This window comes from Sylvia atricapilla, chromosome 16 (assembly GCF_009819655.1).
Source record: "Sylvia atricapilla isolate bSylAtr1 chromosome 16, bSylAtr1.pri, whole genome shotgun sequence".
Taxonomy (NCBI): Eukaryota; Metazoa; Chordata; class Aves; order Passeriformes; family Sylviidae; genus Sylvia; species Sylvia atricapilla.
Genome location: NC_089155.1, coordinates 621,147 through 743,224, shown reverse-complemented (window position 1 = coordinate 743,224; position 122,078 = coordinate 621,147). Strand labels below are relative to the sequence as shown.

At 55.2% G+C, this 122,078-nt stretch overlaps 5 protein-coding genes across 7 annotated transcripts; 2 read left to right on the top strand and 3 right to left on the bottom strand.

The window, feature by feature from the left end:
• Positions 1–4,192: 4,192 nt before the first annotated feature.
• RAB5IF (RAB5 interacting factor) lies at positions 4,193–8,962 on the bottom strand. Its single transcript, XM_066331043.1, has 5 exons — positions 8,769–8,962; positions 8,540–8,652; positions 7,090–7,194; positions 5,210–5,338; positions 4,193–4,612 (listed from the first exon to the last, which is right to left on the bottom strand). The coding sequence occupies exons 1-5, from the start codon at positions 8,895–8,897 to the stop codon at positions 4,600–4,602; spliced, it is 489 nt and encodes a 162-aa protein (XP_066187140.1). The 5' UTR covers positions 8,898–8,962; the 3' UTR covers positions 4,193–4,599.
• Positions 8,963–18,812: 9,850 nt separating this feature from the next.
• On the top strand, positions 18,813–21,100 carry MYL9 (myosin light chain 9). The gene is given in 6 exon segments (XM_066330501.1): positions 18,813–18,860; positions 18,863–18,910; positions 18,913–19,014; positions 20,413–20,424; positions 20,427–20,546; positions 20,549–21,100. Coding segments are annotated over 6 exon segments (345 nt in total). The 5' UTR covers positions 18,813–18,832; the 3' UTR covers positions 20,584–21,100.
• Positions 21,101–25,772: 4,672 nt separating this feature from the next.
• Positions 25,773–31,501, top strand: TGIF2 (TGFB induced factor homeobox 2). Its single transcript, XM_066330500.1, has 3 exons — positions 25,773–25,900; positions 27,283–27,518; positions 30,792–31,501. Exons 2-3 carry the CDS (start codon positions 27,318–27,320, stop codon positions 31,329–31,331), a joined length of 741 nt encoding a protein of 246 aa, XP_066186597.1. The 5' UTR covers positions 25,773–25,900; positions 27,283–27,317; the 3' UTR covers positions 31,332–31,501.
• Positions 25,813–26,868, bottom strand: LOC136368670 (uncharacterized). The gene has a single exon (XM_066331042.1). The coding sequence runs from the start codon at positions 26,866–26,868 to the stop codon at positions 25,813–25,815; it is 1,056 nt and encodes a 351-aa protein (XP_066187139.1).
• Positions 31,502–35,820: 4,319 nt separating the features above from the next.
• Positions 35,821–96,432, bottom strand: DLGAP4 (DLG associated protein 4). 3 transcript variants are annotated; one of them, XM_066330475.1, is made up of 12 exons: positions 95,668–96,432; positions 95,044–95,097; positions 88,880–89,097; positions 86,274–86,388; positions 83,571–83,621; positions 82,262–82,508; positions 43,967–44,328; positions 42,558–42,649; positions 41,718–42,127; positions 39,774–39,865; positions 38,488–38,640; positions 35,821–37,458 (listed from the first exon to the last, which is right to left on the bottom strand). In XM_066330475.1, exons 1-12 carry the CDS (start codon positions 95,854–95,856, stop codon positions 37,243–37,245), a joined length of 2,199 nt encoding a protein of 732 aa, XP_066186572.1. In that variant the 5' UTR covers positions 95,857–96,432; the 3' UTR covers positions 35,821–37,242. The 3 variants fall into 3 exon arrangements, with proteins under 3 accessions (XP_066186572.1, XP_066186573.1, XP_066186574.1); XM_066330476.1 differs by lacking the exon at positions 95,044–95,097; XM_066330477.1 differs by lacking the exons at positions 82,262–82,508; positions 83,571–83,621; positions 86,274–86,388; ... (1 more) ...; positions 95,044–95,097; positions 95,668–96,432 and adding an exon at positions 74,979–75,205.
• Positions 96,433–122,078: the final 25,646 nt, after the last annotated feature.

Sequence of the window (122,078 nt, the reverse complement as noted above, 5' to 3'; positions counted from 1 at the left end):
CCTCAGCTGTGGTTACCAACAGCCCCTGTTTGGCAAAGAGTTGTGGTGGACTGCATTGCGTTGAGAGGCCTGGATTATGTGGATGTTTCTGAGATCAAATTGGCTGAAGCGCTTATATTTCCCCCTACACTTCTGGAGATTTACCTAAAAACCACCAGTAAAATAACTGGAAGATGGAGGATGTAGTTTCTTTCCATGGTCCAAATTTGTGAATATTCCTTATCCCTGCAACAACACTGGCCTCTCTCCACTTAGCACACACACTTGGCTCTTTGACTGCCAGATGTGAAAAATCCATTTACTGCCCCAGTATATCCTGGACATCTGTTGTTTTAGGAGGCAGAGCATGTGGAGTGCCGGGCAGTTTGGCTCTGGGGAGGTCACCTGACAGGTCTGTGTCCTACTTTCTTGTCCTCCAGTGAGCCAGCTAATCCACTGCATGAGCAGCTCCACTGGCTTGGTGCTCCTTAACACAGGGACTTTAAACCTTCCTTTATGGAGGTACTGGCAAGGTTTTGGTTGTGCGTCCAGCAGCCCAACAGCATCATGGCCATTGCCAACTATAGTAAATAAATAAATAGGAATATATATTTAGGGATAGGAGTAGGATAGTTTGGCTTTTGCAAACCAGTCTCAGCCTGCTCCACTTTCAGGCACCTCTCCAGTCTCCTCATCCCCAGCAGGTGGAGAGGTTTCTTCCTCACCACTGCATCTTCTCCAAGACCAGGACCTACATCCATACTGCTTCCTCTTCCACCCAGTTCCTGGCAGATGATCAACCCACTAACCCAGCTTCTGCCTCTGGTGTTTATGACTAACCCAGACCAATTGGCTGTGGCAGGAGCAGCCACCTCAGCCCCTCTGGCCAGTGACTTGTCACCCCCCTCGGACATGTCATGGCTGGCTCCAGCCTGACCATCCCCTGTGGTTGTGTTGTGGTAGAAGGTCAGAGCCCTGGTCAGGGAAGGTTCATGTGACTATCCTACAACAGATTGATCCCAAGGGCTCTGGAAAGGGCCACGCTGGGGGACAGTGGAGCTGCTCCTCAGAGCCGTAGGTCAGCCGTCAAGGACCCTCTCCAAGGGTCAGCAGGAAACTTCTCGAGGCTGAGAGTGCTCAGCTCATTGTATAGGGATTGTGTGTTCCATAGTACTCCTCTAAAATCTTGAGAATTTGTACAGTCAGGTAGTTCTGATTCTACTTCACAGCACGAATCTGTATTTAAATGCTGGCTGAGGTTTAATTGGCTTATCTAGTTTAATTGGTTTATAAAAGAAGTTTATTTGAATATATTGTCTCAATGTTACAAGCTTTGTGACACCTGAAAGCCAACAGCTGTGAGTGCAGCCTTTGCAAGCTTGGAAATCAACCTGGGGAACTCCAGAGATGGTGACAGCTCATGAAGGGAACAGAGGCTCCTTGGGAGGTGCTGCCATCCCAACAAGCACTGCTCTGTGCCAGTGGCAGGTCTAGCTGGGCTCTGACAGCTGGGATTGGCAGGACTTGAGATGCCCGGGGGCACAGCCACCCTCCAACACCCCTTGGCACCCACTCGAGTTTTCTCCCTTTAACACCCACAGTAACTTGCATTAATTTCAGCACATTCTGTGCCTGGCATCCACGGACCACCAGAAACTCTTTTACCAGTTCCACTGCACAAAACACTTGCCACTCACCTCTCGGCAAGGTTAGGCCGGGGGATACCTCACTCTCTCCTGCCAGACACTGGCTGCTCTTTGCTGAAAGCCAGGGTGATGTTCTGCAGGTCTGCAGCTTAGCAGGGAGCTCCACTGTGGGCAATGCAGCCTCTGTGTCAGCTCAGTAAGGATACAGCTGCTGCTGCAACTGTATGCTGTCAGCTGGGGCTCCCCCAGCCCAGCTCTCCAGAGCAGGAAGGACGTTTTTCCCCCCAAGCTGAGGCTCTGTGGTACCACTGACCCCCACCAGCCAGTGGCTCTCCCACCAAGGAGCAGAGTGCAGAGCAAGCTTCTTGTGCCAGTGCAGAACCGTGAGGGCGGGGGGTACTGCCCAAGCCTTGCTCTCCCACAGCATTCCCTGCTCCTCTCAACCACTGCTCTCCTGTCCTCCCAGCACCCAAACCATGCTCTCTGCTAGACCATTCCTGTGTCAACCTCTCAAATCTCTGTATTTACAGTTCTCATCGTTTTGCAGGATGCTCAGCTCCCTTCTGCTGGCTGCCACATTACCTTGAGCCTCTTAAAATTATCTCCCTCCTTCATGAGCAGGCACCAAAGATTTAGTTTCTGCTGACTAGCACAGGAGATACTGGCTCCTAGCCCCTGAGGCACCCCCTTACAACAGGAACCTGAAGAGATAAAACCTGCAGCTGAGCAACAGCAGTCAGTAAATTCATTACAAAGAGCCTTAAAGAGATCCAGAGGCCAATGTTTGTTCACAATGTCTGTCATGATCCTCCTCAGCTCAGGTTCAGCTTCCAGCAACTGGAACTGCACTGAACTGTCCAAGGAACTGAGCTCGTGGGAGCACAGGCAAGCAAGGAATAGAGCAAAGGGTCAGGGGAGCAGGTCTGCACTCTCTCTGCATATGGTGCAGCAGTGCTCCAGGTCCTGCTTCAGACCACACCTGAGCACTCTGGAATGAGCAGTGGCTCACTGTGTCACAGGGCAGGGACAGTCTCTAAAGCAGAAGAGCTTGAACAGGCAACACAGCTTAGCCTGCTTAGCTGAAGCATGGATCTAAGCATTAGCTACCACTGCAAATGCTTCTGACCTCTTCTCAAAGTGCAGCACAAGAGACCCAAGAATCCCAAAAACTTTACCAAAAAAATCTGAAAGGAAGCTCTTCTGAAAGGAATCCCTCACTCCCATCATTTTACAACCATCAAAGACCAGAGGACACAGAAGCTGCACAGTGGATATTCAGGCAACATTATTAGAGCATTTCAAGTATACAATGGTTTAACTGATGGCTGCAAGCAGCTAAGATGCAGACAGATGCCAGCAGGAAAAGGTGACCTAGAACAAGCAGCTGTGCAATTCTAATGGGAAGTCAATGATTTCAGCTGATAGGAGAGGAAGAGAAAGTAGCAGACTAAACGTTTGGGCAAGTTTTGGGATAGGGAGGAGAAAATAAAGACGTTTTTATTGAGATAATTTACTTAAATTGGCCACTCAAAAGTAGGAGAAGCTGTCTGCTATTGCACTCTTCCCTTGGCATCCCAAGGACCCAAAATAACCAGGGCTGTTTCTTCACCAAGAACAGACAGACCTCCCTGGTAAGAATGGAGGCTTGCCCTGGCTCAGCACTTGGAGATTGAGATCCCTGGCTTTGCACTCCCAGTGAAAGCCAAGCCGTGGCACTTCCACCAGCGAGGAGACAATGCAGGCTTGCAGCAAGAGCCTCTAAACTACCAACCCCTCACTATAAGGCAGCATTAGGTCGGGACTCTTTTTGGGTGCTCTGAGCTGTTTAGAGAAGCAAGGACCACATGGCAACAAGACTAAAAGGTCCTCTGACAATAACAAGGACTGTGCGTGTTTCCCAAGAACTATTTCTGAAAGACACATTCTTAAAAAATATCTTAAAGCAGAGACTCCCCATTGATGCACAAAAAGTGCTTGACTAGGGAGGGACTGAGCTATGAAGTGATGAAGCACCTCCCAAACCAGAGATTGTGTACTCTGCCCAATCTGCAAGTTGATACTTCTGCATTTAAGATAATAGCTGCCTTGATTGTGTTTTCATCTCCTGCGTTTATGAACAAAGAGCAGTTGAATTCAAGAGCTTAAAACCAAATTGAAACGCTGACATTTAACAGGGTATCTCAGAATGACTCCTTCGAGACTACGAAGCTCTGAGGTATGTGATGGCAAACTTGGTAGTCAGGCTGACAGAGTGTAGTGGAGCTTCTAAGCCTCCTGAATACATCTTGGTTCACCAAAATGAGTCAGTTCTTCCTAGCAAAATCACTTAAAAATTTGTCTTCGGCAAAAAGCATTTAAAAATTCGGATCAACAACTGATTTGCAAGTAAAACAAAAGAAATATTAGAAATGGTAACAACACAGTCTGTTTAATCAATCAGATCTGGCTACTACAAAAACATGCTAAGGACAGCCACTAGCTTCATGTCCCTGGGTGCTGCTGTGCTCTTCTGCCCACATACACTACAACTTGCTTTTGAAACGCTGTTTGTCTAAAGGACAACCATGGAAGACAAGTCAGAGTTTAATGACAGATTTCAAACAGAAAGTCATACATACATTAAATTAACAGATTCAACCTTCAGCACACAGGAGTTTGATAAGAGTTACTGGCTAGAGTCACGAAAGTTCAATCTAAACAGTCTTGAACCACTTCCAAAAATTCCAATGGCTTTTTAATAGTTCCAATAATTCACGTGTATATGAAAATGGAGACAGCTTCCTCAGCAGAAGAGTTGGGCTCCCTCCAGGCTACCCAGACCACTGGTACAGAGGAGAGCTGGTTTGACTTCCCCCACTTTGCCACCAGTCCACTAAAAGACTATGATTTATTAAAACTTCTCTATTTATTGACGACTGATTTAACGGCAAATGCTGCAGACTGTGTCAATCATAGTGGATGGCAGTATAGAAGATTATCCAAACAACCTGTGGGAAAGAAAGGAAGGTTATTTGATGCCTCTGGAGAGGTCTCAGGACACAGGAAATGAGCCTCAGGCCTTGCTCTAAATAGGGGACTGAATTTCACCTTTAAGGTGCTCTTGGAGAGAGGTTAGGCTCACCACTTGCCACAAACCGGTGGGCATTCAACTCCTTTGCCTGGTGCCCAGCTTCTCCACATTAAAATCCCACCACAGCCCCTCCAGGGATTTAGAGGCACCAACTAATCAAGTGCTGTGATCAGATACTTGGGGAAGGGGGGGAGTAAGGGAAAAACAAAGACACCCAAAACACCAGTGCAGGTGTAACTAGCTCTAGATGGAATGGAACTCCACCAGGATATCTGGGACAGAGGATAGAAGTGGCTGATGCATTCTTCACTACAGAGAAATCCCAGGCATCAGCACTGTATTTCACAGCAGCAGCCATCAGATTTTTGGGATTTTCTTTCCCAATCACTGCCACTTATTCGATGGTGTTCACACATCTGTCTTCTCTCACCACTTCCCCTGTTCTCCTTCCAGGTCTTCAGAAAGTGCAACAACACAATTCACAAACCATCTTAAAGACAGCAAGACACATTACCAGAAACAGTGCAAAGATGTCATGAATCCCTCCTTCGTTAGCTCCCACGTGCCACCATATTCCTCCTCATCTATCTGCTGGAAGCTGCTGAAGTAGAGGTACAGAACACCAGCATTGATCAGGCAGAATCTGCAAGGAGAGGTCAGGAACCATCATGCCAGTGGTAGAGGCTGCAGGTATCCCACATGCCATACAGTGAAATATCTTTTCATCCACAGCAGAGAGGAAGCAAAGAGGAATTCTTTTCCTGCAATGCTTCCCAGGCAGCTCAGTCACTTTGTCGAAAGAGCCCCTCCAAGGTGAGCTTGCCAGGTTGGGATAAAGTTCACCTGACAAGGCACAACCTACTCCTAGAAAGGCTCAAGAAGCAAAGTCAAAAGCTGGAAGGTATCCTCAGATCGTAACCTCCACGTTCTCCTGTCCTGCAGATCAAACATCAGTTCTGCCCCACAGAGACCTGTGCGTACTTCTTGATTCTGAAGTGGCTGGGAAGGAAAACTGTCACCTCCATGCTCAGGGTTAGATCCCTGTGAGCATCCCAGGACCAAACAGGGAAGAGAGAAGAGCCAGGGAGACTCAACAGTGCCCTTGAGCCCCAGCACTAGGGCCTAAGACAGGTTTGGCTTTACATCAACCCCAGCTTGGGTCTGGGGCAGGCCTGGGCAGGGATAGATCCATGTCCTGCAAGAAAGCTGTGTGGGAAGGGTGGGATGACAACACACACACAGCTGGAGCAGCTGTGTCACTGCACAGCTCAGAGAAACTACAACGTACTTCCAGCACCTTTTGGTTTTCCACTGTATACAAATCTCTCGTTTACATCTAGTACAGGAATTGGCTTAGGTGCCTGATGGTGCCTTGTCAATTAATGGTGCCTATGTAAGAACAATTAACTGTTCCTGGGGTACTTGAGATTTACTGGTTTGTTGTAGCTCCTGCTGGAGCATCACCCCTCCCCTTTCTTGCCAAAATCAGACAAGGGACAAGAGGACAAAAACTCAGGACAAGGGACAAGATGACAACTGAATTTCCTTAAGAAAATCTGTGAGGCTGGAGCTTGACTATTGAGACTTGGCTAGCAGAGATATTTGCAAACAGAGACTCCCCAGAGCAGATCCAGCATCTTCTGAGAGCTGGTGTGCAGAGAGCACAGTTGTGTCCCCAGCTCTGCTGTCCCTTGAAACACTTCCAGGCATATGTTCAGAGAGCCAAATGAATTTTCTCTCCAATAACTCACTGCAGCCTTCAGACACCTTGGGGGAGGTGACCTGGCTCCCATGTCTTGGGATTCAATGCACACTCCATTCAGGCCTGCCTTCCCCCACCCCATGGGTGAAAGAGCCATGTCAGGAAGCCAGGAGTACTGCTGAGCACTGCTGGTGCCACTGTGCCTGCCTGGGACCTAGAGCCTCCCTGTTCTGAACAAACCTTTTCTCCTTCGCAGAGCAGCTACCCCTCTTATCTGCTGACAGAGCATCCTGTCTGAGCAGGGCTCAAAGACCAGGACATGCACACCTTCCCCCCATGGACACTCCTTTCGGGGTGATCACACCATGGCACCCCACACATGCAGGACACACACACCCCCCAAGGTCAATTGAAATGCTAGTTCCCTTCTTCTGCCATCGCTCCTTTTAGGAGCGAAACAATAATAATTTTTAAAGTATTAATCAGGCTGAGGAGAAAGTGACTGATGGACATGTTGTGATTTGGATGAATGTCATTGCAACCAACAATGAAATGAAACGCTGGCTGTGAGACACAGAGCAGGCAGAGCCTGCCTTTAGCCACCCCACTGTTAACAGCACAGCCTCAAACAGGCTCCCAGGCCAGGCCAAATGTGGGAAAGTACATGAGACAGAAAAGGAAATAAAGCTTACACTGCTATTCCCACGAATCCCTTCAGTGGAACTACTCCCCAGATGATTCCCAAAATAACAGCAATGATCTGCCGGAACCAGTAGATCACATCTAAAAAACTCGTCCTGAGGAGATAAGCACAAGAAAAATTTCGGCATTTATTAAGTTTCTTCTTTTTAAAACACCATACAATTAACAGGTGAAAATTCAGCATACCAAACACTTAGTTTTCTACTCAGAGTATAAATTATTGCACTCAGAACAGATAAAGCAGCTTGGGGCACTGTGCACTCTGGACTCCTCTGCTTCCACCATTAAACACACAGCTTTGTCCTCTGATGGGCCAGCTGCAGAGGCAAACAATCTCTAGTCCCCTTATTTACTAAAGATGGAATAATAATTGCCTGGAATAAAAGTTCAAAGAACTGTTTATGCTTTAAGATTGTTCTACCCATTCTGGCCCAGGCCCCCCTGCACCTAAGAGCTTTCAGGGCTCAGGGCAGCTCCAAAGCACAGCTGTACCTCCCTCATGCCACGACAGCTCCCGTGCCTCCTGAGCAGCAGAGGTATGCATTCCTCCTTGTCCAAGGGCCCACACGCCTGCAGCTACTGCAGCCTAGCAGTGCTGGCTCACACTTTAAAAAGATTCACTTCAGCTCACATCTCTTTTCCCAGTCTCCCCAGGACTGGGACTGTCCCAGCATCCCCCCAAAGCCTTTGTGATCCCCCAAAGCCTGTGGGATGTGCCAGCTGTTCAGCTCCATGTGGGAGATGTGAATCCACGTCAGATACAGGTCACTGCACTTGTCAGGCAGAGTTCAGCCTTCAGTTCACATCCTATTGTATCAAAACATTGGCACAGCTGTCCCCGCTCCCCTGCTGACTCTGAAATTCCAGCTCCATCTGCCAGAGGCGAGGGGGCAGGAACACACAATCCCCACCACTTCGGGGAGCGACAGGTAAGGAAAAAAATGACACAGATTTCTGTCTGTCCCCCTAGGAAACAGAGCGTGCCCCTTCCCACGCCAAAAGCAAAGCCAAAAGCAGGGAGCAGAGACCCTGGAACACACGCCCTGTGCCCAGGCCGTGGCGGGGCTCCGGCAGGAGCTGCGGGCACCTCGTGGCTGCGGCCGGGAGGCAGCAGCACAGAGAAGCACCGGGCAGGAGCACTGCAGCACATGGCACAGGGAAACTTCGGAAAGCAGGTTCTATTTCTCGTGTTCCTTGAACTATACAAGAGAAATTTTTATTTAATCCGAGAGGACTTTTAAACCACGAGCCAAAAGTAACTGAGGTGTCTTAATACTGTGTTTCCCTTGGCTCCACGCCCAAAGAGCAAGAGCTGGGTGTGCTGCGGCGCGTCTGCCTGCGGGGGCAACGGCCGGGCCATGGGCCGGGCACGGGGGACCGAGAAAACACGGCTCCGGTTATCGGCGCGGCGGCCGCGCTCCAGCACGACAATTTACCCACGGACACCGCGGCCGCTCACGGGGGCTGCGGGCGCGGGGCGCTGCCGAGCCCGGCCACAGCCCCGCCACGGCCCGGGCGCGGCACCGGCTCAGCCCGGCGGGTCCCCGCAGGGGCTTCACCCGCACTCAGGGACGGCGGCTCCGCCGGCACCCTCGCGGGACGGAGCCGAGTCCCGGCCCGCCGAGCCCGCCCCTCAGGGCCCCCTCCTGTCCCGCCGCCCCGGTCCCACCTTGTCGTGCCAGGCGGAGTCGCTGCGCAGCGCTTTGCCCCACACGGAGCCGCGCCCGGCCGCGCCGCCGTTGGCCACCGCGTGGTGCTGCGAGTGCGGCGGCTCGTCCCGGCGCCGCCCGCCGCTCATCCCGCTCCGCCGGGATCCGCCGGGATCCTGCGCCGGGATCCGCCCGGCCGGTCCGGAACCGGCCCGGCCCCGCCCCCGCCGCCGCCGCCAATCGCAGCGCGGCCCCGGAACACGTGACAAGGGCGGGGCCACAGCCCTACGGCGGGCGAGAGGGGCGGGAAGGGAAGGGAAGGGAAGGGAAGGGAAGGGAAGGGAAGGGAAGGGAAGGGAAGGGAAGGGAAGGGAAGGGAAGGAAAGAAAGGAAAGGAAAGGAAAGGAAAGGAAAGGAAAGGAAAGGAAAGGAAAGGAAAGGAAAGGAAGAAAGGAAAAGGAAAGGAAAGGAAAGGAAAGGAAATGAAAGGAAAGGAAAGGAAAGGAAAAGGAAAGGAAAGGAAAGGAAAGGAAAGGAAAAGGAAAGGAAAGGAAAGGAAAGGAAAGGAAAGGAAAGGAAAGGAAAGGAAAGGAAAGTCAAGTCTCAGCCTGGCAGGACCACTCCCAGCGAAAGGGTCAGGACAGCAGTGCCGGTGTTGCTGGGGTGGGAAAAGGAGACAGCCCCTTCGCAGCCCTGCAGTGTCACTGGGCCTGCAAACAGCCGCCACAGGGGATCCCGGTGCACTGCCAGGCTGTGGAGGCTCCAGAGGGTTGGGAAGTCCTTAGGATACACACGGTTGTGCAGCTTCTTACCTAGTTATTGATCTGACCTTAGAGCCGCTAGACGTATGGGGGTTTGACTCTTCTTTATATTCTTGCCTTCCAGGAGCAGTGGTACTCAGACTAGTTGCAGTAGAAAAACATACAGGAATTACTCCTGCATGGCGTGGGCAGAGTGTATGGTTGGGTCTCACTCTCTGTTGCCCTCCCCAGCATGTGATTATGTAGGTCGAGAAGGGCCTTAGTGACAATATTCCAGGTGCCTGTGGGCAGCTGAGCTTGGCAGTGCTGGGGTCACTCCAGGCGCTGCTGGAAGCCCTGGAGCCCGTGGGGATCCTCACTGGTGCCAGTGGGGCTGAGTCCTGCACAGGTACCTGTGTGGAGCTGTTCCCCCCTTGCCTGCTGGGCCTATCCCACTGGCACACCATGACCTTTCCAGTAATAAACCCCAGGCCTGAGGTCCTGTGTTTCTTTTTGTCTCACAGGCCTGGAAACACGACGTGCTGAGCACCTCTAGAGCCTGGCTGCAGCTCCAAATGCTCCAGCAGCAGCTGCTTTCCTGCCAGCAGGACCTGGAGCCTGTGGGTGCAGGCTGACCCTGCGTGGGGTCGGCACAGAGGGAACAGACAGAGCAGTCCTTGTCCCAGAGCTCTGATCACTTTCAGCCAGGGCCATGTAATTTAAACACAGATTTTGCAAGATACCTCTGGACTTAAAAAGTATCCTGCTCTATTCCTGCAAGGCCATCAGGCCCCTGATCACGTCCAGCCCCTTGGGCATTTGCCAGAAGCCTGAGGCTGGTCCAAGCCAAGGGAGCCTCATAGCATGACCAGGAAGGGGACACACAGTGTGGGGTCATCACTGTGTCTCTAGCAGATCCTTTGCCTCTGACCCTCACGGCAGGGCCAGGCCAGACATGTCCTGGCTCCAGCCTTGCTCCCCGGACACTCCATAGGTGCTTGTGGAGAGTGGAAACAGTGTCACTGTCCCCACGTGGAAACGCTTGCATGGTGATGAAGACACCTGGGTCAGGAAACTAACCTAAAATTCACACTCTTAAAAAAAAAGGCTTATTTTACTCCATTTTCATTGCCTGATCCTAAGAGAGAGAGAAGCAAATTAAATTTGGGCTTGAAAAAGCCAGAGGGAGGCATATCCCTTACCTTATCCTGGTAAGGGATATGTCTTGGCAGACACATGGAAGCAGGGAAGAAGGACAGCATGGGCAGCCCTGGGCACAGGCCAGGAAGGCAGGAAGGGCTGGATGGGGGACAGCACAAAGTGGCTCAGCTGTAAGGGCTGCAAAGCCTGCGAGGAGCTGCCCCGTGCCTACAGCCTCTCTTCATCAGTTCCCCTGGCAGGGGCTGACTGGACACTTGCCCAGTGGGGAGAAAGCAGGGCTCAGTGAGGGGCAGCAGCCACCCCAGAGGGACTGGAGGTGGGTCCTGCTCCTGCTGGGCTCCTGGGAACATTTGGATCCTGCAGAGGCTGGACTTTGCCAGCGCAGAAAACTCTGGGACCAGCCACAGGGTGGCAGCTCAGGCTGGCTGACTCCTGATTTTTTTTTTTTTTTAATCCCTATTTCCTTGTATTTTTTAATTAAAAAGACAAACCTTCTGCCTCCCACCACCCCACCCTCCCCCCTAGGTCATGGACATGGCAAAGGCTATGTGCTTCCCCCTGGGTTGTCTCCACCTTGGCATGGCATCCAGCAGCATCTTCCAACTCTACTCCTGCATTTTGCTGGCTTCGGAGTCCACAGCCTCTCCTTTGGAGGGGCAGCAGGCAGGATACCTGCTTCCAATGAAGGGTCAGGACCCTCTGTGCCTCCCCAGAGGAGGCAATGCCCCTGCAGATTTCACCCAAGTATGATGTCCCTAAGTCAGGCAGGCTTTGACAGAGCAGGTTACTGGTCTTCTGAGCCAGTAAGAACAAACTCCATGACTCAGGCAGGGTCTGGCCAGGCTGCCAGAGGGTATGGCCACTGCTTTTATGTCAGGGTTGAATCACGATTTTTTTGCCTTTTAGCTGTGTTTGCAGTGATGCCTTGCAGGAGAATGGCAGCTGAAGATAATTTGTGTCACAGCTCATTTCTGTTCTTCACCTGTGTTGGTGCAAGTGCAGCCTGGTGTACTCCGTGCTGCCCCCTCAGCACCTCTGATCAGGGTTGGTCCTCAACCTCAACGTCTCACACGGGCAGCGATGGAGCTCTAGGAATGCTTAAGCAGAACAGTCCTGCTCTGGCTGCCACTCAGGGTTGGGTCCCCAGAAGAACACTGCATCTCAGAAGTAATCCTAATGTCTCCCTCTTCCACCTTCCTGTCTCTGCAGGCTGAATTCTGCCCCCAGTTGTGGGGACCCCATAAAATGAAGATAAAATCTCCTCGGGATAATGTCTGGAGGGGCATCACCCTCCAAGGGAGATCCCAGAGGACAGGAGCTCCCTCTTGGTGCCTGTGGCACTGTGATGAGGCTCAGGGTGCTGATGGGAAGAAAACGTGAGCAAGAGCTGCTGCCCTGGAGAGGTGTCCCAGGGTGAGCCTGAGTCTGCCTTGCGTGAAGGGCAGGAGCTCCCCATCCCTGTTTCTCCAGGCTCTGGATCCCTGCTTGGGAACGGAGCAGTTCCCCAGCTGTTCTCTGCTCCGGGCCACTTTTTAGAGGCCCTTTGAGCGGCTGCTTGACTCTTCGGGCCAGTGTTCTGTTTGCATGGCTGCAGAGACCATTGACAGAGGCCGCCCCGGTGCAGCCGGTGGACACTCTCCGGCCTCTCCGCGGAATCCCAGGGGCCTCTGGTCCTCCAGCAGCCCCACGCCTGCTAGCAGGGACCTGCCCCGCCACAGCTAGAGCTGCTCCAGGGAGCTCAAGATGAACCTCGGCCTTGTGTCCCCGGCGGTGTCACCCTCGGCTCCGCAGGGCGTGGCCCCCCGGTGTCACCTGGCGGGGACGCGCAGGTTTGCCCGTGGGTTCGCAGTCCCCGGCGCCGCCCGCGCTGCGCGCTCCCCCCGCGGGACGAGGGGCACGCGTGGCCCGCTGCTTTCGTCTATATAAGGCCGTCCCGCCGTCGCGGCCCCGCGGCCCCGGCCCCGCCGCATTCTTCTGCCTTGTAGGGCCGGGCCGTGCGGGCCGGGCCGGGGCGGGAGCCTGGGCACCCCGCCCCGCGGAGCCGCGTCCCGCACAGCCGCGCCCGGCGCCCCGCAGCTCCCGCACGGTCCGCGACTCCGGAGCCGCCGCGGTTCCTCACTCCGGGACAGGTGAGACCGGCCCGGGGCGAGAACGGGCGGCCGCGGCGGGGAGAGGGGCGGCGGCCCCGGGCGGGATGGAGCGGGAGGGATGGAGCCGAGGGGATCGGGGGGAGCGGCCCCGCCGTCCCTTCACCTCTGCGGCGCTGGAGCTGGCGCCGGGGTCAGCCCTGGGGACGGGTCGAGGTGGCGGCTGAGGATCCTCGGTGTGCCCGATGGGCATCCTGCACCCGGGCAGCCTCTTGGCAGGCCCAGCAGGAATGTCCCGGCGAGGGCAGGCGAGGATTGGTCCTGAGCCACGGTGTGGGTAACTGTCTGCAGTGCCTTGGAACTGGGACATCCCGGCTTCCCAGGAGCAGATCCTGCAGCCCGGGTCTTCACCTACCTCCTGATCTCTGAGACTGATCCAGTCTGGAACATCTGCTTTTCCTCCAAGTCCTTTTGCTGATGACCAGAGCCAAGATCCAGATGCATGCGTGATGCTCCAGATATATCCCCAGTGACCTGGGAGCAACTTCAGCAATTAACTTGTTTAAAGCAGAAAGCTTTATTTAGCTCATTTCCTTCAACTTTAAGCACAAAGGGATGTTGTGTTTGTTTAGTCTTTCCATGAAAACTTGAAGTCCTCTTGGCTTCTCTCCCAGCATGCCCTTTGGTACAAAATGTTTCGACTGTGAAAAAAACCAGGCAAACTCTAAAACATGGATGTGTAGGAGAAGGCGGCGGCCAGACCTAAATTCTTTGGAGTGGAACATCCCCAAGTGTTCACAACCACCGCTGCTGACCAAAGATGGTTGGGTTCCCTCAGTCCGGGAATTTTTTCCTCTCTCCCGGCAGGATCTGTGCGGTTGTAGGAGGAGTTTGCGGACGCTTCCCCCCCATCGGAGGCGCTGCAGCAGCATTCCCCCCGCCGAGGTGAGCCCCCTTAATTTCCCTGGGAAATAAACTGGCCAGGACACGTTATGCTGATTGCCCGAGGCCATGAAGACCTGTGCTTGCGGTCCATTCTCCGCCTCCCGGGCACAGGAAGGTGCTGAGTGCTTTGCACACCGAGGGTATGCTAGGACTTCTCCTGGGAGGCTGCAGAACCTGTGCTTTTGGAAGGGTTTGCATGTGTCACATGTGAGGTCCTCGTCTCCTAAACTTGGTGGGAAGCAACTAGTCCAGAAACCATCTGCTGAACTTGCAGCTGAGCACCCACAGCTGTGCGTGGACTGGCCAGGTCACCAGGTCGGGGGAGGGCCGGGATGAACTCTCTTGCTCTGACTCCCTGATGCTGCCCTGCCCCTTTCTCCCCTGGCAGGAGTGCTCATGTGGCTGGGCTGGAGACACAGCCCAGGCGTCGGGGTCTCCTTTCCTCTCACCTCCCAGACTCCCCTTCCCACATCTCGATAAGGCCATAAAAGGAGCAGAATGGCAGTCGTCTCCACTGCTGCAGGTCGAGTGGGCTGAGGATTCCTCCCACAGCTCCCGCTGCCTCTGCTGGCGGTGGGGCTCCCCGGCACCAGAAACCCTCGCTGGTGAAAGCTGAAGCGATGCCCCCATCCCACAGGCCCCTGAACAGGGCTCTGCTGAAGAAAAGGGATGGTTTAACAACAAATAAAGCAGGGAAGATGAGCTGCTCCCTGCTCTCTTCTCCAGTGTGACAGCCAGTGAGCAGCCCTGGGGCTGAGAGAGGTGCTGCAGAAGGCAAAGCTCTATGGGTTGAACCATGTCCAGGCTGCTGCACTGCCCCTGCAGCCTCCTGTGCCTGGGGGATGCTGCAAGGCACCACCTCACTCGCTGGCCCTTGTGCCACTCTGGAGGAGGGAGGGGACCTGCTGCCTGTGGGGGGTTGCCTGGTGGCCGCATGTGGTGGGTAGCCAGTGCTTGCCCACCACTGAGTGTGGCTGCCTCGTGAGTTCTCATAACTCACTTTGGGAAGTGGCACTGGGCAGAGGTTTGACCGCAGTCTCCCCTGAGGAGCCAATGTTTGCCCTGCAGGAGTGTCCCACGGGACAGCCCTGACCCAAAGCATCCAGCAGAGGCATATCGTGCCTTTTGCTGCCAGGATCTTGTGGAGGAGCTGCTGGAGCAGATGTCCCTGCCTGGCTGTTCCAGGGATGGCAGGGCAGTCCCACTGCAGCCTCCTCAGCACTTCCAGAGGTGGCTCCTGCTGGAGCAGCTTCTGAGGAGCTACTCTTGGGAACCCCTTGTTAGCGTATCATGGGAGATCATAGCTTCTGGATACATATAAACACCCCAGGGACTGGAGGACCGGCTGCTCCCTCTGCCAGAGGAGCTGCTCTGTCCCCTGCCTACCACTCCTCCTTTTGCACCACCCAGCACTGAGCTCTCACTTGGTAGTGAGCTGGAGCAGCACAGGAGGAGCTGCAGGGGAGGGTGGAAGCAGGAGGGGGAAGGATGGGGCTGCTGGCCCTGGCAGCACTGTCATGTCCCTTTGGCTTGTCCCACCCTCCCCAGCACAGCCAGGAAGCAGGAGTTGCTTGCATGGTTTTTACCAAGGAGGAAACACATGGCAGTTCATATTTCTGATAACTGTGGGTCCTTTCCTCTTTCAAATGAAACTATTTACTAATTTATAAACTATTTCGGTCAGCCCCGTGATCCCTTGGGTCTGGCTCTCAGGTGAGGGAGGCACAAGCCTGGTGGGAGATCATTTTGCCTCCACTGCATGAGGCTGGGAGATTGTTTTGGCAGGAGCAGTGGCAGACAGACAAGGGAACAAGAGCAGCTGGTGACGAGGTGAGCTGGGGACCAGATCAGTGTGTGGCTGTCATGGTGTCACCTAGCACCTTGGCTCTGCTGCCTGGGAACCACAGTTCCTGGGCTGGTGCAGTGCTGGTGTGGGGCTTTCAGCAGGGGGTGCCAGGAGCAGGACCTGTGTCTGTGCTTTTCCCACTTGCTGAGCAGGAAGCTGGAGGTTTGGTGGCTGCACGGTTTGTCTGAGCTGAGTCCACCCCAGCATGGAGGGCATCATGGCCAGGCATTTCCTGCAATGCTCCTGCAACTAGCTTTTTGGGAATTCCAGGAAGCATGGTTTCAAGGATCAGGAGAGCATGGCCATCAAGCCCTTGTGCAGAGCAGGGACTGCTCCAGCTGAATCAAGTCTTGCTCCAGATCCCTGCACAGAATCCATGCACAGGAGCTTCTCCTCATACTGACCCAAAAATCTCTTCCCAAGTCTCAGCCAGCCCAAGGCAGGTGTCAAACAGCAGAGATAGAATGATTGACCTGGACCTTGGGACTGAGCATCTTTCCAGGGCACATTTTTGATCAAACTGCAGATCCATGGGCTGTCAAGATTGTATTTAATCCTACTAAAGAGCACTGTCACTGGAGAGGGTGCCAAGCTGTGCTGCTGGTGGTCACAGTCAGGGCAGGGTAAATATTTGGATAATATTAATTCATGTGGTGAGAGCAAAACTCCTGCTTATTTCTATAGTCTTCTGTTAATAATTCTGCTAATAATTTGATGTGTTTTGAAAGCTGAGTACAGTGCCATGGGCCAGCAGCAGGACTTTTATTTCTGGCTCTGACTTCGCCTGGTGGTGTTGTGGTGTTGAACTGAGCTTCCCATGCTGCTGCTGTGGGATGTCACCGGGCCACGCCACCGGGGGGTGTCACTGGTGCTCGGTGGTGCCTGGCAGGGCACACAGAGAGGGGCTGGCCTGCTGCATAGAGCTTTGTGGTGCTGGGGGAAGCAGCAGGCAGAGAAGGACTGGGGGATGAGTTCTCCTGCTCACCCAGGAGACTGGGCTTCCCAGTCCTGCTGCTCCCCTTTGGCTGGCTGGTGACAAACATCCCTTTCCTGGTGGGCACTGGGAAAGGATGGAGGGTTCGGGGGATGTGGGCTGGTTTGGTAGCTGCTGTCAGGTGCTGGGGTCAGCACAAAGGAGGGGGCTGAGGCAGCTGTGGATTCCATCCTGGAATGGAGGGCATATAGGGGATGAGGGAGGATTCCTGGGGACATGGGGCACATCTGCTGCAGATGAAGGGCCCTGCCTGGGCTCTGTGGTTGCTCTCACAGTGGGATGGGAGCCTTTTCAGCACATGCAAAGAGTGCCCAGCCCCCTCTGAGCTTGGCTGGTCACCATGGTGTGTTGGGCTGTGATTTGATACTGCCTGATGCCTCTGGAATGTTCTTCCAGCACAGCCCAGCTGTGGGAACTGGAGACCACAGCAGGCTGAGGACCAGTCTGGTGGTCCCCAGTCCCAGCCCCTGCCTCTGCTACCCCTTGAGAGAGTGATAGCAGGAGGGGAAGGAGGGAGCTGGAGAGTGGGTCTGGTGTGGGGAGGGCAGGCTCTTTGAAGGTTGTTTGCTCTGCTCTGGTCCATGCCAGCACCAGGGGATGTTCCCCAGGTCCCCATGGTGCCCCTGGAGTCAGCAGTAAGGACCTAGCTCGGAAGCAGATTCCAGAGAAGATTCCAGAGCTGTGCACTCAGGGTGTCCAACCCAGCAGGGACAGTCCTGCTGCAGCTCATTGGGGTGTGTCTCCATGAGACAGAATATGGCTCCTGAATTGCTCCATCCCAGGGCACTGATGAGGAGCCCAGGTCCTGCTGCCTACCAGGCACAGGGCACACAGAGCACAGGACTGATTCTCTGCTCTTCCACCATGGAATCCCTTCATGATCCATTAATTTGCTATTGCCCCTGCGGCTGCTCCCCAAGCCAGACCCTGGCCAGGAGGAGGCCCAGGGCTGCGTGTGAGGGAGGAATGGCCCAGAAGAGTGTCCCTTCCCTGGGCTGACCTCGGGCCAGCCTGGCCCACAGGACCATCCCAGCCTGGCCCAAAGGCCAAGCTGGGCTTTGCTTCCATGCTTCTGGGCTATGCCTGGCAGGATTCCCCTGGGAGAAACCTGAGTGTCCTCCTCTCAGGCAGTGTCTGTGGTCACTGGGCACACTGAGCTCCCATGGAGCAGTGTCCCAAACCCTGACTGCCTCCCTCAGCATGGGGACACCACCAGCCCCCTGCTCGGAGACTGAGGGGGCCTGGATGCCATCCCGGGGTGGGAGTGGGCTCTCTGCTCCAGCCCTGTTCCTGCTGGGGGCCCCAGTTCCAGCTGGGCACAGCAACCCCCACCTTAGAAAGGACCAGGTTTTCCTGCCGTTGTCCTGCCTCGGTGGTGCTTGGGTTCCACATGGTCCTTCTGCCATTCCCCGTGGGACACACACTGCCCTAGCTGTGTCCCCAAAGTGGGTCTGTCCCACTGCTGCCCCCTCTTCTCCTGGCATTCATTACCTGTCACAACAGCACCATCCTCAGTGCCCCGCAGCCCTGGGGCTGCTTGGCTCCTCCCCTGGCTCTGCAGCCCTCTGAGGTCAATGGTCCCCTCTCCCCTCTGCCTCTTCCCGTGGGTTCCCCAGGCAGGGTGGGGTCACTGGGATGGGGAGGGCAGCGGTGAGAGGCCTTTGACCCATCAGGAGATTGGATGGATGGATGGATGGATGGATGGATGGATGGATGGATGGATGGATGGACGGACGGACCGACACGGGAAGCAGTGGTGTGTGAGGAATGTGCCTGGAGCAGATAACCCCATCCTGCTGGGTGCTAGGGCTGCTTCTGCACTGTGATACAGAAGGTGTGAGGATGACCAACCTGGCAGCTAGGCTGGGCCTGGAGAGCCTGAGGGAGTGCGGGGAGATGGAGGGGCATGGCCACAGTGCCTGAAGTGCCAAGACATCCGTCTCCATGGCCCCGGGACTGGCACCCAGGCGGGTGCTGGGCTGGGCGTGGCTCCCTGTGCCAGTATATGCAGAGAGGACAAGGCAGCAAGTGTGTTGGGGGCTGCCTGCAGCCCTGGAGGATGGTCCTGGGGAAGGGTGTCAGTGAGCACTGCCTGCTCTGTGACTGCCCATGGAACTCATCAGAGCTCAAGTCATGTCTGACCCTGTGACTGTCTCATCTCCCTGTGTTGCCAAAGTGTGTGACAGCTGGGGAAACTGAGGCACAGAACTGGAGGTACCAGGGGCAGTGTGTCCCTGCTCTGGCCCCCTGGCTCGGCCTGTCCCCAGCCCTGCTGATGCTCCTGTCCCCAGGTACTCCCCCAGCCACCAAGATGTCCAGCAAACGTGCCAAAGCCAAGACCACAAGAAGCGCCCGCAGCGTGCCACCTCCAATGTCTTCGCCATGTTCGACAGTCGCAGATCCAGGAGTTCAAGGAGGCCTTCAACATGATCGACCAGAACCGTGATGGCTTCATCGACAAGGAGGATCTGCACGACATGCTGGCTTCCCTCGGTGAGGACAGCCTGTCCCCGTGCCCCTGCAGGTCCCTCTGGCCCCGGCACCCCCTCAGGAGCGGGGAGAGCTGCAGGGTGACCTCGTGCCCACACCCAGCGCTGGACGCGGGCTGTGCTGGGATGCATCAGAGCCTGGGGAGGATTTCTCTGCTCCCACAAACACCTTCTGACAGAAGGGGTGTTTGTGAGGCCTCCGAGGGCAGCAGCTCTGTGTGCTGCTCACAGGTGCGGCTCACCAGAAGGAGAGACCCTTGGGGCTTGAGAAGCTCTGCCCTGGGAGCAACCACCAGGTGCAGCCATGGAGTGTTTGAGTAGTCTCACCCACGAATGTCACTGGGGCTGTCCCATGTGGAACCAAAACCCTCCCATTACTCTCAGCTGGGCTGACAAGGGCTGGTCCCTGTGTTGGTGTGATACCTGGACTGGTGGAGACTTGCAGGTCTGTACCCATTCCTGCCCCCAAGCTATTCTCCTTTGCTTGCAGACCATGGCTCCCTCCTCCCACTCCCAGGTGGTACTTCCACTGCACTTTGAGAGGTCTGTCAATGATTGACCTGGCAGCCAAACCTGTTCTGGAGGTCCTGCCTGACCCTGGGAGGGATCCCCCTCCTCCCAGGGAACTGGAGCTCTGGGAGCAGAGAGGGGCCAGCGCTGGCGGGAACGGACCTCAGCAGAGCAGCTGAACCATCCCTGGTGCACCATGGTGGGAGCAGTGCTGGGGACATCAGCAGCAGAAGGCTTGTGTGAAGATGTTGCTGCCCCTCTCCTCAGAGTTGTCAGGGGGACGGGAAAATTCATTCCAGTAACCCTCAAATTAATTTTGAAAAAACTGCACCTCCCCAAGGCAGAGCTTGTTCCCAGGTGTGGATTAAAGCATCGGGAGAGATGCTGAGGGGAGAGCACTGGGCGCTGCAGAAACTCCCTTCCCATGTTTGTGGAGTGGTGAACAAGAACCAGAAAATCGAATTGCAATGGATATAAAAGCCATTCTAGTTGTTTGCATGGGCTGACCCCGGGGATGGGAGCTGGGGGAGCAGGGCTCTGCATCCACCTCCTGCCTGTGTCCTGCAGGAAGAAAGACCCCACTGATGAGTACTTGGAGGGGATGATGAGCGAGGGCGCCGGGGCCCATCAACTTCACCATGTTCCTCACCATGTTCGGGGAGAAGCTGAACGGCACCGACCCCGAGGATGTGATCCGCAATGCCTTCGCCTGCTTTGATGAGGAGGCGTCAGGTACAGCACAGCCCATCTGCCGCCAGCACAGGGCTGGGCCACGCCCTTGGGGACAGTCCCCAGGCAGCTCCAGAGTGGGGTTGTCTTTGGGAGAGGTGAAGGTGCTGTGCTCAGCCCTCCTGGTGCCCCCTGCTAACGCTGTCCCCTGCCCTCCTTGCAGGCTTCATCCATGAGGACACCTGCGTGAGCTGCTGACCACCATGGGGGACAGGTTCACTGACGAGGAGGTGGATGAGATGTACCGGGAGGCGCCCATCGACAAAAGGGGCAACTTCAACTACGTGGAGTTCACCCGCATCTGAAGCATGGGGCCAAGGACAAGGATGATTAGAGCCCAGGGCCCCTCACCCCTTCTGCCTCATCCTGTGCACACCCCCTGCCCCTTGGCCCTCCTTGCTGCCCCACAGCAGATTCCTCCCATGGGAAACACCTCCCAGGACCATCACCCCGGCATCAGGACACGCTTGGAGGGGACACACTCCCAGCACTGTATCGCTGTGTGCCCATCCATCACCTCCCCTCCCATCACCTCTCCCACCCACTGGGTGCCCCAGCCTGGCTCTGACCCCCCCAGCAGCCGATGACCCCCTCAAAGCCACCATACCACTGGTTCCAGGAGTGCATCCCCTGCTGACCTGCAGAGATTTGGGCTGGCTCCAGCCTGAGCAAGCCCCACTCAGAGCCATAGCACAGAGGAAAAGCCTCTCTCCCTCTCCTCCCCACACTTGCCTTTCAGGAAAGAGCCTCCACTTTGTTCCTCCTCCCTGGCTGTTTTATAGCTTTAGAGCCTGACATCTGAGGGATTTGGGAAGGTGAAGGTGTGTATAAAGCCTGAAGGGTGTGACAGATATGTGCTGTGTATGGCTGCCTCATGGTGTGCCTGGGCGTTTGGGAAGGTGGGTTTTGGGCACTGCACCTCCTTACCTTGCTGCCCTTGTCAGCCAGGGCCCCTTCAGTGGGGCAGCCTGGTTTTGAAGCAGATTGCTCTCAAATGATGTATAATCAGCTTGAGCATCACTTTCTGCCTTATCTGGCAGGCTGAAGGTCATCCTGCTTGGCCCCTGTGTCAGGATGGGCTGAGGACACTTGGCAATGTGCCAGCCATGCTGCCCACATCAGCTGCTCCAGGGTCCCAGGGGCTTGGCCACCCTTCTGTGTCACCCTGGGTGGGTGTGTGGGGGGGCAAGAGACAGAGAGGATTAGAATGGGGAGGGGTTTTGTCCCCTTGGTTTTGGTTATTTGTCACCACCCTGACAAGGGTGTGAGAGCATGGGGTGCTCCTGTGAAGCTGTGGTCTTAAAAGCTTGAAGCCTGTCCTGGAGGGAGGCATCAGTTTCCAGCAATTCTTTATTTAAAATGTGGGGACAAGCCTGCAATACCTGGTGAGGGTATATTGCACGGCAGATATGCTCCCAGTGCTGGGAAAGCTTGGAAGGGGTCTGTGGGAGCTCCATGGGCAAATGCTGGCATCAGAGGCATCAGAGACTTGCCAGGCCCCAGGTGATGCTCTCTCACCTGGGAGATGATCCCATGGGTCAAAGCTTATCCTTAGTCTCAGTGCTTTTATTTTGCATTACCAACACCAGGAAAAAGGAACTAAATTGTCAGATGTGAAAGGGTTGAACCTGTGATCTCCATGGAGGTTCCCCAGGGTCAGGGCTTGTGCTCTGCAGCAGCAGCCCCCAAACCAGCCCACTTCCAGCTTCATGGGTACCAAGCTTCTTCCCTAATTCACTGCTGTGCAGGGGAAAATTACGATTCTGCCACTGCCAGAGAGAATTCCCAAGCCTAAAGGCTTCTGGAGGCCTGGATGCTTTATAAAACCTCCTTCTCTGGGACACCCAGCAAAGTGAACATCCACAGACATCACTTTGGGGCAGAGGAGCTGATTCTGGAGCTGGTGCTGGACAGATCGGCTCCTGGGGCAGCTGCATCCAGCAGTGGTGCTCAGCCCTCCTGACCCCAAGAGATCACCTTGTGGCCCAGATTCTTGCAGTACCAGGAGCAGGATGGGCTCACAGCTGGTCTGAGCTGGGAGCTGCCACAGGCTCGAGCATGGACTGTTGGAGGTGCTGCCTCAAGCAGCTGCCAAAACTGCTCAGCCTGAGCTGCCTTGTCGCTGGCGTGGCTGTGGTGGTACCATGGGGGACTTTCAACCCTGAGGCAACAAAGCAGAACAAATTTTTTATTGGACACTGGGGTATTTATGGGAAGAGTAAATTACCTTATTCTACTGGCACAAATTTCCCAGAGCAGCTGTGACTTCCCCACCCCTGGAAATGCCCAAGGCCAGGTTAGACTGGATTTGGAGCACCCTGGGATAGTGGAAAATGTCCCCTGCCTGTGGCAGAGGGAGGAATGAGATGAGCTTAAGTGTCCCCTCAAACATAAACCATTCTGGGATTTGATGAATCTGTGAAACCCCAAAACTATCTGGGCTCATGTGAACCTCATGAAGTTCAACCAGGCCAAGTGCAAGGTCCTGTACCTGCAGTGAGGGCCAGCCCCAGCACAGGCCAGGGGATGGGTGGGTTGAGAGCATCCTGTGGGAGAAGACTTGGGCTGGTACTGGTGGGGACAAATTGGATGTGACCTGGTCATGGGCACTGGCAGCCCAGAAAGTCAATGGACTTGGATTGTATCAAAAACAGCAGAGGCAGCAGGTGACCTGACCTGACTCATTTTAAATAGCAGCAAGATAAAGACATAAATTTCAGAAGTGTTCACTTGGGGTAGGGGACACAAAATTGTGTGAACTTTTGGTCAGTCTAGAAGAGCTGCTCTCAGTGCAGAAGTGTCTCCTGAGCTCAGAGGACCCCTCCTGTGTGCTCACTTTGTGCCCGTGGCCCCTGGGGCTGGCCCTGTCTCCTCTGCAGCCTCCCCCTGGGGTATTTATCCCCAGGGATGAGATGCCCTGAGCCTGCTCTGCTCCAGGATGGGCAGGCCCAGCTCTCTCAGCCTCTCTCATGGCAGAGATGCTCCAGTCCCTCCATCACCTTCACTGGCTCGTGCTGGACTCTGTCCAGTCTGTCCGTGTCTCCTGTACTGGGCAGCCCAGCTCTGGGCCTGGTGTGTGACACCAGCTCCCACTGCAGCCCAGGACCTCCTGACCCAGGAGTTGTTTGCTTTTCTCCAGTGCTGTGAGCTCCATCCTGGTGTCCCCACACTCCTTTTGCCATGTCCAAGATTGTAGTTTAGAGGAACACCAGGGAGGAAAAGGGTACAGCAGTGCCTGCTGAGAGAGGGTCTGTCCTGCCCCTACGGCCTCCAGGAATGAAACAGAGACAGAGCTTCCCCATGGGAAGGGGGCCAGGATGGGATAGAGGGGCTGCAAATGCCCAAGAGAGAGAGAGGCTTCAGTGCTGGAGCCCAGCTCCCAGGACCATTCCTGCTCGAGGAATCCCAGCCTGCAGCAGCTCCAGTGGCCCTGAGGAGGGAGCAGGACCTGCTGCTGCAGCAGTGGACCCAAAGGGCAAGGTGGCAGCAACATCCAGCACAGCCAACCACAAATCCAATTTCCTTGCAAAAAATGCAGATTGGATATCAGAGGGTGGGCAAAGGATGGAGAGGAGTTACAGTCTGGGAAGTGTCCATACTCTGGGAGGCTGTCTGGGGATTCCAGCCTTCCCCTGGGAATTCCAGCTTCCCCTGGATTTCCAGCATCCCCCTGGGGTTCCCAGAATCCTCTGGGTTTCCAGCATTCACCCTCAGGCTCTTGTTGGCTGATTGTTGTTCAAATGCTGAAGTTTACTAGTATTATCATGTCAATGGGCCCAGGCAGGGCTCAGCCTAGACAAAGGCTTGTACTGGGAAGAGCAGGGAGATGCACACAGCCCCATTCCTGGCCCCTGATCCCAGAGGCTCCTTACTCCCCATCAGCTGGGAGTCACTGGGATGCCCAGCTTGGGCTTTGCCCGGGGAATTTAGGCTCTTTCCATGCTCCGCTTAGGCACCCAATGGGCCTTGCCACAACCAGTCCAGGGAGCAAAGGTGGGTGGAGGGATCCGGGGAGAGGGGCTCATGGCCCAGCCCTGGGAGGTTGGTTGAGGCCCAGGGGCCATTTCCAGTTGTCTCAATTCGGTGGAACACTAAACCAGCATTTTCCAACAGGTAGGATCAAAAGTAGACTGCTCAGAAGGACCAGTCCTGCTGGGGCACTGTCCCCAGGCAGTGTCCAGGGGATGTCTGGGGTGCTCTGGAGTGTCACACACCAGGCTGCAGAGGGAGCAGAGTGGGCAGGATGAGCCTGCCCTGCCCTGCCCAGTGATGGCCCTGGTTTGCTCGGGCAGAAGCCAGCCTGGTGTGAGAGCAGGCCAGGGGATGCTCCCTGCCCTGGAGTGACCCTGCAGAGGGTGGGAGGTGCTGCCAGGGCTCCCCCACACCCCACCTGATGCTTCACCAGCCCCTGCTACCTTGGCATTAATGCAGCAATAGCAGGTTGGGGCACAGCTCCACTCAGGTCATGGAGATTTAGAAGCGACAAAATAACTGATTTAAGGAGTCCTCCTTTTGCTTTTGCTATTTAATCCCTTATTGCACCACACATCCTGCTTCTCCCAGACCAAAATCGACCATAAGGGATTTCAGTATATGAAGGGATTCCCACCTTTTACCCCTGCAAGCAGGAAAAGGGGAGGGAGGGGAGCTGCAGCACAGCCTGGCAGAGGGTGGTGGAGCCTGGGAGGGGAGAGAGCTGCCCCAGAGGCAGGGTGACATCAAGCCAGGCTCGTGGGGGAGAGGTGGAGCAGGACTCGGTGACTTTCGGGGTGCTGTGCCCCAGCAGCACACAGGTCCCTGGGGGATGCACCCTGCTGCCAAGGGTGAGTGTGGATGTGCCCAGAACAGGGGGTGGACACCCCTAAAAGGATATCCCCAGAAGATGCCCCCCAGAAGGGGGTCTCTCGGGGGGCAGGGCTCTGGCCAGCTTCAGGACAGGGCTGTCTTGCATTCCCATGGTGGCACTTCTCCATCACAGGTGCTGGGGTGTGGCATCACTGCTCAGAGCAGCTCCTCTCTCTTCTTCCCACCGATGAAGACACTGCTCCAGGAGACCCCATGATGGACACATCCCCTTGGGTTCCATGAGCACCTGGCAGAGGGTGACAGTGCAACCAGCCCCATGCCACAGAAGGGCCACAGAACTGTGGTGGGGAAACCAAATCCCATGCTCGCCACATCCTGGACCATCCAGCACATAAATGGAGCAATTTGGGTCTCCAGAATTCTGAAGGTGACCTTGGGCTCTGCTGTGGTCATGGAGAGGCACCGGGGAGAGCAGAAGGGCTTCCAGAGACCCTTGGCCAGCCTGATGGTCACGGCACAACAAGGGTTCCACCTGGCTGCCTCTTGGTCATCGCCATTGCTTAGAAACACCTTCCTCTGTCATGGGAGCAGTGACGTGCCATTCTTCTGATTCCCATCTGGTAAGACAAAATGAAGCACTAATGGAACTTCAGGGTGCTCTGAAGTCCCCAGGTCTGTCACCCTCACATGGTCCTGCATCTCCTGTCACAAGGCCCGTCCCTGTCCTCTGCCCACAGACACGGGTAACCCCTGGGGCTCAGCTACGGGATTCAGCCAGGGGAAGGAACTTGTGCAGCATCTCGTGGGGCACCCCTGCGTTGATGTCCCCGGGTGAGAGTTCCAAGGTGGGTGTCCCTGGGTGGGTTTCACCAGGTGGGTGTCCCCAGGTGAGCGTCCCGGTACGGGGCGGTCCGTGGGTGGGTGTCCCCAGAGTCGGTTGTCCCCAAGTGGGCGCCCGTGGCTGGATGTCCCCGCTGGTGCCCCACGTGCGGGTGCAGCTCCGCGCTGGGGGTTCCGCGGGGCGGGCGGCTGCGGGGGCTCCGGGGCTCTCTCCGTCCCTGCCCCCGACCGCCGGGGGCCGTGTCCGGTAGCGGGGCCGAGTCCGGGGGTGCGCCGGCGCCAGGTACCGGCCGGGACTCGGCGGGGCGGGGGAGGGGGGGCTCGGCGGGGCGGGGGGGGCGCCGGTGCCCGGTGACAGCCGGGGGCGGGCGGGCCGGGGCCGGGGCCGGGGGCGGGGGGCCCGGCGAGTTCCTGCCTCCTCGGGAACAAAGGGAACTCTGTCTCGGCATCTGTCACCGCCGCCCACCCAAAACTTTCCGCCGCGCCCCGCCGGCCGCCGCGGGACGGCCCCGCACCGGCCCCCGGCCCCGAGACCCCGGCGCGGCCCATGCGAGCGCCCAGGCGGCGGCGGCGGCCCGGGGGTGAGCGCAAAGATGGATCCCGGGGGGGCGCGGGGGGAGCGGGACGGCCCCGCGCCTTTGTGCGGGACGGAGCGGGACGGGCCGCGCCGGCGCCTCCCGAAGTTTTGCGGGAGCCGCGGGCCGGGGTCCCGCCCGCCTCGCCGCGACTCGGAGTTACGGCGGAGTTCGCCGGCCGGGGATAACTCGGGGCCGGCGGCGGAGCGCGGAGCCGGGGCCGCGCTCGGGCTGCTCTCTTTCCCCGCCGTCCGGGGGGCCGCGGCCGCCGCTGCCCCGCTTTGTGTCGGCGGCGCCGGCCCCTCGCCGCCCGTTGCGGCCGGAGGCGCGATGGGGCCCGGCCCGCACCGCCCCGCTCCGCGGAGCCCCCGGCCCGTGACAGCCGCCCCCGCCTCCATCCCCGCCGCACAATGACCCCGCGTGGTTCCTCTCCCACTCTCCGGCTCCGGCCTCTTTCTCCTGCTGAGACTGTTTTTGTTTTTACCTTCCCCTCCTCCCACCCCACCCCATGGTGGATTTTTTTTTTTTTGTTTTTCCCCCTCCCTCTGCGGTGCCCCCCGACCCCCGAGTGCTCCCGAGCCCCGTGCCGTGCGCGGAGCTCCTCCGCAGCCCGGGGCTCTGTCGGTACCCCTGTTGTCCCGCGGGTGCCGGTGGTTTGTCGCCCCCCGGGTGTCTCTGTCTCGGGATTCCCCCCCGGGCGGGCCCAGAGGGGGTGAGACCCCCCGCTGGAGGCGAGGGGAGGTCGGGGGGAGGCTCCTTCCCCTCCCCCGACCGGACGCCGCCCGAAGCTCCCTTTGGTTCCCCCTTGCCAGGCTTCAGCCAGGGGGGTCCCGCGGGCAGCTCCACGATGTCGGACAGTGACCCCGGGGACGAGGACGGTGCCACATCCCCTGATCCCTCGCAGTGCAAGAGGAAGAGAAGGGGAAACCTCCCCAAGGAGTCGGTGAAGATCCTGCGGGACTGGCTGTACGAGCACCGCTTCAACGCCTACCCCTCGGAGCAGGAGAAGCTCAGCCTCTCGGGGCAGACCAGCCTCTCCGTGCTGCAGGTAGGAGCCAGCCCTCACCGCTGGGGACACTGCCATGCGGTGTGGGACAGGAGAAGCCCACTGAGGATCCCAAAGGACTGGGCAGGCTGGGATCATTCGCCACTGAAGGGCAGCGAGGAGGCGAGGGAAAGGATGTTGGGATGGAAGGGCATCTGTGTGAAGGGAGGGTCTCTTCTGGGGAGGTGTCTGAGCCCTGGAGACCAGCTCTGCTGGAGCAGAGCATTTTGGCCGGCTGGAAGGTGGAGGGACCGGAGTAGACACAGGCTGAATACCGTGTTGTCGGTAAAAGCCGCACAAGTGGGAGGGTTTTGAGGGATGCTACTTTATCCTGTTGCCCTGGACACCCCCAGCAGAGGCCAGGATGGCCACTCCCTGCGCACAGAGCTGAGAAGAGAACAGCCCTGGGGCTGGGGAGGGCCAGGAGTTGGACTTGAATATCTTTGTGGATCCCTTCAAGCTTCAGGATATTCTGTGATTTTAACCAGGGGGGAGAGGCGGGCTGTGTTTTGAGCCCCCTGGGCTGTTAAGTGCTGGCTGCCCCACCTGGTCCCAGTTACACCAGCTACATTAAGGGGAGCCCTGTCCAGGAGTCTCCCTGTCCTGCTCCCAGCTGTGGGCTGATGTTCTCCACAAGGCACCATGATGGGTGCCCAGGCAGGAGCATTGGGCAGCAGTGGGGGTGAGCAGTGCTTGTCCTTCCCACTGTGTTGTGGTCCCTCTTGTGTTTAGGGTATCTGGGACGGCCTGCCTGCAGCTGCTGTCCCTGTGCTCCATGCACAGCCTGGTGCCCTGGGCCCTGTCCCCCTCTCCCAGCCTGACAGAATGTGGGCTTCACTCTGTTCTCAGGATGTGGGGTGCAGTAGGGTGCAGGGCAGCAGGCAAGGGCCAGTGGGTTTGCTCCTCTCCTGGAGCTTCCTCTGTACCTCTGGCTCCTCTCCCTGTGGCTCAGCACAGTCCTGGCCTGCTGTCCCAGCCTAGACACCGAGTGTGGGCAGAGGCTGTTGGCTTCTCCTCTTCCTGGCCAGCAAGGTAAACCTGCTCTTGGATTTGAATGTGTTTCTGTAAGTGTTGGCTGTGCCACAGAATTGTGTCCAGCAGCTGCTCCAGGGACAGGCTGGAGCTCCTGGATGGGCTAAAGGCTGAGTGTTGGAGGAGCAGCAACGGGCCTGGGGCTGTGGGAATTTGGCTTGTCCTGGCTCAGTGACAGTGACAGTGCCTGGCACACGGAGGCTTGGGTGGGACTGGCAAGGGACAGTGCCCTGAGCCCCGTGGGACCCAGGAGGGGGTTGGCACATGGGTGGGTTTGTGTTGAAGTGTGGCCCTGCTGTTGTTTGCTCCGAGTGGCCCCCACAGCCACTGGGCAGGGGGTCCCAGCCCAGTGGCATTCCCCAGTGCCAGCTGAGGGCTGAGACTGAGGTTTCTGCCAGTCTGAGGGGATGCAGCAGGAATTCTCTGCCTTTTGGGGTGGAGGGACACCCCAGTGTGTGGCTGTGGGGTTCAGTCTGTGATGCTGATCTTACCCTTCCAAACAGTGTCTGGAATGAGGGCTCTGCCACAGGCACTGGTCAAACACCCACCCTGTGTTGTTTCTTTGTGCACCCCCCTGCCTGCTCCAGTGGCCTGGGGAGCTGGAGCTGGGCACTGGCAGCCAGGCATCAGGGACAGCAGGAAGTCTTCTGCCTCCCTTGCAGAAATTCCAGCACTAGGAAAGTGGCACTTGTTCCCACTGGACAGCAACAGCTTTCCAACCTGCTGTGGGATGGATGGGCTTTTCCTCCCTGCAGAGGAGATGCTGCTCTCACAGTGCTGGGGGGACAGATGTTGCCCAAAGGGACAGAATGGGGTGTGCTGGTGGGAGGGAAGGGGATGGCCATGATTAAAAACCAGTAACTGCTTCAGAGCCAGAGCATGTCCCACTCTGTGATGTGTGCCTGCTGTCACAGTGGCTGTGCGTGCCTGTCTTCGTGCCGTGTTCTCCAATGGGAATTGAATGCTGAAAGGAGCATGGTGGGAGGGACAGGCAGGATTTTGGGGGGTTCTCAGCACTGAGGAGTTGGGCTTTTTGTTGGGAGTCTATCTCTTTGGTTAGGGATCACAGTAGTGGATGGCCAGGATCATGTCAAGGGGACCACAGCATCACAGGATCATGTCAAGGGGACCCAGCTAAGGCTTGCAAGAGAGGGGGTTTGCAACAGAAGAGGGAGTAAGACTGATGTATTTGAGGGTTTTTAATGCTAAATATTGTCTTAAAGGAAAAAATGACAGCTGAGATCTTACTGTGAATGAAGTTGTGGCAAGTTCTCTCTCCTTGGGGAAAATATTTTCCATAGCTTTTGATTTAGGAAAGATCAGACTCCCCCTCCCCCCCCCCCCCCCCCCCCCGATTTATTCTCTTCTAATTGTCTTCAAGGAAGAAGGCAGTTATTTTAATGTAGCATTTTATATAAAGATGCTGAAACAACCCATGGCCAAGGGTCAGTAATGGCAAAGGGCTGCCAGACGTGCAGATGTTTGGGAGAGCCTTTAGTGTGAGCTGTGTCCCTGCTCGTGGGCAGGGACACAGGAAGGTGTCTCTGCTGCCTCACTGCCGTCCCTGTTAGGGGCTGAGGGGCTGCAGCTCCATCACCTGATGGTTTCTAGGGTTTTCCATCCATGCTGCTTTCCTGCCATCCGTCTGCTCTGGCAGCCTCCGTGCTCCCATTCGGGTTTGCAGTGCACTGGCAGCAGTGTGGAAACAGGGCTGAGCTCCGGGATAGGTCACCTGGAGAGAGAAAAACTGTCCCCTGGCCGGGGACCTGCAGGATGGGCTCGGAGCAGGCTCAGTGCAATGCCACGGCCTCTGGCCGGGGAATGGCAGGAGCTGAGCCGTACCTGCCTGCAGCTGGGACCTCGGGGTGCGGTGGGGGCACGGCACGGAGCCCCTCCTTCCCCGGGGGCAGCTGTGCTCAGAGCAGCGCAGCCCCCGGGCCGTGCGGCTGCGGCTCGCTGCAGTCGCCGTGCGGGCTGGAGAGCGGGGCACGGTCCCGCAGGGGCCGCAGCGCCGGGGGCAGCCGCGGTGGGCGCAGGGAGGAAGGCGCTGCCCCGGGCAGGCGGTGCCGGGCAGGAAGCAGCCAGTGTCGGGGTTTCCGTGGGTGCCGGCGCCGGTCGTGTCTCTCTGGAGCCCCACGGAAAGGGGGTGCAGGGTTGGGGAAGGGGGGCCCCGTGGTAGTCCGGGCGTGTGGGACCCCGGGCTGCCGGCCCCCGGCTGAGCCCGCCGCGCCCCTCTCCTCGCAGATCTGCAACTGGTTCATCAACGCCCGGCGGCGCCTGCTCCCGGACATGCTGCGCAAGGACGGCAAGGACCCCAACCAGTTCACCATCTCCCGCCGCGGGGGCAAAGCCGGCGACGTGGCCGTGCCGCGGGGCGCTGCCGCCGGCTCCGGGGTGCTGGTGGTGCCGCCCGCGGGCGCCTCCAAGGTGCTGTCGGTGTCGGTGTGCCCGCAGGTACTGTGCCAGCCGGCGCGGGCGCTGGCCGTGCTGAGCGCCCGCAGCCCCGAGTGGGAGAAGGGCCCCGGGCCCGAGGCCGTGCCCAGGCCGGGCCCCGGCGGCAGCGGCACCCTGACCCTGCTGGCGCGGGCCGAGGCGGGCAGCCCCACGCCCGGACTCTTCAACACGCCGCCCCCGACGCCCCCGGAGCTCTTCGGGGACGACTTCAGCAGCTTCCAGCTGCTGGTGGAGGTGGCCCTGCAGAAGGCGGCCGAGCTGGAGCGGCAGCGGCAGGGGGGGCAGCTGTCCCTGGCTCCCCGCACCGAATCCCCCGGAAGCTCCAAATAACCGCGGTGCCCTTCCCGGGGGGGCCCGACCCTCCCGGCCTCTGCCTCACCCCCGCGGCCCGTCCCAGGAGCGGCTCCCGCCTCCCGGGGGCTCTGGTCTCTCTCGGCGGAAGGCGGCGGAGGAAGGCCTGTCCCATCCCGCCGTGCTCCCGCGGGGAGGTGCCCTGGCTGCCGGGGACCGGCGTGCCCCGACCTCCGCGCTGGCGGTGCCCTGTCCCTGCCGCACGGCCGAAGCGGGCACTGGAGCTCCCAGCGAAAACCTGCTGATCTCTTCCTTTCCTGCAAACAAGGGGCCAGCCCGCACCGTTTCATCAGGGAGACGGAGACAACCGACTTTTTAAATGCCAGTGTCTATTTTAAGGACTGTGGATGAAAAGCTTTGTCTCCCAAATCTCTGATCTTTTCCCACTCTTACCCCTCGGCCCGCTTGGCCCAGTGCTGGCCAGGGGCCCTGCCTTGCCCAGGGAAGGGCAAAGGACAGATGAACTGGAAACATGCAGTCTGTGACATGTTATCACGGAAAAAATAGGACCCTCCTCTTCCTTTTTAGGTTGTTGTGGATGCTGCCAGTAGAAATCTCTATGGTGCTCTTTAGCAAGTTTTATGTTGAAACATTTTCCCTTTTCCCCCTTTTTTTTTGTGATTTATGACATGTTTATTATTATTTTTTTTAATCTATAAGCATTTCCTCACCTTCCCTGCATTCCCCTCGAGTTCATGCTGAATGTGTGCACGCTGTGCCTGGAGCAGTGAGCGCGTGGCCAAGCCTGGGCAGAGCTGAGACTGTGAATTTTGTACCCTACTTCATTTCCTTTTTTTTTTTATTTTATTTTTTTTTCCATAAAACCTTTGGAAAGAGGCGCGGCGTGGGCACGGCCCTGCGCGTCCTCGCAAGTGTAGCGCGGGGCTCCGGGGAAGCGGCGCTGGGCGGGCGGAGGATGGAGCTGTTGCTCCCTTGTCCCCCTCCTCTGCCGTGTGGCTGTGCGGTGCTGGGGACCTCTAGTGACAAACTGGCGTGTGCTGGGAGCAGCCGGGCCTGGGCGCCTTGAGCAGCTCTTGCTGTCCCTGGGTGCTGTGCCGGGGCCAGATGTCCTGCGGGATGTGAGTTAATGACAGTGCCCTGTCCCGAGGGGCACTAATCCCGGTGGTAGTTAGCCAGACGAGTTGATGACTAGAGGGGACTAGTCAGTCCCAGCCTCAGGACTGGGAGCTCTGTGGGGCTAGGGGAGAGCACTGGACAGAATGGAGCTGGAAGGGAAAAGTGCTGATTTGGGGGACTGGTGTGTTCCCACCTCCCATTTCTTCAGAGGGAAGGTGCCAGGGGAGAGGGCGCCATGGGAAGACTTTCCAGTAGCATCACCTTGGCAGGTGCCCTGTGCAGTGCTGGGGTGGCACTGGGGCGGGTGGGTGCCCATTGTGTGTCTCTCACCCTCACTTCCATTTCTATGTCCAGACTCCGTTCGCCCTTTGTCTCCTTTCCAGGGAAAGTCCTCATTTTTGGGACTCCCTCTTTCACCTTGTCACCCCCTTGCAGCTCTGTCCCTTGCCCTGGGGGAGGGAGAGGCTGTTTGGCCTCTTGCTCTCATCTTGCCCCAGACAAACTAAAGTGGTTTCCTTCCCCTAGAGCTGTGCCTGTGCCAGAGGCTGGTGCTACTGCCCTGGGATGGACCAGAGAGTTGGGAGGGCAGGAGTTATTGGAATTAAATCTATGGAGAAATAACAAACTACTGTAAATACCTTTTTGTTTGTTTTCCTATTGTCAAATAAAAAGTTTTTTTTAGTTTTGGTTGTTATTTTAAATATGAGCTGTGTGTCAGAGTGAACTGTGTCATTTGTGGGTGCCCCACTTGGTTCTCCACCACCAGGAGAAACCCCTAGAATAACACCCGGGTATCCCCCCGGTCCATGAGCTGCTGGAGCTTTGTGCTTCGGGTGAGAGATATGGGAGGGGGCACATTCCTAGGGCGAGTGGGGGGCTGGAGCCAGGGCAGGGTCTGCCAGCCCTACTTGAGGCTCTGCCCTGTGCCACGGGATGACAGCTGGGGACAGCACAGCTCTGCTGCCCCTCCTGTGGCCCCAGGCAGCACCTTGGGGCTCCTGAGCTGCACAGAGGGGCCCATGACTCCGGCAGGCCCAGCAGAGCCTCGGGGACCCGCTCCCACCAGCAGAGACCAGCAGCTCCCGAGGACTGAGGACACGGTGCCGACGGACAGCGTGGGGACACGGGGGTCACCTGGGGGAGGCACCGCTCTGACCTCCCCCACACGCACCTCCATTGCCTCCCAGGGCATCAGCTGGGGCTGGTGGTGCTGGGAGGGGTCCTCCAGTGGGACCCCCATCCTTGTCCCAGCCCTGCCGCCCCCCAGGCCCCAGGCTCTGACCCGGGCACAGAACAGCCGCATGAATGTAACACTCTCGTGTTTCCCAGAGTGGTTTGGGTTGGAAAGACACAGCCCCCTGCCATGGGCAGGGACACCTTCCACTATCCCAGGGTGCTCCAAGCCCCGTCCAGCCCGGCCTTTGACTCTTCCAGGGATGGGGCAGCCACAGCTTCTCTGGGTAACCTGTGCCAGGGCCGCCTCATCCTCTCAGGGAGGAATTCCTTCCCAGTATCCCATGTATCCTCTGTTAATGTGAAGCCGTTCCCATCCCTTGCCCCAAGCCCCTCTGCAGCTCTCCTGGAGCCCCATTAGGCCCAGGAAGGGGCTCTGAGGTCTCCCCGGAGCGTCCCCTTCTCCAGGCTGAACAACCCCAACCTCCCATACTTCTCAGGCCACTGCCAGCCCTGTCCCCAAAGTCCCCCCGAGTGGGGTTGGCTCCGGGACCCCTCCCTGGAGCGCCATGGCTGGGGCGGGGCGCGCCCGGCCGTGCCCAAACCAGCGCAGGAACGGGGAGCGCTGCGCATCCCGAGGTTCCCCGAACCCTGCGCGTGTGGCCGGAGGCAGCGCGGCCACCCCCGCCGGGACAGCGCCGGGAGCGGTGTCCTGGGAGGGCCCCGGACACAGGCGCTGCCCTGTTCACTGCGGGGACCGGGCCGTGCCCGGGCAGGGCGAAGCAAGCCGGCGCGGCGGGGAATTCCCGAGCATTCCCGGGAAGCCGTGCAAAGAGCCCGGAGCGGGAAAGCGCGAGGCTGCAGCTCCCGGCCGAGATGGGGACGGAGACACGGACAGGGACAGAGGACGCAGGCACAGACACGGACGGGGCACACGGGGCACGACATACAGGACACGGAGCCGGACACGGCGCCCTCGGCTCCCGCCTGCCGGAGGTGGGCGCGGACCAAGAGGAGACCACGCCCACCACCCACTCGAGCCCCGCCCTCTCCCAGCAGCCCACGGCCGTTCGCCGCAGCGGCACGTACCGTGCTGTGAGTGGTTGATAGGGCTCGGAAGTACTTTGACACATGGCTTCATCCCCTATTTCCAGTGGGGGCGGCCATTTTGTTTCACCCGCCATCTTATGGCAGGGCGCTGCCATTTTGTTAACGTCACACCGCCCTGTGATTGGCAGGCAGCCATCTCGTGACACCACCTCCCCACGTGATCTCAGGCAGCGCCCTGATTGGCTGCCCCAGTCCTCTGCGCTCAGAATAAACAGGTGGCTACAAGGAGCGGCTATGAAATTATTTATAAAAGCGGTATTAAATATCTACAACAAATACTTCTCAGATTTATAAAAGGCATGTTTAAATATGTAAAACACGTTTTTGTACGTGTGTTACACATATGTCTATGTGTATAGAAGTATGTAACTCTTACCTCTGTATATGTATTTTTATATATGTAGGTGAATTTAAAATATTGTATTAATTATAAGATACAAAACCATATTAAAATTAGTTTCTAGTACTTTATAAATTCACTTACATGTTAGAGCATAGGCACTATATATATACACACACACACACAAATCTACATTATATAAGAACATAAATATTATGAGCAAGCCCAGCCCAGGGCAGCAAGGATCGTTTCACCACTCTGTGAGCAGCAGCTTGGAAGAATAAATTATAAAATAAATAAATTAACCTCCCCCAGTTCCTTGGTGTTCACCCTTTCTCTGCCAGAGAGCCCTAAAGTTGCATCTTTACAATCCACCTCGAAATCAGACAGTGCAACCCAACAATGTCTCTGCTCTGCGGAATCTTTACGTTGGGAAAGGCCGGGAAGATGCGGCCCAGCTGCTGCCAAACCCCAACGTGCCCACGCAACCCCAGGTGCCACCTCCAGGGCTGGGCACTCCGCCCCTGCCCTGGGCACCCCTGAGCACATTTTCCATGAAGGACTTTCCCCCAGTATCCAATGTAAACCTCCCTTGGAGCAACCTGAGGCTGCCTGCCCTTGTCCCCTGGGAGCAGAGCCTGACCCCCAGCTCCAGCCCAATTTGAATCCCAGCACAGCCAAGCTTCAGGAATTCTATGGTTGGGGGCAGAGACCTCTGAGAGCAGCTTCCATGGACAGTCCCAGACAGCACACAATGGGCAGTAGGCATCATTCAGGATTCCACTTTTATTTATTTTTTGCCTTCTGGATCACCAACACTCTCACCAAAACCACTGGGATTCCACCTCCACCCCCATGACAGTAGCACACAATCTCCCAACTTGTTCAAATGTGAATAGGAGAAAAAAAAAATCCCCAGTGAGATCCCTCAGGATGGGACAAAAACCTTCAGTGTGAGAGGGTGGCAAAGAATCAGGGGGGTGGCAGCTCTGGCTCCAAGGAGCCAGACCGGAAAGGAGACCTACAAAGGGGAAAAAAAAAATGGGCTAAAAAATATTTAGCAATCCTTCCTCTACCCAGAGAGCAGGGAGATAAGGAAAAAATAGTCATCTGCTTACACACAGGGTATATATTTTTACACACACTTGGACACACATCTAGATATAGTACATGTAAAAATATATGCTATACATCTGCCCACCCCCGTGGCAGCGTGGGCCGGATCCGTGTGTAGGAATTACTATACAGGTACTACTAAGTGTATATGTGCATATGTACACCCCCTCCTCCTGGACACACTGACCCCACAGCCTCCACTGCAGCAGCTCCTCTATCCACCAGCCAGCCAAGGAAAATGGTGTCGGAACAGGAAGAGGAGGGAAATCAAAGTGATGTGGCTCGTGCGCTGCGCTCCTTCAGCTCCGCTCCTGTGCCCGAAGCGGGGCCCGGCTCTCGGCATCCCCTGCGCCAGATTTATTGCACATTTTGCTTCTGGGCTGCATTTCAATCCCACATTCCACAGCCTTGACATCCTCTCTCTCCAACAAACTGAGGATATGGCCCCCTGTGCCCGTCCTCCCCCACCCCAACATCCCCATCCCAAGAACACAAAGCCCAGGAGGCTGCTGGCTGGACAGGGCAGCAGGAAGGACACACCACAGGTGTTCTCTGCAGGGACAGGGAGGTCCAGACATGGGAACCAAAACCATGCAAAGGGTGGGAGAATGGGAGCAGGAGGAGGGAAAAATAAAGGATGAGAAGGGCAGAATAGGTGGGAGGAGGAGGAAGAACACAGCATGGCAAGTGCTCAAGGCTTCATGTTTTCTTGTCCTCTTCTTGTAAACAAGCTAATATATCTCATGAGATAGAACAAGTAAAAAGACTGAAGTTCCAGGTCGAGGGGCTGGAGTTCCCAGGAGTCTGTCCAGTCCATTCTGCAACACCACAAGCTGGGGAGAAAACGAGGGGCATTTTTTCTTTTTAATTTTGTTTGTGTTTTTTTTTTTTTTTTTTTTTTTTTTTGTTAAAATCTTCATTACTTAAAGCTGAGAGAGAAAAAAGCCAACTCAGGAGCCCTTTTCAAGGATGGCTCATTGTCTCTAGACTGAATAAATCACACCAGTTTCGAGAGAACCATTTTTTTTCTCCATTTAATGACTTATAAAAGCCGCGGGCTGGCTGTGGCCGGGCTCAGAGGCGGGTCTGGGCCTCGGGGACGTAGATCTCGATGCTGTCGGCGCTCTCGGTGGCCGAGTTCTGCCGCACGGACGCCGCGCGCTTGGCCGCCATCAGCCGCTTCCGCGCCTCCTGCCGCTGCTTGTCCGAGTCGGAGCCTTTGTCCCGGTTCAGCTGCGATTTGGACTTGGCCGGCTTCTTTGGCACTGGAGGGGGTGGTTTCTTCTCTTCCTTTAGGGAGACAGTAAGGAAAAAACCCAGACCTGATATAAACGTGCACAGCTGGGTGGGTGCCTTGCTGAAGGGACTGGGATCATGTCAGGGAGAGCAGCTCTGCAGCAAGACAGACACTCCTCAAAATCAGCTGCCCCGGTTTCTGCAAGGAGCCGTTTTGCATTTCATGGAATCACAGAATGTCCTGAATGGGAAGGGACCCACACCAATCATGGAATCACAGAACGGTCTGGGTTGGAAGATCATCCAGTTTCACCCCCTGCCATGGACGCCTTCCACTAGACCCTGTCCAACCTGACCTCGGATGGGATTTCCTGGGATGGCAGTCCATGATCCAGAGGCTGATGATCCACAACCAGGATTGTCAAGTCCAATCCCTGCAGGACACCCTGTCCCTGAGAGCGTTGTCCAAATGCTCCTGGATCTCTATCAGCCTTGGGGCCGTGGACAGTGACCCAGCACCCTCTGAGGGAAGAAGCTTTTCCTGTTACCCAGCCTAACCCTCCCCTCGATGCAGTTTCCACGGTACAGGGCTCCCCTGGAGTGGCCTGGAGTTCAGGGATTGTTTAGTTCAGCTGTAGCTCAGAGCACAGCACAGTTCCACAACTTGATGTGGAACTGCAAAATTTCAGTAAGCCACCCTGCCCTGAGCCACAGTCCTCCCTTCCCTTACGGCAGAGCCAGGACACCACCTGTCCTGCATTTTCCAAAGGTTCAAGTTGTTTTTTTTCATTACTTGGGCACTAGGGATAGTTAAATCCATCCACACAGTGCAAGGAACACTTGAGGCCCCTGCACCACTGCTCACCACTCCAAGCTCTCTCCATTCAACACCTTTTCCCCCTTGTACAAAACTCTTCCCACAATTACTCAAGAGGAATGGCATCGGTGTCCTGTGAGGCTGTGAGATGACAAGTGCAGGATGGAAAAAGCCCTTGAGAGCATCTGTTTGCAGACAAAACCAGACCTCGGGTACCCCAAATGTGTACAAGGTGTTCTGGTCACTCCCCAGTGCCCCTCACTCACCTTTCTCTCCGGTGTCTCTGCCAATTGCCAGCTATTAGCTTTGAGGTGGTACAGCTCGTCAAACTTCATGCTGATGTCTTCAATGGACAGCTGGAGGAGATCCCAAAATCCAGCCAAGTCCTGGGCTGTGGGTCTGGGATTTGCGTTAGGGTTCTAGAAGGGGAAGCATTAAAAACACCATTTCAGGAAGAACACACCCAGCAGAGCTGTGTGCACAGCACCTTCACCCCTTTTACGCCTGCTTGCAACCAAACCCAGTGAGAACGCACAGGAGACACCAGCCCTAAGCATGGACACACAAAGCCATCATTTACACCCCAGATAATTTCTGGCAAGCTCAGGAAGCAGGTCCTGACTGCAGAGTAATCCTGAACAAGACACCCAGTGCTGGCACTAACCCCACAGCAGGAACTTCCAAAAGCAGGTGCTGAGCATGGCAATCAGAGCAACAACGATTTCTTACAGAGAGACCCTGATTTCAGGGAGGGAAAAAATGGAAATGGATACCCAGCTTTGGTGCCTGGATGTGCAGCACTCCAAGGAGCCAAACTGAGCTTCCATAAGCACAATTATTTTGCTACATTTCCAGCCAAAACAACCTGAAAGCATCAGTACTTCTCAGGCTGGGTTGAAAAATTTTAAGTAGCTTAAGTTTCTTCCAAGAACAGGATTCTCCCAGTTCCCAGACAGCTGAACCACCACCACAGACCCTGGAAAGCACAGGATCAGATCCAAGCAGATCACACAAAGCTCCGCTGGTGCTGCTGCTCAGCTGAGATCAGCACTTTACCCCCTCCTGCCCCTCAAGTCTCTCCAAGATTACCCTACATCTAAAGGGGAATTCACCTCTGAGGAAGTTTGCAAAATCCATATTACCATAAAGCTTGAGGGGAAAACTAAACCACAGATTCCATCAATCCCCATTAGCCCAGGTCAACTCTGAGCAAGGGCAAACCTCTGCATTCCCTTTCAAAGATCAATTCCCAGTGACCTGGGGACAGTGTCACCAGCCACACACGCAAAGGGAGCACGTGTGGTCAAGAGCAGACTTTTCAAACAGTCCCCCCGATGTGGCCCAGCCTCAGGCGCCTGCCTCATAAAGCCCTTCAGAGCCAGGAAGCACCTCTGTGCTAACCCAGCCCTCCCCGGCCTGGCACTGCAGGCTGTGGCTGTGCTGGCTGTGTTTTCACAGAGACAGCAGCTTGTTAACACCTGAGCAAGTCCTTTTAGTGCTCTTAAAAGAGATGCATCCTCTCAAAAACCAGGAAAAAAAGATACAGACTCACCAAGTTTTGTTCACAGAGGCCGTGGAATTGCTGGAACTTCTGTGACATTAGTAACTGTGCACTGCCCACTGCACTCAGGACTTTTCCTAAGACTGAGGGGGACAAAAAAACCAAACCAAACCAAAACAAAAACCCAAACCACACCCCCCCCACCCCCAAATAAAAAAAAAAACAAAAACAAAGAAAGAAAGAAAGAAAGAAAGGAAAAAAAAAAAAAGACCTGAGTTGAACAGACTATTTATTAATTGTAGCAACAAACTCCAGCATTTCTGGAGCAAAGAAACACTCGAGTTATCAGAAAAGGAATTTCAGAGATCCTCAAGGCATCAACTGCTCTCAGTTTTGATGTTTTGCAACTACATTTGTTTGCAATTGCTCCTTCTAGCAGGCCAAACACAGACCTGGCTGAGGACATCACAACATCCAAAGCTGGTAGAGATCTTCCATAACTGCCCTCAGCCCCTCAGAGGAGCTGCCAGCACCACCTCAACGAGGTCTCCTGACACCTGCTTAGAGATCCCAGCCTGCTCTCCCAGCCCTGAACAAAGGAAAGGTGACACAGGGACCACTCTCCAGCTTCCCTGTACCAGCAAGTAACACAGGCCAGGGCTTTTAACACCCAGGACTTTATGCTGCTCTTAATGGGTTTTCCAAGCAGCCTCAGGGCATGGACATGTTCCTCAGCTCATTAAAGGAAATACAATCTGGGCTTTTCCCTTTCAGAGGCAGGTTCAGAGCCCCATGTGCCTGCAGCTGCATCACCAACAGGGACCACCTGAGTCCTGCCCCTGCTCTGCTGCTGTCCCTGAGCCTGCTCAGGAGATCTTGGCTGGACAAGCACACCCTGGGCTCTCCCACCCACCAAGGCTGTGGTGACACAATCAAACAGCCTGCTCCTGGCAGTCACAGAACAATGCCATGCAGGTCTTGATGTCTTTCCTTGCCACAGGTCAAGCCAGGCCAGCCCCGAGGCAGGGAGATCCCTGGCACAGCCTGTCTCCCTGGCAGCCAGGGCAGCACCTCAGGGAATCGGATTAGGGATTAGCTTCTGGAGCCCCAGCAGTGACAGTGAGCTAAAACTGAGCCTCACCTTTGTTTCACCTTTCTTAGGTTTTAGAAACATCAAAACCAGGCTCCACACAAAGATCCTGCCCTCTTGCAGCCTCATCACCCACTCCTGTCACTCTGTATGCATCAGAGGCATGACTCCCACTGCAAAACCCCCAGGTTTTGACAAGGCATTTGAAAATATAGGAACAAGCCCAGCTGGGACTGAACCCCATAAAATGACCTACTTTTGTGTTCTCTGTTTTGTGCTTCTGGTGTACCCAACAAAATTCAGTGAGGCTTTCCCATGTGAAGAAACCTCTTTGCTATAAAGACAAGTTCATCAACTGAACTGAGCAAACAAGCTCCGAAGTGGTGTTCCTTCTGCCCCACTGCCAGCTAAGCTTTCCCCTGCCTGTTTGAGAGTAATAGGTGAGGCAGGGAGAGATCCCAAAGCCTCCCTGAAAGCTTTTTCCATTTAACCATTTTTAAGATTAAATCCATTTAAGCTTTTAGCAGTTTTCAGTGGTCAGAAGCTGCACTGTATCTCCTGTACGTCTTTTATGCTGCATCACAGCATTAATTCTTACTCCATTTGCTACAGGAAGCTACATTACCCTTTTTCAAGGAAAAAGCATTACTTGTCCCATCCTCATCTCCATGCTCTGGCTCTGTTGGCTGTCAGCAATTTCACAGAAACCCAGAGTAGTCTGCAAGGGACAGGACCTTAAAGCTCATCTCATTCCACAGGCAGGGACAGTTTTCACTAGACAAGGCTCCTCCGAGCCCTCTCCAACCTGGCCTTGGACACTTCCAGGAGTGGGGCAACCACAATTTAACTGACCCAATACTCAGCTCCAGCTCCTTCTTTAGGGAGGAGCTGCTGCCCACACCCACCTTCCTCAGAGAGAGTGTTCTCTTTGGTCTCCTGGTCCATCTGGCGGCACCAGCCCTCCAGGCGCTCGGTCTCTGCCTGCAGCAGCTTCAGGAACCAGAAGCCGTCCCGCCGGCAGGCCCCTGGCTGTGCTGGCTCTGATGGTGACGTAGAGGAGCTCTCAAGCCAGGGGTCAGGAGGAGGGAGAGAAGAAGGCTCCAGGGCCGGGTCGTTGTTTTCTCCATAGGAGAGGTTTCTCTTAATCTGTGAGGGCTTGGCTGGTTGCCTGGTGGAGGCATCAACACCAACAGAGTTGTTGTGCTGGGGGCACTCAGCAAGGCTTCTCTCAGATGATTTACAGTTGGAGTTATTGGGCTCCTGCATGTCAGAGTCTGTGTCCTGTTTGGAGGACATGCTGCGAGAGTGGCTGTTTCTGCAGGGACCAAAAGCCATCGTTCAATAGCACAGCTCGGTCTGGCTGGAACTCCCACACCGACACCAAAATCCATGGCCACAGCAGAGCCTCTCCTGCCCCTCCACACACACAGACACACCACACACTCAGACAGACAGAATTATAAGGTTGCCTGCTTACTGCAATCGGCCATTCAGACAAGAGGACTGACACATGTTTCTAATTACAGCTTGGAATTTAAAATTTTTTTATTTAATTTCAAGCTCCCATTGATTTGGCTGTTAGAGAGCAAGTGCTTTTTGCAGCGCATGTGTGCTGTGGAGAAGAGCTCTCCATGGGTCCCATTCAATACCACTCACTGGCACAAAGCAGGGAAGAAGGTCTAAGCACAAGTGGGGGAGGCACAATTTAAAATAAAAGGAAACTGCACAAGTTGTGTCTCACTTACCGCCACTCGTCCTCTACCTGTACCCCGATGGACTGGAATTTGGTGGCTGGTGGAGGAGGCTCCTCTTTTGCCACTGGCTGAAGGCAGTCAACCTTATTGAACAAAAAAAAAAAATACAGACAAAAACAGACACAAGAACTTGTGGCTGGAATTCACGTTAGTAGACCAGGAGTGTGCACACATCGAGCATGTTGACAGCACATGGGAGGGCTGCCTAAGGACAAGCACGAGGCTACTGCTCAGCTCTGTTCCCATCTCAGGACCAGGCCTGTGTCCTGCCAGGCTGCTGCCACCACCTGTGCCAGGAGCCCTGGGCTCTGCACGGCTGGGGCTGTGTCCCCGTGGCATCCCACACAGTCAGGGACCACGGCATTCAAGGGAAGACAGAGAAATGACTGACACTGACAGCAAAGCCTCTCTCCCAGGGATTGACACCCTTCATGGCTCTGGATAAGAGGGTTAGAAGGTTTTAGGAAAGAAATCCAGGTGACTTAGGAACCAGCTCAGAAAAGAAAAAGCAGAGAAAGGCAGTCAGCCTCTCCAGTGTGTTTCTCCCCCTTGCTGCCCTTTTAGGTGTTCTGCCCCACCAGCCTTACAAAGAGGCCTTCACTGTCACCTGTACTGAGCTGGTCTTGCTGTAAAGCTGATAGAGAACTCATTCAGCATAAACAGAGCAACTGAAAGCAACTGCACTTGGAGCTGCTCAAGTTCCCCTCTGCTGGTATCCAGCACTTGGGACAGAACCAGAGCTCACGGCCACCTGTAACAGAGAAACCTGTCCCAGAGGAGGGCACAGCCCCAGAGGATGCATTTTGCTGACTAAAGCACAGATTTGCGCTACTCACTGGGTTCTCGTTTCACTGTGTTATCAACAGCTCATTTCCATTGATTCCGACAGTTAAATGCTTCCAGCAAGAGAAGGACCAATCTGCTGGGAAAGCTGGGCAGCAAGGAATTACTCTCTCCTGCCTGCAGCCCTGGGGCCATTTGGCACTGCAGCAGCCCTTCCCACATGGACATCAAGCAGAAGGGCCCACCTCTCAGGGGAGAATTGTCCCTAGAACTACGATGGACAAGGAGCAGACTGATGGGAAGCAATACAGAGTACAGGGCACAGACAGACCAGCAGCAAAAGGCCTCTTCAGAGGGACTCACCAAGTTAACATGACCCCTCTGCTCTAGAAAACATTTTAGATTTGTACTAAAAGAGCTTAGTCCTTTCTGGGCTGTTAAGGCAAAGTGCTGCTGTCTCTGGCCCTGGGAACACAGGCAGTTATTCTGACAAGGCAGTGACTGTCTCTTGCTATTCTAAGTGAGCTCAGATTCACAACTGGTCACAGAAAAGGCACACACTAAATGGATGGGGCAAGGACATTCCTTGGGACAAAGGAGAACAAACTATTCCATACTTGTATTCCTATAGATGATAGCTTTCTTTTGGGGATATTCTCCACTTTAGGCTCTTCGTTAGTCAGAGTCCCTTTGTCACTTTTCAAAGTTGCATTTTTCTGAGGTAAGTCTGGAGTGTCTCTGGCTGGAGTCACGACGCTGCCTCTGGTCACGCTGGGTGTCCTGGTGCTGTCCAAGCTGTCTGAGGAATTGCTGAGCCCTGACTGGCTGGTGACCTCACTCTTGTGGTCCTGGCTGTCCAGGTAGGTGTCCTGCGCCGACTCAGTGCTGCTCTGCACAGTGACAGAGATGAACGGCTTGGATGTGGTCCGAGGCGGGACGGGAGGTGGAGTCTTTTTATATGCCACTAGGCATGATGAACCTGCAGGGATGGAGGGGGAAGAATGGAGAACCCAGGAGACAGGTTGGAGGGAAAGAGATACGGTGGAAGAGAGAGAAAAAGCAGGTCAGTCACGACATCCAAGAGGAGCCTCCGAGCAGCAGCTGGAGGCAGAGGTGCAGAACCAGCCCACAGGCAGCAGCTCACGCCGGGGACCCACACCAAAGCATAGGGGAAGCGAAGGCAGAGCCAGAGCTAGCTTGCAAAAGAAGTCAAAAGGAGTACCATGATGCGTAGAAATCTGGAAATGGAGAAGAGGGATAGAAAAGCCTCCCAAGAATGCTACAGGGTTTGGCAGGTGTAAGCTCCACAGTGGGGAAATACTCGTTGGCTAAACCCTATGTTTTAGTGTCCTAGTACAGCCAAGTGTCTCAGATCTTTGTCCCATCAGTTGACAAGTTTCAATATCTGGATCAGGGTGATGATTTTTCCTACAAAAATGGAAAGAAGCCATAAAATTTGTTAGATGTTGATGGCAGGAATACACATTTGAAGCCCAACAAGCCCAGTGACTCCACGCCAGAGAAAAAGACATTGTCTGGATGCAACAGTCCAAGAGTGGTGAGACTGCTGCTCCTTAGCACCAGATCCAAGTGGCACCAAGGCTGGAGAGGTGTGCTCAGCAGACACAGAACACACATATCTCACTTGGAGGGATAGATATGTGGCTGGCTACACAAATCAGGACAGCAGCCACAGCCCCAACCCGCTCCTGTCTCTGGCTGGACAGGATGGAAATCTACCAGTGAAGATACATGTAAAATACAAGTAAATCCATGTGGATGCTGCAGCAGCCATGTTTAGGCTCTCAGTCTGCCCAGGATATATAAGCCTCTGAGGCCACAGTCCCACTCCTGCTGCTGTGCAGCCAGGACAGGCTGCACTGGGCAGGGCATAGCAAAATACACTAATCAGCCACCTTCCTACACACAACTGACCGACCCCCTTTAGCCCCCTACCCCTGTACTCTCAGTCCTCCCCAAGTCACCAGACTCCCCTTCTTATCCTATCTCTGGTTCCTCCTATTAACTCCTGTGCAATCCCAAACTGCTTTTCCCCTGCACTCCACAACACATCCCAGCCCTTGCCAGCAGCCTCCTTAGTTCCAGAGATGTGCAGTTACTCCCCACATCACACCTGCCTCACCATTTCCAGTGGAGCCAGACCCAGTTCCACGTACCCCTGAAAGCCACATTCCCTGTGGGGCAATCACAGAGCTGCCCCATGAGCCTTACTGACAGTGTGTGGACATGCCTGCATTTACACATCCCATTATTTACCATATTAAGAGCTAAAGCTCACTTTAAAGGAGGAACTAAAAGGGAGGAATTACGGAGGAGGAGATCTGTGTTTCCAGCAGCAGCCCATCCTAATGGGGCATTGTAGGGGCAGCCTGACCAGAGCCATGGCAGAGGCACCCCTGGATCAGCTGTGCCAACACCCCAAAGCAACAGGTTACTCCTGTTACTGCACCAGGGCTACAGCGGCAACTGGCCAGGGCAAGCTAGAGCCACTCCAACTGGCAGAGTTGACAGCATGTCACATAACCATTCAGTTAAATCCCTCCATATGGCCCCTGCTCTTCCCCAGGGACAGTGCCCAGGATGTCCTGCTCCCCCACAGCCCCTGTGACACCGTCCTGCTTGGAGCTGGACTGGCCACAGCCCTTGGTGGCTTGGCTGGCATGATCACCATGAGCTCAGCCTAGCTCCCAGCTGCTGTGGACACTACTAGGGCTGGGACTGGGAAAGGAAATTGATGGCTATCTGACATCAAATAGCATGGCCAGGCAGAAAAAGGGGAGGGCACAGCAGCACAGAGTTCCTGGGGCAGATCAGTGGTGTCCAGGGTCAGTAAGCCAGACCCAAAGTCACTATCCACTTACCAACAGACAGCACAAACACTGTCTGCATTGTTCTTTTAAAGGGGAAACTGCTGAATTCCCCTGGAAGGTTCCTGGGATCCCTTTGTGCCACCTAGCTTGAATGAAGGGCAGTACAGGTTTTTCTGGATGGGAAAGACCCAGGACCAACAAAACACACCCCTATTCATGTATCTGTGCCCAAACGGTTCACCACCTGAGCTACAAAACTAAGTCTAAGGCTCTAAGAAACATTGCAAATGACAAACACAAAAGGATCAGGAACTTTGAAGAACGGTGGATGCATTAGTTAATGCCATTGCAAATCAACCCCACTGAAGCCCTCTGCAAACATAATAAAGGACTTCTGACTGCCCAGCAAACTCAGAAACCACACTTTAGAATGGGCTTTAAAAGCCCAAGTCAGAGCAAGCCCACCCAGAACAGTCTGTCCATGGCCCTCAACACAATGCTGAACTACGGTTCAGTGCTTCCTGCACCTGTGGGACAAGACAAATCTCGAGGAAGACAAGAACATCCCAGTGTTTCCATAGGAGAAGCAGGCAGCATTCCCTCTTGGATTTGCTCTGAGGCCATTCCCACCAGTCAGGAGCATTCCAGTTGCTAACGTACCCTTCCAAAGGGCTACAGCTCAGCAGGCATGGATCTGCTCTGGACTTGCTGAAGTCACAGACTTTTATATTATAAAATCAGCTTGAGCTGCAATGGGGAACTACAGCTCTTGTAAGCAGTGGAGCAGGACCATCAGCTCAGTTTGCTTGGGAACATCATCCCTACTCTGAAAAAGTGTGAAACAACAGGAGAACATGGAAGTCATGCTTAAGCTTCCAGTTCTGCAGCACTAGGCTTTTCCTGCTCACAGGATCTTCTAAGGCTTATTTCAGCAAGCAGTAGGAATTCACAGCATGCTGTGGATGATTGATTTTGGGGAGGAGGATGTTTGATTATAGTCTTTCTTCTGTAATTATTTTTAGAAAGCTGCATGTTTCCAAATTAGCACGTTGCACCTGCCCTCAGGGGCTTGGGCAATCCCCAAGGATGCAGCCCTGGGCAGAGGAACTGTTTGCAGAGCCTTATACCCTCAAAAACCAGCTGGGCATGCTGGGATCCTCTCCCTCTCCTTTCAGAGGCATTTGCTTCTTGGAAGACTAAAAGTAGAGTCATAAGAGAATGTGAAATCCAGCCCCTGCTCCCACCTCACCATGCTGGTACCTGCTCAGTACCTGGCAGCACCACCAGGATCACTGCAAAGGTATTTGGAGTCAGATTTAAGGACCACAATTGCCCTCAAGTGCCAGTGTTCTGCTGCTATTGCTGATTCAATACAGCCTGGCGACATTTCCAATCATTCCAGGAACGTCAAAGACCTACTCAAACCATCCTTATATTTGGTAAATCACCTCAAAGGCTCCCAGCCACAGTCAGCTGTGGAAGCAAGTTCCCCTGCCCTCAAACATCAGGGTTGGCTGCTACTCTGTCCTGCTCCACGAGGAACGACCTCATTTCCTCACACATAAAGTGGAATGCGCTGAAATAATCTCTCCCACAAGGCAAGCTCATTTGCCTTTCAAATAAAACCACCACTGAATAATCTTGCAGCAAATGGCATCAGTGGCATTATCCCCTTGGAGATTCCAGCTGCAGGGCTTTGGGCTGGCCTTTGCCACAGGGTCTCCCAGCTGGAAGGAGCTGCTTTGGGAGGCAGTTTCCAATAGCCAAGGGAACCGGGACAGCTGCATTCCAAGCAATCTGACCTGATTTTCATCAGCTTGAGGAACACTTCAAGGCTAGAGCTGCAATGAACTGTAGGGTGTTTTATTTGCACAGTGTTCGAGTGAAAATGAGCCCCAGTGACAATTCATACTGAAGACAATATGGACACATTGATTTTATGGTCACAATAATCACTTCACACCCAATTTTTCTCCTTCTGCACACTGAAGGTCAAGATCCCTGCACCAGTTAGAGGCACTGCTGAGAAACCTACTCAAATTTTGTTAGTCAACAGGAAAATCATACAAGTCAGAAATCACAGAGGCTGAGGTTGGAGAGACCTTAATGCTCATCTTTTTCCTACCCCTGCCCTGACCAGGGACACCTTCCACTATCCCAGGTTGCTCCAAGCCCCATCCAACCTGGTCTTGGACACTTCCATGGATGGGACAGCCACAGCTTCTCTGAGAAGCCTTGTGCCAGGGCCACCCCACCCTCACAGGGAAGATTTTTCCCTAATATCTAATCTAAATCTCACCTCTTTAAGGCTCCCATAAATTTCCATCTAGACACGATGGGAAATGCCTGCGAAGATGCCACCTCTTGCTCTGACAGAATGACTGTCTTTAGACTGTTGGAGGAGATTTAAAAGAAATTTTATAGTGATTAAACAAAACAATTCCTGTAAAGTGAAGTCGAGTAACTGCATTTGTTCAGAGAAGCAGCTTATGGAAATGCTATAAATACCTCCTACCTCAGTGCTTTCCCTTTGTAAATCTCAGTGGAAGTGATCTTTGAAAAACTAAATGTCTCCCCTTGATACTACACAGAGGTAAGAGACACACACAAGTGGGTCGTAGGAGCCAGGGAAGGGCCATGGGCTCTCCTGCCAGTCCTCACTCCAAGCTGCAGGGTGACCCCAACACCAGCAGCATCCTGGCACAAGCAGCTCTCCAGAGAACAGCCCAAACCATGTGCCACCTCTATGGTGGTGCCCATGGAGCCCTGCAGAGTCCTTTAACTCTCCTGATGACCCTGAGGAACACCATAAACACTCCACCAGCTGCTTCTGCTTGTCACAGAGCCCACACAGCAAGCCAGGCTGTGCTTCTGAGTCAGAGGACAGAATTCCCCAGGAGCTCCTCCCCGACAGCAGCATCAGGGAAGAGCCCTCTTACCCGTTGGGATAGCCCTGTATAAACCCAGCCTAGACACCCAAATCACCTTCTGAAGGAGGGCAGAGGAGAAATTCAACATTCCCCATTCTCAGCATGGCTCAGGCAAAGCAGCAGTGCTCGGTCCTGGCTGGAATGGCAGCTGGGACAAGGGATCACTGCAGGCTTGTCGCTTCTCCCATCATAAAATCCTCTTGCTCCCAGGACACAGAGCCAGGCCCTGAGCTCTGTGCCATGGGACACCCTCACCCCACAGGGACTCCAGGCAGAGGCAGGAGCATCCCAGCAGTGTCAGGGAGCACAGCAAAGGGCAGGGAGGTCTGCAGCAGGGGCCAAGGAGAGGTGAGGAGCAGCAGGCTGGGGTGACACCCTGACACTCCAAGGCAGGAGTGTCTCTCCAACCACTGCAGCTGCTCCTACTGGCAGCTACAGAGGATGAGCAGCTCTCACCCAGAATGACACCCCCATCACTTTTCCTGACCCATGGGAAGTGGCTATTTCCCCCCTGAACAACATCAATTCACTTGTGAGGGGAGATGCCTTTCCTGTGTTCCACTGCTGCCACAAAAGCTCTTCTGGGAGCAGCCTCCATCCAGCCCCACACTGCAGATCCCCCTTGGCACAGCTGGTACTGGGTTTGCAGGCTGCCTTTCAGCAATCTGGCGTTTTGTTACACAAAGAAACAACTTCTCAGCTTTAAGCAAAGGCCCTCCCTGAGCAGCCAGAGAGGCTGTCACAGCATTAACAGACCTGTGCCAATAGGTCTTTGCTACCCAGCTGGGAGACACTTCAAGTGCTGGTGCAGTGAGCACACACACAGAGCTGTGAAAGATGTTAACCCTTGCCCCTGTTCAGGTCTGGAACACCCTGCCCACAGCACTCCTGTACACCCCAAAGGCTCTGCTGGCAAGACAGAATTTTATCACCCATGTATCCATGTGGTACCTAGTGTTAGGAAAAAAGGGACTGCCCTGACCACTGCCAAGTATGGTGCGTTCCTGCGTATCACTGAAATGAAAGAACTGGACATATCTGCAGAAAAAAGACCTCAGACTCAAGGGAGCATCTCTCAAATGTTGCAGTCAGAAGCAAAGGCTCCCACTGAACATCAGCTGTGTCTGTAGACTAACAGTACAGCTCTTATTCAAAAATGCAGTACAAAATACTCTGTACAACCACTTGTGTCCTCTGATCAACCGTGCCTGAGATGCCCTTAGTGAGAGCTGCAGCCCTGGTCACTCTCAGAGCCACCACGCAGGGTGTCCCAGGATGCCTGAACCAGACACAGGGGCACTCAGGGCTGCATGAGCCCCAGCAGCAGTTCTAATCACAGACCCAGTCCCTGTACTTTGGGAGGGAACATTTCACCAGAGAAGGAAAGGCTGAGGGCTGCGAACTCTTTACATAACGGACTTTGGATTTTTCAGTGTACCAGAAGCATCATGGAGATGCTCCAATTTGGAACTGAAGCCCAGAAATCATAATAAGCACTCATACATTGAGAACTATTACACTGGGAAGGCAAGGCAGGCTGCTTTAAAAAAAAAAAAAAGCCACAAATTTAAAAGAGGCATGAAGCAACAGAAGCCACCCCCCAAAAATGCTGGGGGTTAAAAATAGGGTACCTCACACTGCTGGCTCCTGACAGATCTGGCCATCCCTCCTTTCAGCACAGCCTGCTGCAGTCAGCAGGGACACAGCAGATGCTGCAGGGGACGCCAGCCACAGGCACTCCCAAACCCAGCTGCAGCAGCTGACACTGGGGCAGCTATGTGTGCAAGAGGAGACACTGACTTCTCCCCACCCTTCCCAAAGCGATTGTCAAGGGTTTTTGAGTTGAAGCCATGGTGAGCAGCTCCACCCTGCTCCAACCACACAACCAGCAAGTGTCCTTCTGTCCTGGGGGCTCAGACAGATCTCCAACCCAGCCAGTACAGGGCAGCAGCCAAAAGGAGCACTCCCTGCCTCTCCCTGCCCCAAGGGTTAATTCACTAACAGTCACCAAGGCCCTCAAGCCCAACCATTCTGCCTCAAGAAGTAACCGACTGGGAAGCGAAAAGCCATGAGCCCGGTCCCAGAAGGAGCAGAACTGCACCTCTGATGGGTGGGGCTGCCTGATCCCAGGGACAGCGTGCCTTGCCAGCTCACTGCCCAATTAGTGCTGGCACACACTTCTTCCACAGAGGGGCAGGACTGAAGGGATGGTCCATCAGTTCAGTGCTCCTTTGCTCTGTGCTGGGACTCAGGATGTGCTTATCCCCTCAAAAACCCTCACTAATGAAGGCTGATGCTTTTCATACCAAAGAGATGAAGCAGCAGAGATACTGGGAGCCCAAGCTCACTGAGCCCTGGGATCTCTGATCGACAGCCACACCCCTGGTGTCCAGCTGGCCCAGCACACTGCACCAGGAGTGCAGGACCAGAGTCCCCAGCAGCACCTGGGCTGTCCTGCCAGGTGGGCACAAGAAAGTCACCAGTGACTCCTCCTGCTGCCAGATCTTGCTCGGCTCCTCTAGCTCTGCTAGGGCAGCCAGAGGAGCTGAGAACCCACCCAGGCAGGCCTGGAGCTCGATCCCCTGGCCACGCACAGCCCTTCCCCAGCCAGACCCCTGCACACAGGCACTCTGCAGCACAGGATGGTGAGCAGAGGCCACGAGAGAAGGGCCAGTGCAATTCTAGTATCTTGGCAGATTTTGCAGGAGTAGAAAGCTCTGGGCAACAGGAGTCCAGCTGGGCCTTAAGGCCACACAATTTCTCCCTGCTGGTGGCTTTGTGCAGAGGATGCAGAAATGGGGTCCCACAGTATTAAGGAGCCACCAAGTCGTGAGACCCAGGACTTGCTGCACTGCCCAGCAGCCTGCTTGCTACAGACTCCTCCTCCTCCCTCCTAGCTCCAGAGGGCTCTGACCCAGGCCTGAGCCATGGCAGGCACAGGTGGAGGGAGCAGGTCCCTGGCTGCAGCACAGTGGGGATGCCAGGATGGGGGGGTCGAAACCTTTCTGTGCACACAGCAACTGGAACATGGGAATAGGGAACATGGAGGACCCACACTGCTGCTTTTCCTGCCTCTGCAGAAGGCAAGAAAGCCCTGCAGATACCCTGCCTACACATCTGCACAGAGCAGCCAGTCCTCTTGAGAGGGCCATCAGGAAGGGGCTCAGCTCTGAACCATCCATGCCACAGAAGGATTTCTAGAGAGCAGGTATTTCCATCAGCCCTTGGCATTGGAACAGATCACTTGGACTTTCCTGCAGCCAGCAGCAAGTAAGAGAATGCAAGACTGGACAGAATGAAGCACACAGTACCTCACACAGCCTGCCCAGCAGCTTAGCACCCACCACTCCCAGGGCTCCAGGAGATACCACGACCACTTCAAAACTACATGGACCACAGCTTAGTGGCCACGTATCAGCCAGAAGCCCTCCAGATAGTGAGACACGCTGTGCTGAAAGGTGCTGCCACAATTAAGAGCAGCAATCCTTTCTGCTGATGCACTGAAGCATCATCCACTTCATCTTCCTGATGCAGGGACCTGTGCCTATAGCATCTCACCCAGATGTGGCAAAAAAACCTCAGCAGCAGCACAAGGAAGTGCCCACTGGACTCAACCACACACACTGGTGATCAGTGCAGCAGCACAACCACACAGTACCCAGGGCAGCTCTAACACCATCAGCCAGCGGGTCAGAGACAAGACAGACCTGCTAACATGACAGGAGAGGGAAAACACAACTGAAGATATGTATAGATTTGCATTCCAGAGAGTATTTCTCAGGAATGGCACTTCTTGTAGGCAGGCCCCATCCCTCCCTGCCTTTAAACACTCACTGTGGCAGTCCCAAAACGTCAATTCTGCCACTCAGGGACTGCAGGAGCTGTTCTGCCAATTGCACTCTGCAGCTTTATGCCTGGGCTGGTTTGGGCTCTGCAGCCTCGAGTGTCTCTAGGAGAGAGGCATGGGACATGCCAGACCACGGATAAGAAGCAGGGAGGGGAAGGGAACTGAGTGCCACAGAATTCCTGTCCCACAGCAGTAACCAGTCCTTGTGTACCTCTCCCTGTTTAATGCTGCCTTTTCTGCAAGGTTTGCTCAGGGTTATCCAGCACAGACATGGAATTAGGGTATAAACGTGAACCAGACAGGAATTACAGTGCCACCAGGTGACAGGCTGCTCCCCTATCCCTCCTGCACATGGGATATTATCTGTCTGCTCTGCAAAGCAGCAAACTGCAGGGAGGAGGTGATGTTTTGGGAGGAGACACGTAAGGAATGATGGCAAATCCTCCACGCACCCACTACTGTAGCCAGTCCTAAGTGCACCAAGGGTATTAGCATTAATCATCCAAGTTTAGCGTAATCAGGGAGGTCTTTTTAGTTTTTCTCCAAGCTAGCAGTTTCTAGAACCTCCTGCACCCACCAGCTAATGATGCACTGTATGAAATATCCTCTCCATTCACCATCACTTCATTTCATGCACTGCCACATAACTTGGAGGATGGCATATGTGGATGCTTTTAACTCACTTCCCTGCCACTGCAGCAGTCCAGGGAATCTCAACACACCTCCTCAAAGTCACAGCCAGTCAAAATCCATATGGTCAGAAATGGCTGGAAACCATGGCAAACTGAATCTCCTCCTATCTATGTCAGAGCTCAGCAGCTCAAACGGGCTATTTTCGGGTATGCTGATTGCTGAAGCTCCAAATCCAGTCATCCCCAAGCACTTGCTCACGTGTCACACATCTCAAGTTCTCCACATACAGGCAGCAAGACGCACTTTGAGCACAAGAGTAAGTGCAACAACCCAAGTCTTACCATCTCAGAAAGGCAAGTGTGTCAGTCCAGCATGGCAAAACAGCACTGTGACTCTGTGGGACTACCCATACACCTCCCTCTCAGCCCAGGGACCTGCCAACAGCCCACCAGAAACAACTTTGTTCAGGACTTTTTGACAGCTCCAGGAACAGGAGTACTCCCCTACAGCAGAATCACACCCAAAGCTTTGGGACAACCAAGCCCACAGTGCGGTCCACAAAAGGTTTTACAAACACTACCAGCTGCTGAGGCATTACTGGCACATTCCCACTAATGGACAGTCCTGGAAGCAGGTTGGAGGGGTTACCATCATTTTAAGTGTGCCACTAAACACTGTTCACAGAACAGCTGGCCAAGAGGGTGCTGAAAACACTGATGGCAGCCAGCAGCTTGTCAGCACAGAGCATGATAACAGGAACAGGCCTGTGCTGATGGCAGCAATCACTGAGTTCCCTAGCACAAATGGGGCTCCCAGGGAATTGCTCCATCCCCAAAGAACACAAGCAACCAACAATTCTGTAGCCTACCTAAAATTTTGAGAAATTGCCACCATCACTGTCAACAAAACCCCCCTCAAGGTAAAAATTAATTTCTCCATCAGTTTGTTCAGTAATAGGATTTTTATCACAGTTTTCAGTTACTGTATCCCAAATTTTACCTGATACAGGAAATCTGCTACTCTCCTTTGCTCACAGGAAGATACTCCGCTCTTTCAGGCAAGGGCAAGTGTTTAGTGATGCCAGCAGGAGCAGCAGAGGTGGTTTTCCCAGGACATTATGAAAAACGCTCCCCACACCCAGATGACTAGGGATTCTTTGTAAGCTGAAAACAAACCCCACCCTGTAGCCATGGGGCCAGGGAAAGCACATGTGTCAGCAGCTGAGGAGACAGCCGTGAACAGTCTCTGCACCTCGGAGATAGGAAGGCATCAGGCTGGACTCATCTCACAGTGAAAAATTCCAGCCTTTAGTCAACAGTCTTTCCACCTGGACAGTGGTTGTCAGGCAGCCAGCAGCCAAGATTTACATCTTCAAAGCTACAATCATCAAGAGGTTTTAATAGCCAGATTCAATTGAAGCTATTTCCTCCCTTAAGTATGTACAAACCAAGATGTGGCAACATTATGCTAATACTGAAGAATCAAAGTCAAAATTGCTGGGAAACTTCTGCTGGCTGAGGCACAGGGTAAGCTTTGCATGTTACAGAAAGCTACTCCATATTCTATTTCATTGTTTAACATGGCATTATCCATAACATAAAAAAAAAAAAAATCACATGAACAAACACAGAAAAGGCTGTAGCAGGCTGCTCCCTCTCCATTAGCATTAAATTTGACAGTGCTTCACCTGTTGCAGTACAGTCTGGTCTGATCTGGAGAGGAAGGGAAGTCCTCAGTCTCAGATCAGGCAATTAAGCAAATATTCCAACCTTTTATTCCCTTTGGGTAGGGTGCTGGGAAGCTTTGGAAAGCTGTGCTCATCTGAACTAACCATGGACCCTGTAGAGCACAGCTTTTCTCCCTGGCGACAGGGGCACACAGAGGAACACAATCATGTCCCCAGTGCCACTGCTCACACTGTTCTCCCAAATGCCAAGAGTCCCCAGCTCTGATTTCCTAAGATTTTTAAATATCACAAGCAGTCCCTGAACAATGGATACCCCAAGGGAGGGGGTATCCGGAGCAAACCTGGCACTTTCTGGAGTCATTTGTCTCAGGAAGCGAGCAGGCATTGACAGACCCAGTGTGCAACTGCAGCTCTGAAATCAAAGAGCACAACAGACCCCAGACGTGCACCCAGAGCCTCCTCCAAGCACTTCTGAGACTCCAGTATCTGTGACCTACAAAGCTTCCAGCCACCACCAAGTCTTCACTTTCACAGCTTGGTCTGCTTTTCCTGCAGGCTCCAAAACACCACATTCCTGGTTCACAGGCCTGAAGAGTCCCCCTAAGCTTTCAAGTTCAGAGCCCAGACCACCACTTAGCCACAAGTATGGGTAGCAGGTCTGGATTCAGGGGTGGAGTACCTGTTCACCCACACACCCAGCCCCTCCAGCTTGCAGAACCTGCCATGAAGGTATTCCAAGGATCTGAGACTTGACTAGGAAAGGGACATAAGGGAGAGGCCAGAGCACAGCTCTATTCACCACATCTAGGGAACAGATTCAGTTTTAGGCCACAGAGCTGAAGGCACTGACTTAGTCATGCTGTTCCCATGGCACTGGGACCCTCTCCCTTCTGTCCCACTGTCTGGAATTCAGAATGTGACCATGACTCCTTGGCCTTCCAAGGAGGGTTATCAGTAAACACCAGCCCTCCAGCAACAGCATTAAACGTCACCGGAGCATTCCCTGCTGCTTTCAGGAACCTGCTCAGTGTGGAACAGACCATTTTCCTGCCTTGGAAGCTCTGTGCCAAAAGCCTTCTTGGCTTCATTTCCCACCTTGCTTATATTTATTCCTGTTTCCAAATGAGTGATCTCCTCTCCCTCCACTCCTTCCAACTTAGCAGTTGTTTAACTCCAGCTACAAAACAAAAACCATCCACACCAAATTCAGAAATCTTAGGGTGTTCTGCAGGATATTCCAAAAAGCTCCCTCCCGGGACTTCACCTGTAAACACCAAGTACCAACCAGCTGGGCAAGCAGAGGCATTTTGGCTTTTCCTGATCTGTGGCTCAGCACTGGATGGTCAAGGGTGAATGGCAGGATGGGGAACAGGTAACAAGAGATTTAGAAATCTTTAGAAAGGTGATGAGAACGATCTAGACTGTTTTGAAGGTGTTCTTGCAAAAGACAGTTTACAAGAGGTGTCTTTGGAAGAAGCCACTCCTTGATCAAGCAGAGCAATGGGACCTTCCCACAAAATAGTGTTCACTTGGTCTCCAGAGCCTGCTGGAAAACACACCAGCCCAGCTATTTCATAGTCCAAGGTGCTCTAAACAGATCATGAGCAGCCTTGAAAGAAGCCTATCCACAATGCTCCCTCTTCCTGCTCATCTTCAGTTCTCTCTCCCAGCACCTTCCAGGTGCTCTGGAACACCTGCAACCATGGTCAAAAGGAGCACTGGGGTTCTTAGGAATGCAAAGCCCCTGCTCCAAACAAGAACCTTTGTCAGTTCTGAAGAGACCTAACCAGAAAGCATAGTGGGGCCATGGCTCAAATGTGGAATCTGCTAGACTCAGTCTAACAGAAAACATCAGTCCAAGTCACATTCCAGATGGTAATTTATGGGGCTTTTGCTACAGGTCTTCAGAGTTACAACCCTGCCCAAGAGCTGTGTGCCAGCCTTCGAAGGCACTCTGAGGTTCAGCAGGCTGGTGATGTTCTAACCATGTCCATACCCATCGCTTCCCTTGCTCCCAGCCCAGGTCCTAGTACTCTGGCAGTTGCTACAGCTCCAAAGCACACACAGCAAGTTTTCCTGCAAGGGCAGATGGAGGGAACAAATCAAACTGCTCCTTGCAGACACCTCCTCACCCAACCAAAGCCAAAATGGTTTTGGAGAGAACCAGCTCAAGATTTCTAAAATCTGACACATCAAGAAAGAGATGGTGCCATCAGCTCGCCAGGAAAAATCCCATCTCTACACTTCTCTAAAAATCCCAGTCAAACTGCAAAGATTGCCCCAGGCCGGAGTTATTCCTCCACTTGGCCATCTCCCCGCACTTGGCCTGGGAACAATTTTAGACTTGGAATGCATTACTGCATTCAAGCAGCCACTCCTTTTTGTGCCAGTTGTCCAACCCCCAGACTAGCTGGAGGATGAAATTCCTAGGAACAACAAAATGCCAATCTTTGGATTCAGGGCTTTCCAGGACAGTCACCAGCTCGGTCTTTGCTGTGTTCAGCTGAACAGCATTGCTGAGAACAGCTACTGTGGCCTCCCAGGACAGACTGACTGTGTCAGCTACTTGGGGTGAGTCCAGAAAGTGCTTTCACCTGAAGCAGCCTAGTGAAACAAGAACCACCAGCCAAAAATAACCCAACAGTGAGGGCTGACACAGCCCCAGGGCAGCATTGAGCTTGTGTGATACAGGGGTGGGATCAAGGAGCAGGCCTCCAACTATCTGCTCAAAGGGGTTTGTTTGCCAGAAGGAATCCTCCATCAGACTACGGCAAAATACACCAGAACACGGTGCGACTGTGGGGCACATGGCTGGGAAGGACTGAAGGATACTGCTCTGCCCTTGTCGCTCCAGGATGAAGCACAGAGCATACATACCCAGGAAAAGACCCTCAGCACATACAGTGGTCCCAGTGTCACCCATACAGGGACAGTGCACTTGGGGTCACTTCTGATGTCTCTGACATCTCATCGGGAAACAAACCCACCCAATCCCTGCCGCTACATTTTCCTGAAAAGCACTTTCAAGAAAACGTTGGGGTTGTTTACATAGCAGAGGCCCAGTTTCAAAGGAAGAGCTGCCCAGGCAAGTTTCTTGGACCTGAGTCGTGTCAGAAGCCTCAAGACAGACACAGTGGATACTAACTGAAGATGAAGGTCAGTGGAACAGAATGACTCCACCAAACAACTCCTCCATAGGGCTCTGGCAGCCAGGCAGGACCAACACCAGGAACTTGCTGTCAGCAAGAGACTGATCCAGCAGGGAGAAGTCCAGTCCAGTGCTGGAAACAGAGAGGACTTAAACTCCTATTCCAGTCCAGGAGACTGGAGACCTGGAACTCATACTGCAGGAATAACTGTCCTCCTCAATACACCTAAAAAAAGTCAGTCTGCTCTCAGCTCTGTCACTATATGATCGCAAGATAAAAATATGTCCTCATCCTCCAACATTCATTCCAAGGACAAAAGCAGCTACAAATGCTTTTGAAGATAAATTAATGGTAAACTGCAGGAGGCAAAGGTGGGAGGGACAACAATGAATAAGAGCCTTTAATTTTCACATCTGGCTTCTGTTGTTTCCAATGGCACAGAGCTGGTGAAAAGCTGGAAGAGCCTGGACCCTGGTTCGAGGGGCTGGTGCACCCCAGAAACATGCAGGGCCCAAAGCGCTGCTGCTGGGCAGCCACTGCCCCACAGGGCCCCCACACTGCTGCAGGGTGGGGCTCCACCTGCTCCGGGAGCATCCCAGACCCACTGGAGGTGCCAGCTGCTCTGGGATTAGCCTCTTGTGGCCTTTCAGGGAGGCAGAGCAGCTTGGCCAGACCTTCCCACAGTGCCCATTCTCCACACGCTAGGGCTGGTGCCTCCAGCAGCACCATCGCATCAACAAATCCTCTTCTCAGAGGTGTTTCTATTCCTGTCCCAGACATGCAGCAGACACACGATGCCTACGAGATGACAGCAGACAAGCTTCATACCTACAAGCCCAAGGCTTGAGATGGGAAAGACAGCTATGCATTAAAGCAGCCACAGAACAAAACCAAACAACCCCCTTTTAGCAAGGGATTCAATTCTACTCTTTAGCTGTAACCATGACACATAGCCCAGCTGAGGAAACAGAGCAACGTGTTATTTTGGATACTGCTTTGTAAACTTATGCATGGCCAGTTACCTAATTGTGGGAAAATGGATGTGAGTAGGCTTGGAGGGAGCAGCAGAGCACTTGCAGTATTATTTCACAGCAAGCTCACAGCAGTTTGCATCATCTCCATCAAGAAAATTTCCATGGAGTGCAATGTCAGCAGCTTTGCTGCAACACACCTGGGAGAATCTGTGAAATGCCACCTCCCTACCACAGGACTGTCCCCTCCTACTCTGGCCACTTAGAGACACAACCATGAAGACAGTTATAGGAAGTATTTCCTCAGCTAATTGCTAATTACATTAATTGACAAGACATCTGACTGGCTGCTCTAGAGCCCAGTGGGAGCTGGGCCTCCTTCTCCCTGCAGGAGGAATGCCTTATCTGTGGGGAGAGGGTGTAACAGCAGTGAATCACCTCACAGACACAGCAGGCCAGCCTTTGGACAGAAGTGAAGCCAGCACAACCTCCTGACTGCAGGAGGATGTATCTGCCCTGGCAGCTCACACCAGGCAGGCAGTGCTGGCAGTGCTCCATGGAGCAACACGAGTGTTCTGTGCAGGGTGACACAGCCAGCATTCCTGTGGTGGGATCCATGGACAGAGGACCACAGTCAGAATTGCTGAGTTCAAAGGAAAAACGGAAAGAGTAGCCCAGGATTAGGGTGGCACAATACAGAACATAAAACTGTCCTTGCTCTCTGGACTGCCACATGAGTGTCACAGCCACAGGGCTCAGGGACAGCAGCAGAGCCAGGGCCCTTTTCCTCCCACCTTCACCTGAGCCCCCTCAGTGCTGGGCAGCCACTGCCCATGCACACAGCCCCCACTCCACTGCAGGGAGCTCCGAGGCTCAGGTCTGAGCTCTGTTAATATTCCAGTCATGAAGGACAGAAGATCCAGGTAACTTTTGGTTTCTCTAGGTCTGGACCCCAAGCATGTTCCAATTTACAATACAAATATTAGGATTGTGTTAGGTTAAGTACCAGCTGTCCCGAAAGCCAGGACGACATCCCAAATCCAGCACACCCTCCTAAGCTGCTGTCTGGCAGGACATGTGCCTGGTATCTCTCCCAGGACTATTTAGCTGGAGTGTTTCAGAAGTGCTCCCTGTTCAGAATTCAGGGACAGAGTTCAATGCTATGGCAGTGCTGAACGAAACATCTGGATACCACTATATTGGGAGCTTTGGCTAAGATGATAAATTTTCCAGAGGAACACCAGTGCACACCAGTTCTGCAGGCACAGGTGTGCACACAGCCTTTCAGTGAGTGGTCAAGAATGGACTGGGAGGCTGAGTACCCTCTTCTAAACTAAAACCACCCTGGAATTTGTCTTACAGACTTCAGTTTGAGCTTTCTCTTTGCTCATTTCTGCTGTGATTTTGTAGTATGAGTATGATTTAGGGGAAACTTTAACAGGGCATGAATTCACAAGATGGCTGGAAATCTCACCTTAGCAGGCTGCCTTTCCTTCCTTTGGTTCCATCCCAGGAGGCCAGTACCCCAGCTCCTCAATATATGTAGCACTCTGGACACAGAAGAAAGCACAAGAGCACTTCCTAAAGCTAGAGATGGGCTCTCATGAGCAAATGATCCTGCAGTTCCTTATCCAGGCTGTAATCAGAGGAATAATGCTCTCAGGTATCTAAGCAGAGAACTTTATATGGTTTAATTCAGCAGCCCCTGCCAGAATGAACCACTGTGCTTTAGGCTTTGGTTCTTGCCCACCAGATGTCAGGAGTTTCAAAATCCTCAAGTTATTTGACATTTAGATTTCCCACATACAATGTATATTCACTGTAAGGATCAGAACAATCCTTAGTTACTGTTAGGTGTAAGAACAATAAAGTGCAAAGAGCAATGCCATGGAATAATAATTGCTCCTGCAGTATGAAAGCTCTCAGTCTGGCTGGGGCAGGTTTCAGTCAGACTTTGTCCTGCCATGTCCCACCAGTATTCGGAGTGTGCAGCCCCTGGACAGAGGGACGGTGGCTCCCTGAAGGTACCAGGAAACAAGAAGACAAACGGAACAAACTAGAAGGCACAACCTGAAACTCTGGAGAAAGAGCACACTTCAAAAATCCACAAACCACTAATAATGTTTCCCTACATTAAGATGACCCATCCCTGTCCCCCTTCCTGCCAGCGAGCACGGTGGGGATCTCACTGTGGGCAGCCCACCAAGGTGAGCAACAAGCATCTGCTGGCCCTCAAGACCAGAAACACAACCACACCACCAGCACACATCGTAAAGCAGCTGCACTCTGAGGAGCAGGTGCAGAGCTGGAATCATATTGCTTAAAGAGTCACTTCCTGTATGTTTGAGAACATGGGCCCAGATTTTCTTGCCCTGGTGTTTAACACGATACTAGGTAGCAGGCATTCTTGTATACACTATGTATTAAGCATTCTGCTTTATCAATACCAGAAAAATCAGACCTCCCAGTCAGAAACTCCTTACTGAGGAAATTCACCTGCTTGTCTTACCAGTGAGAGTTCACCATAAAGCCAGCTAAGAAATTTATTCATAGATCTCACCTGTGCAAGAGGAAAAAGGAGTTCTACCTTCTGTTTTTAGTTACTGGAACATGCAGAAAATGTACAAAAAAGCAGAGCTCCCATATGCACAAGTTCCACTGCAGAACATGCAGTTCCCCCTTCAGCAGCTCCCTGCTGGACTATTTCCTTCCTACATTTCTGACTGTAGCTACTTGAAAACCCCAACTCTGACCTTCACCACTTAGAGATGGAGGAAAACAGCAACCAAGAGCTCAGAACCGCAGTCAGTGCTTCCCAGCAAGAGACCTCCACTGGCAGCCTTCCGAGCCTGTGCACTGGACCTCGACATGTTACACAAGGCGAGCTCCAAATCTAGGCAGCCCTAAGCACCACGCTCCAAGAGCAGGGCCAGGTCTGCAGGAATCAGCTGTGGTACAGATGGATGGCTCAGAGAATCTCAGTACAAGAGGCCAACTGAACAGCAGACACCACTCCTTCAGATAAAGAAACCTGTTGGTAACCTGAAGCCAAAAGAACATGCAGAATAGGTGAGCTCAGGTGTGCCCACGGCACAGCACATCACACAGCTATTCCCAAACCAGCACAGACCAGTCTCCTCCTGAATACATTTCCTTTCCAGGAAAACCTCAAAGGACTTGGAAAACCTAGGCATGGGCTTAAGCATAGGTTATGGCTTCTGGAGGTTACTAAGAATCGCAGGATGATCTGGGCCAGAAGGGACCTTAAAGATCATCCAGTCCCACTCCCCTGCCACAGGCAGGGACACTTTCCACTAGCCCAGGCTGCCCTGCCTCTGTGGCCAGGTGTGCAGGCTTTCCAGTTTACCAGCCATTCCCAAGTTTCTGGCAATCCTGCCCAGAGGATTAGGCACCAATCAGCCTGAAGAGAGTTAAACTGTCAGCTCAGCTTTCAGCACCAGGAGCAGAAGTCTGCCAGCGCTGCCAGCTATGCTTCCTTCTGAGCTCCAGAGTTTCTCACAGCATTGCACAACACACAGTGGAGCAAGTCTGCCTAAAATACGCAAATATTACTGACACACAAGTGATTCAGAGCCCTGAAGTTTGTCACTGGCTGGAGAAGGAGATCTTTAAGACTGAAAGCAACTAAGTGCCACCCTTGCCCACTGTGCTCGCCTCACATCAGCACAGAGTTCAGGGAGTATAAAGAGCTCAGACACAGGTACCTTGGCTCACTGAGGTATCTTCTTTCTGCTGAGGGCCTAGAAAAGCACAGACAATACAAAGAGCAAATGCATTTCTTTCCAAAGCAGCAGGAAGGACTTCTGCCAATCACTGACCAGTCACCAAGAGGTAAAGAGACACCAAGGGAGAAGTCCTGCTCTTGTGTGGCAGCTTGCCCAGATGGAAACCTGAGGCTTCCACAATTCTGTAACTTCACTTTTCTACTCATCTGCCTAAGAGCATCTGCCAGCTCCGCAGCCTCTCCTTCTGCTTCCTATGAGCACAAATCCGTATTTGTTAACCCCCGTCTGTGGGTGATGCTTGCAGGAGCTATCACCTACATGAGTACACAAGGCGACGGCCGTAACAGGATCAGGTAGCTCTGGTTTCACAGCCTTTATCAGAGATCACACACAACAATTTGATGCCTGCTGCAAGCCAGGACCTGGAGACAAGCAATCTCTTGACTTGTAATCAGAACAAGCACTCCGTGTCACAACCCTGAACCAGCTCCTACTGCAAGAATGCTGGAAACTTCAGTGCTGGGAATATGCCCAGAGAAACTTGTAACAATTTTCACTACTTTCTCTTTCAGGCAGGAATGCCATTTCTCTGTATCTTGTATATTTTTGCAGTTATTCTGTAAAAATTGTCCTAGTCCACTCACTCTCTCTTCCCTTTTAAGTCTGGACACTGCTTACCACCCTTGTAGGTGACCATCTTCTACAAACTTGTTTGAATACAGGTCTGAAGTTCAGAGAACTCAGCATAACACTACACTGATTTGCAGAATATTAGGTTTTATGTTTCTGTTCCCACCCTCAAGCACTCTGCCTGCCTTGGTCGGCACCTCAGGTTTTCCTTCTTTTCTGTTTCCAGAGGCCAACTGAGCTCACCTGAGGGGTTCGAGGAACCTGCAGGTCCTGAGGGAAGGGGTTTGGCATGGGGAAAGGACATCACCCAATGCATTTGCAAGGGTAAAACACTTGCACTGCAGCCCAGCGGGGTCTGTGCAGCCCTGCAAGGGGAAGCAGGTAACAGTTAATCCTCTAGGGCTCAAATCTGGGGGATAAGGAACTCCACAGAGTCTTATTCTGAGAGAATAAACCATTTCACAGTGACTTGCTCATGTAATAAAGGAATTTGATGAGGTTAACTGTTTAGACAAGCCCATGAGTAAGGACAGAAGGCCTAGTTTCCTTCCAGGAAGCAACCTATTCATAGCCTTTAATGGAAATCTCCAAAAACTCAGGAATTTGTTGTTTTGCTGTATTAAGGGAAACTTCATCCCACCCTTCCCATGGATGTAGTTCTCCACACACACTGAAAATGGAAAACATGCTACAATATAGCTAAACCTACAAACCATGCACAGTTTGAAAATGAACTTTTAACTCCTTTCCTAACAGCCACTGTTTGCCCACTGCAGCCAGTAACAGTGTCAATCCCAGACCTTCAGGCAGTTATTTTCTCCTCTACAGTAACCTGAGTGTGGGAAGTCAGAGTCAAGTAGCCTTGGAATGGCCCCGCAGCCACCAGGACAGATGGAACCAATGTCAGGAGAGAATGAAAACGTCCTACCCTCTGTTTTTTTTAAGCAATGCTGGTTAAAAAGCACATTTTAGCATCTTTAGCCAGACAGCAGCTACTTTAAAAACAGCAGCACTATAAGTTAACATGATTCAAATGCAGCTGGTCTTCCAGTCATTTTCCCCCTAAACAGGACACATTTCAAGGGAACAGACAAGGTGAAAAAAACTTTTGTCTTCATGCTATGAACTGTTGTAGCCTTTCATCTTGAAGACCCAGCAACCTAGAAGAAAAATTAGGAGGAAAAAAAAAAAAAAAAAAAAAAAAAAAAAAAAAAAAAAAAAAAAAAAAAAAGATGAGCGTCAGCAGAACTGAGAACTGCTGGAAAAGAGTTTTGATCTTTCAGGAAAACAGCCAAAATTTTCTCTCACACTGAAAAAGTCAACTTATTTGAGCTTCCACATTACACAAAGTTTTGTCCTTTTTGCCTGAATACAAGGTTGCTTAAAGAAAGCAAAGCTCAAGGGAGCGGATGTACTTGCCAAGGAAGTGTCAAACCTGAGAGATGATAACTGGGAGCAGCCCCAGCCAAACTCTGCAGGTGCCATGCACAGGTCCCTGCTGAGCAGTAGGACCAACACGCAGCACTAGGAGAGCATTCCAGTCTCACCCAGAGATATCTCACAAACGGGAAATCAGCATGTTCATCCCCCAATATCAAACATTACAAACAGAACAGTTACAGGTAACAAGCTTCTGTGATGGGTATGACAAAGCCCTATCAAAACCAAGAAATAACTGGAAAGCATCAGCTCCCTGCTTGCCAGGCCAGGCACTGACACCACCCTGCCTCCCATGAATCAGGAGGAAGATAGTTAATATTTGAGTAGGCTATTACAGCTCAAGACAGAGGATCGAGTACACTGTGCCATGCTCTCAACTAGACTCCTTACAAAAAAATTAAAACAAGATAGAGCTGAAGACAAATGCACAGCAAAGACTGTACAGGGCAGAATACATACTCATAGTGAGTGTTTTGGTGACAAATCATTTGGGTATTTGGGAAACTGGAAGTTCCCATCATTTTGGTAGAGTAGAATTAAGCCATGAAATAAGCCCAATTCTCTGCTACATCCCTGCCTCTGCTGAGCTCACACAGACTGCATTGGCTCTCCTGGTCTCAGCACCCAGCTCACCCCACTGAGTGCTTCCACAGAGGAAACAGTTGTTTCAGAAGTGCTGAAAAGGCAGGAGGCCCCCAAAAAAGCTCCTCCAAGTCACACCCTGGTGAAACAGCAGCTTTTCTGACTGATGACAGAGCTAACAAAGTTTGGTTTACCTGTCCCTCAGCCTGGCAGCACCAAGCCTGGCACTGTGCTCACGATGTGGCACAGTGAGTGCCTGGATTTTCAGCACCATAACCATTTGCCAACAGGGCCCAAGTGCAGCAGCATATCAACTGCTGGACATTTGGGGCTTCCTGGCACTAATTTAAGTGAGCTCAACAACGCACAAGGAGATGGAGACGGTTTTGAGAAGGAGGGTATTAGACATCTTTTCTACCATCACCACTCTGGTAAGAACCTTAAAATCGCAGCTGTAATTCAGGCTCATTTCATAGCTCTGTATCTTCCCTGAAGCCTATTGAGCTGTTCTGCTTTTTGCTCCAGCTATTGATTACTGGGGTGGATGGGGTGAGGGGGAACACGAGCAACTGCCTCCCAGCCACTTTTCAGTGATGCCACATCTCATGACATCATGACTGTCTCCATGGTGACACAGCAACACAAGTGAATCAAAACAGGAGGAGGCCAATTAGAACAAGAAAGGTCTTTTATGGCTGGATTCATAGTAATTAGCAGAAGTAAGAGAAGCCATATAAAAAAGACATTGTTGTAACAATAAAAAGCTTGCTTTTCGCTTACCAGGTGAGCCCCAAATTATATGTATAAAAAAATCCCTCCTAGACTGGAACCCCCAAGATATCACTGCATTCTCAGTTCCACTGAATGCTGAACACAGCCTGGATCTGAGAGATCAGTTTTCAAGTCCCCTCATGTTGAGTTTTCCTCTCCACTGGAGCCTGCTCAGCCCTTGAGCTCAAGCAGAGCCTCCAAGCTGAGGTGCCTTTCAGCCTGCCACAATTAGCACACACACGTGTGCGGGGGCACACACAAAAGAAACCAGCCCCAGGCCGCCAATGCACAGTGACTCACACCAGCTAAAGGCTCCACCTTCAGGGATGAAGCACACTCAGGGTTTGGGATGGATGATATTAACAAGATCTGGACCCTCTAAATACCTACGTTGTTTTCAACCTCCAAATGAGACACACAGGAGCACCATCAGCCAGAGCCAGTAACACTATGACAGTGCCAAATCTGACTCCAGCTGATCTGCACTCCCCATCCTATGGTGCAGGTTGATCAAGAAGCACTTGCTGCAGTCCCAGAGAGGAGGCAGCTGCTCTATTGCTCCAGAGTGGCCAGAAGCAACACACAGCTCTAGGAATTCCCCAGGGAGAGCAGCTGCTTGGAGTGCTCCACAGCCAGGCTGTCAGCCTGAGGCAGCTCCACTTCAACCACACATTCAGCCCGTTAAACACCAGTGACATGCCCTACACTCACCATATTTCTCTTTTCTCAATCAAGCCTAAAAGCTGCAGCAGGTGGGAACAAATTGAGCACAAACTTCCTAAGAAAGGAAGCCTGAAGGTGTGAGGCACAGTACAAGGTCAGAGCACATGGAGCAAGGAGAGCAGCACCCAAAACAGCCACTGGAGTATAGATAGTATGCACACACTGGAGGTTAAACCTCCATGGGTAACGCTGTTTCTCACAGCTCTTGGGAGCAGTCCTGTTGGGCTCCTCTCCTGCAATTCCTTGGGAAAGGGAGGCATTCAATGCTGGCAAGGTAGGCAGAGCACACAGGTCTCTGGTACTGGCACACTCATAGCATGTGGAGGTAGGGCAGCAACCTGCTTGGCAGCTGCTCTCTGATAAGAGGCACAGCTGCCCAAAACTGAGTCACCTTAGGGGAAAAAAAAAAAAAAAAAGCTGAAAATCATCCTAAGAATTAGGATAAATGGATAAATTAGATTTAACAGGTGCCCTCAACAACCTCTGCAGAAGCATTTTTCAGTCATAATCCATACAAATAAGAGTCTGTACACAACCCTTGTACCAGTCCCTGCATCTGTCAGATGAGGTTATTTCACGTGCAGCAGCAGAACTTGAGGTAAGGCACTAACAGTGACTGGGGTTCTTGCTGGGATTCATCATCAAAAATGAGCCATCCTGTGGCACATGCCTGAGAAATGGTACTTACTCAAGCCACTGTCACCTCTGAACACAGTTGGTTCGAAGAGGAGACCCCTTTTGGCACACAACTTCTGCAGAGCTGCACCCAAGTGGCTCCAATTTCCAAATGGTGGAGACTGACCCTTCAAAAGGTTTGTGTTCGCTTTCTAGTACATTCTGGACTCCGTGTTCCTGCTTTACCAGCTCGTTCACCCAGATCTGCAATCACATGCACCTGCTGCCTGCACACACACCATCACTTACACCCAGAGCATGTTTGCTAACGGAGCAAGCACTAGCACAGAGCAGAAAACAGGATTTTCTGTGTGAACTGGGCCTTGCAGCAGCAGAAAAAGCCATTAGCTACAGAAGGGAAAGAAACAGGCAGAGGCAGAAATAACAGCTTTGGAAATAACCAGCCTTTAAAGTTATTTTTAGAGCTGCCTCCCCCAACACCCAAGATATTCAGAGCTGTTGAAAAAAAAAAATATAAATCAAAGGTAAGCACACAAATAGCACTGCCAGGAGAAAGCAGACAGTGCTTCAAAGTTACTGCTGCCACCAGCAGCGATGGCTGGCCTGGTTCTGCTCCACTCAGGGCAGCCTCGTTAGCCTGGACTCTGCTTTGCTGTGCCACAGCAAGCTCCGGGCATGCAACCCACGTGTGCCGAGCACTGCAGGATGGTGCCAGTCGGGCACTGCCATCTCTGGGACTGCGCACAGCCTGGACAGGGGAAAGGACAGCCAGTGCGACTACCCCCTTTGGACGGCACGCTGTTGTCAAAGAACCAATTAGGTTGGAAAAGACCTCTGAGACTGAACCTGTGACTGAACACCACCTTGTCAACTAAACCATGGCTGAGGCCACATTCAGTCTTTCCTTAAGCACCCTCAGGGATGGTGACTTCACCGCTGCCCTGGGCAGCCCATGCCAGTGCTTGGCTGCCCTTTCTGTGAAGAAATTCCTCCTAAGGTCCAATTTGAGCATCCCCTGGTGCAGGGGAGCCCTCTCCTCCTGTCCCTGTTCCCTGGGAGCAGAGGCCGATCCCTCCCCCCGTCCCCTCCTGTCAGGGAGTTGTGCAGAGCCAGAAGGGTCCCCTGAGCCTCCTTTTCTCAAGGCTGAGCCCCTCTAGCTGCTCCAGGTGCCCCATTCCCTTCCCAGGAGCACGGGGGTGACAGCCCGGGGCCGTGTCCCCGCACAGTGACAGAGCACAGGGCGCTCTCGGGGCCGGGCCCCACCTCGCCCTACGGCCCTGCCGCAAAGCGCGGCGGCCGCAAAGCGCGGCCGGCAGGCAGCGCCGGGCCCCCGCCCCGCAGCGCCCGGGCCGCTCCGCCGCGGCACCGCGCTCCCTGTCCCGCCTGTGCAGCCGGGGAAAACCCACTCTGAGCGCGTCTCGAAGCAAGCGCTGGGCATCTCCCGGCTCCTGCTGCCACAGACCCCGGGGCTCGGCCGGCTCCTGCTGTCACAGAATCGCTGAATTTTCGGCTGGAAAACACCTCTGAGACCACCGAGTTCTATCTGTGACCTATCGTTGCCTTGTCACCGGCCCAGAGCGCTGAATGTCACATCCAGTCCTTCCTCGGACACCTCCAGGGAAGGGGACTCCACCATCTCCCTGGGCAGCCTTTCCAGTGCCTGACTACCCTTTATGTGAAGAAATTCCTCCTTATGCCCAACCTAAACAGCTCCAGGACAATGTCCTCTTATCCTGTTGCTGGTTGCCTGACAGCAGAGGCTGGTCCTCGGTCGCTGCCCTACTGCCCTGAGGATGCCACTCAAGACATTCTCCCCTTTATCTCTTAACCCTGCACATTTCATCAGTCCTGATGCACTTAAAGCAGGAATTAAAGCATCACAGAGCAACACCCAAAATGCAGGGATCCTTTTGGCTGGGGCCCACAAGGGCTCGGTGGGTCTGAGGAAACATGTGACTGTCAGAGCAGCGTGTTCACCAAACCCTCACACGGCTGTGACAGCTGACAGGGAGCAGCATTCACAGCGGCAGCCACAGCTCCATCCAGGCCTTTTGTCTGCCTTCCCCAAAGCCCTGGTTCCCCCTGGCAGCCTGGTTGTGTTTGACTCATGTGGGAACAACAACTGGGTGGGAGCAGGGCTTGGAGGGCTGCTTTGGCAGCATCCCCTCAGCACCCGGGTACTCTGCAGCACTCATCTCCAGCAGGGCCCTCAATGGAGCAGCGATAAAGTTAATGTGTGGCACCACACCGCTGGTAGTGCAACAAGGAGGAGATTGCAGGGTGACAGCAATGCTGACACGGAACCTGTGCCAAGCACAAAGGCCAAGAGCAGCAGCGTCGTGGCCAAGGCAACAGGCTGCTGGTGAGCAGAGCTCAGCATCGAGGACTCCCCGCTCAAGGCCTGGCACTTGGTATGCTGCAAACCTAAGCATCACTGAAACCCAATACTTTGGAAATAAAGGAGCTGCTTTGTCCAGAGCCAGGTGCTCACGAGGTGCAAAGCACTATCCAACACCCTTGTATTTCCAAGGGATCAGACTAAACACTGATCGTTCTCCAGCTCCATTCCACCAGTACCCATCTCCCTAAAGCCACCTTCTCCCCTGCAAAGTTCCAGCCCAGGCTGTACAGGCATTACAGCAGTCCTGCACTGCCAGGAAGCTTGCTGTGCTTCTCAGAGCAGCAGGGCTGAGAGGCCAGAATTCCCAGTCTGGGTCTGCTGCTGGAGCGGCAGCTCAGACTGGCAGCTGTTCAGAGCGCATCAAAGCCTAAAAGGGTTCCTGCACAGAAATGTTGTAACTCAGGACCCCATGTTTTGGCTGCACTCAAGGACTGAAAAGCCTCAGGGTTCAAACAAGGGAAAGGAGAGTTCCCGACAAAACAGCCACTCCAGTGACCTGAGAGCCCTGCCATAGCGTGCCCTCATGGCCTGTCCTGCACACGCTGTTCTCCACAGAGCAAGACTGAGCAGGCTGGCAGCCAAGTACAGACACGGCTCCTAATGAGGGCCTTCACGAGGGTCCAGGCACTCCCTCAGGGACAATTCCACAGCAGCCTTCGGGACACTTTCTCTAGTTTCAGATACAGGTAGCTGGCTTATGTGTAAGGCCTAAGATGGATGCAGCATCCATGCTTTAACTTTCCAATTTTAACTTCCAATTCTATGCAGCTGTAGATATGCCCACTCGGAGTAGAAAGTTTAGGCTTGGAGATCCCTCCTGCACACAGCAAATGCCTGGCTGGGCCCTATTCAGGTGGATCTCAACCACTCCCAGAATAGAAACAAAACAAGACAAATAATACTTACAAGTTTGACTAATCTTATGAAAGCAACTTGTAATAAAAATTCCCTTTTATGAACTCTTAAATAGCTTTCAGCTTTCTTCAAACATCACCTTGCATCATGACAGCACATCAGCAGAAAGGCATAAGCAACTTCTGATCTCCACTTTAATTCCAGCTCTGACAGACCTGCACCACAGGTAAGAATTTACCTTTGAAACATTCACCACTCAAGTTTCTTGGTCAAACTTCAAACTGGAGAGACAAAACAGCAGCTAAAGCTTTGATCTCTTGGAACTAGGTTCGGAAAAGATCACTGCAGTGAAACCTGGATGTCTTAATGAAGAGCACTAAATGGGATACACAAGATTGACTGTCAACACATCCTTGATGTAAATACTAGTGCTAAGGTTTAAAACTTTCGCACATTCACTGTTTCCTTTTCGAGCACTGCTGTCTGATGCACCAAGCGATAGCCTGGCTCAGGTGAGTCCCCTTAAGAGACTGGTTTCATGTTCTTGGTGTTCCCAGAGAAACTGACAAACTTCACCCCGCCCCGAAGCCCTGCAGAGCAGGGGGGATAACCCAGTTCCTGTGTGCACTGCCTGCCCCGGTGATGCTGCAGCACCTGTGCAGACATCAAGCATCTTGCCTGTGTCCCCTTAAGTGCACGTACCCCTCTGCTTTTACTGGCAATTCACAGTGCAAGACTAAGATCAGCACCAAGGAGAGAAGGAGGAGAGAATCAGAACTCAGCTGTCCTCCTAGATGTACCGAAATTTGGGAGGACACCTGGAAGTGCATAACTCACAGCCCTGTGCTCTAAAGAAATCAAGTGGTCTGCAGTCCTGGGGGACCACTAACTCCCGTAGCAATGCTTGTCACCTTCTGTGACAGCAGACTAGCAGCCCACATTGAGCTATGTAAACACTGGGACTACCCTACCTAATGCTGCCCATTTAATTAGAAACTCATGTGGGCAGATGGATCTGAGCACTCACCTCACTATTTTCAGTGCAAATCACAAACACTTTTGCAATGGTGCCTTTTGCGTTCACCAGCCATACCCTGGCAGAGCACAAGTGAAGCTCACGGCTGAGGCCCAGCTCAGAAGTTTTGGGGCTATCGTTTCTTCTTGTTTCTCCAGGAGACAGAAGGCTGGTACTTAATGCACAGATCCGCACCAAAAGGGCCAGCAGTTAATTAATTTTGCAAGACAAATTGAAGTGGACAGAATTTCTAAATGTTTTCTCCTCTCCTGAACTCGCCCATCTGCAAATAGTTTAACTTTTGCCTATTTAAAGGCAGCTTATGTAAAACCCTGGTGTGATTCTGCACCCCACTTCTTTTTCTCATCAGGTAGGAGATCAGGAGAGAAGGGAAAGAAACTCATTTTTCCATGATCTCTTCTGTAGAGACCCAAATTCACCATTCCCAACTCCGGTCCTCACAGAACTTTATCCGACAGCCTGAACTCTAATCGCCTTTCACAGCAAACAGCAATCATACTTAGCACCACTCCCCTCCCTTTTAAATCTGCCCTGATAGAAAACACACTGACAACTTTTCACTGCAGAAATTAAAGTGGATTTTTCTTGAACAAGGCCACCCGCCTGCACAGCCTTAATCCTTCCAACTCACATATGTCCCTGTAACTTGCACTGCTCTGAATCCAATTATGCCGCCTCAATCCATTAAAAAATATCTGAGACTGTTGTGCAGGTTGCACAGAGCAAGAGTATCAGCTGAAGAGGCACAAGCAAGCCCTGCTGCACTGTGGCTCTGCAGGTGTGCGTGAAGTGGGTTATGAGAAACATCAAAGTGTCACAGTGACTTTCACACAGTCCAGTGACTAGTTCACTGCAGACCATCCCCCAGTCTGGGCTCAAACAGCAAGAAAATCCATACAGGAGACAAGAACCGACACAGCTATTTGTAAACGTCTGGTCATTATTAGTTACCCATTAAAAGCTTTTAAAGTTCTCTTGCTCTGGCAGCACGCACAGCTAGGAACACACTCACGGAGCAGCAGGTCTCCCATGCATCATGCCGGAGCAGCAGAATAACCTTGAGCTGAGCTGTGAGAAGTGTCCACAAATCCCAACTGCACACACAGATCAAACATCCAACCGTGCAATGACTGACACACGGAGCTGTGCGCAAAATAAGCTGACAATGTGTGCTCGGACACTGGCTGCATTTCCACAGAGGGACCTGTGGAACTCCCAGCACACTGTACTTTGCCAGATCCCATTGGATTCCACAGACAGACAACCCGCATTTCACAGAAACCAAGTTCTTTCCTTATCACATTTGCTGCCCAGGGTCTCCTTGTCCTTTCCAGGCTGGCACAATGCACAGCAGTTGCACTCCAGCCCTTCCAGGGCCACACTACAGATCCTGGGGCCCTCAGCTGCATCCCGAAGTTACACTGCCACCACTGAAGTGGGACACACGTAGAGAGCTAGATGCAAAAATAGCATGTGGCAGCTCGCCATTTGCACCTTAAAGATGAGTTTCTAGGTTTTCCACGTCTGCCAACAACAGACAAATTCTGCAGATAACCCTCCTCTGAATATCTAGGTACAGATACACATCAGTACTTATCAGAAAGCCAAACAGACTGAATTTGATCAACAGTTACACCTTCCTCCATGCCTTTGAGAACATGTAACTTCATAGCTCCAAATGCCTGTTGGAAGAGCAATTACCAGCAAAGTAATTTGGACCCACTGGAGTCAAGTCTGCCAACTTACACGACTTGGCAATCTGGCTTGTTATCATCCCACATGATTGGAATTTATTTTAGGATTCAATGCCACATGCTGTGGGTTTTTTTTCCTCCCTTTTCTTCTTTTCCTCCCCCAGGTGACAAGCTACAGCCCAGGATTCAGAAGTCCTAATTCCATTCCCATCTCAAAGACATTTCCTTTACACCCCGGGGTCAAGGTCTTTGCAGAATAAGTAATATCAGTCCTATCAACAGCATCCTGCAAACAATCCTCCTTTTTAAGCCTCTCAATTATGACTGGAGTAGAAATTAAGAGATACATTTATTGACTGCTCACAACCAATTGTAACATCCCCACCCTCCTGCAAGACACACCAAACCCGGGTTGCACCTGCAGTAAAATCCCGAGGGATTCAGCCTCGACTCCTGCACAGGGCAGGCAGCTCGGGGCTGGGCTGCCCCTCCAGGCACCTTCAGCCAGGACCTGTTCTCCCAGGCTAAAAAAAGAGACTTTTCAGAGCCAGCTCTGGCCGGGAGGTGCCAGCTCGCTGCGCTGCGAAATGTCAGCCTTCAGCTCCGTGCCTCGCCCAGACAATTCCCTTTTCTTCTCCAGGGGAGGAAGAACCCGAACGCCTCTCCTAAGAAAGGGCCCGCGTCCCCCTGCGGGGAACGCATTTAGCGAAACACCGCTTCCTTCCCTGCGGCACCCAGGGACTCCTCAACGGCCCGAAGCACCGGGCCGGGCACCGGCCTGACCCCGCGCGGCCCCTGCGGCCGGGCCCACCCCGCCCGGCTCCCCGCGGCGCAGGCGGCATGCGGGGGAGGAGGAGGAGGATGGAGCGGCCCCCGCAGCCCAGCCCAGAGCCGAGCGGGGCGGCCCCGGCGCTCCCACGGAGGCCCGGGACGCGCGTGGGAAGCGGAAGGGGCGGCGGGCCCGGCAAGCGGCGGAGCAGCGGCAGCAGCGAGGAAGGGAGGGGGCGGCACCCCCGCCCGCAGCCATGCAGGGCCCGGCTCGGCCCCCCGCTCGCGCGGTCACTCACATTGCCTGAGGAGCTCCAGACACAAAGCCATGGGAGACACAAAGAGGGGCGGAGGGGATCGGAGAGACGGGGGGGGCCGCGGGGCGAGGGCGCTCGGCCCGGCCCGGGTCCCGCGGAGGGGAGGAAGAGGAGGACGAGCCGCCGGCGGGGCCGCTCGCGGTCCGGGGCCGCTCCGGCTGCTCGTGCGGCCGCCGCTGGAGAAGGGAGGAGACGCGCGGAGCCGCCGCCGCACTCACCGCGCCCGCCCGCCGCTCCGGCCGCGCGCCCGGGCGGGGCCGCGCATTAAACGGCCGCCCCGCCCCGGCCCCGCCCCGATCCTCGCACCGCCCCGGCCCCGCCCCGCCCCGGCCCCGCCCCGATCCTCGCACCGCCCCGGTCCCGCCCCGCCCCGGGCCCCGCCCCGATCCCCGCCCCGCCGCGCTCCCACGGCCGCGCGGGTCTCTCGGCCCCGCCGGACACGCGGCGGTGGCGCTCGGCGCGGCGGGACCCTCGGGACCCCCGGCAGTGCCGACAGGGGACACGGGCGGGGGCAGCCGCTGCCTCACGCCGCTGAACAAAGCGGGTGCCTCTCCCACCCCACGCGGGAGCTTTGTCTCCTTGTCGCGGCAGCTGCGGTGACATCTTCCACAGCGCGGCCGCGGTCCCACCCACGCGTAAACGTGGCTTCGGCTGAAAGAGCCCTCCCGTTTCCCGCCGCTCCATCCCCGAAGCGGGCGCGGTGGGACCCCCGTGGGCGACGGGTGCAGGGGCACAGCGCTGCCGCCGTGCACCTCCTGCAGCATCGCCGAGAGGAACCCTCCGGTGCAGAGGGAAACACATGGAAAAGGAATAAGTGGGACGAGGTGATTTTCCTTGTGGGTATTTCCTCCAGTCCCAGATTTGCTGGTGGAGTCCTGCCCTGCTGAGCACGGGGAGAGGGAGCGGAGCCTCAAGCGGGTGCGGGCAGTGTGTTGGGTCTCCGCTTCGTGCCTCCCCTGGGGCTGCCAGAGCAGGGCTGATGGAGTAGAGAGGTGCGGAGGGGAGCAGGGCTGGCACAGCACGCGGGCTGCGGGGAGAACCTGCTGGGGAGAGCCAGCCGGGTCTGCACCCTGGGACAGCCCCGCTGGGTGCTGCAGGAGCATCCGCCTCTTTCGCTCAGATCCTGCACCGACACACGGAGCTGAGCACAAGGCTCCCCTGGACGGGGCTGCGGACAGCTCTGCGAGGCCGGAGTCACTTTGTGTGGTGTCTGACCGAGAGGGGCAGCCCGCCAGCCCAGCGCGGTGTGGGCATTGCTGGTGCCTGGACCTGGGCAGGGCTGTGGCTGTGCCAGCAGCGGTGCTGCCGCACGGCCTCTGCCAGCAGAACGTATGCTGCCCCGGCCCCTCGCTGCTACCATCACTCCTTGATGCTGTGATTTATTGGTGGCTCGCTGGGCTCCTAGCCCTCGGAGAAGGGCTGGTCTGCGGCAAGGACCGATCAAAGCGCCGTGAGAAACAGCGCTCTGAGCTCAAGTGCTGCCGGCTCCGCAGGCAGAATTGAGCTGCCGCCGCCCACGACATTCAGCGACCGAATCGCTGCGGATTTGCTGCTTCTGCTCTTGGAAGCAGCAGCACAATGGGGCTGAAGGAGGATTTGGTCACAGAGCCTGCCCTGAGCCTTGGGACCTTCAGCCTAGGGCCTACCCACTCCGCTTCCTACCAAGGAAAAAAGGCAACTTGTTTTCAGCTCAGGGTCTCCCGGGTAGCTCTGAATTTCCAGTCTCTTCCTGAACCGTCAGAAATAGCCAGGTCGTGGCTCAGTAGATGGAAAAGATAATGGGAGAGCGTGAAGGAGAAGAAAAGCAACCCAAACCAAAACGTACACAAAGAAACCCTCATTTGCCTGCACTGTCTGACATCCTGAAAATGCTCCAGGCTGTTTGCAGAGCCTCATTCAACCCCACCCAGCCCTGGTCTCCTGGCACATGTATATCTGTCTCAGCTAAGACAATGTGGTTGCTGCAGGGCTGCCCCAGCGATGGCACGAGCCCTGTGGCCACGGGGAGCCACAGAGGGGATGAGCGTCACCGACAAGAGGGGACACAAAGGGGCACCTGTGACTGTCTGGTGTCAGGGCAGCTCTATGCTCACCTGGGTCACAAGGATGGCCAGCATGTGGGGATGCCACCAGGCCCCTTGACCTGAGGAGAGACCTCGGGTATCTGTGTACCTGGCACATTGCCCTCCAGCCAGTTCTCCTCACGGGCAGAGCACAGCACCCTGCACGGACTCCTGGTGCTGCCCTCCCAGAAGCTCTGAGTGAGCTAAGGCACCCCTTGGTGCTTTGGCTTCTCATCTTCCACGAGAACAGCACCAACTCCCTTTCCTGCTATCAAAGCTGATAAAAAGCAAGCAACAAGAAGGACTTACTGTTCTGACCATATCAGCAAAGGGAAATGCTGGCAGCTGCCTTTGTTTCTGCTCCTTTGTAGATGGTCCCTGCTGGGAGAAGGCAGGCTTGGCCAGGACCTTGGAGCCGTGCTCACCTCCCCTGTGCCTGTTTGTGCCAGCACAGCATCACACAGTGTGGCTGCAGCTCCCCCCTTCCCGGGGACCTGGGCATTTCTGTGGGCTCAAACCCATTGTAGCTGGTTTTGTGTGCCAAAAATGTGCTTGCAGCAGGCAGCAAGCTCACAGCCTGGGTGCTGCCCGTGGGAGCGCTGAAATCTGGCAGCAAAGAGCACCAGGCACATAAAGACGGAGATGGTTTGGGTTTGGGGGTGGAGCCAAGAGCGGGGCTGTGGCCATGGCACGGCTTCCTGGGGAAAAGGGAGCGCTGGCTGGGCACAGGGCGGTGGTGGAGTTTCCAGAATAACAAGGGAAAGATCAGAGGTTAAAAATGAACTGGCAAATGTGGACAGAAACAGCTGTCATGAATTTCCTTTTGTCAGACAGACACATGAATACATCGCAGAACGTGTGTATGTGCCCTTTTTTCCTCTGCAAACACTGACGGAGCATGCAACAGAAATCTTTCCCTGGCACACACATACACACACATGCTCTCCCTCTAATCCCTTTCCTGCTTGTATGTCAGAGAAAGCTATTTCTGGAACGTGAAATCTAGGTCAAAAAGAAGGAGAAAATCTGAAGGGAATGATAAAAGCCTCCCAAAGGCTGTGTGGGGTCAGCTCAGGCTGATGGGATTAGCAAGGGGCTGCAGTGGTGCTTCACCCCTGGCTGAGTGATGGCTCTTGGCCTGGTGTGAGCTCCTTGTGCCTTCCCATCGCTGCTGCTTCTCTACACAGGAGAGAAGACCATGACAGCTGAGAGGAGTGCAACAGCAATCACCTGCCTACACAGAGACCAGGATCACAGCACAGAGAAGGAGAAGGAGGAGGAAGATACACGACTTTCCCAGAAGCCACATGACTTTCTCAGAAGCTGTGGAAACTCGTCCCACAGTGAGCCAGCCCTTTGGGGAGTGGGCCAGCACAATGAGGGGTGCAGGCACTTTGTCCTTCCTCCTAAGCACAGCGCTGCTGCCCCTGCAAGAGCATCAGTGCCAGGGGATTGGGCTGGCATGTGCCTTCTCCTGGAGCATGGCAGAGTCCCCAGCACAGCCATTGGCCTGGAAGCCAGCTCTCTAATTTAGTCATGAACAGGGAAACAAAAGCAATACAAAGAAGACAGGAAGCAGGTGAGAGACAGGGCAGCTGTTCTGTCCCAACCTTTGGGAGTATTTCTCCCAGATAATGCTCTCCTGGCCAGCTTGGGCTTGGCAAAGTTCTGGTATATGGATGGGCACGAGATGTGTGCAGCCCTGGCCTCCCTGCAAGAGATCTGGACATAGGATAAGGAGCTGGATATCTGAGCTTTTTGGGAACAGGCTGCTGAATCCTAAGGCAGGATGTTCTGAGCAAGAGTGGTGTTACCAAATGGTACAAGGAAAACTGGGAAGAACTCGAGTAGAATTGCCTTGATGTGAGCTCTCCCTGCTGCATTTGCTTGCTCACCTCTGCTTTCCTGTTTCCCCTGGACATCAAACATTCCACTCTGCATTGCAAACAGTCTATTAAACAAGCAATTCCCAGAGCTGCCTCTAATAAGCAAGAGACGAGGCTGGGGAGCCCTTTGTGGTGCTCGGGAGCCGGCGGCTGTCACCACACGCCTGGCAATTAGAGGAATAGGTTCCACTGGGGCTTTTGAGTCTCCGGCTGTGCAAGGCACAAAGGTTTGTTTAAGGCTGATCAAGGGCAGCTCATCATCTGTCTCACTGGCTGTCAAATGGGACATAATTGCCTTGTAATGCGCCGGTGACACAGGCATTAGTGGGAGGAACTGGCTGGCAGGGGTGTGACAGCTGTCAGGGCTCCCCCCGCCGTGCTCCCCACACACCCCGCATGGAGTGTGCTGCCCCTCCTCCTGCCCTCTGACAGTGCCTGAATCCCTCTGCTTTAGCATCCAACCTCCATATGGCCCTCAAGGAACAAGAAGCCTGTGTTGGCTGCAGAACTGCTGCTGTTGGTGCCTTTTTAGGATGTGTCCCTACACAGACAAAAGTGTGGTGGTCTCCATTCCTCTGGGCTGGTGCATGGATGCTGGATGAAGAAAGGCATCCCTGGGATGTGTCTGGGTGAGGGCTCTTCATGGTGTCATCCCAGAGCCCCGCGTGGAATGGTCACCACGAGTGACCATTACACCTGCAGGTTACAGAGCACCCACTTCTCCCTGTGTGTCCAGACTGATGCCACCAAGCTGCCACCTGCTGCTCGGGAGGCTCCTCTCCTACACCACCAGCCATTAGAGCCTCATGCACAGAAAAGGCCCTGAGGGTGCTGGTTGACAGCATCTGACCAAGAACCAGATGGGCAAGAGGCCAATGATACCTGGCCTGTATCAGCCATGGTGTGACAGCACGACCAGAGAGGGCAGTGACTGTCCCCTGTGCTGGGCACTGGTGAGGTACCTCAAGTGTTTGTGTCCATTTTCGGGCCCCTTGTGACAAGAAAGACACTGAGGGGCTGGAGCATGTCCAGGGAATGAAAGAGATCTGGGGAAGGGGCTGGAGAATCAGGAACAGCTGAGGGAGCCAGAGGGGCCTCAGCCTGCAGAAAAGGAGGCTCAGGGGGACATCACTCTCTACAACTCCCCGACAGGAGGGTGCAGCCAGATGAAGATTGGGCTCTTCTCCCAGGTAACAAGTGGCAGGATGAGAGGAAATGGCCTCAAGTTGCACCAGGGGAGGTTTAGATTGGATGTTAGGGAAAACTCTTCATGGAAAGGGTGCTCAGGCACTGGCATAGGCTGCCCAGGGCAGTGGTGGAGTCACCATCCCTGGGAAGTGTTCAAAAAACTTGTGGATGTGGCACTTGGGGACATGAGTTAGTGGTGGCCTTGGCAGTGCTGGGTTAATGGTTGGACTCAATGATCCTAGAGGGCTTTTCCAACCAAAACAGTTCCATGATTTCCAGGGGAACTGAGCCCAGATGGCTGATCAGAGGTGTGAGTCCTGTCCAGATGTGTCTCCTGCTTCCTACATCCTGCACAACCACAGATGCTCCTCTCTGCTCCCCAACCCCCTACCAAAACTCTTTTTCTCCCCAGGCCCCAGCAGCCAATATGAAGGGCTTGGGGATGCTCTGGGAACCAGCAGAACTGTGCTGGGTTGTGTCAGAGAGAGATGGCACCCAGGCATTTTGGAAGTGCCTTCTGTGCTGTGCCTGCTGCTGGTGCCTGGTGTCAGCCTGGACTTGTGGCAACACAAAGCTCAGCAATGCTGAGCCAGCAAGGAGAGGGCTTGGGAAGAGGGGCAGCCAGGTGGGAGGAGTGTGGGACAGAAGAGGATGACAGAGGCAGAGAGGGTGACAGGAAGGAGGGACAGGGCTGAGCAAACAGCCCATCTCTCCCAGGGGATGTCTTCTAGGTCCTTCCTCATCCTGTGGACCTTGACTGGGATGCCTCTGCAGCTCAGATCATTGAAGGGAGATATTTGGCCATGCCCATATCTCTGGGGATGAAGGCCTGGAGCCAGGTAGGAAGGCTGTGGGTGCCTCCTCCCCACTCTGCCCAGAGCTGTGATGTTGCTGTCTCCCACTGACAGCCCACCCCAGTGCTCTGGCAGCTCTGCCCACAGCAGGAGAGCTGAGGCTGCTCTGAACCCCGCTCGGTGCCAGAGCTGGTGCTGAGAGGTACCGTCCTACTGGGCCTGGCCCTGGCATTCCCATGGGGATGGGACATGCTGCCTCCACAGACAATCCTGGGGAGGTTCTAGGTTCCTCCTGCCTGCTCTGGCATCTGCCTTGCACCATGTACAGGCACCACCTTGCACCATGTTCAGGAATGCCAAGGGATCACCTTTGCTAACCAGTTCCCAAAATTATCCCCAGAATGGGACCCCTCAGCTCAGACCTTGTGCTACACCTGAGTCCCATCTGGAGCACTGGGGCTGGCCAGAGCTGGGAAGGGCACAGGCTGCCTTGGAGAAAATGATGCAAAGTGATGCAGATCAAGTGATTTGGAGCATCATGGAAATGCTACCATGGCTCAGCATAGGGATGCTGGGCTCTGGGGCTTGGGGAGGCTTCTTAGTGCCTTGAAACTCAGTGCAAGTCCTGTTTGTACCCCACAGCCAGGGATGTTGGGGCCTCTCTATGGGTCATCATCACAGGGGCACAGAATGGTTTGGGTTGAAAGGACCTTAAAGCTCATCCAGCCTCACCCCTGCCCTAAGCAGGGATACCTTCCACTATCTCAGGCTGCTCCAAGACCTGTGCAACCTGGCCTTGGACACTTCCAGGGATGGGGCAGCCACAACTGCTCCGGGCAGCCTGTGCAAGTACCTCACTAACCTCTAAGATCTTCCTGGAGCCTCCTCTTGTCCAGGTTGAACATTCCCACCTCTCTCAGCCTGTCTCCAGAGCAGAGGGGCTCCAAGGCCTTGGAGCATCTCTGTGGTATCCTCTGGAGTTGCTCCAGCAGTTCCATATCTTTCTTGTGTTAAGGGCCCCAGACCTGGAGGCAGTTCTGCAGGAGGTGTCTCATGAGATCAGAGTAGAGCAGGGAGAGTTTCCTCCCTTGACCTGCTGGTCACACCTCCTTTGACCCAGGGCCCGTCTGCCATTCCAGCACCCACATCCAGCTGCTGCCCATCCTCAGGCACAGAGCAAGCCCCCACACACCCCCAAAAGTCATGGACAGCCATGGCTGGGGATGCAGGTACCCGAGCCCAGAGCCTTGCATGCTCCACAGCCCCCAGGCAGTGACAGCAGTGTCCCATGTCCCCCAGCCTCGCTCCCGTCCGCTGCACACCGCTGCACTCACTGCTGTTGGTGGGCAAGGTCCTGCTGCCGCTGAGGCTGCCCGTGGGCGGCGGGGAGATGGAGCGGACGGAGCCCGTGTCGTCCTCCTGGGAGCAGCCTGCCTGGATGGCACGGAGGTAGCTGTGGCTCCGGGATCGGAAGTAGCTGGGCAGAGGCAGGTCCAGCACCTCTGCAGCCGCCGACTCTGCCTCGCTGTAGGTGGAGTCGCAGACGGGCTCGTACTGCTCCCCCAGCTCCGGCTCAGGTGCCTGCACGGAGACAGGGGCAGCCCCAGTCAGCCTCTGCCTGCAGCCGCCCTTCCCTTCCCTCCTCCTCCTCGACCTCCGGCCACTCCTGCGTGGTCCTGCTCACGGCAGGGGGGACGGGAGGTGCAGTGGTCAGTGCTCAGACATCAGTAGTGGTCAGTGCTGCTGGGGCACAGGGTGCTCGTGGCTCTCTGCTGAGAGAGGGAAGAGGGGCCCCTGCTTGTGGAGTGGGAGACACTTACCAGCAAAGTGCTTGTTAAACACCCCCATTCCTGCTGCTGAGAGCACGTGTGGCCAAAATTACAGTCCAGCCTCTGCCAGGGCCCCTGTCCCAGCACAGCTGGGGCACCCCAGCCTCAGTGTGAGACCCCTCCAGGGCAGGCTTGCTCCTCGGGGGACAACATGGGGAGACAGCAGGGGAGAGGTGTGGGCTGGGAACAGCCCCCACGCTTGCCTAGGGTGGGTCTTGGAATCCACCCCAGCCCCATTCCCTGGTGAGGACCAGGAGAGGGCTCGGCTGTGGCCAGGGGTGAGCCAGGCAGAAGCAGCTCTCCCACTGCCTCTACCTTCCCACCCCTTGTCCACAGTCCTGCCTTGCTCTCCCATGGCAGGTGCTGGGCAAACTTGGTCTTGGAAGAGGCTCAGCCAGGTCAAATCAGACCCAGCCCAGAGCAGACCGTTCTGAAATATAGATGAGAGATGGTGAGACTAGCCCTGTTGCCCACATCCATCTCCCCTGGCCCTTTTGTTCTCCTGGCATACAAGGACATTGTTTCTGCCCAGCATTGGCATCTGAGCTCCACTAGGTTTGGCTTAAGAAGTTCATCTGCTTTCCCCCTAAAACTGATGGTTCCTAAGCCCCTGCTGGGCCCAGGACTCAAGCTCTCCAGCTGCCTTGCAGTGCCTGGGTCAGGAGTGCTGTCTCCTCCTCCTCTTTTCCTTCTCCTGCTGCTGGCCTGGGCATGGGCTGACCCCAGAGCCTGCCTCACACCCTGCCATGGGTGTCCAGGCTGGCCCCAGAAAGCTCTGTGAGGAAGGATGAGAGAAACACCAGCGGGACAATACCTGCTCTCCATGGGTAAATATCTGAGGGATAAGTGAGGGGGGTCCAAAGATCTGGAAGAAAGAGTTGGAGAAGGTTAAATCCCCAGAAGCCCCTCACACAGACAGCCACTGCACAGGGACTGAGGACAAGGGGAGTGGGGAGCCTGTCCCCTGGGGCCACTGCTGCTGCTACTTCAGTACAAACTGCAGAGCTCATAAGATACCACGTGAGGCCACACACGCCCCTCAGACAGTGGCACGGACACAGCAAAGCTCCACAGGACACCTCAACCACGGGAGAAGCTGCTGAGCATTCAGCCTGCTGTGTGCACCACATCCATGTATACCCACAGCGGACACTGGGAACACACCGTGCTGGGACACCCCTCTGCACACAGGGGCAGCTGGACAAGGTGGCCCTGGCTCCCACTGAGCACCTCTGGGTAGCCCCAGCACTGGCCAGCACCTCCCAGCCCACAGAGCCAGGGGCGTGGGCAGCCCGAGTGCTCCGTGTGGGGGGAGCTGTCCTTCAGCTCTCGGGGCTGGGCTGCCCACCTCGCTGCTGTCTCCCCGAGCCAGAAGAAGCCATACAGAAGCTGTTCTGCCTCCCCAGCAGAGCAAAGCCACGGCACACACTCGGCATATAGACAGACCCCCGACAGACACTGCGCTGCCCGTGGCGGCGTGGCTGCCTCCTCCTCTTCTCCAGCCTCGGGGCTCTGCCTGGCCCCACCTGCCCAGGACGATCCCTCTCGGGAAGAATCCAGCTGCAAAGTGTACCTGAGGGAAGAGGCTTGGCTCTGGGAATGGGCCCGGCCCTCTTGCATTGGGCACAGCTCATGGTGGGGCTTAGCGTTGGGGTCACCAGCTCTGTCCCCCTTGGTGTGACAGAGGGTGCGACACACCCACCTGGTGATCCCCGGACTGCCAGGGATCTGCACGGTGGAGCTGGGTGGGGACAAAACCAGGCAGAGGGGACTTGTCTGTCAGAGGTGGGGGTGTTTCCATGTAGAAAGACACTGGGGTCTGGCTGAACACACAAGGAAGGTGTTGGAGGTCACACAAAAGTGAGAGCAGGGCAGGAACTGCCTCTGGCATTGGGATGGATGAGACCAGTATGCACTGGCAGATGAACCAGCTCCATCCTGGATCAACAGAAATGCAGTTTGTGGGAGGCCTCTCAATCTCAACTAGCTGCAGCTGAACTCTGGTTTTCAGGGGACAGTGGCAGAGTGCATGTGATGGCACCAGCCCCTGTGTGAGTGGGTGCTATGGCAGTTGATGTGCCCACGGCAATCTCCGTGCCACCAGTCTGGCTCTGGGCAGGCTGCCTGCACAGCTCCTGGCACATCATGGGCTGCTCAGACCCTTCAGCTCTAAGACCCTCCTGATATCTGCACGGGGGTGCTGCACTCAGCTCCTGGAAGCAGCTCTAGACACAGATAGAGCAGAGACCCACGGCCTTCTGCAGAGACTTCAGCACAGACTGACATGCAAAGGACGAGGACACGATGGTCCTGACCCTGCTGTGCACTGAGACACCCAGCACACTGCTGCCGCTGCTGCTGCTGCACAAGGGACAGGACTGACCACAGGGAACAGGAATGCCCAGCAATGCCCCTGCTCCCCTGAGCTTCCCTCCAAGGGCTCTGAGCACTCTGGGACAGCAGGAGACTACAGCCAAGGGGCTCAGAACCCCCCACACCTGGATGGGAACACAGGCAGGACATGCCCTTTTCCCCCTCTGCACCCCAGGGCTCCTGATGCCCACCCCGCTGCTCTGCACCCCCTGCACACACAGAGCAGCTGTGTGTGTGCTCCCCATGCAGACACACGGACAGATGGAACAGAGGCCCAGGGTGGCAGGGCTCGCTGGGCAAAGCTGTGGAGCCATCGCTGCCCTGCAGTGAAAGGGCTGAGATGAGCACACGAGACCTCTGCAAAGGTTCAACCTGGCAAGATTATCTCTCAACCTGGGGGGCAGCTCCAGAGCAATCCCAAAACCATAGTGTGGGAAGTTAGACCCATTTGGCATCAACTGCATCCCAAATGTTGAGGTTGGGGCATGAGCCCACCTTGTGGCAAGGGGTTTGCCACCCTCTGCCAGCATCTCATTGACATCTTGGGCTTTGCCATGGGGCTCAGGAATATCCAAAAGAGACAACCCCAGCTGGCTGGCAGGACAGCCTCCCCAACTACAGGCACCTTGTTCCTGGGTCCAGTCTGCTGTGTGAGGGGTGAGTCCTGAGCTGAGCAGGGTGACTGTCCCTGGCAACCCTGCGGGGTCCCAGGCTGGACACCACCAGGAGAGGTTGGCACTGATGCTGGACCCACCCAGTGGACATGAAGGGCTTTCAGCAAGGTTGAACAGCCTTGTAGATGGTTCTAGGGGGTGACACAGTGACACCCTGCACCCAGAGCAGCCCTGAGCGTCCCCCAGCACTGTGGGACACCGTCTGGGTTACCATACCTGTGGCAGAGGGATTTTGGCTGCTCCAGCAGTGTGAGAGGAGGCAAAGCTGAAGGAAGGAGGTCTAATAGGAATCCTGATTAAAGAGCTGGCCATGACACTTTGCTAAAGCTGCCAGGGAACAGCCTGTGCACTTCCTGGAGCACAGCCAGTGCCTTGTTTTGAAGAGAAAAGAAGATGCTCCCTCTCCCCTGAGCTGGCCTCCTCCCTCACTGGCTGTGCCAGCACAGTGGGTCAGCACTTCAGCACCTCACCTGGTTGATGCAGCTGGACTCATTGACACTGTCAGAGATCTGGTTGTATTCTTCCTCCCAGGTCGGGAACTTCGGAGGTAGGAGGATCTCAACAGAATCCAGGCGGTCCAGGCTCCTGCCAGCAGAGAGAGGGTGTGAGGGTGTCCCCATGGCAGGGGCAGTGCTGGGGCAGCGCTGGAGCAGAGCCAGACCACCCCTGCCCACGACCAGGCCACTCCAGCCCACTCCCCTCTGCCAGGCACAGCACCAGGCACAGGCAGGTGTGGCAGCCTGAGCTGATGCTGGGCAGTGTCCCCTGCTTGTTCCTGGAGAAGGCAGCACTTCCTCACCCTGCTGGCCCCTGGCTGGGGCACGGCACACAGGGAAAAGGTTGTGGAGTGCAGTGGAGGGAGAGGAGCAAGATTTTGGGTCCTGCTGCCCCCAGGAATGAGCTGCAGATGCCAAGTTAGTCCAGCTGAGCCCCAGGGAGCATGTGGGATCTGTGCCAGCCTCCTGTCACAGCATTGCCTGGATTGCTGGAAAAGGGGGGAGAGGCAGGGTGAGAAATGACTTTTAATTTGTATTTTGTGAACTTTGCAATTGGAAACAACTGCAAGATACATATATTTACATTTGTATAGAGCAACCCAAAAGATCATCTGGAAGAAGTCCAGTGGGAGCCTAGCTGGAATGACAATGCTGCATGAGCAGGGGATCAGAATTTCCAATACAGCTTTGCTGGGAGAAACTGCCACTACATCCTGGGGCACAGCAGCAGGCTCTGCACAGGAGGAGAGCAGGGCTCTCCTAAACCTGACCCAGGCCAGCCCTCTGCTGAGACCCAGGCACATGGCGGCTAGGGGCGGTGGGGAAGGGTGGAGTTCCCGTGGGGCTCTGTTCCACCATGAGCCCCTGTGAGAAGGAGTCCTGGTCACAGTGCGGGTACACGGTGGGGGACGCAGTCAGCCACAGTAGCCCGGGACGGCTGTGGGGCCTCTCCCTCTGCAATGGCCCGTGACCACAACAGAGGCCTCATGGAGCCGCTTCCCCCACCCCTGCCAGGGCCGTGGGTGCAGAGGCCTCATTGTCACCTGCCTGGGGACGGCAGGCCCTGTGCAGCATGCGGCCATCTCACAGGGACTCTGAAGCGTCTACCCTGCGGCGGGTCCCTTCTGCCAGGGGAGATGGAGGAGACAGCGAGGCCACCTGGGGACCAAGGGCCCTGTGTCACCGCTAGCGCTGGGCTCTCTGCCGACGGCCGGCTTTCCCTCACGCTGCGGGCTCTGTCCGTGAGCTCCCGCCGTGAGCCAGCCGTGTGCCGGCCTGGGCGGTGTCCCTGCGCCATCCCGCCGGCCTTCACACCGCCTGCCTGCGGGGAGAGCAGAGCGGCCAGCAGCCCTTGGAGGGGCAGAGACCCTGGCAGAGGCTCTGTGCCCTGCCCTGGCTCTGGCTGTGTCCCAGCCTCAGTGCGGGGTCCCTCGCTGCCGGGGCTCGGGGCTGCGGGTGGCCGCCGAGGGCCGGTCACCAGATGGCGGCCGCGCTCCGCTCCCGGCCCCGCCGCCACGGCCCGTTTTATTCCCGGCTCCGTTCCTGGCTCCAGCCCCAATCCCGGCTCCATTCCCGGACAGGGTCCCGCAGGGTCCTGCCCCGCAGAGCTCCTGTAGGGACGGGCCCTGCCCGGAGCCCCCCGGCAGTCGCATCCTGCTGTCCTGACTCGCCGTGCTCCCCAGACCTTTCCCGGCATTGTCCCGGCTCAGGCTGAGCCCAGCGCCCAGGGCAGGCCACATCCCGATGGACGTGGTCTCGGTGGGACGATGCCCAGGGCAGAAGGAGCCCCAGCCCCTCTATTGTGGGTATTTTCACCAGAGACTCCAGGACCCCACCCTGCTCCCCTGAGGAGGATGTGAAGGCTCACAACAGGGACGGATCCAGAGCAGGCATTTCCAGGGCTCCCCACAGCTGATTTTGTCCCTGTCTCCCAGCAGAAAGTGCCCAGGTCACTCAGAGCCCGTCCTGCAGGACCAGCCTTTGGCACAGCAAAGCTTCTGCTCTTCTTCCCTGGCTTTGTCTGGTTCAAACCACTGTGGGTCTTCCTCCCTCAATACCTGGTGCCAAATCTCTCATCTCCTTAGGATATCATCCAGCCCAGCGTCTCAACTTTCTGGCTTGTCACAAGGTCCCTGGACACCTCTGGAGCAGAGCAGCTCCAGGCACAGTCCCAGCAGGATGAATGTCCTCAGCCATGCTGGGTGAGCAGCTTCCATAGTCAAGGGGCACCTTGGGGTTGGGATCTCTGCATTCCCCCAGAGCAGAAGATGCTTGGAGAGGAAATCCACCCCCCCCACCCCCCCAGCTCCATCAGAGGAGTGCTCTCCCCATAGCTGAGGGGACAGGGGACAGCTGCTGACCTGAAGCAGCTCCTAACAGCAGGGCCACTGGAAACCACCAGGATGGAGAGACACATCTTCTCCTGTCCCACTCCTCATCTCTCTGTTAGAGCTGGGGTGCAGGAGCCCTGCTGGGCTCTGATGCCACACGGGGCCTCTTTGGGGTGCTGCAACCCAAGGACTGCTCCAGGGGTAGCCCTGAGCACGCATGCAGAGCTCCCAGAGGAGCTCCAGCATTACCTTTGTGTGGTGCTCTGCTCACTCAGGGACTGTTGGGTGGCCTTGAGGTAACTCTGCCTCCGAGCTGCAGTTTTTGGGGATGGCTTGGGGCTGGTTTCTGAGTCTTCGCTATCATCATCCCCCATGGCTTTGATGTAACTCCCGCTCCGCATGCGCCGGCACGGGATCTCGCTGTCCTTGTCCCGGGACAGCGTGTTGTTCCACTCCCCGTGAGGCACCTGCAGGAGGAAGGGCAGTGTGAGCAGACGTGAGGGATGGCACATGCCCACGATCCTGGGACCAGCGGGGTCATGGGGAACTGGGGAGATTGTTGGACCTTCCACTGTAGTGTAGTGGGAATAAGCAACACAATTCCTTCACAACCCTCCCTTAGCAGTTCATGCCAGGCACCCTTGCTTTGGTGGCCTCTGTTTTAGCACATCACAGCCATTCCCCGCTGCTGGACACCTCCATCCAGACATGCTTACACAGCCAGGACAAGCTGCACGATGCCAGACATAACAGGGGAGGAGGGGGCAGTGACAGTCTCACTGGGCCTGTGTGGGGCACTGGGACAGGGCTGGATGTGGGTGTTCTCACACAGACCACGCCACTGAACATAAAAGTGTTGTCGTGGAGCAAGGCTTGGGGCTCAGAGCGAAGACCTTCATGGCCTCTTTAAGGTTTTGAGTTGAATGTGACTCTGAGTGGCTGAAATTACTTTCTGGAACCAAGTCAGGCTTTCACAAATCCCTCTAGAGCAGCTTGGGCACACAGACCTTGTGCTGGCCTCTCTGCAGGGAGATGAACAGCACCTTGGGCATGAAAAGCACTTCTAACCCACCAAGAAGACAACTCCACAATTAAAGGCAGACACGGTCTCCTGTTCTCTCTCTCTAGAGAGGAGTGAGCTGATGGTCCCATGGGAGGCCTGAAGCATTGGGCAGCCACAGTAGCCACCACCCTGCCTACCCATCCTGTGAAGGGTTTGTGGGGTGGATCAGAGGCAGAGCCAAGGTGCCCAGGACTGACCAGTGATGAGCCACATATGGTGTAGGACAAGTCAGGAGAAAGATGGGGAAGCCCAAGTTTCCAGGAGCAAGCCTTGGCTCACTTGGATTGCTGCAGGCCTTTGTCCTGCCCTTGAGGACATGGCCAAGGAGCAGCCAGGCCAGATGGGAGGATGCAGCAATATCCATGCCAGGCCAGGCCCTAACCCAGGGCCACCCAAAATGCTCCAGCAGCAGCTGGGAAGCCCTGGGGACAGTGACAGGTCTTGTGCTGAGCACACCTTGAGCTGATGAAGATTCCACCTTGGCTCTGCTGGCGGAGCTGCTATACCTGCTCATGGAGCAGTGGGACTGAGCAGCCATAGCTCACATAGCTCATGTGCTGCAGCTGTGATGAGCCAGAGCCCTGTGGTGCCTGTTCCCATCCCTGCTTCCAGCAGGCCTTCTGTGGGAGCCAGAGCCAGTCTGAGGTTGTGTCTGATTCTGCTGGGTTGTAGCACCTTCAGGTGAGGTTCAGATCTGCAGGCTGCAGGCTGTGTCCAGGTGCAGGCTCATCCACACACCACAGCTGAGGGGCTTCTCCTGCCCGAAGGAGTGGGGCTCAGCCCATGTCCCACCAGCCACTCTGTGGAACAGACCCAAACGACCCTTGGGGCTGCTTTGGTGACAGGTCCCTGCCTGGAGTGTGCCCATGACCCAGCATCCACATTCCCGGGAGATGTGGAACAGAGCCAGGGCTGATCCAGGTCTGTGAGATCCAGCTGGGAACCGAAGTGTAGTGAGTCTTCACATGAGGCACACACACTGGCCAGGCCTCCCTGGACCCACATGCTGCTGGTCTGGATTCTCCCAGCTCTTTCCACTCTGCTCCTGCAATCTTTATGCTTGGCCATGGCTCCCAGGCTGGCTGTTCACAGGACTGTCCAGCTCAGGGGCTGTGGGTGTCATCCATCAGGTCCTTATAAATGGAAGAGCTGAGAACCCTTTCCCTGCTGGGTGTGAGTGCTGCTTCTGCCCCAACCCCTGTCTGTACTGGTGGCCTTGAGGCCAGGAGGGACCCCACCCCGCTGGCTCCAGCTCAGTCCTGCCACTGGAAAGATCCCACAGATCACTGGGATGCCTGGCTCTGACCCTTTCTAAAGGAGACAAGGACTCTGAGAATCACTTTATATCGATCACCTTGGTGTCATGTCTTACTGGAGACTGCATTTTACTGCCTGCCTTCTTGGGCTGAGCTGCAGCTCCTGCCTGTGGGGTCTGGGCCAGCATGGGGCTGGAGAGGGCAAGCAGGGCTGACGAAGGGCAGGCAGGGCTGGTGAGGGCAGGCAGGGCTGGCTGCAGCCCCTGGCTGAGGGCAGGGCCAGCCAGAAGCCAGTGTGCCATGCAGGACAGGGACTGCAGGACAGGGACTGCTCGCTGTTCCTTTGCAGGGCCAGTGCTGGATGGTGTGGAGCAGTGAGGGTGCTGAGCTCAGCCCAGGACAGTGGGGGCTTTAAGACCTCAGGATCCTGCAGCTGCTCTGCTGCCACTGCTCAAGGGCACAGGCTGGGGGCTGCTCATTCTGCCGTGGCTGCTCCATTTGCCTCTGGGCTCGGGCTCTTGGGCACAGCAGCACAAAGACAGTTCCAGTGTGTCTCTCTCTGCTGGTGCAGCCCCAGCTCTGCCTGGCCCACTGGGACCTGTCCCTCTCCCAGGAACAGACTCATTGGGGCATCACGACAGTGCCTGGTCCTGAGCAAGCTGCCTTAATCCTCCTTTCCCTGCCTCGCCTCCACTTATGTGCCTTGGCAAGGCAGCAGCACACAGAGCTGCTTTCAAGGTGCTCTGCATTCTAATTCAGCAGTCAAGGGAAGGAAGGAAGATGCTTGGGAGGACACCCTCTGATCTGCTGCCCCACTTTGGAGAGCCTCACCTCTGCCTGCACAGAGTCCACCAGGACTCCCACAGCTCTCACTCCCGTGGGACAGAGAGAGGGACAAGTGTTTCCTAGGTGTCACACCTGCAAAGACAAGCAGATGGCCTCGGGCACCTCGGGTACAAGGTCCTTTGGATGCTGTTCATGGTCATCTGGGGTGCTTCTGTGCAGGAGGATGTGAAGAGCCTGTCCCACAGTCTGAAAGCTCTGTGATGGGGGTGATGAGCCCAGAGCAGCTTCTGTGATCAAGGACAGATCTGACAGTGGCCAGTGCAGCCCCTCGATTGGCAGCAGAGTTCCTGGCAGGTGAGACGTGGGGCTCTCAGCACAGACTGTGTCATGCCTAAGCGGCCATGAGGGCACCCAGGCCAGGTACAGAGCAGCTCCTCACAGGTGGTGGGACTCTGCTGCCCTTCCTGCTGCTCTCCCAGCTGTGGCTTGGCTCTGCCCATCGTGCTTTTGGTGGTGGAATGGAGTGGCCATAAGTAGGATTGCCCAGGTCCAAGACACTTCATGGGACTTGGAGGCTGCAGGATGTGGTCCTTCCCTTGTGCCCAGTCGTGGTCCATGTGGTTGCCATGTGGTGCAGGACATGAAGGTCCAGGCATGTGTCCACTCCTGGAGCTGGGCTCCACTGCGCCACAACACTGCACTGCCACCAAGTGCTGCAGAGTCACCAACCAGCAGCACCGTCTGGCTTTGCTGCTCTCCTGCCATGAGCCGAGCAGGGGGGAATAGGGAAGGGGTCACAGGAGAGGGCTTCCCTTGAGGCATCCCCCAGTCCCTGAAGCCACTAACAGCAGGGAAGGGGAGAGCTCCACTCCCGTGCTCTGGCAGGAGCTGCAGTGCTCCCTCCACTCGGTGCAGGTCAGGGGGAAGAGGCTCGAGGAGCAAACCAGGGTTTCCATCACACAAGTGCCAGCTCTGCCATGCAGCTCAGCCCTGCACACACGGACATGCAGCACAGGAATGCCCTGCTGAGCACTCCAGGGGTGCATGTGCCATGCACAGGCTCCACTGCTGCAGGCACAGCGCTGATCCCTTGGTGGCTGTGTCCCTTGTGCTGTCCCACAGGTTCAGCCATAGGCTCAGCCATGTCCTCGGGAGAAAGCAAGCTGGCGCCAGGCTGTTCCTCTGGCAGGGCACCCTCTGGGAAGGACCTGGGCTGCATTCCTGCTCAATGTCGCCTAGTGGGGCTGGCGTGAGGCACTCAGCATTGTGGAGTGGCTGGCACTGAACAGGCCACCCACTCTGGATTATGAATTATTTTCAGGCTCCTGAGGATTAAGGAAGCTCTGGTGTGGTATGACCAGTGGGGCTGGGGAGGCTGATCCTGGATGATGCATCAGGTTAATGGTGACTGTCCCCTAGGAGCCACACGCTACCTGTCCCTTCAGTGCTGTCTGCGGATCCACAGCTCCTGCTCACTCCTGCCTGAAGCATCTCCCACTCCAAGGAGCTTCTCAGCCTCTTTCCAGTACTCTCAGCTGCCTATGGGGCCCATGGGGTCAGGAGATGGGGCGCACAGCCTCCCCCCTTGGGGACTGTGCTCTAAGGATGGAGCGTGTCATCCTAGAGAGTGATCCGAGACACCCTACCCTAATGGGACAGGGCTGGACCTGGAGCTGGGTGATCACCAGCTCCAATAGCTGGGTATGAGTGTTTCCAGGGCTGGAAACATAACACTAACACTGACCCCCAGTAGTTGCTGATGAATCCCCAAAATACCCAGACACTCCAAATGGGGCAGGAGAGGTGAATAGCCTTGGAGGCTTACCAGCCTGGAGGCTTGGATGTCCTGTTTGTCTCCATCCCAGTCTCGCCCTCCCTCATGTCCCTGCACCTCTGACACCCACTGGACATTTCTGCCTGGCAGCAATCTCTTCTGCAGCAGGGCAGGGTGCCTGTGTCCCCCAGGCACTGGGAAAGCAGATCCTTGCTGTTCCTCCCCCTGGCACATAGAGGGAGTGGGCTCACCTTGTCCCCAGGTATGACAAGGGACATGTGACTTTGCAAAAGGACATTCCCCACACACAAGCCCAGAGGTGACTTCTCCACCACCTCTCCTGTGCCAAGCAGAGGTTGGGATGCAATGATCCCATCCTCCTGTGAAGTGCCTGAGCCCTGTGCCCTGATCTTTGAGGCTGACATTGGACACCTGGGGACAAGGTGAGCCCAAGCACCTGTGACCCGGCAGTTTGTGGGGCACCGGGCGTTGTGTTTTTGGGACTGAGTGCCCGGGGTCTTGGTTCTGCTGGTGAACCAAGCACGGGGCGTGCCCGCACGGGGGATGTCGGTCACACCCCGGTGCCCCCCAGTGCCCCTCCAGCCATGCCAGTCTTGGCTGCTGGCTGCTTCCTGCCCGCTCCAAGTCTGGTGGCACGGGCTGCTACCCTTGGCCAGTGGTCCCAGGAGGATCAGAGCAGGAGGGAGCTGGGCAAAAGCCCCTCCTCAAAACAAGATCCCTACCTGGGCGCTGCCTGCGTCGGTCGGTGGGGCGGGGCTGAGGGCTGGTCCCAGCTCCGCGGGGCACCCGTGTCCTCCCAGCCGAGCGGTGGGGCTGCCCAGCTGCTGGCCAGGCCCGTGCCACCCAGCTGTGCCCACAGCCCTGCGTCAGGCTGTCGAGAAATGGAGGCTCATTACATGGGGGGGAAGAAGCAGGGCAGCCTTGCACCCCAGAGCCCATGGGCTGTCGGGGCTGCCTGCTGGGCTCTATGCTGCAGCCTGAGGGGAACGGGGCCCTTGGAGAGCTTGGCTGCAGCTCTTGAACCTCAAATGCTTAACTGGAAGGAGCAGGGGTAAAGAAAAAGAAACCAGGCCGAGATAATTTTCCCTGCTGCTGTTCTTGACGCAGTCAGTTCAGTCCCTTGGAAATTTGATTTTCAGCCGTGGCCAGCGAGGTATCGAAAGCTGAGTGTGCTTCAATAATTCATCACTTTTTAAAGCCTCTAAGCCCGCTGGGCACAGCCAGGGAAGCCCCTAGCACCTCTGCATTAAAACGATGCTAGAGCTTTACATACACAGACCAGTCCCCTCCACCCCCCATCCAGGCCTGGCTTATTTGTCTTCATTCCTCTCTCTAGGGCACAACAAGGTTCATGCTGCTCCAGTGCCACTTTCGGAACCTGTCACAGACCTGGACCTGCAGGTGCCAGGGTTTCAAACCAGCATCAGCCATGCAGGCCATGCAAGCGGGCTGGCACTGCCCTGCTGCCCCAGCCCTGCCCCGCGGCGAGCAGCGAGGCGGTTGCCGGTCCTACCAGTGCTCCGGGGAAGCTGGGCAGAGCGGGGCTGGCCGGGCACGCCGGCACATCCTTGTGGATAAGGGGGAGTGTTAGTTCCTGCTGCTGACCTTCCACCCGTGGGCAGTGGCACAGGGGTCTCCAGGGGGGCCCGGGGAGCTGTGTCTGGTGAGACATGGCCAGACACATGGCCAGCATTCCCGGCTGTGTGGGCACTCAGCAGAAACCAGCCACATGGGGCAGCTACATCCTCACCTGCCCAGGAGTGTCCCCCAGCACCTGCAGGGCCTGGGCAGGCAGTGGGGACATGTGGGAGGCCTGCAGGAAATGGGATCACATCTAGCAGAGGAGGTGGGGTGGCATGTCTCCGCCACACTGCCAGGGTCCAGCACAGGGCTGGGAGTGCTGGAAGTGTGCTGAAGCTGTGGGAGATGGCCCCATCAGCACCCATGTCCCCGCAGGAGGAGTAGGGGTCTGTTCCCAGGGCCCTCCCCAGCTCTCTCCCTGGCAGTGTGACCTGTGATGACAGCTGAACCATCTGAAAATGTTTGATAAGGTCACACAGGTGCCCACTGAGAGGATGTTCCTGAAGTCCCATGCTCTCCCTACACAGAGCGCCCCACATTCCCCCATGGCACCCACCTGCAGGTAGTGGTAGGCCAAGTCCTGGTGGCAGGACTTGGATTTGAGCAAGGCTTGTCGATGGTGGCGGAGGCCTTCTGGCACACCTCCCGGGCATGGCTGAGTGTCAGCGTGGACAGGAGCCCCGCTTGATGTAGTTGGAGTCGTTGTTGATGGGGATATTGGTGCAAGGGGTGACCTTGAGGTCATTATTGCTCTTGGAGGATTTCAGCATGTGCTCACTGATGGTGTTGTAGGCGTGCATGAAGTATTTTGGCTGGCTGTGGTCAGGCTGCCGGCCCAGTGTCATCAGCCCCATGGGGTTGCGGTAGCTGCAGGTGTCACTGTCCAGGTTGTCATCGAGCTCCACCAGCCAGAGATGTTGGACCTGGTCCTGCGCTTGGGCTCCGAGGTCTTTGCCCGGTCTTTGCTCTTGCTCCTCCGGTTTTGCTTGGCATCATCTGCCCCCTTCTTTCCATTCACGTTGCCCTTGGTGGGGCCTCCAGAGACTGAGACTTGGCAAAGAGTTTCTGCACGGAGTGCACGAGGTGCCGGATGCGCCCCGTGCTCTCGCTCCGGTGCTTCGCGTCGCTCCGCTGGAACTGGAGGGTGCTGAAGCCGTCCCTGTGGATGGGTTAGCTGCTTCTCAACTGGTCGAGGAGGTTGGCAGGCAGGCGATTGATCTTTGTGGCTTGGGCATGGCTTGGAAAGGGTTGTCATCTGGGACCTCAAAGTGGGAGTTGTAATGGATGCGGGGGAAAGTGCTGCTGTTGGAGATCTGGTTGTTGAGTGGAAGGGAGACAGTCACCATGGCGGTGTTCTGGGCCGGGAATCGGGGATCCATGGTGAAGGAGTCCGTGGGGCTGAGGAGATAAGGATTCCTGTCCTGGGGGGCATAAAGAGAGTCTTGAGGGAGTCCAGGTTCTCGGAGAGATGGCGGCTTCTGTTGTCTCCTAGCCCTTCATGGTCCCAGTGCTTCCTAGGACCATGGCTCAGGGATGGTGTGGCAGAGCCCTCACAGACTTCCCTGCAGCTGGAGGAAGAGGACAGATGCTGAGAAGCCACTGGAAACCCCTCTGGCCGCCCACTCTTACTGGGGCACATGCACATCCCTGTCCCCCTCTGAAAACAATACCACCAGGGTTAAGGGACAAAAGGAGAGAAGCAGGGTAGAAGAGGCAGAGGGGAGGAGAAGGGGTGTGAGACCAGGGGCTGGAGAGAGCAGGGCCAGCCAGAGGAGGGGCAGGATTCACATTCCCACTGCAGTTGCAGTGCTCGTTTGCCTCAGTGCTCAGCCACAGGCTGCTAACAACACTGCTGCTGCTGTTCTGGTGCATGCATGTGGTTATTTAACAGTGTCCTCTCCCCAGCAGCATGACTGAGGCACTACCAGCAGGTCCTTGCCCTGTCCAGTTTGCTCAGGGCGCTGGAGGAAAGGCTGCTATCAAAGCCCAGCAAGTCCTGCTGAGCCCAGGCAGTCTGGAGCCAGCATCGCAGCTTTGCAGGGTGCCTGGTCTTCCTGAGGTGACGGATCCTGGGGCTGGCACAGCGCCCACAGCTGTGCTAATGTGACATGATGGCAAACACCTCCTCTCCAGCCAGTGCTGCCTTCCTGGCAGGTTCTGCCCTGGAGCATGATGTGTCAGTAGCTCTGTAAGAGCTGAGGTGTTTCTGAGCACTCAGAGCCTGACCTGAGAGCAGCTGTTGGCTGCTCAGATGATGATTCCTGCTGGGCTGCACCACTCCTGGGGAGCTGTGTCACCTGTGCCACCCTCCCAGCCAGCCTGTCTGTCCCTCTGCCACAGTGAGGGGCTGGGGTCAGTCCTTTCCTTTCGGCAGGTACAGGATCCCTGTGGGGGTGTGGAAAGGCAGCTGGGAGAGAGGGATCCCCTGAGGAATCCTCACTGAACACCTCTCCAGCCGGTATTGCCCCATCCTGCTTGGTTCAGAGGGATCCCATCTTTACTGTGTTATACAGGCAAAAATGACAAACCTTTTAGATTTGCTTAAAAGAAAAATCAGTTAACATTCTATGAGTTGAGTTGTCAATCAATAAGTTCATTTCCCATACTTAAAACCTACTTAAAACCACAGAATGTATAAATGAACTCTTATTTCCTGTTACCTTTTAGTTTAGTTTCTTAGTTCCTTTTTGGTTTAGTTTGAGTGTCACCTAAAAAAGAGAGAGTAACTTTTAACACATGCAGATGGTATGTCCCTGTGAGGAGCACAGTTGGCAGTCTCTGCTCCTGGCTTCTCCCTGTCAGCCATGAATTGGTCTCCAGTCTTCTTGAGGAACTTGTACCCTATGTGCAGTATGACCGCAAAGTGGTGTGGGAGGGGAGTCAGTGAGAACTGCAGGATGGCAGCAATCAATAGGCTTGTCTTCCTCACTATGGAAAATGTAGTAATAATGAAAAGCACTCAGAGCTTTAAATAGTTGTTTAGAAGCGCACACACACACACACAAAGTTAAAAAAAAAAAAATAAAAGGGAATTTATTCTATGGCTTGATGGGCTTTGCAGTCTTCATTTCGCTGTTGCTCCAGTGGGTTGACAGAGCCAAGCTGAGCTTTCTAAAGCTGCAGTGAGCACAGCCTGGATTTCCCATCTTGCTCCAGTGGAGACAACACTCCCCCTCCCCTGGGCCCTGCTCCCGAGGGTCCTGCCCATCCTGACCTCAGCCCAGCTGTCCCAAGGCATTGCCCACTGCCCCCTGCTCTCATGGCACTGCCCAGCACCACTCCCTGGGTGTCCCAGGAACCCACACCAGGCTCCTCCAGTCCTGACCCGAGCCCCTGTAGAGGCTGCATGGCCCCACGCATGTCCCCACACATGGAGTGGCTCCTGCTCTCTGCTGCTGAGCTGCTCCAGCTGCCTTCACCTCCAAGCTGGCTGTGCCCAAGTCTGGGCTGTGCTGCTCTGTGGGAGTGAAGATTTGCCCCTCTCCACCACACAGACAGTGCCCAGGCATTTTGGGGAAGGGGACATGGCCTGAGCTGGGAAATGTTGATACCAAACCTGAACTTTCTGCCCAAACACCAAATGCAGCCTTAGCCTTGACTGGGGCCCAGCTGCCTCTGGTCCCTGTGGGTGTGATCCTAATCCCCAATGTGCTCTCCATCAGCAGCAGCCCCCTGGAGTCCCTTGCCCATGGGACCCACTGGTGGGCTGTGGATCTGGGAGATGCCAGCAGGGAGGCTCAGGATGTGCCAGCTGGCACCCAGAGTGCTCACAGAGCCGTGACAGAGCCCCAGGTGATGTTCCCAGAGGAACCCTCTGGGCAGAAGGGAAGGATGGGGTGCAGGACAGGCTCCAGTCTGAGCTATTGATCTGAATTCCAGGTGGCTTTGGACGGCCAAGCTCCACCTGCACACCTTGGAGGGAAGCGCCGCAGGAGGCAGAAGCTCAAATCCTCCCTGAACACCACCCTGAAGTGCCCAGGCTCAGCCCTGCCATGGCCACTCTCCCTCCCTCCCTCCTCCCTCCCTCCCTCCCTCCCTCCCTCCCTCCCTCCCTCCCTCCCTCCCTCCCCTCCCTCCTTCCTTCCTCCCTCCCTCCCTCCCTCCCTTCCTTCCTTCCCTCCTTCTTCCTTCCTTCCTTCCTCTTCCTTCCTGCCTTCCTTCCTTCCTTCCTTCCTTCCTTCCTTCCTTCCTTCCTTCCTTCCTTCCTTCCTTCCTTCCTTCCGTTCCTTCCTTCTCTTCCTTCCTTCCTTCCTCCTTCCTTCCTTCCTTCCTTCCTTCCTTCCTTCCTTCCTTCCTTTCCTCCGTTCCTTCCTTCCTTCCTTCCTTCCTTCCTTCCTTCTCTTACTTCCTTCCCTTTTCCTTCCTTTCCTTCCTTCCTTCCTTCCTTCCTTCCTTCCTTCCTTCCTTCCTTCCTTCTTCCTTCCGTCCTCCGCCAGCTCTGGAATCCCAGTAAAATCCTTCCCTTGTGCCCAGGGCTATCCTGGCTCAAACAGATGCTGTACTTCTATCACAGGATCCAGGCTCCCTAAGGAGATATCACACCCTGATTTGATTAAAAGAGATGTCTCTGGATATTGATAGTAAGTACATTCTTTGCCTTCTGACAGCAGCTGATATTTGAAGCAGGAATCTCCAGCTAAGGCAGGCCCATGACTGCCTTGTGCTCCCTGGGCTCCAGATAAACTCAAACTGCTTTAGGAATCAAATAAAGTAGGGAAATGGAATGAAATTAAATGTAAATCAGTGCCAAGCAGTAAGGTCTAGTGTGCATAAGAGGAGAAGGGCCAGGGTCAGGCTGGCTCCAGGTGCTGGAGAGGCAAAAGGGCAGGGAGGAAACACTGAGGGGCTGGGGGATGAGTAGGAGAGAAGGTTTGGACGGCCAGGACCAGAAGGATGGGAAAGTGGGAGCAGGGGAGAGCAGGGAGCTCCCTCTTTCCCAGACTGGTTTCCCCCTGTCAAGTGTGGGCACTCATTTCTGTATGGCAGAGTTCACTGCTCCCTTCTCCTGTGGGGCTGCCATGGGTCCTGATCCTCCTGCCTGTCCTGCCTGCTCCAGGATCCCCTTCCCTTGCCAGCCAGGAGGTGTGAGGTGCATCCCTGCTGCTGGGCAAGTGCCCCACCACACTGCCTTTGCTGCCTCCTCTGTCAGCTGGTTTCCTTCTAAGACGGATTAAACTGTTTTCTTACATTTCAATTACTCTCTGCAATCCTTGGCAGTTTATTGAGACATGGGTCAGGGAAGGGAAAAGTCCAGCAAGATCTTCCTCACTGTCTTTTAGATTTGGAAGGATGAAAAGAGCATGAAACTAAATCTCCCAAATCCCGATCCTGCAGCTCACAGACTGGGTAAGGACTGTCTCCTGGGACAGCTGCCCAGTGCTGGTGCTGTGTCAGTCACCCTGCCCTGGGCCAGGCACCCCAGCAGGGGCAGTGAGCCCTGCACCACAGAGGGGCACCAGGGTCATTGCAGGAGAAGACCTGTCTAGCAGAGGGCCACAGGAGGGGCTCCCAGGGCCAGGACAAGACCCCTGAGCCATGGAACCCCTGAGCCCATGGAGCCCTGGTTTCACACCATTACCTCTGTTCCCCTCAGTCTGTTTTCTCAGGACTGCCCTTGCTCTTCCAAGTGGCTTTGCTGATGCTCAGAGGGGATGAACTGACCTGGCCTGAGCTGATTTATGGCATTTTTGTGTGTACCAGATCTCAACCAGAGGCAGCTTCTTGGGCTTGGTTCACAGGCTGCAGGTTTGGATGGGCTGCACCAAACCCACCTCTGCTGCTGCAGCACCTCCGACAGCTCCAGACACTGGGCAGGGCTTGGAATCACAGAACAGAATTCCCGAGTGGTTTGGGTTGGAGGGACCTTAAAGCCTATCGAGTTCCACCACCTGCCATGGGCTCACTTTCCACATTTTCCAAATGGGCCTCCAGCCATGACAGGGGAGCACTGGCTGTGATCAGCTTCTGTGCTGGGGCTCTTCACCACAGGGGAATTGGCCAAAACTGATGCCACTGCATGTCCTCTCCTCTTTAATTCTGGGGTGGACATGGGTTTCAGGAGATGCTGCCCTATTTCTATTGTCTTAAATGTTGCAAATCCACTTTAGACCAGCTTATCCTGAGGGTACAGAGAAGGCAGAGAACAGGACAGACTCCCTGCCCTCTCTCAGCAAGTACAGGACAGCAGGAGGAGCCTCACCACACTGCTCTCTGCTCCTGTCTGTTCCACGATCTCTCTTTGCAGCTGGCTGGAATTGCCAGCCCAAATCCATGGCAGAGACCCTGGGCAGGGCTCAGTCCTTCTCACCAAGCCTGCCACATCCCAGGGAGCTCTGAGAGCACCCCACACTCATCCAGATCTCTGCTCCTTGTATGTGCACATTGGGACTGTAGCCAGAAGTGTTCCACAGGCGTGTGGATGTGGCACTTGGGGACATGGTTTAGTGGTGAATGTGGCAGGGCTGGGTCAATAGTCAGACTCCATGAAGGCCTTTTCCAGCCTCACTGATTCCACAGGGCGCATGCAGCTCCATGTGGCTGAGGGGGGTGTGTGTGACACAGTGCTGTGTGTCACACGTGGTGGGTGCTCAGGGCTACAGGCTGTGGGGGGGGTGCACCTGTGACTGGGTGCCCTGGGTAGTACAGGGCTCCTGCAGAACCAAGGAGCTGGGCTGGAGGCTCCTTTCACCCTCCACAGACAGCTCTGTGCTATCTCCCTCCTGCCTTTCCCCCTGCCCTTGGCACATACATGCCATGCAAGGACTCCCTGTCCCCTCCATGGCCACACAGCTCTGCTGATGCACAGGGTGCCCAGAGCAGCTGTGGCTGTCCCTGGATCTCTGGAAGTGTCCAAGGCCAGGTTGGACAGGGCTTCGAGCACCCTGGGATAGTGGGAGGTGTCCCTGCCCATGGCAAGGGGTGGGACTGGATGAGCTTCAAGGTCCCTTCCAACCCGAACCATTCCAGAATTCTCTGGTTCCCTGATTCCATGTACTACTGAGGCAGGGCTGGCCAGAAAGGGCTCCTTGGGTGATGCCTCAGGAGAGGCTGGCAGCACATTAGGAGGAGCAGCAGCCTTTAAAATAGGACTGCTCAGAGCACACGTCCTCCAGGAGGAAGCCACCCCTGGACTGATGGGGCTGAGGGCACTGTTCAGGGTCAGCTGGTCCTGCCCTCTGACCATCAGCTCATCCAGGGCTCCATATCCCCCAGGCTCCCATGCAAACCTCAGCCCAGCCATCCAGGCTGGCTGCAAACACAGAAGTGGTTTTTATATCTGGAACCAGCAGCACGATAATAATGGGCTGGAATCGGGAGGGATGATTTGCAACCTGCAGGGGGAAAATGCCTCCCCTGTCCCTGCTGCCGGGAGCTGAAAGGATCTGTGTGCTGTGATGCAGGTGACGTGGGCCTGCCCACACGCTCGGAGTCAAACGTTCCCTGAGTTAGCAGGAGCTCTGGATGTGGCGCTGGGCGCGGGGGGCTGCTGCCTGCCAGAGCCCGGCATTAATGATGAGTCAGAGTTCACATCTGATCGTGGCCGATAAAAATAGCTGGCTCCTGCTCGGAACAATTCATTACACAACAGAGCCTCCTCCCGCCACGCTGCTCCCGGGATGCTCCCACGGCTGGCTCAGCAGCTTTGTCCTGGGGCAGAGCCCATCCCCAGGGATGAGCAGAAGAAAGCAACTGCCCATCCTGGGATTAAGGCAGGCGTTCCTAAGGAGCCACCTGTGGAGTTAATGCCAGCCACTGTGACAGTGTCACCAGCAGAACCAAGCACTCGCTGCACAGCAGTGGAGGGGACAGTGGCTTCCAGCAAGCCAAGTGTGTCACCTTTTTGGGGTCTCTCTTTAGGAGACAGAGAATCCTCTAGAAGGCTGGTCTGCCCATTGCCTAAGGGCGTCCCAGGGGCTTAACCAGCCCATCCTCACAGCCCTGCCAGGCAGCCACAGCCAGGTGAAACACACCCAGTGCCATCCTGAGCTCGGCAGAGTCTGATCCCTCAGCATCATCCCTGGGGAAGGATTTCCCCACATCCCTCCTCATGTGAGAGTAAATGGTGATGCCCTTAGAATGTGGCATTGACACACAGCTCCTGAGGCCCCATAACACCTGAACACCAGTGGTCTCCTGCTTGTTCTTCAGGCCAAGGGGTGTCTGTGCCCACTGGTGCCCACTGGGGTGATGAGAGGGGCAGGATCTGACTGGTACCATCCCAGAATGACAAGGAGTAATTTATCTTATCTTAAGAGCCTAAGTACTATTATTATTATTATTATTATTATTTTAATCTACCAGCAAAACCAAAGACTGTGAAATGACAAAGATTTTTGACTTCAGGTGTTGTCTAAGCTGGAGGAGCAAATGAACTCCTGAGAGAGACAGAGAACTTATTTCCATGCAGATGTCACTGGTAATATAATCAACTCTCCAGGGAGCAAAATCCCAGCAATTCTGCAACCTATTTGTCTGTCCCTAAATAGAAGTTTCTCAAAGTTTTCCATGAGATGGGATTTGCTCTGAATCAGGAAATGCAAAGCATTAAGTAGGTCAAATGAGACAAATGAGACAGATAAGAAAGGGAATTTTCAGGAAGAGAGCAGGACAGCTGATGAGGTGGCTGGAGTGGAAGGACCAGGGCAGGGAGCTGGATTGTTGTCTTTGAAACCCACCTGCAGCCTCTGCTGCCTTGCAGAGCACTAGGGCACAGGCTGGTGACCACATGAGAGAGTTCCAGCTTGGCTGGAAAAGCAGCTAATGAGAACATTCTGGCCCAAAACTGACCTTTTCTGGCCATTACTGTTCAAGGGGTCTGGAGGGGGGTGAGGGAATGTCTGCATAGCCCCCATGGAGTGAGCGTGGGATGCAAAACCCTGGATGCAAAGCCTGAACATGGTGCCCTTGCCTCTGTCCTGACTCCCAGGGATGGAGGTGTCCACCCTTGCACTGAGAATTTGTGACCCAGACAACGGCAGAGACTCTGCTTGGCCTCCTATGCTGCCACCCCACTCAAATCCTATCTGAGTTCTCCTGCCTCTCTGTGCTGCCCCATGACCTTGGCCCCAGTGCCCCTCCCAGGGCACAAAGATCATGCTGAGGAGGAGGAACTTCAGCCTGGAGAGGAGGAAACTGAAGTCAAACGTCATTGGAGTAATCACTAGGGAAGGTGCTGAGCTCTGTTCTGTGTAACCAGTGACAGGACAGGGAGTGGCTGGAGCTGTGCCAGGGGAGGGTCAGGCTGGATTTCAAGGGAAGGTTCTTCCCTCAGAGGGTGCTGGGCACTGCCCAGGCTCCCCAGGGAATGGGCACAGCCCCAAGGCTGCCAGAGCTCCAGGAACCCTTGGACAGTGCAGCCAGGCACAGGCTGGGACTGTTGGGGTGTCCGTGCAGGGTCAGAGTTGGATCAGTGATCCCTGTGGGTGCCTTCCAACTCAGGACATTTCATGATTCTCTGTCTCCCTGCCCTTAATGTTTGTGGCAGAGTAGTTACAGGATGCTCTGAAGGGCCGTGGCTGTCACTGCTGCACCGCCAGCTGAGCAAGGACGTTTCTTTTGCTCCAGGGCAGATGTTCCTGGTGCCCAGATGTCCACATGAAGGCAGGCAGTGCCCTTCCTGCATTCTGGAGGCATTCTGGAGATGCTCTGGGCACTGGGTGTGCTCAGTGCCTGGAGCAGCTCCTGTTGCCTGAGGGTCCCTGGGCAGAGAGGGGCAGGTGGGAAAAGCGGGCAGCTCCTGCGCCGTCCCTTGGAGCCGCGGCCGGGCGAAGCTCCTGCGTGCTCAGAGCTGGAACACTTCCCTTGTCTCAAGTGGGTCAGGCGGAGGCGTGACGTTACTATAGCAATGGGCAGGAGATTTCATAACTTTATTTTGCGAGGGGCATGTTGCGGGATTCGCCAGGAGACGGAGGGAGGGTTGTCATTGACTCGCCCTCCCAGCTTCCCTTCCCCAGGCTGCTCCTGCAGGGAGCTCCACTGCCCCTTGTCCACCAGCACAAGCCAGGTCTGCCCCCCCCTGCCCCTGGGGAGTCCCAAAGCACCCCTGGGCCAGCCGTACCTCTCACAGCTTGCTGGGCTGGGGGACTAGGCCAGACTCAGCATCCTGTGCACCGTGTGTCCTCTGGGCTCCAGGGCTGTCCCTCATGAAGACCTGCAGAGCAGAGAGAAAAGGGGACATGGCTTCACAGGGATCACAGAGGTGTCTTCCTGACTGACATCCCAGGCCACAACCCTGATGCCGCAAACGCTTGACAGCTCTGCCTGACCCCCAGGTTGTGTCCAGCAAAGGGCAAATGGCAGAGAGCGAGGGCAGGGGCAGTGCCCATGGGACAGGGAAAGATGTGGGAGTGGGTTCCGTGTCCCTCTGGGCTGATGTGTCACCTCGGCTGAGAGGATGAGCTGGAGATCAGCCAGGTGGGGAGGAGAACATCCAAAATGCTCCTCGCTGGGGGCTCAGGGCTGGGCACAGCCCTTTGTGGGAAAGTGCTCTTTGTCCTTCCTTCCTTCCCTTTCTTCATCACGGACTAACCCCCCTGCAGCCCATGGCCGTGCCAGGAGCCAATGACGTGGGCAGGGGGGACTCTGTCACCCTCTGTGCCTCACCCTCTGGGCTGTCCCCTTTGAGCAGAGCCCGGGGAGGCAGGAAGGACAATCCTGGGGACAAACCCTCCTGCCCAGGGTGGCCGATAGCACCTCTGGTGTCCCACTTGTGTCCCAGCACTGCACCTGCCAGAACCTGCTCTGACCTCACCTCCAGCGCTGTTCATGGCAGCTCCCACCAAACCTCTCCAGCTGTCACTAGGTGCTACTGTGCTGCACCTGAAGCCTGGGGGTTCCTCCTTCCCTGCCACCCAATCATGCTGCAAACCATGGGAAAAAGCTCCCTCTGTGAAAAGCCAGGTAAATAAATATGGAGAAAAAACCCAATGTTTCTTACTGTCCCGAAACCCTACTGACCCCACAGAGAACACAGCTTGAGTTATCTAATCAGCAGTGTTGGGTTTGCACTGATGAACATCCCAGTCTGGTTTCTGTGCACACTCAGTCAGCACTGGGAGCTGCTGGGGCAAACTGGGCAACTCCTGATGCAGGGAAGCAAGGGATGGGAATGGCATGGGAACCAAAAGAGGAGCCAGCCTTCCTAGGACAGGTTTTTCATTCCTGGTTGAATGGAGGAGGCCATTTGGGTTTGAGAAGGTCTATGAGAGCTCAAAGAAGTGTGAAAATAGGTGACCCCAGTTTCTTGGCTCAGATGGAAGGCTGGGACAAGGACACAAACCTTGGCAATTTTTCTAGGAAAGCCAGATCCACGTGCTGGGCTTGACTCTCACTGTGGTGATGCAGAAGATGACCAAACAGGTGCCCAGAGATGAGGCAGCAGCTCTTTGTCCCCCAGAATGGAGAGATGGGCACTGCAGTGCCCCTGAGACCCTGCTGTGCTACCTGCCACCACCCCCCCAGCTGGGCTTTTTCCTGCCAGGGGGTACACACATCCTGGGTGCCTGGTTGTGGCAAAGGCACCCTACTCTCCTCAGACGTGCCCAGCAGCCCTCCTAGAACCTGTCCCAAGGAAGCAAAGACTGGAGAGATGGAGAGAGACACAGCACAGGCAGAGACTAAGAGGACTGTGTTCGCTCCCAGGCCCTCATGGGGGGTATCCCAACAGACAGAAGAATAGGAAGCCTGGGAGAATCGGCAGACTGGCCTCTAAATTGGGTACAAACCCTCATCACCTTCCCACTAGTTCCGTGCCCCAGCACTGCAGAGGGAATTGCTAAAGCAAAGGGACATGTCCTGGGACAGCGAGGCAAGGCATTCACATCTGTCCCACAGCTCACCTGTCTTCTACATCAAACCACCCCTTTCCTGATTTCTTGCTGCTGCTGGGCTGTCAAGTCAGAGCCTGAGCCTGAGACAGAGGTGAGGCACATGTGACTTCACCCAGCCCGGGAGACTTCTGCTGTGGGCCAAGGGATGCCTCCCCACCCCAACCCCAGACATTCCTGGCTCAGGGGTGTCCCTGAGGTAGCAGGTCACTCACTGCACAGTGTGACTGTGCCAAGATGAGCTGTGGCAGGGCCAGGTGCCAATGACTGCTCTGCACAGTCACTGCACTGGCACTGCCTGGCCCTGTGGCAGCTCTCTCCATAGCAAAGGGAATTCCAACACTGTGAGCTGTGTTACGTTTGAGTCCATGATCCAGACAGCAGAGCCACCAGCACAGCCAGGATCCACACCAGGGCTGCCTCCAGTGGCAGCACCCACCTGCCTATGTCACCTTCTGTCACTGTCCTGCTCTAATGTCATTAGTGCTGGGATGGGGGACAGCACCACTGGAGCCACTGATGGCCACCATGGAAGCCATCAGCACCTTCTAGGAATGCACCCAGCGGCCTCCTGGCTGCACAGATACCACCACAGGCACCCAGCAGCCTGTAGCAGCAGTGGTAGCTACTGGGATGGAAGTGCCTGGCATCACCTGTCATGTCTGTGCGTGTCACCAGTGCTCTCAGGGTGCCTCAGGCTCCCAGGAACAGCGCAGTCCTGGCACCCCCAGGCACATCCAATGCGTGGGAGAAGCAGTGCCTGGGTGCCAGGCCTCCCTCACCCAGCAGCTTCCTCCAAATAAACAAGGTCATTGAAGCTCTGGAGGAAGAAGCATTTTGGTGTGGAACACTGTTTTTCTCTTTGCACGCTGTTCCTGCACAGAGAAAATGGCACCATAATTGCTTTTAATTAATATCAGCATCAACGCCCAAGGAAATGCAAATGAACAATTGTGTCACCAGCATGACCACCTGATGTTACCGACCAGCCAGACACCTCCATCGTCCCCCTTCTTCCCTCCATCCAGACACCTCCATTGTCCCTCTCCTCCTGCCTCTGTTGTCCCCCTCTTCCTGCCGTTCTCAGGGGCAGGGAGCTCACGGCTGCAGTGTGAGGGGGTGGGATGGAAGCTGATGCGTGGAAGGACAGGAGAGGTGATGTAAGCTCAGGGGAGGGGACTGCAGACCAGTGGAAGGGTGAGGGAGCAGGGGCCAAGCTGGGGCCCTGATTTTCCAGGCAATAAGAGCCACAGAAAGCAGCCAAGGGTCCATCCAGGGCCATTCTCTGCTCAGGGGTGTCTTGTTGACGAACTGATGCCCCTTCAAGATAATTTTGGTGAACGGGGTCTCAGATGCTCTGCTGCCAAGGCTCACTGGAGAATCAGCTGGTGCTTAGTGTCCTCTTGGTCTAAGGGAGGAGGCCACAGCCTGCCTTGCTGCAGCCTGGGTGGTTCTGTGTGGCTGGATGTTGGGGGTTAGGCTTGTTCCTTTTTACTCTAAAGAATTTTTTCCCCATAAGTTACCAAGGAGACTAAGAATCATACTTAAGACTATTTAACAAAACAAAGGGGTGGTCAAAGCTCAGAGGGAGAGATAACTCGAGTTTTGGGGCAGGTAAAGGACAGAGCTTCAGGCAGCTGGGCACTCTGGTTTTCGGCGTTTGGGAGAGAGAATGGCTGGATTGCTCGCTGCTCGAAGAGTTCACTGTCTCTGGAGGGGTCCAGTCCTGGGAAATCTGCCATCATCTGCTTGCCCTGGAATTCTGAGCTCCTCTGCCACCCTGTGAGAGCTGGGCCAGCCCTGCCCTGCCATCGTGGTTCCATCAGCGCTGCTCCTCTTGCTACAGCGTGACCTGCATCCCCTGCCCTACTGGGACACCCTGCCACTCTACAGCCACCAGCCCGGGACTTCTCCACTGTTCCCAGCTTGGTGCTCTGAAGATCCTACAAAGGCACTGAGACCAAACTGCCCTGGGTTTTTGTGAAGCAAAGTCCTCAAAGTTCTTGGTACTGTTTTTGTTATCAATGGTGTAGTTGCTGTTTTTGTTGGCTTTGTTATACATACTAGTAAAGAACTGCTATTTCTATTTCCAAAATCTTTTTGCCTAAAAGCTTTTAACTGCAAATTTATAATTGAAAAAAAGAAGTGGTGGTAGTGGTTTACATTCTCCATTCCAAGGGAAGCTCCAGCTTTCCCTGGCAGATACCTGCCTTCCCAAACAAGACACTGGAGAAGGCCTTGAAGGGACAGATCTGGTGCTCCTGATCCCACCTCAGAGGTGGCTGCAGGTCAGTGATGAAATATGAAGCATCAGTGTTGCAGGGGTCTCCTGAGGACGGGGATGAGGTTTCAGCCAAGTGAGCAGATGAGGAAGGCAGGGTGGTCTTTCCCCTTCTGCCACTCCATGGCCACACTGGTGCGGTCACAGCCAGAGCAGAGCAAGGCCAGCAGAGCTGGGCAAGTGCAGGTGCTGCTGGGATCTAATTCTAGGGAAAATCCTGTGGAATGTTACAGGCTCAAACAGCAGCATTTTGGGCTGGTCTCTGTGAGAAGAGAGGTCTCTCCCAGGCTGGACTGTCACCTCCTGCTCCTTCCTGCTTCTCCTCCAGACTTGGAAGATCCTCAGCAAACCACCCATGGCTGCTTTTGGTAAACTGGAGAGGAGATGAAGCCCTCATTCCAGGGAACAAGCACAGTCACCTGGCAGCCAGCCCAGTGCTGGATCTAGAGCTCTGCAAAAAGGCTGTGAGTCCCTGTGGGATCCCAGGGGCAGAGCAGCAGTTGCAGGGAGGGGGGGGATGAGCAGGTCTGGCACAGGGGCAGAGAGGAGAGGGCAAGGAGCAGAGCACAGCCCCACAAGGTAAGGGCAAGGGCTGCTGAACACAGGGCTCCTTCCTCTGCTGTCACCCCTCCTGCTCTCGCCTCCTCCTGCTCTCATCCCCAGACTGAACCCCCTCTAACACTTGGATTTACAGACCGTAAGCTCAGGTAGAGACATTGCCAACCCTTCTGAAACAGGCCATAACACCACTGTGTGCAAATCCAGCACGAGAGCTAATGAAAATAAATACATGTGTGATTTTGTACCTCTAATGTCTGTGCCCTTTCTCTGGATAAAGCAAATGCACTGAGCTCATTTGTGTGTCCCAGAAAGAAATATCCATTACATGGAGGGTGTTTCGGGGCTGAGCTGGGAGCAGCACCTCCAGGGAAGGACAAGATGCTGCTGTGGAGAGAGGGGAGAGCACAGGTGAGAGATGGCTGAGCATATGTAGACAGGATTAAGAGCCCTATGAGGAGGCATGGAGGGAAAAAAATGTGTGTGAAAACAGCAGAGGGAACAATTGAGCAAAGGTGGGAAGAGTGGGAAGTCTTGCTGAGCTTGAGGAAGGTGCCCCCCACCCCAAGCCAAGAAGGCTCCCACACAGATGCCTTCTCAGGAGGGTCCTGTTGAGAGAGGAAGCAGGGAAATGAGGTTACCCATGGAATGGGCTGTTCCTGTCCCTCTCCTGACAGGAGGCTGTCCTGAGCACAAGGACAACATGCACCGATCCTGCCGAAGATGGAAGTTAAAGGCAGCAAGGAGCTGAGGCAAAAGGTCCACCCTCACAACTCCCAACTGTCAGCTGAGGGGAACCTTGGGGACAGAGCAGGGATCTGACAGTGACACTCTTTAACTCCATACACAGGGGGCCTGCCAGAGGCATCTCCTAAAGGAGAAAGACTTTGAAGAGAGTGACTTTGAGTGCCTGAAATCTGATTCATTTGAAAGAAACATCACCCTCCCTTCTGCTAAGATCTTATATTAAATTTGCTGCCACCAATTTATTAAATAAGCACAGAGATAACCTCTGCTCTACTCATCTGGTTCAGATCAGGTATCAGACAAAACTGTTTCACTGAAAGAGTGGTCAGGCACAGGAATGAGTTGCCCAGGGAGGTGGTGTGGAAATGTTCAAGAGCCACCTGGATGTGGTTTAGGGGTGATGATGGTGGGACTAGGTTGATGGCTGGACCTGGTGATCTTGAAGATCTCTTCCAAGCTTGAGGATTCTGTGAGACAGGAGCATGGCCAGGCCAGCAGCCCTGGAGGGCACCCTGGGTGGGTGTTACCTGTTCCTGGCATGGGAGCAGCAGCAAACAGCCCTGAGATTCCCAGTGTAGGGATGGGGGAAAGAGCTGCATGGAGCAGAGCTGAGCCTCTCCCTCCAGGCAGTGAGAGAACTGTGCCCCCAGCAGGGAGGACAGATGCTTCTGCTGAGGGACCCCAGTGGGGTGGCACATCCCCTCCTCAGGGCCTATCATGGGGTATTTGTAAAGCTGGGCAGCCTGGAGCTGTGAGGAGGGATTCTGCCCTGGTGCCACGTGCACCACAGGAGCTCCTGATGAGAGGGCAGGGCACATCTGAGGCTCTTCTGGGGCAGAGCTGGCAGGGACTACAGGGACCTGTGAGATGCTTCCTGTGGTGGAAGACTTTCCTCTGAGGGTATGGGACAGACCCAACAGGACCTGAAATAGTGAGGGAGAAGAACAAGCAGGTGGGACTGGGAGCCTTCACCTGTGTGACATCGGGATGTGGAGAATAAAACTGGTCCATACAAGGGGGACTTGGAGAGAAAAAATTCTCTAAGTGCCTTCCCACAGAAGCCAGGCAGCCTGGATAACACTCTGCTCACATATGGACAAGGATCTGACCTAGTTGTGCTTCTGAAATCTGACTAGGAGTGTCACATAATTGGAGTGTTAAAACCAGCAAATGTTAAAAATCAACAACTTCAGGGAGGAATGAGGGCGCAAAGGGACATCAGATGTCAGGGCAGGCAAGGTCAGCAGTTTGAGTCATACCCACCTGCAAAACTCTCAGATCTGTTCCAGCAGAGGCAGAGGGAGGTGCAAGAATGGGCCTTACCCAGCCTGGCAGCTGCTCTGCCCACAGCTCTGTGATCCGCAGGGAAAGCACGTTCCCTTGCTGTGGGAGAGACTTGTGCAGAGCACTGCATCCAGGGTGAGCCCAGCATGGCTGTGCAGGACATGGTGACTCAACAGCTGGACACATCTGTACAGAATCATGGCTAAAGTGAGACCCTGCCTCAGTCAGGGAAGGCAGGAGGAGCAGGGCCCGTGCATGGCACCCACACCAGCAAAGAGGGTCAGATTACGGCAGCTTGGAGTCTGGGAGGATGTTCACAGAATCAGGGAGTCATTAAAACTGGAGAAGCTCTCTGAGATCATCAAGTGCAACCCTTAACCCAGCGCTGCCAGGTCCACCACTAACCCATGTCCCTAAGGGCCACATCCACATGTTTTTTGAACACTCGCAGGGAAGGCGACTTCACCAGTGCCCTGGGCAGCCTGGGCCAGTGCCTGAGCACCCTTGCTGTGAAGGAATTTCCCCTAATCTCCAGTCTCAGAGACTGTGGATAAAAATGGAGGCACACTGACCCTAAGCCAAAGAAAGGCTTTTTTCCAGTCCTACAGCTGCACCTACACCCAGCCATGGACTGTCCCTGGCTCTGCTGGCTCTTGCTGCAGCAAAGCCAGGGCACACAGGGCTGGGGCAGCTAGCCTGAACTGGAATGTGGCTGCAGAGGGAAGAGAAGGCCAGAGGAGGTGGCTCAAAGTCACCTCCTGTGCTGCCCAGCCTGCCCTCAGCCTGTCCCCAACCTGTCCTCAGCCTGCAGCCTGGCACAGTCTGTCCTCACCAGGAAACCCTGGATCCTGCTCCTGCCTCGGGTCAGGAGGGGGACAGGCTGCAAAGTGCCCATGTCCTGACCATGCTGGGAACCCACCTACTCTCCTGTGGCAGGAACACCTGAAGGGTCTGTCCTTGCTCCGTGTCCCTGACACCCCTGACACCCCTGACACTCCTGACAAGGGACGAAAGCCAGCATCTCTCATTGAGGCCGGGCACAACCTGACATGGCCCCACCACATTCAGCAAGAAAATCCCTAAACCAGGTCAGCTGTACCACCACAGGTGTCAGAACCCACGCTCGTGTTGTTCTGCTGAGAAGCCCTTAACCTTCCTCCTTCTCTGGCTCCGGCAGGGAAAGGCCAAAGAAGCTCCTGTGACACCTGGGAGAAGCTGCAGCCCTCCTGGGTGCCACGGAGCCAGGACACGGGGCTGTCCCTGGAGCAGGTCCCTGCCCCGTGCAGATGGCCGAGGCCGCGCGGGCCTGGCCACTGCTGTGCCTCGGGCACGGGGGCTGGAGCCCGGCTGTGACATGGCTGTGCTCTGGGCTGCGCTGCCCAGCCCCGGCTGCTGCCACAGCGGTGGCACTGCGGTGTCACAGCCATGTCACTGCAGTGTCACAGCTCTGTCACTGCGGTGTCACAGCCCTGTCACTGCGGTGTCACTGCGGTGTCACAGCCCTGTCACAGCCCTGTCACAGCCATGTCACTGCAGTGTCACTGCAGTGTCACAGCTCTGTCACAGCGGTGTCACAGCCCTGTCACTGCAGTGTCACTGCGGTGTCACTGCGGTGTCACAGCCCTGTCACAGTGGTGTCACAGCCATGTCACTGCGGTGTCACTGCGGTGTCACAGCCCTGTCACAGCCATGTCACAGCTGTGTCACTGTGGTATCACAGCCCTGTCACAGCCGTGTCACAACCCTGTCACAGCCCTGTCACAGCAGTGTCACTGCGGTGTCACAGCCATGTCACAGCGGTGTCACAGTCATGTCACAGCCATGTCACTGCAGTGTCACAGCCATGTCACAGCGGTGTCACAGCCCTGTCACAGCCATGTCACTGTGGTGTCACAGCCATGTCACAGCCCTGTCACAGCGGTGTCACAGTGGTGTCACAGCCGTGTCACGGCCATGTCACAGCCGTGTCACAGCTGTGTCACAGCCCTGTTACATCCCTGGCACAGCCGTGTCACGGCAGTGTCACAGTCCTGTCACAGCGGTGTCACAGCCATGTCACTGCGGTGTCACTGCCCGCTGTGCCGCGGGGCTGGTTGGCCACAGGGTAGTGCTGGTGGCTGCGGGGCTGTGCCCGAGGAGGGGACACGCCGTGCCCGTCGGGGCTGCCCCAGCTCCATCACCGCCGAGCTGCCGTGTCCCCATGGCGGTGTGGAGGATGCTCGTGCTCTGAGAGCTGGGAGAGCTCTGCAGGTGCTGCCTTTAACGATTACGATGAGTAATTCCCTTTCAGTCCTTTAATCAGTCACTTTTAATTAGCGTGCCAGTTGTTTTTTTCTTAGCAAACAGCTCTTTCAATGAGGGTTTTCGCTGCATCTGCTGGGCTGGGAAAACACTGCTCCCTGATGGAGCTGTGTGTTCATTCCTTGGCAGGAGCTTCCTCCTGTGGGAGGCTGTGGGACTGGGCTCACGTGCCGGGCATGGCACAGGTCCTTCTCGTCCTTGGGAAGCCCCTTGCTGCTGAGATGGTGGCATTCCTGGAAGTGCCCTCTGTTGGTGGCATCCTGGACGTTGCTTTTTCCAGAGGCCCTCTTGCAGGCAAGGACATCCTCCTCATCCACACCCCTTTCAGCCTTTTTAATTTCTGCTTTGAAACATCCTTAGCTCTGTGACTCTGATATCTCAGGGCAGCGAGTTCCACAGAGGAATTTTGCCTGTGGAAGAGGATCCCACCTCGATCCCTTTGGGATGGTAGGGAGCAGAGTCCCCAGAGCAGCCGCTCCCTGTGTGGGGCAGGCTCTGCTTCCCAGCTCCAGCCCCTCTGCCAGACAGAGTGCCCTCACCTGCAGAGGTCTGTCCAAGGTGCAGGTATTTCCCTGCTGCTCTGGACACCTGGACACTGCTGGCTGTGGGTCACCCAGCTCCAGATTCAGACCAAATACCCGGGTGCTCCTTCCCCTCCTCATCTCCACATCACTGAACTCCTGAGCTCATCCTACACCCATGTCAGCATCCAGCTCCTGGGCCAGAAGCTTTGCTTTCATTTCCCCTTGAATAATAGCCTACTTTTGGATGGGTTTTTCTCTCTCCCTGAGTCTGTTCTTCTCTCTCCCTGGGTGGGTTTTTCCCTCTCCCAAGGTGGCCTTTGCCCTCTCCCCTCAGAGGACCCTGTCCCTTGCTCCGTTGCCCTCTGGAGTGAGGGAAGCTCTGTCTCTCCAAGGGCCCCCAGCCTCTTCCCTTTTCCTGCCCAGGACAGGACGTCCATGCTGGCCCAGCTTCCATGAGTCACCAGCAAATCCCAGCTTCCTTCTCAGGGCCCTGGCACCAGAGCCCTAATTACAGGGCAAGACTAGCGGAAACAAGCTTATTATTTACCAGGCTAATGAAAATTAATCATTCCTCCCCCTCCCTTTCCTGGGAGAACAGTCACGGCCGAGAAAGCAGATTATAAATGCATCATGGGTGACTGCTGGGCTGGGCTTTGGCACTACCTGAGGGCTATGTGGGGCTGTGGGCTGTGCTTGCAGGTCACCTGGAACTCAAGGGTTAAGGCTGCCCCCCCAGTGCTGCCTGTCCTCCCCCCAGTCTGCTGCTGGCTGAGGCTGGACACGGATGGAGCCAGAGCCACTGGCAGCCAGGCTGGAGAGCCCTGCTTGTCCAGGCAGCTGCTGCTTCCCCTGGAGCCTGGACCTCTCTGGCATCATCTGTCTCCTTGCAGGGAGCAGTGTGGGGTGCAGAGGGGTGCCAGCCCAGGGCAGTTCCCAGCACAGCCCAGTTTGCTCCACGCAGGCAGCCAGTGGCTCCAAGTTGCTGCGCAAGGCAGAGATGGGGAGCAAGGCTGTGCGCGAGGCCAGATGGAGGAAAACACAACAAAGACTGGTTCGTGCTGCACAGATGTGGAAAACCAGAGCATCCTGTACCCACTGGAGCCACTGGTTGTGGAGAGAGTGCTGCAGCAGAGGGATGAACTCTGGCAAAACCCACCATCTTCACTTAAATTATCACTCTCCCTCAAAATATCACCCTCACTGAGGGGAGCCCAAGGCACAGGATGGGGCTGGGGCAGGTCAGCCTGGAGACAGCTCCAGCTGAACTCTGCACAGTGCCCTGTGCCTGCCCCTGTGCTGGGGACGGAGGTCCCACGGATGCAGCACTGCACACCCAGCAGGCAGAGCTGAGCCCAGAGCTGCCCAACCTGCCTGCCAGGCCGACCACAGCCCTCCTTTTCCAGGCTTTATGATCGCCACATCCATGATCAGCCTCTCCCTCCCTGAGGCTGCACAGGCTGGGAGTGGGAAAAAGACAAGGAAGGGGAAGATTGCCTGGATCAGGATCTGGGATGGAGGGAGAGAGGTGAGGACCAGGTTCCAGGGCTGGGCTGGAGAGCTGCTCCCTGTGAGGCCTGTCCAGGGCAGTGCTGCCCACCACAATAATTAATTGTTGCTGTGGAGAAGACAGGAAAATGAGCAAGAGGTCAATTTTCCATTTCCTAGTTGTGCATAATCAGTTCCAACCACACACCCTGAAAATAAATCTCCATCAGGCTCGTTACCTCTTAATTAACATCACCAGCTACAACTCGTCCTCCCCAGCCCAGGCACAGCCCCTGCTGATGTACAGTGAGAAGGGGCCAGGGCTGGGCATGGCTGGTGGGAATTCTCCAGCTGGAAATTCCAGCCCTGCTGTCCAACATGCTGGACCTGCCCTGCTCAGACAGGAAAGCTCTGCTCCAGGGTGGGGAGAGCTGCTGGATCTTCCCAGAACCAGCTGCTTTGGGGGCAGCTGGCACAGACTGAAAGAAAGTTGGTGAAACAACTGGAGTTTGTTTTCCTTTTGCATAGATTGGAATAAAGAAGAAAAGAAGGTCCTGTGACTGAAACATTAGATTAGAGGGATGGAACCTCACCTATGAGGAAAGGCTGGGAGAGCTGCGGGTGTTCAGCTTGGAGGACAGAAGGATCCAGGGAGACCCCAGAGCCCCTCCCAGCAGCTAAAGGGGCTCTAAGGGAGCTGGAGAAGGACTTTGGACAAGGGCCTGGAGGGACAGGATGTAGGGAGGGGCTTCCCACTGCCAGAGGGCAGGGATGCATGGGATATTGGGAAGAAATTCTTCCCATGAGGGTGGGAAGGCCCTGGCACAGGGTGCCCAGGGAAGCTGTGGCTACCCCTGGAAGTGTCCAAGGCCAGGCTGGATGGGGTTTGGAGCGGCCTGGGATAGTGGAAGGTGTCCGTGCCCACTGGGCAGGGGGTGGCACTGGATGAGCTTTATGTCCTTTTCAATCCAAACTTTCCATGATTCCGTGGTTCTCTGCTTTTTTGATCTCTTCCCCATCAGTGATTTCCCTCCTCTGGTCTCACCTGAAGCAGCCCTGGCCCCTCCAGGTGACCTGGCACAGGAAGGACACAGGGGCTGCCACCATCAGTGAGGGGAGGAAGCAGACGGGATGAAGGAATCCAGTTCTGCTCCTACCACCCTCCCACTCAGCACTTCCCTCCAAAGCACTATGCAAACATTAGCTAATTAATCCTCCCAACACTCCTGGGAGGAAGAGACATCGACAGGGCTCTGTTCTAGACACCTGATAAACACAAAAGGTGGTTGGAGGAGATGCCAGACAGGCAAAACCTGCAGGTCACAGCAGTTCTTCTGCTATTCCTGCTGCTCATGGCAGGGCTGGGCAGGCAGGGGACGTGCCAGGAATCATCCTGTGCTCCAGGATGGAGGGTGCACAGCCACAGAGGAGGGTGATGCAGGGCAGAGCAGGGACCGTGGCAGAAATATGAGAGAGGGTAAAAGTAGATGAGAATAGGAGGAAGAGGATGAACCCTGTTGTCCTCACAGACAGACAGACAGACAGACAGACAGACATTCTGTTTCCAATTCCAGCTTTGGTAAGATTTTGTAAGTATGAAACGAGCTTAAATGGAAGGGAACCCTGCTGCTGAGGTATCCTGGAGAGAAATATTGAGAAAAAGCACTTTGACTTTAAAAAAAATGGATTTTGACTTGCTCAGTTTGGCAGGTGAGTTCCCCAGAGTATCTAAAGAATCAAACCATGGGTTTCCAGCCTGAACACCCCCAAACACTGCACCAGTTCTTGTGTCCTTTAGCTGAGCTCTTTCTTCTCCACCCTTGTGTTCCATTACCCAGGAATGCATCAATAGGCAGCTGCTGTAGCCTCTTCCTTTCAAACAAGCCAGGCATCCCTGGATTTGCAGCCTGGCCATGATCCCTCACGATTTGCCTCCCTGGAATCCTGCATTTAATGCTTCCTTGCCTGCACCCCTAAACCCTCCTGGAGCTCCCTGTGGGCCAGGATCCCACTCCCTGGTCCATAGGGTGTGCCCTGCATCCAGCACTCCCACAGCCAGCTCTTGGGAAGGACCCTGGATGCAGGAAAATCCCCATGCCAAGGGATGCAGATCTATCCATGGAACCCCACCAGTGCTGGCTGGGGACCTGCCCATAGCCCCCTGCCCTCCTGGGCTTCTCCAACCTGCCTGTTCTGAGGATCCCCAGCAGAGTGAGATCTCCAAAGCCCAGCCAAGGTCTTGCTGTTTTCCTGGGAGTTGAGTTCAATTGGTCCAGTCCAATTGTTCCAAGGAGAGACTTGCCTGCTGTGCCCGAAATCAGAGCTGCTGAATGTTTAAACAGCAGCAAGTGAAGGCAAAAAACAGAGATCAGGGGCTATTCCCAGTCACTGCCCTCAGGTCTGGAGAGACACAGCTTTGAGTCTCAGTCCCCTTGTGAGGCTCTTCTGGAGCTGGAGAACCCTGCCAAAAACCTGCCCTGGCACTGGCTAGATTTTGGCCTGGGCTGGACCCACCTCACATAGACACAGATGCACTTGGCAGAAGGGGATGTGTTTTGTGCTGGCACACAGAGACAGATTCCAGGATAATTCCTCCTCGAGGTCCTGCACCGACCTGCCACAGTGGAAAAGCTCCTTGAAGGTTCCTGCTCAGCCACTGCTGCCCAGGGACACCTCACTGCTCCCCAGAACCACAGGAGGGTTTCTTCTGCTGGTGCTTTCCCCACGAGGCTCCTGGTCTGGTACAGCACAGGAGAACCCCAGTGGGTACCAGAGGGGAAAGGGATGGTGACAGGTGCCGGGGTGGCAGGACAGCCCTCTGCCCAGGGTGGTAATGCTGAACCTCCAAAATCCTCACCAAACAGAGGAATGAAACCCCAAATCCTGTTATTTCCAAAGAAAATCCCAGCCAGGAAGGGTGTCAGCTGGGTCAGAAGGACCCAGAAGGACCCAGAAGGACCCTGGCTGCCAGCACACAAAGCTGAAAGTACCTGAGGCCCTTCTGAGGGAGCTGTGGGCTCACCTTTCTCTCTGACAGGACATTTTTTAGCAGATTGATCCCATTCTTGCCATTTCCTGACCCAAAGCACACCCAGCTCCAGCAGCCACGTCCCCAGGCATCAGCCAGGCCCAGGGCAGCCTCTCTGTCTCACCTGGGCAGAGCCCAGCCCAGGACAGGGGCTCAGCAGCAGGGGATACAGGAAATAAGAGGGGATACAGGAGGAGGAGACACAGGAAAATGAGAGTATTTCCCAGTGTGGTTCAGGGGCCTCTGTCAAGGACTTTGAGTGCTAAAGTCACCCATTTACTCTCACACAACTTGCCCAGAGGAGCTGTGGCTGCCCCTGGTTGCCTGGAAGTGTCCAAGGCCAGGTTGGACAGGGCTTGGAGCAGCCTGGGACAGTGGGAGGTATCCCGTTGCTCATGGATGGTTTTAAGATCCATTCCCACCCAAACCAGTCTGTGATCTCCTCTGCTCAGCTCAGCCCCTGCTCCAGGTGCCTGTATGGCAGCAATGCCTCCTGCAAACAGCTGGGAACAGTTGTCCTCTCACCACATAGGGGGAAACTGAGGCAGGGCAGCACACCCAGACAGGTCTGCAGCACTGCATGCAGGTGTGCAGCTTCCCAGCTCCCTCAGTGCCCCCGTCCTGCCAGTGCAGGATGACAGAAATCTCTGTTTCAGTCTCTTATATGCCAGATAATGGGGGAAATGCAGCTGTGGGGTGCTCCAACAGTGGAGCCCTCGGAGTGTCTGCAGCTTATGGTGGAGCAGATCTGAGGCCAAAGGTGGGAGGCTGAGAAATGTCCAGGGTTCTGCAGCTGAAAAAGATCCGAGTTGCCCACTCCAGGACAGTGATCTGGGAAGGGGATGGAATTACAGAATCACAAACCCACTAGGGTTGGAAAAGCGCTCGAAGTCCAACTACTCCTCCAAGCCGACCATTAACCCATGTGCCCAGGTGCCACATCCACATGACATCCAGGAATGGTGACTCCCCCACTGCCCTGGGCAGACTGTTCCACCGTCTGACCACCCTCTCTGTGAAGAAATTTTCCATAATATCCAACCTAAACCTTTCCTGGCACAATTTGGGGCCATTTCTTCCTGTCCTAAAATGTTTGTAGGGACACCAGCAGCCTCTGCAGACCCCTCCATGCTTTGGGAATTGGGTTGAGCATTGGTGCCCCCACCCCCTGGTGGGCTGCCCACATTCCAGAGGTCTAGGGTGCCCAGGTGGCTCCAGCCTGCCCCTCTGCTCCAGTCTGGGAATCAGGAAACAGCCACCCATGGCTGCAGCCAGAGCAGCTCCCGTGGGAAGGTGTCACTGCAGATGTCACCAATCCCCCAGCAGGCCCACAGCTGACAGGGCTCCCCCTGAGCCTCAACCAGCCCCTTCTGGGTGATGGCTTTCCTTGTTCCAGAGAATAAAAGCTGGCAGGCTCTGTGCCCTGGGTCACCTGCTCCCACTGCTGCCGCCCTGCCGCCCAGGGAATGCAGCCTGTGGAGCCAGGACAGGCTGATGGCAGCCACTGCTGGGCACCCAGCAGCCTGGGAACTGCCACAGGGACCCTCCTGCAGCACTGGGCGAGGGAGACGTGGCTGAAGTGCAGGTGGGAGGACAGGCTGTGGGATGCAGGAGGGATGCAGCTGTCTCAGCATGCACACAACTCCATAAATCACAGGGAATTCATGTGACCACCTCGTCCCCAGCCTGTCCCAAGAGCTGGGGGAGGTTGGCACAGTCCCAGCAGTGACTCTGAGTCCTGGGACGCAGCTGAGGTGGCAGAAGGACTCCCTGGCACTGCTGCTGCCCCAGTAGTCTGTGGGCAGCCTGCACCCATCCCCAGCTACCAGGGCCTCAGGAGCTCCCTGAGGAACTTCCTCCACTCAGGCAAATCCTCCCTGGTGTCTGGGGGTCAGAGCACTGCTGGGGTCCCCTCCTTGGACACTGGAGAGCTGCTCCCAAGGTTCTGCTGGCATGAAACACCTGCCTGCAGACCTGGCACTGCCCTCCCCGAGCCAGGACATCAGGCAGGTGTTGGGTGAGGCCCTGGACCAGCCCCGAAAGCCAAGTGAGTGGCAATGGAGAGCCACAGGCACCTATCCACTGGGTCCAGGGACAGCACAGGGTGGTCAGAAACAGCCCTGGGCTCACCTCAACAGGGCAGGGACAGCTCCCAGGGACTGAGACACACCTGAGACACAGACCGCTCACAGGACAAGCAGGTTATAAACAACCAAAGCCCTTTCACCACAAATTTGTAACAGATGTGCCTCAAATTAGTGTCTCAGAACCAGGATTCACAGCCCCAACCTACACTGCCACACCTGCTCTCAACAACTCCCCCGCTCCTCCTGTCCCCACCATTGCTACAGCACCTTCTACTTGGCCTTCAGAAAAAGGAAAAGAAAAAAAACAGTGGCAGAATTATCTTTTTTTTTTTTTTTTTTGCTTGCAAATGCTGGTTTGCAGAGCTGAGCCAGCTGCTGCTCCAAGGGTGAGGGGGTACCTGGCCCACGACCTGATGCTGTTGGGCCTTCAGACCCCTGCAGATTGCCCAGCCTGGGTGGGGTGAAACAGGGGGGCTGTTGTGTCACACAGCAATTGAGACCCAAGGGTGCAGTAGCCCCTCTGGGGCACCACAGCAATGCCCTCAACCCCTGATCCCAGCCAAGAGCCCCTCTGTGGGGACAGAGCATCCTCCACACACCCAGAGTCCATCCAGAAACTCCTCTGCAGGGGCACGGCATCCTCCACACTCCCTGAGCCCGGCCAGGAGCCTCTCTCCAGCCACACTCCACACACTGCAGGGCCACTCGGCACTTCCACAGCAAGTTACCAAACCTTTTCTGCAGCTCAGAGCTGTTTATTCCTCCCCACAGCACTTTCTGGTGCATGAACACTCAGCGTGGGCTCCCCATGCCGGGCCCTGGGGTCACCCCGGCCTGCTGTCCTGTA

What these genes read in the sequence shown, in the direction of transcription:
- TGIF2 (XM_066330500.1), top strand. Translation starts at nt 27,318, where the DNA reads ATGTCGGACAGTGACCCCGGGGACGAGGACGGTGCCACATCCCCTGAT. An exon ending in CCAGCCTCTCCGTGCTGCAG is followed by an intron (nt 27,519 to 30,791) that starts GTAGGAGCCAGC and finishes CTCTCCTCGCAG; the next exon opens with ATCTGCAACTGGTTCATCAA.
- RAB5IF (XM_066331043.1), bottom strand. Translation starts at nt 8,897, where the DNA reads ATGAGCGGCGGGCGGCGCCGGGACGAGCCGCCGCACTCGCAGCACCAC. An exon ending in CGTGAGCGGCCGCGGTGTCC is followed by an intron (nt 7,195 to 8,539) that starts GTGGGTAAATTG and finishes TTATCTCCTCAG; the next exon opens with GACGAGTTTTTTAGATGTGA. An exon ending in GGATTCGTGGGAATAGCAGT is followed by an intron (nt 5,339 to 7,089) that starts GTAAGCTTTATT and finishes CTCTCCTTGCAG; the next exon opens with ATTCTGCCTGATCAATGCTG.
- DLGAP4 (XM_066330475.1), bottom strand. Translation starts at nt 95,856, where the DNA reads ATGACCTCAAGGTCACCCCTTGCACCAATATCCCCATCAACAACGACT. An exon ending in TGGCCTACCACTACCTGCAG is followed by an intron (nt 95,098 to 95,667) that starts GTGGGTGCCATG and finishes CTTATCCACAAG; the next exon opens with GATGTGCCGGCGTGCCCGGC. An exon ending in TATCATCTATAGGAATACAA is followed by an intron (nt 42,650 to 43,966) that starts GTATGGAATAGT and finishes TTGTTCAATAAG; the next exon opens with GTTGACTGCCTTCAGCCAGT.
- LOC136368670 (XM_066331042.1), bottom strand. Translation starts at nt 26,868, where the DNA reads ATGGAGGCGGGGGCGGCTGTCACGGGCCGGGGGCTCCGCGGAGCGGGG.